Raw genomic sequence first — 144,179 nt, 5'->3', positions numbered from 1 at the left:
TGAGCATGTGGAGAGACGTTCGTTCATCTAGCACAAAGGAACGGTTTGCAGGGTAAACTTTTACACTGGTTTCTCAGTCTGTTTCCTAGTGCCGGTTTGAAGTTCCTGCAATTTTCACTGTAAAACCGATTTGGAGCTAGTAACTCCCCATATATATGTACAGAGTGGAGTTAGCAACTGAAGAGAAACTTTGTGTTCCCAACAAGCTAGGTGAAGGACGGCTTTCACACACACTTATCTCTCAGAACTGAGCATGTGGAGAGACGTTCGTTCATCTAGCACAAAGGGAACGGGTTGCAGGAGAAACTTTTACTCTGTATTCTCGGTCTGTGTCCTAGTGCCGGTTTGAAGTTCCTGCAGTTTTCACTGTAAAACCGAGTTGGAGCTAGTACCTCCCCATATATATGTATGGCGTGGAGTTTGCAACTGAAGGGAAACTTTGTGTTCCCAACAAGCTAGGTGAAGGACGGCTTTCACACACACTTATCTCTCAGAACTGACCATGTGGAGAGACGTTCGTTCATCTAGCACAAAGGGAACGGGTTGTAGGAGAAACTTTTACTCTGGTTTCTCAGTCTGTTTCCTAGTGCCGGGTTGATGTTCCTGCAGTTTCACTGTAAAACAGAGTTGGAGCTAGTACCTCCCCATATATATGTATGCAGTGGAGTTTGCAACTGAGGAGATACTTTGTGTTCCCAACAAGCTAGGTGAAGGACGGCTTTCACACACACTTATCTCTCAGATCTGAGCATGTGGAGAGGCGTTCGTTCATCTAGCACAAAGGGAACGGGTTGCAGGAGAAACTTTTACTCTGGATTCTCGGTCTGTGTCCTAGTGCCGGTTTGTAGTTCCTGCAGTTTTCACTGTAAAACCGAGTTGGAGCTAGTACCTCCCCTTATATATGTATGGAGTTGAGTTTGCAACTGAAGAGAAACTTTGTATTCCCAACAAGCTAGGTGAAGGACGGCTTTCACACACACTTTTCTCTCAGAAATGAGCATGTGGGGAGACGTTCGTTCATCTAGCACAAAGGGAAAGGGTTGCAGGAGAAACTTTTACTCTGGTGTCTCGGTCTGTTTCGTAGTGCCGGTTTGAAGTTCCTGCAGTTTTCACTGCAAAACCGAGTTGGAGCTAGTACCTCCCCATATATATGTACGGAGTGGAGTTTGCAACTTAAGAGAAACTTTGTGTTCCCAACAAGCTAGGTGAAGGACGGCTTTCACACACACTTATCTCTCAGAACTGAGCATGTGGAGAGACGTTCGTTCATCTAGCACAAATGGAACGGGTTGCAGGAGAAACTGTTACTCTGGTTTATAGGTCTGTTTCCCAGTGCCAGTTTGAAGTTCCTGCAGTTTACACTGTAAAACCAAGTTGGAGCTAGTACCTCCCCATATATATGTATGGAGTGTAGTTTGAACTGAAAAGAAACTTTGTGTTCCCAACAAGCTAGTTGAAGGAAGGCTTTCACACACAATTATCTCTCAGAACTGAGCATGTGGAGAGACATTCGTTTATCTAGCACAAAGGGAAAGGGTCGCAGGGGAAACTTTTACTCTGGTTTCTCGGTCTGTTTCCTAGTGCCGGATTGAAGTTCCTGCAGTTTTCACATTAAAACCGAATTGGAGCTTGTACCTCCCCATAAATATTTATGCAGTGGAGTGTGCAACTGAATAGAAACTTTGTGTTCCCAACAAGCTAGGTGAAGGACGGCTTTCACACACACTTATCTCTCAGAACTGAGCATGTGGAGAGACGTTCGTTCATCTAGCACAAAGTGAACGGGTTGCAGGGGAAACTTTTACTCTGGTTTCTCAGTCTGTTTCCTAGTGCCGGTTTGAAGTTCCTGCAGTTTTCACTGTAAAACCGAGTTGGAGCTAGTACCTCCCCATATATATGTACGGAGTGGAGTTTGCAACTTAAGAGAAACTTTGTGTTCCCAACAAGCTAGGTGAAGGACGGCTTTCACACACACTTATCTCTCAGAACTGAGCATGTGGAGAGACGTTCGTTCATCTAGCACAAAGGGAACGGGTTGCTGGAGAAACTTTTACTCTGGTTTCTCGGTCTGTTTCCTAGTGCTGGTTTGAAATTCCTGCAGTTTTCACTGTAAAACCGAGTTGGAGCTTGTACCTCCCCATAAATATGTATGGAGTGGAGTTTGCAACTGAAGAGAAACTTTGTGTTCCCAACAAGCTAGGTGAAAGTCGGCTTTCACACACACTTATCTCTCAGAAATGAGCATGTGGAGAGACGTTCGTTCATCTAGCACAAAGGGAACGGGTTGCAGGAGACACTTTTACTCTGGTGTCTCGGTCTGTTTCCTAGTGTCGGTTTGAAGTTCCTGCAGTTTTCACTGTAAAACCGAGTTGGAGCTAGTACCTCCCCATATGTATATATGGAGTGGAGTCTGAACTGAACAGAAACTTTGTGTTCCCAACAAGCTAGTTTAAGGAAGGCTTTCACACACAATTATCTCTCAGAACTGAGTATGTGGAGAGACGTTCGTTCATCTAGCACAAAGGGGACGGGTTGGAGGAGAAACTTTTACCCTGTTTTCTCGGTCTGTTTCCTAGTGCCGGTTTGAAGTTCCTGCATTTTTCACTGTAAAACCGAGTTGGAGCTAGTACCTCCCCATATATATGTATGGAGTGGAGTTTGCAACTGAAGAGAAACTTTGTGTTCCCAACAAGCTAGGTGAAGGTCGGCTTTCACACACACTTATCTCTCAGAACTGAGCATGTGGAGAGACGTTCGTTCATCTAGCACAAAGGGAACGGGTTGCAGGAGAAACTTTTACTCTGGTTTCTCGGTCTGTTTCCTAGTGCCGGTTTGAAGTTCCTGCAGTTTTCACTGTAAATCCGAGTTGGAGCTAGTACCTCCCCATATATATATATGGAGTGGAGTTTGCAACTGAAGAGAAACTTTTTGTTCCCAACAAGCTAGTTGAAGGACGGCTTTTACACACACTTATCTCTCAGAACTTAGCATGTGGAGAGACGTTCGTTCATCTAGCACAAAGGGAACGGTTTGCAGGGTAAACTTTTACACTGGTTTCTCAGTCTGTTTCCTAGTGCCGGTTTGAAGTTCCTGCAATTTTCACTGTAAAACCGATTTGGAGCTAGTAACTCCCCATATATATGTACAGAGTGGAGTTAGCAACTGAAGAGAAACTTTGTGTTCCCAACAAGCTAGGTGAAGGACGGCTTTCACACACACTTATCTCTCAGAACTGAGCATGTGGAGAGACGTTCGTTCATCTAGCACAAAGGGAACGGGTTGCAGGAGAAACTTTTACTCTGTATTCTCGGTCTGTGTCCTAGTGCCGGTTTGAAGTTCCTGCAGTTTTCACTGTAAAACCGAGTTGGAGCTAGTACCTCCCCATATATATGTATGGCGTGGAGTTTGCAACTGAAGAGAAACTTTGTGTTCCCAACAAGCTAGGTGAAGGACGGCTTTCACACACACTTATCTCTCAGAACTGACAGTGTGGAGAGACGTTCGTTCATCTAGCACAAAGGGAACGGGTTGTAGGAGAAACTTTTACTCTGGTTTCTCAGTCTGTTTCCTAGTGCCGGGTTGATGTTCCTGCAGTTTCACTGTAAAACAGAGTTGGAGCTAGTACCTCCCCATATATATGTATGCAGTGGAGTTTGCAACTGAGGAGATACTTTGTGTTCCCAACAAGCTAGGTGAAGGACGGCTTTCACACACACTTATCTCTCAGATCTGAGCATGTGGAGAGGCGTTCGTTCATCTAGCACAAAGGGAACGGGTTGCAGGAGAAACTTTTACTCTGGATTCTCGGTCTGTGTCCTAGTGCCGGTTTGTAGTTCCTGCAGTTTTCACTGTAAAACCGAGTTGGAGCTAGTACCTCCCCTTATATATGTATGGAGTTGAGTTTGCAACTGAAGAGAAACTTTGTATTCCCAACAAGCTAGGTGAAGGACGGCTTTCACACACACTTTTCTCTCAGAAATGAGCATGTGGGGAGACGTTCGTTCATCTAGCACAAAGGGAAAGGGTTGCAGGGAAACTTTTACTCTGGTGTCTCGGTCTGTTTCCTAGTGCCGGTTTGAAGTTCCTGCAGTTTTCACTGCAAAACCGAGTTGGAGCTAGTACCTCCCCATATATATGTACGGAGTGGAGTTTGCAACTTAAGAGAAACTTTGTGTTCCCAACAAGCTAGGTGAAGGACGGCTTTCACACACACTTATCTCTCAGAACTGAGCATGTGGAGAGACGTTCGTTCATCTAGCACAAATGGAACGGGTTGCAGGAGAAACTGTTACTCTGGTTTATAGGTCTGTTTCCCAGTGCCAGTTTGAAGTTCCTGCAGTTTACACTGTAAAACCAAGTTGGAGCTAGTACCTCCCCATATATATGTATGGAGTGTAGTTTGAACTGAAAAGAAACTTTGTGTTCCCAACAAGCTAGTTGAAGGAAGGCTTTCACACACAATTATCTCTCAGAACTGAGCATGTGGAGAGACATTCGTTTATCTAGCACAAAGGGAAAGGGTCGCAGGGGAAACTTTTACTCTGGTTTCTCGGTCTGTTTCCTAGTGCCGGATTGAAGTTCCTGCAGTTTTCACATTAAAACCGAATTGGAGCTTGTACCTCCCCATAAATATTTATGCAGTGGAGTGTGCAACTGAATAGAAACTTTGTGTTCCCAACAAGCTAGGTGAAGGACGGCTTTCACACACACTTATCTCTCAGAACTGAGCATGTGGAGAGACGTTCGTTCATCTAGCACAAAGTGAACTGGTTGCAGGGGAAACTTTTACTCTGGTTTCTCAGTCTGTTTCCTAGTGCCGGTTTGAAGTTCCTGCAGTTTTCTCTGTAAAACCGAGTTGGAGCTAGTACCTCCCCATATATATGTACGGAGTGGAGTTTGCAACTTAAGAGAAACTTTGTGTTCCCAACAAGCTAGGTGAAGGACGGCTTTCACACACACTTATCTCTCAGAACTGAGCATGTGGAGAGACGTTCGTTCATCTAGCACAAAGGGAACGGGTTGCTGGAGAAACTTTTACTCTGGTTTCTCGGTCTGTTTCCTAGTGCTGGTTTGAAATTCCTGCAGTTTTCACTGTAAAACCGAGTTGGAGCTTGTACCTCCCCATAAATATGTATGGAGTGGAGTTTGCAACTGAAGAGAAACTTTGTGTTCCCAACAAGCTAGGTGAAAGACGGCTTTCACACACACTTATCTCTCAGAAATGAGCATGTGGAGAGACGTTCGTTCATCTAGCACAAAGGGAACGGGTTGCAGGAGACACTTTTACTCTGGTGTCTCGGTCTGTTTCCTAGTGTCGGTTTGAAGTTCCTGCAGTTTTCACTGTAAAACCGAGTTGGAGCTAGTACCTCCCCATATGTATATATGGAGTGGAGTTTGAACTGAACAGAAACTTTGTGTTCCCAACAAGCTAGTTTAAGGAAGGCTTTCACACACAATTATCTCTCAGAACTGAGTATGTGGAGAGACGTTCGTTCATCTAGCACAAAGGGGACGGGTTGGAGGAGAAACTTTTACCCTGTTTTCTCGGTCTGTTTCCTAGTGCCGGTTTGAAGTTCCTGCATTTTTCACTGTAAAACCGAGTTGGAGCTAGTACCTCCCCATATATATGTATGGAGTGGAGTTTGCAACTGAAGAGAAACTTTGTGTTCCCAACAAGCTAGGTGAAGGTCGGCTTTCACACACACTTATCTCTCAGAACTGAGCATGTGGAGAGACGTTCGTTCATCTAGCACAAAGGGAACGGGTTGCAGGAGAAACTTTTACTCTGGTTTCTCGGTCTGTTTCCTAGTGCCGGTTTGAAGTTCCTGCAGTTTTCACTGTAAATCCGAGTTGGAGCTAGTACCTCCCCATATATATATATGGAGTGGAGTTTGCAACTGAAGAGAAACTTTGTGTTCCCAAAAAGCAAGTTTAAGGACGGCTTTCACACACACTTATCTCTCAGAACTGAGCATGTGGAGAGACGTTCGTTCATCTAGCACAAAGAGAACAGGTTGCAGGGAAAATTTACTCTGGTTTCTCGGTCTGTTTCCAAGTGCCGGTTTGAAGTTCCTGAAGTTTTCACTGTAAAACCGAGTTGGAACTAGTACCACACCATATATATGTATGGAATGGAGTTTGCAACTGAAGAGAAACTTTGTGTTCCCAACAAGCTAGGTGAAGGACGGCTTTCACACACACTTTTCTCTCAGAACTGAGAATGTGGAGAGACGTTCGTTCATCTAGCACAAAGGGAACGGGTTGCAGGAGAAATTTTACTCTGGTGTCTCGGTCTGTTTCCTAGTGCCGATTTGAAGTTCCTGCAGTTTTCACTGTAAAACCGAGTTGGAGCTAGTACCTCCCTATATATATGTATGGAGTGGAGTTTGCAACTGAACAGAAACTTTGTGTTCCCAACAAGCTAGGTGAAGGACGGCTTTCACACACACTTATCTCTCAGAACTGAGCATGTGGAGAGACGTTCGTTCATCTAGCAGAAAGGGAACGAGTTGCAGGAGAAACTTTTACTCTGGTTTCTCGTTCTGTTTCCTAGTGCCGGTTTGAAGTTCCTGCAGTTTTCACTGTAAAACCGGGTTGGAGCTAGTACCACCCCATATATATGTATGGAGTGGAATTTGAAGTGAAAAGAAACTTTGTGTTCCCAACAAGCTAGGTGAAGGAAGGCTTTCACACACAATTATCTCTCAGAACTGAGCATGTGGGGAGACATTCGTTCATCTAGCACAAAGGGAACGGGTCGCAGGGGAAACTTTTACTCTGGTTTCTCGGTCTGTTTCCTAGTGCCGGTTTTAAGTTCCTGCAGTTTTCACTGTAAAACCGAGTTGGAGCTGGTAACTCCCCATATATATTTATGGATTGGAGAGTGCACCTAAGAGAAACTTTGTGTTCCCAACAAGCTAGGTGAAGGACGGCTTTCACACACACTTATCTCTCACAACTGAGCATGTGGAGAGACGTTCGTTCATCTAGCACAAAGGGAACGGGTTGCTGGAGAAACTTTTACTCTGGTTTCTCGGTCTGTTTCCAAGTGCTGGTTTGAAATTCCTGCAGTTTTCACTGTAAAACCGAGTTGGAGCTTGTACCTCCCCATAAATATGTATGGAGTGGAGTTTGCAACTGAAGAGAAACTTTGTGTTCCAAACAAGCTAGGTGAAAGACGGCTTTCACACACACTTATCTCTCAGAAATGAGCATGTGGAGAGACGTTCGTTCATCTAGCACAAAGGGAACGGGTTGCAGGAGACACTTTTACTCTGGTGTCTCGGTCTGTTTCCTAGTGTCGGTTTGAAGTTCCTGCAGTTTTCACTGTAAAACCGAGTTGGAGCTAGTACCTCCCCATATGTATATATGGAGTGGAGTTTGAACTGAACAGAAACTTTGTGTTCCCAACAAGCTAGTTTAAGGAAGGCTTTCACACACAATTATCTCTCAGAACTGAGTATGTGGAGAGACGTTCGTTCATCTAGCACAAAGGGGACGGGTTGGAGGAGAAACTTTTACCCTGTTTTCTCGGTCTGTTTCCTAGTGCCGGTTTGAAGTTCCTGCATTTTTCACTGTAAAACCGAGTTGGAGCTAGTACCTCCCCATATATATGTATGGAGTGGAGTTTGCAACTGAAGAGAAACTTTGTGTTCCCAACAAGCTAGGTGAAGGTCGGCTTTCACACACACTTATCTCTCAGAACTGAGCATGTGGAGAGACGTTCGTTCATCTAGCACAAAGGGAACGGGTTGCAGGAGAAACTTTTACTCTGGTTTCTCGGTCTGTTTCCTAGTGCCGGTTTGAAGTTCCTGCAGTTTTCACTGTAAATCCGAGTTGGAGCTAGTACCTCCCCATATATATATATGGAGTGGAGTTTGCAACTGAAGAGAAACTTTGTGTTCCCAACAAGCTAGGTGAAGGACGGCTTTCACACACACTTATCTCTCAGAACTGAGCATGTGGAGAGACGTTCGTTCATCTAGCACAAAGGGAACGGGTTGCTGGAGAAACTTTTACTCTGGTTTCTCGGTCTGTTTCCTAGTGCTGGTTTGAAATTCCTGCAGTTTTCACTGTAAAACCGAGTTGGAGCTTGTACCTCCCCATAAATATGTATGGAGTGGAGTTTGCAACTGAAGAGAAACTTTGTGTTCCCAACAAGCTAGGTGAAAGACGGCTTTCACACACACTTATCTCTCAGAAATGAGCATGTGGAGAGACGTTCGTTCATCTAGCACAAAGGGAACGGGTTGCAGGAGACACTTTTACTCTGGTGTCTCGGTCTGTTTCCTAGTGTCGGTTTGAAGTTCCTGCAGTTTTCACTGTAAAACCGAGTTGGAGCTAGTACCTCCCCATATGTATATATGGAGTGGAGTTTGAACTGAACAGAAACTTTGTGTTCCCAACAAGCTAGTTTAAGGAAGGCTTTCACACACAATTATCTCTCAGAACTGAGTATGTGGAGAGACGTTCGTTCATCTAGCACAAAGGGGACGGGTTGGAGGAGAAACTTTTACCCTGTTTTCTCGGTCTGTTTCCTAGTGCCGGTTTGAAGTTCCTGCATTTTTCACTGTAAAACCGAGTTGGAGCTAGTACCTCCCCATATATATGTATGGAGTGGAGTTTGCAACTGAAGAGAAACTTTGTGTTCCCAACAAGCTAGGTGAAGGTCGGCTTTCACACACACTTATCTCTCAGAACTGAGCATGTGGAGAGACGTTCGTTCATCTAGCACAAAGGGAACGGGTTGCAGGAGAAACTTTTACTCTGGTTTCTCGGTCTGTTTCCTAGTGCCGGTTTGAAGTTCCTGCAGTTTTCACTGTAAATCCGAGTTGGAGCTAGTACCTCCCCATATATATATATGGAGTGGAGTTTGCAACTGAAGAGAAACTTTGTGTTCCCAAAAAGCAAGTTTAAGGACGGCTTTCACACACACTTATCTCTCAGAACTGAGCATGTGGAGAGACGTTCGTTCATCTAGCACAAAGAGAACAGGTTGCAGGGAAAATTTACTCTGGTTTCTCGGTCTGTTTCCAAGTGCCGGTTTGAAGTTCCTGAAGTTTTCACTGTAAAACCGAGTTGGAACTAGTACCACACCATATATATGTATGGAATGGAGTTTGCAACTGAAGAGAAACTTTGTGTTCCCAACAAGCTAGGTGAAGGACGGCTTTCACACACACTTTTCTCTCAGAACTGAGAATGTGGAGAGACGTTCGTTCATCTAGCACAAAGGGAACGGGTTGCAGGAGAAATTTTACTCTGGTGTCTCGGTCTGTTTCCTAGTGCCGATTTGAAGTTCCTGCAGTTTTCACTGTAAAACCGAGTTGGAGCTAGTACCTCCCTATATATATGTATGGAGTGGAGTTTGCAACTGAACAGAAACTTTGTGTTCCCAACAAGCTAGGTGAAGGACGGCTTTCACACACACTTATCTCTCAGAACTGAGCATGTGGAGAGACGTTCGTTCATCTAGCAGAAAGGGAACGAGTTGCAGGAGAAACTTTTACTCTGGTTTCTCGTTCTGTTTCCTAGTGCCGGTTTGAAGTTCCTGCAGTTTTCACTGTAAAACCGGGTTGGAGCTAGTACCACCCCATATATATGTATGGAGTGGAATTTGAAGTGAAAAGAAACTTTGTGTTCCCAACAAGCTAGGTGAAGGAAGGCTTTCACACACAATTATCTCTCAGAACTGAGCATGTGGGGAGACATTCGTTCATCTAGCACAAAGGGAACGGGTCGCAGGGGAAACTTTTACTCTGGTTTCTCGGTCTGTTTCCTAGTGCCGGTTTTAAGTTCCTGCAGTTTTCACTGTAAAACCGAGTTGGAGCTGGTAACTCCCCATATATATTTATGGATTGGAGAGTGCACCTAAGAGAAACTTTGTGTTCCCAACAAGCTAGGTGAAGGACGGCTTTCACACACACTTATCTCTCACAACTGAGCATGTGGAGAGACGTTCGTTCATCTAGCACAAAGGGAACGGGTTGCTGGAGAAACTTTTACTCTGGTTTCTCGGTCTGTTTCCTAGTGCTGGTTTGAAATTCCTGCAGTTTTCACTGTAAAACCGAGTTGGAGCTTGTACCTCCCCATAAATATGTATGGAGTGGAGTTTGCAACTGAAGAGAAACTTTGTGTTCCCAACAAGCTAGGTGAAAGACGGCTTTCACACACACTTATCTCTCAGAAATGAGCATGTGGAGAGACGTTCGTTCATCTAGCACAAAGGGACCGGGTTGCAGGAGACACTTTTACTCTGGTGTCTCGGTCTGTTTCCTAGTGTCGGTTTGAAGTTCCTGCAGTTTTCACTGTAAAACCGAGTTGGAGCTAGTACCTCCCCATATGTATATATGGAGTGGAGTTTGAACTGAACAGAAACTTTGTGTTCCCAACAAGCTAGTTTAAGGAAGGCTTTCACACACAATTATCTCTCAGAACTGAGTATGTGGAGAGACGTTCGTTCATCTAGCACAAAGGGGACGGGTTGGAGGAGAAACTTTTACCCTGTTTTCTCGGTCTGTTTCCTAGTGCCGGTTTGAAGTTCCTGCATTTTTCACTGTAAAACCGAGTTGGAGCTAGTACCTACCCATATATATGTATGGAGTGGAGTTTGCAACTGAAGAGAAACTTTGTGTTCCCAACAAGCTAGGTGAAGGTCGGCTTTCACACACACTTATCTCTCAGAACTGAGCATGTGGAGAGACGTTCGTTCATCTAGCACAAAGGGAACGGGTTGCAGGAGAAACTTTTACTCTGGTTTCTCGGTCTGTTTCCTAGTGCCGGTTTGAAGTTCCTGCAGTTTTCACTGTAAATCCGAGTTGGAGCTAGTACCTCCCCATATATATATATGGAGTGGAGTTTGCAACTGAAGAGAAACTTTGTGTTCCCAAAAAGCAAGTTTAAGGACGGCTTTCACACACACTTATCTCTCAGAACTGAGCATGTGGAGAGACGTTCGTTCATCTAGCACAAAGAGAACAGGTTGCAGGGAAAATTTACTCTGGTTTCTCGGTCTGATTCCAAGTGCCGGTTTGAAGTTCCTGAAGTTTTCACTGTAAAACCGAGTTGGAACTAGTACCACACCATATATATGTATGGAGTGGAGTTTGCAACTGAAGAGAAACTTTGTGTTCCCAACAAGCTAGGTGAAGGACGGCTTTCACACACACTTTTCTCTCAGAACTGAGAATGTGGAGAGACGTTCGTTCATCTAGCACAAAGGGAACGGGTTGCAGGAGAAATTTTACTCTGGTGTCTCGGTCTGTTTCCTAGTGCCGATTTGAAGTTCCTGCAGTTTTCACTGTAAAACCGAGTTGGAGCTAGTACTTCCCTATATATATGTATGGAGTGGAGTTTGCAACTGAACAGAAACTTTGTGTTCCCAACAAGCTAGGTGAAGGACGGCTTTCACACACACTTATCTCTCAGAACTGAGCATGTGGAGAGACGTTCGTTCATCTAGAAGAAAGGGAACGAGTTGCAGGAGAAACTTTTACTCTGGTTTCTCGTTCTGTTTCCTAGTGCCGGTTTGAAGTTCCTGCAGTTTTCACTGTAAAACCGGGTTGGAGCTAGTACCACCCCATATATATGTATGGAGTGGAATTTGAAGTGAAAAGAAACTTTGTGTTCCCAACAAGCTAGGTGAAGGAAGGCTTTCACACACAATTATCTCTCAGAACTGAGCATGTGGGGAGACATTCGTTCATCTAGCACAAAGGGAAAGGGTCGCAGGGGAAACTTTTACTCTGGTTTCTCGGTCTGTTTCCTAGTGCCGGTTTTAAGTTCCTGCAGTTTTCACTGTAAAACCGAGTTGGAGCTGGTAACTCCCCATATATATTTATGGATTGGAGTGTGCACCTAAGAGAAACTTTGTGTTCCCAACAAGCTAGGTGAAGGACGGCTTTCACACACACTTATCTCTCACAACTGAGCATGTGGAGAGACGTTCGTTCATCTAGCACAATGGGAACGGTTTGCAGGAGAAACTTTTACTCTGGTTTCTCTGTCTGTTTCCTAGTGCCGGTTTGAAGTTCCTGCAGTTTTCACTGCAAAACCGAGTTGGAGCTAGTAACCCCCCCTTATATATGTACGGAGTGGAGTTTGCAACTGAAGAGAAACTTTGTGTTCCCAACAAGCTAGGTGAAGGACGGCTTTCACACACACATATCTCTCACAACTGAGCATGTGGAGAGACGATCGTTCTTCTAGCACAAAGGGAACGGTTTGCAGGAGAAACTTTTACCCTGGTTTCTCAGTCTGTTTCCTAGTGCCGGTTTGAAGTTCCTGCAGTTTTCATTGTAAAACCGAGTTGGAGCTAGTACCTTCCCATATATATGTATGGAGTGGAGTTTGCAACCTAAGAGAAACTTTGTGTTCCCAACAAGCTAGCTGAAGGACGGCTTTCACACACAATTATCTCTCAGAACTGAGCATGTGGAGAGACGTTCGTTCATCTAGCACAAAGGGAACGGGTTGCAGGGAAACTGTTACTCTGGTTTCTAGGTCTGTTTCCCAGTGCCGGTTTGAAGTTCCTGCAGTTTACACTGTAAAACCGAGTTGGAGCTAGTACATCCCCATATATATGTATGGAGTGTAGTTTGAACTGAAAAGAAACTTTGTGTTCCCAACAAGCTAGTTGAAGATAGGCTTTCACACACAATTATCTCTCAGAACTGAGCATGTGGAGAGACATTCGTTTATATAGCACAAAGTGAACGGGTCGCAGGGGAAACTTTTACTCTGGTTTCTCGGTCTGTTTCCTAGCGCCGGTTTGAAGTTCCTGCAGTTTACACATTAAAACCGAATTGGAGCTAGTACCTCCCCATAAATAATTATGCAGTGGAGTGTGCAACTGAATAGAAACTTTGTGTTCCCAACAAGCTAGGTGAAGGACGGCTTTCACACACACTTATCTCCCAGAACTAAGCATGTGGAGAGAAGTTCGTTCATCTAGCAAAAAGGGAACGGTTTGCAGGTTAAACTTTTACACTGGATTCTCAGTCTGTTTCCTAGTGCCGGTTTGAAGTTCCTGCAGTTTTCACTGTAAAACCGATTTGGAGCTAGTAACTCCCCATATATATGTACGGAGTGGAGTTAGCAACTGAAGAGAAACTTTGTGTTCCCAACAAGCTACGTGAAGGACGGCTTTCACACACAATTATCTCTCAGAACTGAGCATGTGGAGAGACGTTCGTTCATCTAGCACAAATGGAACGGTTGCAGGAGAAACTTTTACTCTGATTTCTCAGTCTGTTTCCTAGTGCCGGTTTGAAGTTCCTGCAGTTTTCACTGCAAAACCGAGTTGGAGCTAGTACCTCCCCATATATATGTATGGATTGGAGTTTGCAACTTAAGAGGAACTTTGTGTTCCCAACAAGCTAGGTGAAGGACGGCTTTCACACACACTTATCCCTCAGATCTGAGCATGTGGAGAGACGTTCGTTCATCTAGCAAAAAGGGAACGGGTTCCAGGAGAAACTTTTACTCTGGATTCTCGGTCTGTGTCCTAGTGCCGGTTTGAAGTTCCTGCAGTTTTAACTGTAAAACCGAGTTGGAGCTTGTACCTCCCCTTATATATGTATGGAGTGGAGTTTGCAACTGAAGAGAAACTTTGTGTTCCCAACAAGCTAGGTGAAGGACGGCTTTCACACACACTTATCTCTCAGAACTGAGCATGTGGAGAGACGTTCGTTCATCTAGCACAAAGGGAATGGGTAGCAGGAGAAATTTTACTCTGGGTTCTCGGTCTGTTTCCTAGTGCCGGTTTGAAGTTCCTGCAGTTTTCACTGTAAAACCGAGTTGGAGCTAGTACCTCCCCATATATATGTACGGAGTGGAGTTTGCAACTTAAGAGAAACTTTGTGTTCCCAACAAGCTAGGTGAAGGACGGCTTTCACACACACTTATCTCTCAGAACTGAGCATGTGGAGAGACTTTCGTTCATCTAGCACAATGGGAAAGGGTTGCAGGAGAAACTTTTACTCTGGTTTCTCGGTCTGTTTCCTAGTGCCGGATTGAAGTTCCAGCAGTTATCACTGAAAAACCGAGTTGGAGCCAGTACCTCCCCATATATATGTATGGCGTGGAGATTGCAACTGAAGAGAAACTTTGTGTTCCCAACAAGCTAGATGAAGGACGGCTTTCACACACACTTTTCTCTCAGAAATGAGCATGTGGAGAGACGTTCGTTCATCTAGCACAAAGGGAACGGGTTGAAGGAGAAACTTTTACTCTGGTGTCTCGGTCTGTTTCCTAGTGCCGGTTTGAAGTTCCTGCAGTTTTCACTGTAAAACCGAGTTGGAGCTAGTACCTCCCCATATATATGTATGGCGTGGAGTTTGCAACTGAAGAGAAACTTTGTGTTCCCAACAAGCTAGGTGAAGGACGGCTTTCACACACACTTATCTCTCAGAACTGAGCATGTGGAGAGACGTTCGTTCATCTAGCACAAAGGGAACGGGTTGCAGAAGAAACTTTTACTCTTTATTCTCGGTCTGTTTCCTAGTGCCGGATTGAAGTTCCAGCAGTTTTCACTGTAAAACCGAGTTGGAGCTAGTACCTCCCCATATATATGTATGGAGTGGAGTTTGCAACTGAAGAGAAACTTTGTGTTCCCAACAAGCTATGTGAAGGACGGCTTTCACACACACTTATCTCTCAGAACTGAGCATGTGGAGAGACGTTCGTTCATCTAGCACAAAAGGAACGGGTAGCAGGAGAACTTTTACTCTGGTCTCTCGGTCTGTTTCCTAGTGCCGGTTTGAAGTTCCTGCAGTTTTCACTGTAAAACCGAGTTGGAGCTAGTACCTCCCCTTATATATGTATGTAGTGGAGTTTGCAACTGAAGAGAAACTTTGTGTTTCCAACAAGCTAGGTGAAGGACTGCTTTCACACACACTTATCTCTCAGAACTGAGCATGTGGAGAGACGTTCGTTCATCTAGCACAAAGGGAACTTGTTGTAGGAGAAACTTTTACTCTGGTTTCTCAGTCTGTTTCCTAGTGCCTGTTTGAAGTTCCTGCAGTTTTCACTGTAAAACCGAGTTGGAGCTAGTACCTCCCCATATATATGTATGGAGTGGAATTTGCAACTGAAGAGAAATTTTGTGTTCCCAACAAGCTAGGTGAAGGACGGCTTTCACACACACATTTCTCTCAGAAAAGAGCATGTTGAGAGACGTTCGTTCATCTAGCACAAAGGGAAAGGGTTGCAGGAGAAACTATTACTCTGGTGTCTCGGTCTGTTTCCTAGTGCCGGTTTGAAGTTCCTGCAGTTTTCACTGTAAAACCGAGTTGGAGCTAGTACCTCCCCATATATATGTATGGCGTGGAGTTTGCAACTGAAGAGAAACTTTGTGTTCCCAAGAAGATAAGTGAAGGACGGCTTTTACACACACTTATCTCTCAGAACTGAGCATGTGGAGAGACGTTCGTTCATCTAGCACAAAGGGAACGGGTTGCAGAAGAAATTTTTACTCTGGTTTCTCGGTCTGTTTCCTAGTGCCGGTTTGAAGTTCCAGCAATTTTCACTGTAAAACCGAGTTGGAGCTAGTACCTCCCCATATATATGTATGGAGTGGAGTTTGCAACTGAAGAGAAACTTTGTGTTCCCAACAAGCTAGTTGAAGGACGGCTTTCACACACACTTATCTCTCAGAACTGAGCATGTGGAGAGACGTTCGTTCATCTAGCACAAAGGGAACGGGTAGCAGGAGAAATTTTACTCTGTTTTCTCAGTCTGATTCCTAGTGCCGTTCTGAAGTTCCTGCAGCTTTCACTGTAAAACCGAGTTGGAGCTAGTACCTCCCCATATATATGTATGGAGTGGAGTTTGCAACTGAAAAGAAACTTTGTGTTCCCAACAAGCTAGGTGAAGAACGGCTTTCACACACACTTTTCTCTCAGAAATGAGCATGTGGAGAGACGTTCGTTCATCTAGCACATAGGGAAAGGTTTGTAGGAGAAACTTTTACTCTGGTGTCTCGGTCTGTTTCCTAGTGCCAGTTTGAATTTCCTGCAGTTTTCACTGTAAAACCGAGTTGGAGCTAGTACCTCCCCATATATATGTATGGCGTGGAGTTTGCAACTGAAGAGAAACTTTGTGTTCCCAACAAGCTAGGTGAAGGAAGGCTTTCACACACACTTATCTCTCAGAACTGAGCATGTGGAGAGACGTTCGTTCATCTAGCACAAAGGGAACGGTTTGCAGGGGAAACTTTTACTCTGATTTCTCAGTCTGTTTCCTAGTGCCGGTTTGATGTTCCTGCACTTTTCACTGTAAAACCGAGTTGGAGCTAGTACCTCCCCATATATATGTATGCAGTGGAGTTTGCAACTGAAGAGATACTTTGTGTTCCCAAGAAGCTAGGTGAAGGACGGCTTTCACACACACTTATCTCTCAGAACTGAGCATGTGGAGAGACGTTCGTTCATCTAGCACAAAGGGAACGGGTTGCAGAAAAAACTTTTACTCTGGTTTCTCAGTCTGTTTCCTAGTGCCGGATTGAAGTTCCAGCATTTTTCACTGTAAAACCGAGTTGGAGCTTGTACCTCCCCATATATATGTATGGAGTGGAGTTTGCAACTGAAGAGAAACTTTGTGGTCCCAACAAGCTAGGTGAAGGACGGCTTTAACACACAATTATCTCTCAGAACTGAGCATGTGGAGAGACGTTCGTTCAGCTAGCACAAAGGGAACGGGTTGCAGGGGAAACTTTTACTCTGGTTTCTCAGTCTGTTTCCTAGTGCCGGTTTAAAGTTCCTGCAGTTTTCACTGTAAAACCGTGTTGGAGCTAGTACTTCACCATATATATGTATGGAGTGGAGTTTGCAACTGAAGAGAAACTTTGTGTTCCCAACAAGCTAAGTGAAGGACGGCTTTTACACACACTTATCTCTCAGAACTGAGCATGTGGAGAGACGTTCGTTCATCTAGCACAAAGGGAACGGGTTGCAGGAGAAACTTTTACTCTGGTTTCTCAGTCTGTTTCCTAGTGCCGGTTTGATGTTCCTGCAGTTTTCACTGTAAAACCGAGTTGGAGCTAGTACCTCCCCATATATATGTATGCAGTGGAGTTTGCAACTGAAGAGATACTTTGTGTTCCCAACAAGCTAGGTGAAGGACGGCTTTCACACACACTATCTCTCAGAACTGAGCATGTGGAGAGACGTTCGTTCATCTAGCACAAATGGAACGGGTTGCAGAAGAAATTTTTACTCTGGTTTCTCGGTCTGTTTCCTAGTGCCGGTTTGAAGTTCCAGCAATTTTCACTGTAAAACCGAGTTGGAGCTAGTACCTCCCCATATATATGTATGGAATGGAGTTTGCAACTGAAGAGAAACTTTGTGTTCCCAACAAGCTAGTTGAAGGACGGCTTTCACACACACTTATCTCTCAGAACTGAGCATGTGGAGAGACGTTCGTTCATCTAGCACAAAGGGAACGGGTAGCAGGATAAATTTTACTCTGTTTTCTCAGTCTGATTCCTAGTGCCGTTTTGAAGTTCCTGCAGCTTTCACTGTAAAACCGAGTTGGAGCCAATACCTCCCCATATATATGTATGGAGTGGAGTTTGCAACTGAAAAGAAACTTTGTGTTCCCAACAAGCTAGGGGAAGAACGGCTTTCACACACACTTTTCTCTCAGAAATGAGCATGTGGAGAGACGTTCGTTCATCTAGCACATAGGGAAAGGTTTGTAGGAGAAACTTTTACTCTGGTGTCTCGGTCTGTTTCCTAGTGCCAGTTTGAATTTCCTGCAGTTTTCACTGTAAAACCGAGTTGGAGCTAGTACCTCCCCATATATATGTATGGCGTGGAGTTTGCAACTGTAGAGAAACTTTGTGTTCCCAACAAGCTAGGTGAAGGAAGGCTTTCACACACACTTATCTCTCAGAACTGAGCATGTGGAGAGACGTTCGTTCATCTAGCACAAAGGGAACGGGTTGCAGGGGAAACTTTTACTCTGATTTCTCAGTCTGTTTCCTAATGCCGGTTTGATGTTCCTGCACTTTTCACTGTAAAACCGAGTTGGAGCTAGTACCTCCCCATATATATGTATGCAGTGGAGTTTGCAACTGAAGAGATACTTTGTGTTCCCAAGAAGCTAGGTGAAGGACGGCTTTCACACACACTTATCTCTCAGAACTGAGCATGTGGAGAGACGTTCGTTCATCTAGCACAAAGGGAACGGGTTGCAGAAAAAACTTTTACTCTGGTTTCTCAGTCTGTTTCCTAGTGCCGGATTGAAGTTCCAGCATTTTTCACTGTAAAACCGAGTTGGAGCTTGTACCTCCCCATATATATGTATGGAGTGGAGTTTGCAACTGAAGAGAAACTTTGTGGTCCCAACAAGCTAGGTGAAGGACGGCTTTAACACACACTTATCTCTCAGAACTGAGCATGTGGAGAGACGTTCGTTCAGCTAGCACAAAGGGAACGGGTTGCAGGGGAAACTTTTACTCTGGTTTCTCAGTCTGTTTCCTAGTGCCGGTTTAAAGTTCCTGCAGTTTTCACTGTAAAACAGTGTTGGAGCTAGTACTTCCCCATATATATGTATGGAGTGGAGTTTGCAACTGAAGAGAAACTTTGTGTTCCCAACAAGCTAAGTGAAGGACGGCTTTCACACACAATTATCTCTCAGAACTGAGCATGTGGAGAGACGTTCGTTCATCTAGCACAAAGGGAAAGGGTTGCAGGTGAAACTTTTACTCTGGTGTCTCGGTCTGTTTCCTAGTGCCGGTATGAAGTTCCTGCAGTTTTCACTGCAAAACAGCGTTGGAGCTAGTACCTCCCCATATATATGTATGGCGTGGAGTTTGCTACTGAAGAGAAACTTTGTGTTCCCAACAAGCTAGGTGAAGGACGGCTTTTACACACACTTATCTCTCAGAAATGAGCATGTGGAGAGACGTTCGTTCATCTAGCACAAATGGAACGGGTTGCAGGAGAAACTTTTACTCTGGTATCTCAGTCTGTTTCCTAGTGCCGGTTTGAAGTTCCTGCAGTTTTCACTGTAAAACCGAGTTGGAGCTAGTACCTCCCCATATATATGTATGGCGTGGAGTTTGCAACTGAAGAGAAACTTTGTGTTCCCAACAAGCTAGGTGAAGGACGATTTTCACACACACTTATCTCTCAGAACTGAGCATGTTGAGAGACGTTCGTTCATCTAGCACAAAGGGAACGGGTTGCAGAAGAAACTTTTACTCTGTATTCTCGGTCTGTTTCCTAGTGCCGGATTGAAGTTCCAGCAGTTTTCACTGTAAAACCGAGTTGGAGCTAGTACCTCCCCATATATATGTATGGAGTGGAGTTTGCAACTGAAGAGAAACTTTGTGTTCCCAACAAGGTATGTGAAGGACGGCTTTCACACACGCTTATCTCTCAGAACTGAGCATGTGGAGAGACGTTCGTTCATCTAGCACAAAGGGAACGGGAAGCAGGAGAACTTTTACTCTGGTCTCTCGGTCTGTTTCCTAGTGCCGGTTTGAAGTTCCTGCAGTTTTCACTGTAAAACCGAGTTGGAACTAGTACCTCCCCTTATATATGTATGGAGTGGAGTTTGCAACTGAAGAGAAACTTTGTGTTCCCAACAAGCTAGGTGAAGGACGGCTTTCACACACACTTATCTCTCAGAACTGAGCATGTGGAGAGACGTTCGTTCATCTAGCACAAAGGGAACGGGTTGCAGAAAAAACTTTTACTCTGGTTTCTCAGTCTGTTTCCTAGTGCCGGATTGAAGTTCCAGCATTTTTCACTGTAAAACCGAGTTGGAGCTTGTACCTCCCCATATATATGTATGGAGTGGAGTTTGCAACTGAAGAGAAACTTTGTGGTCCCAACAAGCTAGGTGAAGGACGGCTTTAACACACACTTATCTCTCAGAACTGAGCATGTGGAGAGTCGTTCGTTCAGCTAGCACAAAGGGAACGGGTTGCAGGAGAAACTTTTACTCTGGTTTCTCAGTCTGTTTCCTAGTGCCGGTTTAAAGTTCCTGCAGTTTTCACTGTAAAACCGTGTTGGAGCTAGTACTTCCCCATATATATGTATGGAGTGGAGTTTGCAACTGAAGAGAAACTTTGTATTCCCAACAAGCTAAGTGAAGGACGGCTTTCACACACAATTATCTCTCAGAACTGAGCATGTGGAGAGACGTTCGTTCATCTAGCACTAAGGGAAGATTTTGAAGAAGAAACTTTTACTCTGGTTTCTCGTTCTGTTTCCTAGTGACGGATTGAAGTTCCAGCAGTTTTCACTGAAAAACCGAGTTGGAGCTATTATCTCCCCATATATATGTATGGAGTGGAGTTTGCAACTGAAGAGAAACTTTGTGTTCCCAACAAGCTAGGTGAAGGACGGCTTTCACACACACTTTTCTCTCAGAAATTAGCATGTGGAGAGACGTTCGTTCATCTAGCACAAAGGGAAAGGGTTGCAGGAGAAACTTTTACTCTGGTGTCTCGGTCTGTTTCCTAGTGCCGGTATGAAGTTCCTGCAGATTTCACTGCAAAACAGCGTTGGAGCTAGTACCTCCCCATATATATGTATGGCGTGGAGTTTGCTACTGAAGAGAAACTTTGTGTTCCCAACAAGCTAGGTGAAGGACGGCTTTTACACACACTTATCTCTCAGAAATGAGCATGTGGAGAGACGTTCGTTCATCTAGCACAAAGGGAACGGGTTGCAGGAGAAACTTTTACTCTGGTTTATCAGTCTGTTTCCTAGTGCCGGTTTGATGTTCCTGCAGTTTTCACTGTAAAATCGAGTTGGAGCTAGTACCTCCCCATATATATGTATGCAGTGGAGTTTGCAACTGAAGAGATACTTTGTGTTCCCAACAAGCTAGGTGAAGGACGGCTTTCACACACACTTATCTCTCAGAACTGAGCATGTGGAGAGACGTTCGTTCTTCTAGCACAAATGGAACGGGTTGCAGAAGAAATTTTTACTCTGGTTTCTCGGTCTGTTTCCTACTGCCGGATTGAAGTTCCAGCAGTTTTCACAGTAAAACCGAGTTGGAGCTAGTACCTCCCCATATATATGTATGGAGTGGAGTTTGCAACTGAAGAGAAACTTTGTGTTCCCAACAAGCTAGGTGAAGGACGGCTTTCACACACACTTATCTCTCAGAACTGAGCATGTGGAGAGACGTTCGTTCATCTAGCACAAAGGGAACGGGTTGCAGGAGAAATTTTAGTCTGTTTTCTCAGTCTGATTCCTAGTGCCGGTTTGAAGTTCCTGCAGCTTTCACTGTAAAACCGAGTTGGATCTAGTACCTCCCCATATATATGTATGGAGTGGAGTTTGCAACTGAAAAGAAACTTTGTTTTCCCAACAAGCTAGGTGAAGAACGGCTTTCACACACACTTTTCTCTCAGAAATGAGCATGTGGAGAGACGTTCGTTCATCTAGCACAAAGGGAAATGTTTGTAGGAGAAACTTTTACTCTGGTGTCTCGGTCTGTTTCCTAGTGCCGGTTTGAAGTTCCTGCAGTTTTCACTGTAAAACCGAGTTGGAGCTAGTACCTCCCCATATATATGTATGGCGTGGAGTTTGCAACTGAAGAGAAACTTTGTGTTCCCAACAAGCTAGTTGAAGGACGGCTTTCACACACACTTATCTCTCAGAACTGAGCATGTGGAAAGACGTTCGTTCATCTAGCACAAAGGGAACGGGTTGCAGGAGTAAATTTTACTCTGGTTTCTCAGTCTGTTTCCTAGTGCCGGTTTGATGTTCCTGCAGTTTTCACTGTAAAACCGAGTTGGAGCTAGTACCTCCCCATATATATGTATGCAGTGGAGTTTGCAACTGAAGAGATACTTTGTGTTCCCAACAAGCTAGGTGAAGGACGGCTTTCACACACACTTATCTCTCAGAACTGAGCATGTGGAGAGACGTTTGTTCATCTAGCACAAAGGGTACGGGTTGCAGGAGAAACTTTTACTCTGTTTTCTCGGTCTGTTTCCTAGTGCCGGATTGAAGTTCCAGCAGTTTTCACTGTAAAATCGAGTTGGAACTAATACCTCCCCATATATATGTATGGAGTGGAGTTTGCAACTGAAGAGAAACTTTGTGTTCCCAACAAGCTAGGTGAAGGACGGCTTTCACACACACTTATCTCTCAGAACTGAGAATGTGGAGAGACGTTCGTTCATCTAGCACAAAGGGAACGGGTTGCAGGAGAAACTTTTACTCTGGATTCTCAGTCTGTTTCCTAGTCCCGGTTTAAAGTTCCTGCAGTTTTCACTGTAAAACCGAGTTGGAGCTAGTACCTCCCCATATATATGTATGGAGTGGTGTTTGCAACTGAAGAGAAACTTTGTGTTCCCAACAAGCTAGGTGAAGGACGGCTTTCACACACAATTTTCTCTCAGAACTGAGCATGTGGAGAGACGTTCGTTCATCTAGCACAAAGGGAAGATGTTGAAGAAGAAACTTTTAATCTGGTTTCTCGTTCTGTTTCCTAGTGACGGATTGAAGTTCCAGCAGTTTTCACTGTAAAACCGAGTTGGAGCTAGTACCTCCCCATATATATGTATGGAGTGGGGTTTGCAACTTAAGAGAAACTTTGTGTTCCCAACAAGCTAGGCGAAGGACGGCTTACACACACACTTATCTCTCAGAACTGAGCATGTGGAGAGGCGTTCGTTCATCTAGCACAAAGGGAACGGGTAGCAGGAGAATTTTTACTCTGGTTTCTCGGTCTGTTTCCTAGTGCCGGTTTGAAGTTCCTGCAGATTTCACTGTAAAACCGAGTTTTAGCTAGTACCTCCCCATACATATGTATGGAGTGGAGTTTGCAACTGAAGAGAAACTTTGTGTTCCCAACAAGCTAGGTGAAGGACGGCTTTCACACACACTTTTCTCTCAGAAATGAGCATGTGGAGAGACGTTCGTTCATCTAGCTCAAAGGGAAAGGGTTGCAGGAGAAACTTTTACTCGGGTGTCTCGGTCTGTTTCCTAGTGCCGGTTTGAAGTTCCTGCAGTTTTCACTGTAAAACCGATTTGGAGCTAGTACCTCCCCATATATATGTATGGCGTGGAGTTTGCAACTGAAGAGAAACTTTGTGTTCCCAAAAAGCTATGTGAAGGACGGCTTTAACACACACTTATCTCTCAGAACTGAGCATGTGGAGAGACGTTCGTTCATCTAGCACAAAGGGAACGGGTTGCAGGAGAAAATTTTACTCTGGTTTCTCAGTCTGTTTCCTAGTGCCGGTATGATGTTCCTGCAGTTTTCACTGTAAAACCGAGTTGGAGCTAGTACCTCCCCATATATATGTATGCAGTGGAGTTTGCAACTGAGGAGATACTTTGTGTTCCCAACAAGCTAGGTGAAGTACGGCTTTCACACACACTTATCTCTCAGAACTGAGCATGTGGAGAGGCGTTCGTTCATCTAGCAAAAAGGGAACTGGTTGCAGAAAAAATTTTACTCTGGTTTCTCGGTCTGTTTCCTAGTGCCGGATTGAAGTTCCAGCAGTTTTCACTGTAAAACCGAGTTGGAGCTAGCACCTCCCCTTATATATGTATGGAGTGGAGTTTGCAACTGAAGAGAAACTTTGTGTTCCCAACAAGCTAGGTGAAGGACGGCATTCACACACACTTTTCTCTCAGAACTGAGCATGTGGAGAGACGTTCGTTCATCTAGCACAAAGGGAACGGGTTGCAGGAGAAACTTTTCTCTGGTTTCTCGGTGTGTTTCCTAGTGCCGGTTTGAAGTTCCTGCAGTTTTCACTGTAAAACCGAGTTGGAGCTAGTACCTCCCCTTATATATGTATGGAGTGGAGTTTGCAACTGAAGAGAAACTTTGTGTTCCCAACAAGATATGTGAAGGACGGCTTTCACACACATTTATCTCTCAGAACTGAGCATGTGGAGAGACGTTCGTTCATCTAGCACAAAGGGAACGGGTAGCAGGAGAAATTTTACTCTGGTTTCTCGGTCTGTTTCCTAGTGCCGGTTTGAAGTTCCTGCAGTTTTCACTGTTAAACCGAGTTTTAGCTAGTACCTCCCCATATATATGTATGGAGTGGAGTTTGCAACTGAAGAGAAACTTTGTGTTCCCAACAAGCTAGGTGAAGGACGGCTTTCACACACACTTTTCTCTCAGAAATGAGCATGTGGAGAGACGTTCGTTCATCTAGCTCAAAAGGAAAGGGTTGCAGGAGAAACTTTTACTCTGGTGTCTCGGTCTGTTTCCTAGTGCCGGTTTGAAGTTCCTGCAGTTTTCACTGTAAAACCGAGTTGGAGCTAGTACCTCCCCATATATATGTATGCAGTGGAGTTTGCAACTGAGGAGATACTTTGTGTTCCCAACAACCTAGGTGAAGTACGGCTTTCACACACACTTATCTCTCAGAACTGAGCATGTGGAGAGGCGTTCGTTCATCTAGCACAAAGGGAACTGGTTGCAGAAAAAATTTTACTCTGGTTTCTCGGTCTGTTTCCTAGTGCCGGATTGAAGTTCCAGCAGTTTTCACTGTAAAACCGAGTTGGAGCTAGTACCTCCCCTTATATATGTATGGAGTGGAGATTGCAACTGAAGAGAAACTTTGTGTTCCCAACAAGCTAGGTGAAGGACGGCTTTCACACACACTTTTCTCTCAGAACTGAGCATTTGGAGAGACGTTCGTTCATCTAGCACAAAGGGAACGGGTTGCAGGAGAAACTTTTACTCTGGTTTCTCAGTCTGTTTCCTAGTGCCGGTTTGAAGTTCCTGCAGTTTTCACTGTAAAACCGAGTTGGGGCTAGTACCTCCCCTTATATATGTATGGAGTGGAGTTTGCAACTGAAGAGAAACTTTGTGTTCCCAACAAGCTAGGTGAAGGACGGCTTTCACACACACTTATCTCTCAGAACTGAGCATGTGGAGAGACGTTCGTTCATCTAGCACAAAGGGAATGGGTAGCAGGAGAAATTTTACTCTGGTTTCTCGGTCTGTTTCCTAGTGCCGGTTTGAAGTTCCTGCAGTTTTCACTGTAAAACCGAGTTGGAGCTAGTACCTCCCCATATATATGTATGTAGTGGAGTTTGCAACTGAAGAGAAACTTTGTGTTCCCAACAAGCTAGGTGAAGGACGGCTTTCACACACACTTTTCTCTCAGAAATGAGCATGTGGAGAGACGTTCGTTCATCTAGCACAAAGGGAAAGGGTTGCAGGAGAAACTTTTTCTCTGGTGTCTCGGGCTGTTTCCTAGTGCCGGTTAGAAGTTCCTGCAGTTTTCACTGTAAAACCGAGTTGGAACTAGTACCTCCCCATATATATGTATGGCGTGGAGTTTGCAACTGAAGAGAAACTTTGTGTTCCCAACAAGCTAGGTGAAGGACGGCTTTCACACACACTTATCTCTCAGAACTGAGCATGTGGAGAGACGTTCGTTCATCTAGCACTAAGGGAACGGGTTGCAGGAGAAACTTTTACTCTGGTTTCTCAGTCTGTTTCCTAGTGCCGGTTTGATGTTCCTGCAGTTTTCACTGTAAAACCGAGTTGGAGCTAGTACCTCCCCATATATATGTATGCAGTGGAGTTTGCAACTGAAGAGATATTTTGTGTTCCCAACAAGCTAGGTGAAGGACGGATTTCACACACACTTATCTCTCAGAACTGAGCATGTGGAGAGACGTTCGTTCATCTAGCACAAAGGGAACGGGTTGCAGAAGAAACTTTTACTCTGTTTTCTCGGTCTGTTTCCTAGTGCCGGATTGAAGTTCCAGCAGTTTTCACTGTAAAACCGAGTTGGAGCTAGTACCCCCCATATATATATATGGAGTGGAGTTTGCAACTGAAGAGAAACTTTGTGTTCCCAAAAAGCTAGTTGAAGTACGGCTTTAACACACAATTATCTCTCAGAACTGAGCATGTGGAGAGACGTTCGTTCATCTAGCACAAAGGGAACGGGTTGCAGGAGAAACTTTTACTCTGGTTTCTCAGTCTGTTTCCTAGTGCCGGTTTAATGTTCCTGCAGTTTACACTGTAAAACCGAGTTGGAGCTAGTACCTCCCCATATAAATGTATGGAGTGGAGTTTGCAACTGAAGAGAAACTTTGTGTTCCCAACAAGCTAGGTGAAATACGGCTTTCACACACACTTATCTCTCAGAACTGAGCATGTGGAGAGATGTTCGTTCATCTAGCACAAAGGGAACGGGTTGTAATAGAAACTTTTACTCTGGTTTCTCGGTCTGTTTCCTAGTGCCGGTTTGAAGTTCCTGCAGTTTTCACTGTAAAACCGAGTTGGGGCTAGTACCTCCCCTTATATATGTATGGAGTGGAGTTTGCAACTGAAGAGAAACTTTGTGTTCCCAACAAGCTAGGTGAAGGACGGCTTTCACACACAATTATCTCTCAGAACTGAGCATGTGGAGAGACGTTCGTTCATCTAGCACAAAGGGAACGGGTTGCAGGAGAAACTTTTACTCTGGTTTCTCAGTCTGTTTCCTAGTGCCGGTTTGATGTTCCTGCAGTTTTCACTGTAAAACCGAGTTGGAGCTAGTACCTCCCCATATATATGTATGCAGTGAAGTTTGCAACTGAAGAGATATTTTGTGTTCCCAACAAGCTAGGTGAAGGACGGCTTTCACACACACTTATCTCTCAGAACTGAGCATGTGGAGAGACGTTCGTTCATCTAGCACAAAGGGAAAGGGTTGCAGAAGAAACTTTTACTCTGTATTCTCGGTCTGTTTACTAGTGCCGTATTGAAGTTCCAGCAGTTTTCACTGTAAAACCGAGTTGGAGCTAGTACCTCCCCATATATATGTATGGAGTGGAGTTTGCAACTGAAGAGAAACTTTGTGTTCCCAAAAAGCAAGTTTAAGGACGGCTTTCACACACATTTATCTCACAGAACTGAGCATGTGGAGAGACGTTCGTTCATCTAGCACAAAGGAAATAGGTTGAAGGGAAACTTTTACTCTGGTTTCTCGGTCTGTTTCCTAGTGCCGGTTTGAAGTTCCTGCAGTTTTCACTGTAAAACCGAGTTGGAGCTAGTACCACACCATATATATGTAGGGAGTGGAGTTTGCAACTGAAGAGAAACTTTGTGTTCCCAACAAGCTAGGTGAAGGACGGCTTTCACACACACTTTTCTCTCAGAACTGAGAATGTGGAGAGACGTTCGTTCATCTAGCAAAAAGGGAACGGGTTGCAGGAGAAATTTTACTCTGGTTTCTCGGTCTGTTTCCTAGTGACGGTTTGAAGTTCCTGCAGTTTTCACTGTAAAACCGAGTTGGAGCTAGTACCTCCCCATCTATATGTATGGAGTGGAGTTTGCAACTGAAGAGAAACTTTGTGTTCCCAACAAGCTAGGTGAAGGACGGCTTTCACACACACTTATCTCTCAGAACTGAGCATGTGGAGAGACGTTCGTTCATCTAGCAGAAAGGGAACGGGTTGCAGGAGAAACTTTTACTCTGGTTTCTCGGTCTGTTTCCTAGTGCCGGTTTGAAGTTCCTGCAGTTTTCACTGTAAAACCGGGTTGGAGCTAGTACCACCCCATATATATGTATGGAGTGGAATTTGAAGTGAAAAGAAACTTTGTGTTCCCAACAAGCTAAGTGAAGGACGGCTTTCAGACACACTTATCTCTCAGAACTGAGCATGTGGAGAGACGTTCGTTCATCTAGCACAATGGGAACGGTTTGCAGGAGAAACTTTTACTCTGGTTTCTCAGTCTGTTTCCTAGTGCCGGTTTGAAGTTCCTGCAGGTTTCACTGCAAAACCGAGTTGGGGCAAGTAACTCCCCATATATACGTACGGAGTGGAGTTTGCAACTGAAGAGAAACTTTGTGTTCCCAACAAGCTAGGTGAAGGACGGCTTTCACACACACTTATCTCTCAGAACTGAGCATGTGGAGAGACGATCGTTCTTCTAGCACAAAGGGAACGGTTTACAGGAGAAACTATTACTCTGGTTTCTCGGTCTGTTTCCTAGTGCCGGGTTGAAGTTCCTGCAGTTTTCACTGTAAAAACGAGTTGGAGCTAGTACCTCCCCATATATATGTATGGAGTGGAGTTTGAAACTGAAGAGAAACTTTGTGTTCCCAACAAGCAGGGTGAAGGACGGCTTTCACACACAATTATCCCTCAGAACTGAGCATGTGGAGAGACATTCGTTTATCTAGCACAAAGGGAACGGGTCGCAGGAGAAACTGTTACTCTGGTTTCTAGGGCTGTTTCCCAGTGCCGGTTTGATGTTCCTGCAGTTTTCACTGTAAAACCTAGTTGGAGCTGGTACCTCCCCATAAATATTTATGCAGTGGCGTGTGCAACTGAATAGAAACTTTTTGTTCCCAACAAGCTAGTTAAAGGACGGCTTTAACACACACTTATCTCTCAGAACTGAGCATGTGGAGAGACGTTCGTTCATCTAGAACAAAGGGAACGGTTTGCAGGGTAAACTTTTACACTGGTTTCTCAGTCTGTTTCCTAGTGCCGGTTTGAAGTTCCTGCAATTTTCACTGTAAAACCGATTTGGAGCTAGTAACTCCCCATATATATGTACGGAGTGGAGTTAGCAACTGAAGAGAAACTTTGTGTTCCGAACAAGTAAGGTGAAGGACGGCTTTCACACACATTTATCTCTCACAACTGAGCATGTTGAGAGACGTTCGTTCATCTAGCACAAAGGGAAGGGTTGCAGGAGTAACTTTTACTCTGATTTCTCAGTCTGTTTCCTAGTGCCGGTTTGAAGTTCCTGCAGTTTTCACTGCAAAACCGAGTTGGAGCTATTACCTCCCCATATATATGTATGGATTGGAGTTTGCAACTTAAGAGGAACTTTGTGTTCCCAACAAGCTAGGTGAAGGACGGCTTTCACACACACTTATCCCTCAGACCTGAGCATGTGGAGAGACGTTCGTTCATCTAGCACAAAGGGAACGGGTTGCAGGAGAAACTTTTACTCTGTATTCTCGGTCTGTGTCCTAGTGCCGGTTTGAAGTTCCTGCAGTTTTCACTGTAAAACCGAGTTGGAGCTAGTACCTCCCCTTATATATGTATGGAGTGGAGTTTGCAAATGAAGAGAAACTTTGTGTTCCCAACAAGCTAGGTGAAGGACGGCTTTCACACACACTTATCTCTCAGAACTGAGCATGTGGAGAGACGTTCGTTCATCTAGCACAATGGGAATTGGTAGCAGGAGAAATTTAACTCTGGTTTCTCGGTCTGTTTCCTAGTGCCGTTTTGAATTTCCTGCAGTTTTCACTGTAAAACCGAGTTGGAGCTAGTACCTCCCCATATATATGTATGGAGTGGAGTTTGCAACTGAAGAGAAACTTTGTGTTCCCAACAAGCTAGGTGAAGGACGGCTTACACACACACTTATCTCTCAGAACTGAGCATGTGGAGAGACTTTCGTTCATCAAGCACAAAGGGAACGGGTTGCAGGAGAAATTTTTACTCTGGTTTCTCAGTCTGTTTCCTAGTGCATGTTTGAATTTCCTGCACTTTTCACTGTAAAACCGAGTTGTAGCTATTACCTCCCCATATATATGTATGGAGTGGAGTTTGCAACTGAAGAGAAACATAGTGTTTCCGACAAGCTAGGTGAAGGACGGCTTTCACACACACTTATCTCTCAGAACTGACCATGTGGAGAGACGTTCGTTCATCTAGCACAAAGGGAACGGGTTGTAGGAGAAACTTTTACTCTGGTTTCTCATTCTGTTTCCTAGTGCCGTGTTGATGTTCCTGCAGTTTCACTGAAAAACCGAGTTGGAGCTAGTACCTCCCCATATATATGTATGCAGTGGAGTTTGCAACTGAGGAGATACTTTGTGTTCCCAACAAGCTAGGTGAAGGACGGCTTTCACACACACTTATCTCTCAGATCTGAGCATGTGGAGAGGCGTTCGTTCATCTAGCACAAATGGAACGGGTTGCAGGAGAAACTGTTACTCTGGTTTCTAGGTCTGTTTCCCAGTGCCAGTTTGAAGTTCCTGCAGTTTACACTGTAAAACCGTGTTGGAGCTAGTACCTCCCCATATATATGTATGGAGTGTAGTTTGAACTGAAAAGAAACTTTGTGTTCCCAACAAGCTAGTTGAAGGAAGGCTTTCACACACAATTATCTCTCAGAACTGAGCATGTGGAGAGACATTCGTTTATCTAGCACAAAGGGAAAGGGTCGCAGGGGAAACTTTTACTCTGGTTTCTCGGTCTGTTTCCTAGTGCCGGATTGAAGTTCCTGCAGTTTTCACATTAAAACCGAATTGGAGCTTGTACCTCCCCAGAAATATTTATGCAGTGGAGTGTGCAACTTAAGAGAAACTTTGTGTTCCCAACAAGCTAGGTGAAGGACGGCTTTCACACACAATTATCTCTCAGAACTGAGCATGTGGAGAGGCGTTCGTTCATCTAGCACAAAGGGAACGGGTTGCTGGAGAAACTTTTACTCTGGTTTCTCGGTCTGTTTCCTAGTGCTGGTTTGAAATTCCTGCAGTTTTCACTGTAAAACCGAGTTGGAGCTAGTACCTCCCCATATATATGTATGGAGTGGAGTTTGCAATTGAAGAGAAACTTTGTGTTCCCAACAAGCTAGGTGAAAAACGGCTTTCACACACACTTATCTCTCAGAAATGAGCATGTGGAGAGACGTTCGTTCATCTAGCACAAAGGGAACGGGTTGCAGGAGACACTTTTACTCTAGTGTCTCGGTCTGTTTCCTAGTGTCGGTTTGAAGTTCCTGCAGTTTTCACTGTAAAACCGAGTTGGAGCTAGTACCTCCCCATATGTATATATGGAGTGGAGTTTGAACTGAACATAAACTTTGTGTTCCCAACAAGCTAGTTGAAGGAAGGCTTTCACACACAATTATCTCTCGGAACTGAGCATGTGGAGAGACGTTCGTTCATCTAGCACAACGGGGACGGGTTGCAGGAGAATCTTTTACCCTGTTTTCTCGGTCTGTTTCCTAGTGCCGGTTTGAAGTTCCTGCATTTTTCACTGTAAAACCGAGTTGGAGCTAGTACCTCCCCATATATATGTATGGAGTGGAGTTTGCAACTGAAGAGAAACTTTGTGTTCCCAACAAGCTAGTTGAAGGACGGCTTTCACACACACTTATCTCTCAGAACTGAGCATGTGGAGAGACGTTCGTTCATCTAGCACAAAGGGAACGGGTTGCAGGAGAAACTTTTACTCTGGTTTCTCGGTCTGTTTCCTAGTGCCGGTTTGAAGTCCCTGCAGTTTTCACTGTAAATCCGAGTTGGAGCTAGTACCTCCCCATATATATATATGGAGTGGAGTTTGCAACTGAAGAGAAACTTTGTGTTTCCAAAAAGCAAGTTTAAGGACGGCTTTCACACACACTTATCTCTCAGAACTGAGCATGTGGAGAGACGTTCGTTCATCTAGCACAAAGGGAACAGGTTGCAGGGAAAATTTACTCTAGTTTCTCGGTCTGTTTCCAAGTGCCGGTTTGAAATTCCTGCAGTTTTCACTGTAAAACCGAATTGGAGCTAGTACCACACCATATATATGTATGGAGTGGAGTTTGCAACTGAAGAGAAACTTTGTGTTCCCAACAAGCTAGGTGAAGGACGGCTTTCACACACACTATTCTCTCAGAACTGAGAATGTGGAGAGACGTTCGTTCATCTAGCACAAAGGGAACGGGTTGCAGGGGAAATTTTACTCTGGTGTCTCGGTCTGTTTCCTAGTGCCGGTTTGAAGTTCCTGCAGTTTTCACTGTAAAACCGAGTTGGAGCTAGTACCTCCCCATATATATGTATGGAGTGGAGTTTGCAACTGAAGAGAAACTTTGTGTTCCCAACAAGCTTGGTGAAGGACGGCTTTCACACACACTTATCTCTCAGAACTGAGCATCTGGAGAGACGTTCGTTCATCTAGCAGAAAGGGAACGAGTTGCAGGAGAAACTTTTACTCTGGTTTCTTGGTCTGTTTCCTAGTGCCGGTTTGAAGTTCCTGCAGTTTTCACTGTAAAACCGGGTTGGAGCTAGTACCACCCCATATATATGTATGGAGTGGAATTTGAAGTGAAAAGAAACTTTGTGTTCCCAACAAGCTAGGTGAAGGAAGGCTTTCACACACAAATATCTCTCAGAACTGAGCATGTGGAGAGACATTCGTTCATCTAGCACAAAGGGAAAGGGTCGCAGGGGAAACTTTTACTCTGGTTTCTCGGTCTGTTTCCTAGTGCCGGTTTTAAGTTCCTGCAGTTTTCACTGTAAAACCGAGTTGGAGCTAGTACCTCCCCATATATATTTATGGAGTGGAGTGTGCACCTGAAGAGAAACTTTGTGTTCCCAACAAGCTAGGTGAAGGACGGCTTTCACACACACTTATCTCTCAGAACTGAGCATGTGGAGAGACGTTCGTTCATCTAGCACAATGGGAACGGTTTGCAGGAGAAACTTTTTCAATGGTTTCTCTGTCTGTTTCCTAGTGCCTGTTTGAAGTTCCTGCAGTTTTCACTGCAAAACCGAGTTGGAGCTAGTAACTCCCCATATATATGTACGGAGTGGAGTTTGCAACTGAAGAGAAACTTTGTGTTCCCAACAAGCTAGGTGAAGGACGGCTTTCACACACACATATCTCTCACAACTGAGCATGTGGAGAGACGATCGTTCTTCTAGCACAAAGGGAACGGTTTGCAGGAGAAACTTTTACTCTGGTTTCTCGGTCTGTTTCCTAGTGCCGGTTTGAAGTTCCTGCAGTTTTCACTGTAAAACCGAGTTGGAGCTAGTACCTTCCCATATATATGTATGGAGTGGAGTTTGCAACCTAAGAGAAACTTTGTGTTCCCAACAAGCTAGCTGAAGGACGGCTTTCACACACAATTATCTCTCAGAACTGAGCATGTGGAGAGACGTTCGTTCATCTAGCACAAAGGGAACGGGTTGCAGGTGAAACTGTTACTCTGGTTTCTAGGTCTGTTTCCCAGTGCCGGTTTGAAGTTCCTGCAGTTTACACTGTAAAACCGAGTTGGAGCTAGTACCTCCCCATATATATGTATGGAGTGTAGTTTGAACTGAAAAGAAACTTTGTGTTCCCAACAAGCTAGTTGATGGTAGGCTTTCACACACAATTATCTCTCAGAACTGAGCATGTGGAGAGACATTCGTTTATATAGCACAAATTGAACGGGTCGCAGGGGAAACTTTTACTCTGGTTTCTCTGTCTGTTTCCTAGTGCCGGTTTGAAGTTCCTGCAGTTTTCACATTAAAACCGAATTGGAGCTAGTTCCTCCCCATAAATATTTATGCAGTGGAGTGTGCAACTGAATAGAAACTTTGTGTTCCCAACAAGCTAGGTGAAGGACGGCTTTCACACACACTTATCTCTCAGAACTCAGCATGTGGAGAGAAGTTCGTTCATCTAGCACAAAGGGAACGGTTTGCAGGTTAAACTTTTACACTGGTTTCTCAGTCTGTTTCCTAGTGCCGGTTTGAAGTTCCTGCAGTTTTCACTGTAAAACCGATTTGGAGCTAGTAACTCCCCATATATATGTACGGAGTGGAGTTAGCAACTGAAGAGAAACTTTGTGTTCCCAACAAGCTAGGTGAAGGACGGCTTTCACACACAATTATCTCTCAGAACTGAGCATGTGGAGAGACGTTCGTTCATCTAGCACAAGTGGAACGGTTGCAGGAAAAACTTTTACTCTGATTTCTCATTCTGTTTCCTAGTGCCTGTTTGAAGTTCCTGCAGTTTTCACTGCAAAACCGAGTTGGAGCTAGTACCTCCCCATATATATGTATGGATTGGAGTTTGCAACTTAAGAGGAACTTTGTGTTCCCAACAAGCTAGGTGAATGACGGCTTTCACACACACTTATCCCTCAGAACTGAGCATGTGGAGAGACGTTCGTTCATCTAGCACAAAGGGAACGGGTTGCAGGAGAACCTTTTACTCTGGATTCTCGGTCTGTGTCCTAGTGCCGGTTTGAAGTTCCTGCAGTTTTCACTGTAAAACCGAGTTGGAGCTAGTACCTCCCCTTATATATGTATGGAGTGGAGTTTGCAACTGAAGAGAAACTTTGTGTTCCCAACAAGCTAGATGAAGGACGGCTTTCACACACACTTATCTCTCAGAACTGAGCATGTGGAGAGACGTTCGTTCATCTAGCACAAAGGGAATGGGTAGCAGGAGAAATTTTACTCTGGGTTCTCGGTCTGTTTCCTAGTGCCGGTTTGAAGTTCCTGCAGTTTTCACTGTAAAACCGAGTTGGAGCTAGTACCTCCCCATATATATGTATGGAGTGGAGTTTGCAACTGAAGAGAAATTTTGTGTTCCCAACAAGCTAGGTGAAGGACGGCTTTCACACACACTTATCTCTCAGAACTGAGCATGTGGAGAGACTTTCGTTCATCTAGCACAAAGGGAACGGGTTGAAGAAGAAACTTTTACTCTGGTTTCTCGGTCTGTTTCCTAGTGCCGGATTGAAGTTCCAGCAGTTTTCACTGAAAAACCGAGTTGGAGCTAGTACCTCCCCATATATATGTATGGCGTGGAGTTTGCAACTGAAGAGAAACTTTGTGTTCCCAACAAGCTAGATGAAGGACGGCTTTCACACACACTTTTTTCTCAGAAATGAGCATGTGGAGAGACGTTCGTTCATCTAGCACAAAGGGAAAGGTTTGTAAGAGAAACTTTTACTCTGGTGTCTCGGTCTGTTTCCTAGTGCCGGTTTGAAGTTCCTGCAGTTTTCACTGTAAAACCGAGTTTGAGCTAGTACCTCCCCATATATATGTATGGCGTGGAGTTTGCAACTGAAGAGAAACTTTGTGTTCCCAACAAGCTAGGTGAAGGACGGCTTTCACACACACTTATCTCTCAGAACTGAGCATGTGGAGAGACGTTCGTTCATCTAGCACAAATGGAACGGGTAGCAGGAGAAATTTTACTCTGGTTTCTCGGTCTGTTTCCAAGTGCCGGTTTGAAATTCCTGCAGTTTTCACTGTAAAACCGAGTTGGAGCTAGTACCACACCATATATATGTATGGAGTGGAGTTTGCAACTGAAGAGAAACTTTGTGTTCCCAACAAGCTAGGTGAAGGACGGCATTCACACACACTATTCTCTCAGAACTGAGAATGTGGAGAGACGTTCGTTAATCTAGCACAAAAGGAACGGGTTGCAGGAGAAATTTTACTCTGGTATCTCGGTTTGTTTCCTAGTGCCGGTTTGAATTTCCTGCAGTTTTCACTGTAAAACCGAGTTGGAGCTAGTACCTCCCCATATATATGTATGGAGTGGAGTTTGCAACTGAAGAGAAATTTTGTGTTCCCAACAAGCTAGGTGAAGGAAGGCTTTCACACACAAATATCTCTCAGAACTGAGCATGTGGAGAGACATTCGTTCATCTAGCACAAAGGGAACGGGTCGCAGGGGAAACTTTTACTCTGGTTTCTCGGTCTGTTTCCTAGTGCCGGTTTTAAGTTCCTGCAGTTTTCACTGTAAAACCGAGTTGGAGCTTGTACCTCCCCATATATATTTATGGAGTGGAGTGTGCACCTGTAGAGAAACTTTGTGTTCCCAACAAGCTAGGTGAAGGACGGCTTTCACACACACTTATCTCTCAGAACTGAGCATGTGGAGAGACGTTCGTTCATCTAGCACAATGGGAACGGTTTGCAGGAGAAACTTTTACTCTGGTTTCTTTGTCTGTTTCCTAGTGCCTTTTTGAAGTTCCTGCAGTTTTCACTGCAAAACCGAGTTGGAGCTAGTAACTCCCCATATATATGTACGGAGTGGAGTTTGCAACTGAAGAGAAACTTTGTGTTCCCAACAAGCTAGGTGAAGGACGGCTTTCACACACAATTATCTCTCAGAACTGAGCATGTGGAGAGACGTTCGTTCATCTAGCACAAATGGAACGGGTTGCAGGGGAAACTGTTACTCTGGTTTCTAGGTCTGTTTCCCAGTGCCGGTTTGAAGTTCCTGCAGTTTACACTGTAAAACCGAGTTGGAGCTAGTACATCCCCATATATATGTATGGAGTGTAGTTTGAACTGAAAAGAAACTTTGTGTTCCCAACAAGCTAGTTGAAGGTAGGCTTTCACACACAATTATCTCTCAGAACTGAGCATGTGGAGAGACATTCGTTCATCTAGCACAAAGGGAACGGTTTGCAGGTTAAACTTTTACACTGGTTTCTCAGTCTGTTTCCTAGTGCCGGTTTGAAGTTCCTGCAGTTTTCACTGTAAAACCGATTTGGAGCTAGTAACTCCCCATATATATGTACGGAGTGGAGTTAGCTACTGAAGAGAAACTTTGTGTTCCCAACAAGCTAGGTGAAGGACGGCTTTCACACACAATTTTCTCTCAGAACTGAGCATGTGGAGAGACGTTCGTTCATCTAGCCAAATGGAACGGTTGCAGGAGAAACATTTACTCTGATTTCTCAGTCTGTTTCCTAGTGCCGGTTTGAAGTTCCTGCAGTTTTCACTGCAAAACCGAGTTGGAGCTAGTACCTCCCCATATATATGTATGGATTGGAGTTTGCAACTTAAGAGGAACTTTGTGTTCCCAACAAGCTAGGTGAAGGACGGCTTTCACACACACTTATCCCTCAGAACTGAGCATGTGGAGAGACGTTCGTTCATCTAGCACAAAGGGAACGGGTTGCAGGAGAAACTATTACTCTGGATTCTCGGTCTGTGTCCTAGTGCCGGTTTGAAGTTCCTGCAGTTTTCACTGTAAAACCGAGTTGGAGCTAGTACCTCCCCTTATATATGTATGGAGTGGAGTTTGCAACTGAAGAGAAACTTTGTGTTCCCAAGAAGCTAGGTGAAGGACGGCTTTCACACACACTTATCTCTCAGAACTGAGCATGTGGAGAGACGTTCGTTCATCTAGCACAAAGGGAATGGGTAGCAGGAGAAATTTTACTCTGCGTTCTCGGTCTGTTTCCTAGTGCCGGTTTGAAGTTCCTGCAGTTTTCACTGTAAAACCGAGTTGGAGCTAGTACCTCCCCATATATATGTATGGATTGGAGTTGGCAACTGAAGAGAAACTTTGTGTTCCCAACAAGCTAGGTGAAGGACGGCTTTCACACACACTTATCTCTCAGAACTGAGCATGTGGAGAGACTTTCGTTCATCTAGCACAAAGGGAACGTTTTGCAGAAGAAACTTTTACTCTGGTTTATCGGTCTGTTTCCTAGTGCCGGATTGAAGTTCCAGCAGTTTTCACTGAAAAACCGTGTTGGAGCTAGTACCTCCCCATATATATGTATGGCGTGGAGTTTGCAACTGAAGAGAAACTTTGTGTTCCCAACAAGATAGATGAAGGACGGATTTCACACACACTTTTCTCTCAGAAATGAGCATGTGGAGAGACGTTCGTTCATCTAGCACAAAATGAAAGGTTTGTAAGTGAAACTTTTACTCTGGTGTCTCGGTCTGTTTCCTAGTGCCGGTTTGAAGTTCCTGCAGTTTTCACTGTAAAACCGAGTTTGAGCTAGTACCTCCCCATATATATGTATGGCGTGGAGTTTGCAACTGAAGAGAAACTTTGTGTTCCCAACAAGCTAGGTGAAGGACGGCTTTCACACACACTTATCTCTCAGAACTGAGCATGTGGAGAGACATTCGTTCATCTAGCACAAAGGGAACGGGTAGCAGGAGAAATTTTACTCTGTTTTCTCAGTCTGATTCCTAGTGCCGGTTTGAAGTTCCTGCAGCTTTCACTGTAAAACCGAGTTGGAGCTAGTACCTCCCCATATATATGTATGGAGTGGAGTTTGCAACTGAAAAGAAACTTTGTGTTCCCAACAAGCTAGGTGAAGAACGGCTTTCACACACACTTATCTCTCAGAACTGAGCATGTGGAGAGACGTTCGTTCATCTAGCACAAAGGGAACGGGTTGCAGAAAAAACTTTTACTCTGGTTTCTCAGTCTGTTTCCTAGTGCCGGATAGAAGATCCAGCATTTTTCACTGTAAAACCGAGTTGGAGCTTGTACCTCCCCATATATATGTATGGAGTGGAGTTTGCAACTGAAGAGAAACTTTGTGTTCCCAACAAGCTAAGTGAAGGACGGCTTTCACACACAATTATCTCTCAGAACTGAGCATGTGGAGAGACGTTCGTTCATCTAGCACTAAGGGAAGATGTTGAAGAAGAAACTTTTACTCTGGTTTCTCGTTCTGTTTCCTAGTGACGGATTGAAGTTCCAGCAGTTTTCACTGTAAAACCGAGTTGGAGCTTGTACCTACCCATATATATGTATGGAGTGGAGTTTGCAACTGAAGAGAAACTTTGTGTTCCCAACAAGCTAGGTGAAGGACGGCTTTCACACACACTTATCTCTCAGAACTGAGCATGTGGAGAGACGTTCGTTCATCTAGCACAAAGGGAACGGGTAGCAGGAGAAATTTTAGTCTGTTTTCTCAGTCTGATTCCTAGTGCCGGTTTGAAGTTCCTGCAGCTTTCACTGTAAAAGCGAGTTGGAGCTAGTACCTCCCCATATATATGTATGGAGTGGAGTTTGCAACTGAAAAGAAACTTTGTGTTCCCAACAAGCTAGGTGAAGAACGGCTTTCACACACAATTTTCTCTCAGAAATGAGCATGTGGATAGACGTTCGTTCATCTAGCACAAAGGGAAAGGTTTGTAGGAGAAACTTTTACTCTGGTGTCTCGGTCTGTTTCCTAGTGCCGGTTTGAAGTTCCTGCAGTTTTCACTGTAAAACCGAGTTGGAGCTAGTACCTCCCCATATATATGTATGGCGTGGAGTTTGCCACTGAAGAGAAACTTTGTGTTCCCAACAAGCTAGGTGAAGGACGGCTTTCACACACACTTATCTCTCAGAACTGAGCATGTGGAGAGACGTTCGTTCATCTAGCACAAAGGGAACGGGTTGCAGGAGAAACTTTTACTCTGGTTTCTCAGTCTGTTTCCTAGTGCCGGTTTGATGTTCCTGCAGTTTTCACTGTAAAACCGAGTTGGAGCTAGTACCTCCCCATATATATGTATGCAGTGGAGTTTGCAACTGAAGAGATACTTTGTGTTCCCAACAAGCTAGGTGAATGATGGCTTTCACACACACTTATTTCTCAGAACTGAGCATGTGGAGAGACGTTTGTTCATCTAGCACAAAGGGTAAGGGTTGCAGGAGAAACTTTTACTCTGTTTTCTCGGTCTGTTTCCTAGAGCCGGATTGAAGTTCCAGCAGTTTTCACTGTAAAACCGAGTTGGAGCTAATACCTCCCCATATATATGTATGGAGTGGAGTTTGCAACTGAAGAGAAACTTTGTGTTCCCAACAACCTAGGTGAAGGACGGCTTTCACACACACATATCTCTCAGAACTGAGCATGTGGAGAGACGTTCGTTCATCTAGCACAAAGGGAACGGGTTGCAGGAGAAACTTTTACTCTGGATTCTCAGTCTGTTTCCTAGTCCCGGTTTAAAGTTCCTGCAGTTTTCACTGTAAAACCGAGTTGGAGCTAGTACCTCCCCATATATATGTATGGAGTGGTGTTTGCAACTTAAGAGAAACTTTGTGTTCCCAACAAGCTAGGTGAAGGACGGCTTTCACACACAATTTTCTCTCAGAACTGAGCATGCGGAGAGACGTTCGTTCATCTAGCACAAAGGGAAGATGTTGAAGAAGTAACTTTTAATTTGGTTTCTCGTTCTGTTTCCTAGTGACGGATTGAAGTTCCAGCAGTTTTCACTGTAAAACCGAGTTGGAGCTAGTACCTCCCCATATATATGTATGGAGTGGAGTTTGCAACTTAAGAGAAACTTTGTGTTCCCAACAAGCTAGGCGAAGGACGGCTTACACACACACTTATCTCTCAGAACTGAGCATGTGGAGAGACGTTCGTTCATCTAGCACAAAGGGAACGGGTAGCAGGAGAAATTTTACTCTGGTTTCTCGGTCTGTTTCCTAGTGCCGGTTTGAAGTTCCTGCAGTTTTCACTGTAAAACCGAGTTTTAGCTAGTACCTCCCCATATATATATATGGAGTGGAGTTTGCAACTGAAGAGAAACTTTGTGTTCCCAAAAAGCTAGGTGAAGTACGGCTTTGACACAAACTTTTCTCTCAGAAATGAGCATGTGGAGAGACGTTCGTTCATCTAGCTCAAAGGGAAAGGGTTGCAGGAGAAACTTTTACTCTGGTTTCTCAGTCTGTTTCCTAGTGCCGGTTTGAAGTTCCTGCAGTTTTCACTGTAAAACCGAGTTGGAGCTAGTACCTCCCCATATATATGTATGGCGTGGAGTTTGCAACTGAAGAGAAACTTTGTGTTCCCAAAAAGCTAGGTGAAGGACGGCTTTAACACACACTTATCTCTCACAACTGAGCATGTGGAGAGACGTTCGTTCATCTACCACAAAGGGAACGGGTTGCAGGAGTAACTTTTACTCTGGTTTCTCAGTCTGTTTCCTAGTGCCGGTATGATGTTCCTGCAGTTTTCACTGTAAAACCGAGTTGGAGCTAGTACCTCCCCATATATATGTATGCAGTGGAGTTTGCAACTGAGGAGATACTTTGTGTTCCCAACAAGCTAGGTGAAGTACGGCTTTCACACACACTTATCTCTCAGAACTGAGCATGTGGAGAGGCGTTCGTTCATCTAGCACAAAGGGAACTGGTTGCAGAAAAAATTTTACTCTGGTTTCTCGGTCTATTTCCTAGTGCCGGATTGAAGTTCCAGCAGTTTTCACTGTAAAACCGAGTTGGAGCTTGTACCTCCCCTTATATATGTATGCAGTGGAGTTTGCAACTGAAGAGAAACTTTGTGTTCCCAACAAGCTAGGTGAAGGACGGCTTTCACACACACTTATCTCTCAGAACTGAGCATGTGGAGAGACGTTCGTTCATCTAGCACAAAGGAACGGGTTGCAGGAGAAACTTTTACTCTGGTTTCTCGGTGTGTTTCCTAGTGCCGGTTTGAAGTTCCTGCATTTTTCACTGTAAAACCGAGTTGGAGCTAGTACCTCCCCATATATAAGTATGGAGTGGAGTTAGCAACTGAAGAGAAACTTTGTGTTCCCAACAAGCTAGGTGAAGGACGGCTTTCACACACACTTATCTCTCAGAACTGAGCATGTGGAGAGACGTTCGTTCATCTAGCACAAAGGAACGGGTTGCAGGAGAAATTTTACTCTGGTTTCTCGGTCTGTTTCCTAGTGCCGGTTTGAAGTTCCTGCAGTTTTCACAGTAAAACCGAGTTTTAGCTAGTACCTCCCCATATATATGTATGGAGTGGAGTTTGCAACTGAAGAGAAACTTTGTGTTCCCAACAAGCTAGGTGAAGGACGGCTTTCACACACACTTTTCTCTCAGAAATGAGCATGTGGAGAGACGTTCGTTCATCTAGCTCAAAGGGAAAGTGTTGCAGGAGAAACTTTTACTCTGGTGTCTCGGTCTGTTTCCTAGTGCCGGTTTGAAGTTCCTGCAGTTTTCACTGTAAAACCGAGTTGGAGCTAGTACCTCCCCATATATATGTATGGCGTGGAGTTTGCAACTGAAGAGAAACTTTGTGTTCCCAAAAAGCTAGGTGAAGGACGGCTTTAACACACACTTATCTCTCAGAACTGAGCATGAGGAGAGACGTTCGTTCATCTAGCACAAAGGGAACGGGTTGCAGGAGAAATTTTTACTCTGGTTTCTCAGTCTGTTTCCTAGTGCCGGTATGATGTTCCTGCAGTTTTCACTGTAAAACCGAGTTGGAGCTAGTACCTCCCCATATATATGTATGCAGTGGAGTTTGCAACTGAGGAGATACTTTGTGTTCCCACCAAGCTAGGTGAAGGTCGGCTTTCACACACACTTATCTCTCAGAACTGAGAATGTGGAGAGACGTTCGTTCATCTAGCACAAAGGGAACGGGTTGCAGGAGAAATTTTACTCTGGTGTCTCGGTCTGTTTCCTAGTGCCGGTTTGAAGTTCCTGCAGTTTTCACTGTAAAACCGAGTTGGAGCTAGTACCTCCCCATATATATGTATGGAGTGGAGTTTGCAACTGAAGAGAAACTTTGTGTTCCCAACAAGCTTGGTGAAGGACGGCTTTCACACACACTTATCTCTCAGAACTGAGCATCTGGAGAGACGTTCGTTCATCTAGCAGAAATGGAACGAGTTGCAGGAGAAACTTTTACTCTGGTTTCTCGGTCTGTTTCCTAGTGCCGGTTTGAAGTTCCTGCAGTTTTCACTGTAAAACCGGGTTGGAGCTAGTACCACCCCATATATATGTATGGAGTGGAATTTGAAGTGAAAAGAAACTTTGTGTTCCCAACAAGCTAGGTGAAGGAAGGCTTTCACACACAAATATCTCTCAGAACTGAGCATGTGGAGAGACATTCGTTCATCTAGCACAAAGGGAACGGGTCGCAGGGGAAACTTTTACTCTGGTTTCTCGGTCTGTTTCCTAGTGCCGGTTTTAAGTTCCTGCAGTTTTCACTGTAAAACCGAGTTGGAGCTAGTACCTCCCCATATATATTTATGGAGTGGAGTGTGCACCTGAAGAGAAACTTTGTGTTCCCAACAAGCTAGGTGAAGGACGGCTTTCACACACACTTATCTCTCAGAACTGAGCATGTGGAGAGACGTTCGTTCATCTAGCACAATGGGAACGGTTTGCAGGAGAAACTTTTTCTCTGGTTTCTCTGTCTGTTTCCTAGTGCCGGTTTGAAGTTCCTGCAGTTTTCACTGCAAAACCGAGTTGGAGCTAGTAACTCCCCATATATATGTACGGAGTGGAGTTTGCAACTGAAGAGAAACTTTGTGTTCCCAACAAGCTAGGTGAAGGACGGCTTTCACACACACATATCTCTCACAACTGAGCATGTGGAGAGACGATCGTTCTTCTAGCACAAAGGGAACGGTTTGCAGGAGAAACTTTTACTCTGGTTTCTCGGTCTGTTTCCTAGTGCCGGTTTGAATTTCCTGCAGTTTTCACTGTAAAACCGAGTTGGAGCTAGTACCTTCCCATATATATGTATGGAGTGGAGTTTGCAACCTAAGAGAAACTTTGTGTTCCCAACAAGCTAGCTGAAGGACGGCTTTCACACACAATTATCTCTCAGAACTGAGCATGTGGAGAGACGTTCGTTCATCTAGCACAAAGGGAACGGGTTGCAGGTGAAACTGTTACTCTGGTTTCTAGGTCTGTTTCCCAGTGCCGGTTTGAAGTTCCTGCAGTTTACACTGTAAAACCGAGTTGGAGCTAGTACCTCCCCATATATATGTATGGAGTGTAGTTTGAACTGAAAAGAAACTTTGTGTTCCCAACAAGCTAGTTGAAGGTAGGCTTTCACACACAATTATCTCTCAGAACTGAGCATGTGGAGAGACATTCTTTTATATAGCACAAATTGAACGGGTCGCAGGGGAAACTTTTACTCTGGTTTCTCTGTCTGTTTCCTAGTGCCGGTTTGAAGTTCATGCAGTTTTCACATTAAAACCGAATTGGAGCTAGTACCTCCCCATAAATATTTATGCAGTGGAGTGTGCAACTGAATAGAAACTTTGTGTTCCCAACAAGCTAGGTGAAGGACGGCTTTCACACACACTTATCTCTCAGAACTCAGCATGTGGAGAGAAGTTCGTTCATCTAGCAAAAAGGGAACGGTTTGCAGGTTAAACTTTTACACTGGTTTCTCAGTCTGTTTCCTAGTGCCGGTTTGAAGTTCCTGCAGTTTTCACTGTAAAACCGATTTGGAGCTAGTAATTCCCCATATATATGTACGGAGTGGAGTTAGCAACTGAAGAGAAACTTTGTGTTCCCAACAAGCTAGGTGAAGGACGGCTTTCACACACAATTATCTCTCAGAACTGAGCATGTGGAGAGACGTTCGTTCATCTAGCACAAGTGGAACGGTTGCATGAAAAACTTTTACTCTGATTTCTCATTCTGTTTCCTAGTGCCGGTTTGAAGTTCCTGCAGTTTTCACTGCAAAACCGAGTTGGAGCTAGTACCTCCCCATATATATGTATGGATTGGAGTTTGCAACTTAAGAGGAACTTTGTGTTCCCAACAAGCTAGGTGAAGGACGGCTTTCACACACACTTATCCCTCAGAACTGAGCATGTGGAGAGACGTTCGTTCATCTAGCACAAAGGGAACGGGTTGCAGGAGAAACTTTTACTCTGGATTCTCGGTCTGTGTCCTAGTGCCGGTTTGAAGTTCCTGCAGTTTTCACTGTAAAACCGAGTTGGAGCTAGTACCTCCCCTTATATATGTATGGAGTGGAGTTTGCAACTGAAGAGAAACTTTGTGTTCCCAACAAGCTAGGTGAAGGACGGCTTTCACACACACTTATCTCTCAGAACTGAGCATGTGGAGAGACGTTCGTTCATCTAGCACAAAGGGAATGGGTAGCAGGAGAAATTTTACTCTGGGTTCTCGGTCTGTTTCCTAGTGCCGGTTTGAAGTTCCTGCAGTTTTCACTGTAAAACCGAGTTGGAGCTAGTACCTCCCCATATATATGTATGGAGTGGAGTTTGCAACTGAACAGAAATTTTGTGTTCCCAACAAGCTAGGTGAAGGACGGCTTTCACACACACTTATCTCTCAGAACTGAGCATGTGGAGAGACTTTCGTTCATCTAGCACAAAGGGAACGGGTTGCAGAAGAAACTTTTACTCTGGTTTCTCGGTCTGTTTCCTAGTGCCGGATTGAAGTTCCAGCAGTTTTCACTGAAAAACCGAGTTGGAGCTAGTACCACCCCATATATATGTATGGCGTGGAGTTTGCAACTGAAGAGAAACTTTGTGTTCCCAACAAGCTAGATGAAGGACGGCTTTCACACACACTTTTCTCTCAGAAATGAGCATGTGGAGAGACGTTCGTTCATCTAGCACAAAGGGAAAGTTTTGTAAGAGAAACTTTTACTCTGGTGTCTCGGTCTGTTTCCTAGTGCCGGTTTGAAGTTCCTGCAGTTTTCACTGTAAAACCGAGTTGGAGCTAGTACCTCCCCATATATATGTATGGCCTGGAGTTTGCAACTGAAGAGAAACTTTGTGTTCCCAACAAGCTAGGTGAAGGATGGCTTTCACACACACTTATCTCTCAGAACTGAGCATGTGGAGAGACGTTCGTTCATCTAGCACAAAGGGAACGGGTAGCAGGAGAAATTTTACTCTGGTTTCTCGGTCTGTTTCCAAGTGCCGGTTTGAAATTCCTGCAGTTTTCACTGTAAAACCGAGTTGGAGCTAGTACCACACCATATATATGTATGGAGTGGAGTTTGCAACTGAAGAGAAACTTTGTGTTCCCAACAAGCTAGGTGAAGGACGGCATTCACACACACTATTCTCTCAGAACTGAGAATGTGGAGAGACGTTCGTTAATCTAGCACAAAAGGAACGGGTTGCAGGAGAAATTTTACTCTGGTATCTCGGTCTGTTTCCTAGTGCCGGTTTGAATTTCCTGCAGTTTTCACTGTAAAACCGAGTTGGAGCTAGTACCTCCCCATATATATGTATGGAGTGGAGTTTGCAACTGAAGAGAAACTTTGTGTTCCCAACAAGCTAGGTGAAGGAAGGCTTTCACACACAAATATCTCTCAGAACTGAGCATGTGGAGAGACATTCGTTCATCTAGCACAAAGGGAACGGGTCGCAGGGGAAACTTTTACTCTGGTTTCTCGGTCTGTTTCCTAGTGCCGGTTTTAAGTTCCTGCAGTTTTCACTGTAAAACCGAGTTGGAGCTAGTACCTCCCCATATATATTTATGGAGTGGAGTGTGCAACTGTAGAGAAACTTTGTGTTCCCAACAAGCTAGGTGAAGGACGGCTTTCACACACACTTATCTCTCAGAACTGAGCATGTGGAGAGACGTTCGTTCATCTAGCACAATGGGAACGGTTTGCAGGAGAAACTTTTACTCTGGTTTCTTTGTCTGTTTACTAGTGCCTTTTTGAAGTTCCTGCAGTTTTCACTGCAAAACCGAGTTGGAGCTAGTAACTCCCCATATATATGTACGGAGTGGAGTTTGCAACTGAAGAGAAACTTTGTGTTCCCAACAAGCTAGGTGAAGGACGGCTTTCACACACAATTATCTCTCAGAACTGAGCATGTGGAGAGACGTTCGTTCATCTAGCACAAATGGAACGGGTTGCAGGGGAAACTGTTACTCTGGTTTCTAGGTCTGTTTCCCAGTGCCGGTTTGAAGTTCCTGCAGTTTACACTGTAAAACCGAGTTGGAGCTAGTACATCCCCATATATATGTATGGAGTGTAGTTTGAACTGAAAAGAAACTTTGTGTTCCCAACAAGCTAGTTGAAGGTAGGCTTTCACACACAATTATCTCTCAGAACTGAGCATGTGGGGAGACATTCGTTCATCTAGCACAAAGGGAACGGTTTGCAGGTTAAACTTTTACACTGGTTTCTCAGTCTGTTTCCTAGTGCCGGTTTGAAGTTCCTGCAGTTTTCACTGTAAAACCGATTTGGAGCTAGTAACTCCCCATATATATGTACGGAGTGGAGTTAGCTACTGAAGAGAAACTTTGTGTTCCCAACAAGCTAGGTGAAGGACGGCTTTCACACACAATTTTCTCTCAGAACTGAGCATGTGGAGAGACGTTCGTTCATCTAGCACAAATGGAATGGTTGCAGGAGAAACATTTACTCTGATTTCTCAGTCTGTTTCCTAGTGCCGGTTTGAAGTTCCTGCAGTTTTCACTGCAAAACCGAGTTGGAGCTAGTACCTCCCCATATATATGTATGGATTGGAGTTTGCAACTTAAGAGGAACTTTGTGTTCCCAACAAGCTAGGTGAAGGACGGCTTTCACACACACTTATCCCTCAGAACTGAGCATGTGGAGAGACGTTCGTTCATCTAGCACAAAGGGAACGGGTTGCAGGAGAAACTTTTCTCTGGATTCTCGGTCTGTGTCCTAGTGCCGGTTTGAAGTTCCTGCAGTTTTCACTGTAAAACCGAGTTGGAGCTAGTACCTCCCCTTATATATGTATGGAGTGGAGTTTGCAACTGAAGAGAAACTTTGTGTTCCCAAGAAGCTAGGTGAAGGACGGCTTTCACACACACTTATCTCTCAGAACTGAGCATGTGGAGAGACGTTCGTTCATCTAGCACAAAGGGAATGGGTAGCAGGAGAAATTTTACTCTGGGTTCTCGGTCTGTTTCCTAGTGCCGGTTTGAAGTTCCTGCAGTTTTCACTGTAAAACCGAGTTGGAGCTAGTACCTCCCCATATATATGTATGGATTGGAGTTGGCAACTGAAGAGAAACTTTGTGTTCCCAACAAGCTAGGTGAAGGACGGCTTTCACACACACTTATCTCTCAGAACTGAGCATGTGGAGAGACTTTCGTTCATCTAGCACAAAGGGAACGGGTTGCAGAAGAAACTTTTACTCTGGTTTCTCGGTCTGTTTCCTAGTGCCGGATTGAAGTTCCAGCAGTTTTCACTGAAAAACCGTGTTGGAGCTAGTACCTCCCCATATATATGTATGGCGTGGAGTTTGCAACTGAAGAGAAACTTTGTGTTCCCAACAAGAAAGATGAAGGACGGCTTTCACACACACTTTTCTCTCAGAAATGAGCATGTGGAGAGACGTTCGTTCATCTAGCACAAAGGGAAAGGTTTGTAAGTGAAACTTTTACTCTGGTGTCTCGGTCTGTTTCCTAGTGCTGGTTTGAAGTTCCTGCAGTTTTCACTGTAAAACCGAGTTTGAGCTAGTACCTCCCCATATATATGTATGGCGTGGAGTTTGCAACTGAAGAGAAACTTTGTGTTCCCAACAAGCTAGGTGAAGGACGGCTTTCACACACACTTATCTCTCAGAACTGAGCATGTGGAGAGACATTCGTTCATCTAGCACAAAGGGAACGGGTAGCAGGAGAAATTTTACTCTGTTTTCTCAGTCTGATTCCTAGTGCCGGTTAGAAGTTCCTGCAGCTTTCACTGTAAAACCGAGTTGGAGCTAGTACCTCCCCATATATATGTATGGAGTGGAGTTTGCAACTGAAAAGAAACTTTGTGTTCCCAACAAGCTAGTTGAAGAACGGCTTTCACACACACTTTTCTCTCAGAAATGAGCATGTGGAGAGACGTTCGTTCATCTAGCACAAAGGGAAAGGTTTGTAGGAGAAACTTTTACTCTGGTGTCTCGGTCTGTTTCCTAGTGCCAGTTTGAATTTCCTACAGTTTTCACTGTAAAACCGAGTTGGAGCTAGTACCTCCCCATATATATGTAGGCGTGGAGTTTGCAACTGAAGAGAAACTTTGTGTTCCCAACCAGCTAGGTGAAGGAAGGCTTTCACACACAATTTTCTCTCAGAACTGAGCATGTGGAGAGACGTTCGTTCATCTAGCACAAAGGGAACGGGTTGCAGGGGAAACTTTTACTCTGATTTCTCAGTCTGTTTCCTAGTGCCGGTTTGATGTTCCTGCACTTTTCACTGTAAAACCGATTTGGAGCTAGTACCTCCCCATATATATGTATGCAGTGGAGTTTGCAACTGAAGAGATACTTTGTGTTCCCAACAAGCTAGGTGAAGGACGGCTTTCACACACACTTATCTCTCAGAATTGTGCATGTGGAGAGACGTTCGTTCATCTAGCACAAAGGGAACGGGTTGCAGAAAAAACTTTTACTCTGGTTTCTCAGTCTGTTTCCTAGTGCCGGATAGAAGATCCAGCAATTTTCACTGTAAAACCGAGTTGGAGCTTGTACCTCCCCATATATATGTATGGAGTGGAGTTTGCAACTGAAGAGAAACTTTGTGTTCCCAACAATCTAAGTGAAGGACGGCTTTCACACACAATTATCTCTCAGAACTGAGCATGTGGAGAGACGTTCGTTCATCTAGCACTAAGGGAAGATGTTGAAGAAGAAACTTTTACTCTGGTTTCTCGTTCTGTTTCCTAGTGACGGATTGAAGTTCCAGCAGTTTTCACTGTAATACCGAGTTGGAGCTTGTACCTCCCCATATATATGTATGGAGTGGAGTTTGCAACTGAAGAGAAACTTTGTGTTCCCAACAAGCTAGGTGAAGGACGGCTTTCACACACACTTATCTCTCAGAACTGAGCATGTGGAGAGACGTTCGTTCATCTAGCACAAAGGGAACGGGTAGCAGGAGAAATTTTAGTCTGTTTTCTCAGTCTGATTCCTAGTGCCGGTTTGAAGTTCCTGCAGCTTTCACTGTAAAAGCGAGTTGGAGCTAGTACCTCCCCATATATATGTATGGAGTGGAGTTTGCAACTGAAAAGAAACTTTGTGTTCCCAACAAGCTAGGTGAAGAACGGCTTTCACACACACTTTTCTCTCAGAAATGAGCATGTGGATAGACGTTCGTTCATCTAGCACAAAGGGAAAGGTTTGTAGGAGAAACTTTTACTCTGGTTTCTCGGTCTGTTTCCTAGTGCCGGATTGAAGTTCCAGCAGTTTTCACTGAAAAACCGTGTTAGAGCTAGTACCTCCCCATATATATGTATGGCGTGGAGTTTGCAACTGAAGAGAAACTTTGTGTTCCCAACAAGAAAGATGAAGGACGGCTTTCACACACACTTTTCTCTCAGAAATGAGCATGTGGAGAGACGTTCGTTCATCTAGCACAAAGGGAAAGGTTTGTAAGTGAAACTTTTACTCTGGTGTCTCGGTCTGTTTCCTAGTGCCGGTTTGAAGTTCCTGCAGTTTTCACTGTAAAACCGAGTTTGAGCTAGTACCTCCCCATATATATGTATGGCGTGGAGTTTGCAACTGAAGAGAAACTTTGTGTTCCCAACAAGCTAGGTGAAGGACGGCTTTCACACACACTTATCTCTCAGAACTGAGCATGTGGAGAGACATTCGTTCATCTAGCACAAAGGGAACGGGTAGCAGGAGAAATTTTACTCTGTTTTCTCAGTCTGATTCCTAGTGCCGGTTAGAAGTTCCTGCAGCTTTCACTGTAAAACCGAGTTGGAGCTAGTACCTCCCCATATATATGTATGGAGTGGAGTTTGCAACTGAAAAGAAACTTTGTGTTCCCAACAAGCTAGTTGAAGAACGGCTTTCACACACACTTTTCTCTCAGAAATGAGCATGTGGAGAGACGTTCGTTCATCTAGCACAAAGGGAAAGGTTTGTAGGAGAAACTTTTACTCTGGTGTCTCGGTCTGTTTCCTAGTGCCAGTTTGAATTTCCTACAGTTTTCACTGTAAAACCGAGTTGGAGCTAGTACCTCCCCATATATATGTAGGCGTGGAGTTTGCAACTGAAGAGAAACTTTGTGTTCCCAACCAGCTAGGTGAAGGAAGGCTTTCACACACAATTTTCTCTCAGAACTGAGCATGTGGAGAGACGTTCGTTCATCTAGCACAAAGGGAACGGGTTGCAGGGGAAACTTTTACTCTGATTTCTCAGTCTGTTTCCTAGTGCCGGTTTGATGTTCCTGCACTTTTCACTGTAAAACCGATTTGGAGCTAGTACCTCCCCATATATATATATGCAGTGGAGTTTGCAACTGAAGAGATACTTTGTGTTCCCAACAAGCTAGGTGAAGGACGGCTTTCACACACACTTATCTCTCAGAACTGTGCATGTGGAGAGACGTTTGTTCATCTAGCACAAAGGGAACGGGTTGCAGAAAAAACTTTTACTCTGGTTTCTCAGTCTGTTTCCTAGTGCCGGATAGAAGATCCAGCAATTTTCACTGTAAAACCGAGTTGGAGCTTGTACCTCCCCATATATATGTATGGAGTGGAGTTTGCAACTGAAGAGAAACTTTGTGTTCCCAACAATCTAAATGAAGGACGGCTTTCACACACAATTATCTCTCAGAACTGAGCATGTGGAGAGACGTTCGTTCATCTAGCACTAAGGGAAGATGTTGAAGAAGAAACTTTTACTCTGGTTTCTCGTTCTGTTTCCTAGTGACAGATTGAAGTTCCAGCAGTTTTCACTGTAAAACCGAGTTGGAGCTTGTACCTCCCCATATATATGTATGGAGTGGAGTTTGCAACTGAAGAGAAACTTTGTGTTCCCAACAAGCTAGGTGAAGGACGGCTTTCACACACACTTATCTCTCAGAACTGAGCATGTGGAGAGACGTTCGTTCATCTAGCACAAAGGGAACGGGTAGCAGGAGAAATTTTAGTCTGTTTTCTCAGTCTGATTCCTAGTGCCGGTTTGAAGTTCCTGCAGCTTTCACTGTAAAAGCGAGTTGGAGCTAGTACCTCCCCATATATATGTATGGAGTGGAGTTTGCAACTGAAAAGAAACTTTGTGTTCCCAACAAGCTATGTGAAGAACGGCTTTCACACACACTTTTCTCTCAGAAATGAGCATGTGGATAGACGTTCGTTCATCTAGCACAAAGGGAAAGGTTTGTAGGAGAAACTTTTACTCTGGTGTCTCGGTCTGTTTCCTAGTGCCGGTTTGAAGTTCCTGCTGTTTTCACTGTAAAACCGAGTTGGAGCTAGTACCTCCCCATATATATGTATGGCGTGGAGTTTGCAACTGAAGAGAAACTTTGTGTTCCCAACAAGCTAGGTGAAGGACGGCTTTCACACACACTTATCTCTCAGAACTGAGCATGTGGAGAGACGTTCCTTCATCTAGCACAAAGGGAACGGGTTGCAGGAGAAACTTTTACTCTGGTTTCTCAGTCTGTTTCCTAGTGCCGGTTTGATGTTCCTGCAGTTTTCACTGTAAAACCGAGTTGGAGCTAGTACCTCCCCATATATATGTATGCAGTGGAGTTTGCAACTGAAGAGATACTTTGTGTTCCCAACAAGCTAGGTGAATGATGGCTTTCACACACACTTATCTCTCAGAACTGAGCATGTGGAGAGACGTTTGTTCTTCTAGCACAAAGGGTACGGGTTGCAGGAGAAACTTTTACTCTGTTTTCTCGGTCTGTTTCCTAGTGCCGGATTGAAGTTCCAGCAGTTTTCACTGTAAAACCGAGTTGGAGCTAATACCTCCCCATATATATGTATGGAGTGGAGTTTGCAACTGAAGAGAAACTTTGTGTTCCCAACAAGCTAGGTGAAGGACGGCTTTCACACACACTTATCTCTCAGAACTGAGCATGTGGAGAGACGTTCGTTCATCTAGCACAAAGGGAACGGGTTGCAGGAAAAAATTTTACTCTGGATTCTCAGTCTGTTTCCTAGTCCCGGTTTAAAGTTCCTGCAGTTTTCACTGTAAAACCGAGTTGGAGCTAGTACCTCCCCATATATATGTATGGAGTGGTGTTTGCAACTGAAGAGAAACTTTGTGTTCCCAACAAGCTAGGTGAAGGACGGCTTTCACACACAATTTTCTCTCAGAACTGAGCATGCGGAGAGACGTTCGTTCATCTAGCACAAAGGGAAGATGTTGAAGAAGTAACTTTTAATTTGGTTTCTCGTTCTGGTTCCTAGTGACGGATTGAAGTTCCAGCAGTTTTCACTGTAAAACCGAGTTGGAGCTAGTACCTCCCCATATATATGTATGGAGTGGAGTTTGCAACTTAAGAGAAACTTTGTGTTCCCAACAAGCTAGGCTAAGGACGGCTTACACACACACTTATCTCTCAGAACTGAGCATGTGGAGAGACGTTCGTTCATCTAGCACAAAGGGAACGGGTAGCAGGAGAAATTTTACTCTGGTTTCTCGGTCTGTTTCCTAGTGCCGGTTTGAAGTTCCTGCAGTTTTCACAGTAAAACCGAGTTTTAGCTAGTACCTCCCCATATATATGTATGGAGTGGAGTTTGCAACTGAAGAGAAACTTTGTGTTCCCAACAAGCTAGGTGAAGGACGGCTTTCACACACACTTTTCTCTCAGAAATGAGCATGTGGAGAGACGTTCGTTCATCTAGCTCAAAGGGAAAGTGTTGCAGGAGAAACTTTTACTCTGGTGTCTCGGTCTGTTTCCTAGTGCCGGTTTGAAGTTCCTGCAGTTTTCACTGTAAAACCGAGTTGGAGCTAGTACCTCCCCATATATATGTATGGCGTGGAGTTTGCAACTGAAGAGAAAATTTGTGTTCCCAAAAAGCTAGTTGAAGGACGGCTTTTACACACACTTATCTCTCAGAACTGAGCATGAGGAGAGACGTTCGTTCATCTAGCACAAAGGGAACGGGTTGCAGGAGAAACTTTTACTCTGGTTTCTCAGTCTGTTTCCTAGTGCCGGTATGATGTTCCTGCAGTTTTCACTGTAAAACCGAGTTGGAGCTAGTACCTCCCCATATATATGTATGCAGTGGAGTTTGCAACTGAGGAGATACTTTGTGTTCCCAACAAGCTAGGTGAAGGTCGGCTTTCACACACACTTATCTCTCAGAACTGAGCATGTGGAGAGGCGTTCGTTCATCTAGCACAAAGGGAACTGGTTGCAGAAAAAATTTTTCTCTGGTTTCTCGGTCTGTTTCCTAGTGCCGGATTGAATTTCCAGCAGTTTTCACTGTAAAACCGCGTTGGAGCTAGTACCTCCCCTTATATATGTATGGAGTGGAGTTTGCAACTGAAGAGAAACTTTGTGTTCCCAACAAGCTAGGTGAAGGACGGCTTTCACACACACTTTTCTCTCAGAACTGAGCATGTGGAGAGACGTTCGTTCATCTAGCACAAAGGGAACGGGTTGCAGGAGAAACTTTTACTCTGGTTTCTCGGTCTGTTTCCTAGTGCCGGTTTGAAGTTCCTGCAGTTTTCACTGTAAAACCGAGTTGGGGCTAGTACCTCCCCTTATATATGTATGGAGTGGAGTTTGCAACTGAAGAGAAACTTTGTGTTCCCAACAAGCTAGGTGAAGGACGGCTTTCACACACAATTATCTCTCAGAAATGAGCATGTGGAGAGACGTTCGTTCATCTAGCACAAAGGGAATGGGTAGCAGGAGAAATTTTACTCTGGTTTCTCGGTCTGTTTCCTAGTGCCGGTTTGAAGTTCCTGCAGTTTTCACTGTAAAACCGAGTTGGAGCTAGTACCTCCCCATATATATGTATGGAGTGGAGTTTGCAACTGAAGAGAAACTTTGTGTTCCCAACAAGCTAGGTGAAGGACGGCTTTCACACACACTTTTCTCTCAGAAATGAGCATGTGGAGAGACGTTCGTTCATCTAGCACAAAGGGAAAGGGTTGCAGGAGAAATTTTTTCTCTGGTGTCTCGGGCTGTTTCCTAGTGCCGGTTAGCAGTTCCTGCAGTTTTCACTGTAAAACCGAGTTGGAACTAGTACCTCCCCATATATATGTATGGCGTGGAGTTTGCAAATGAAGAGAAACTTTGTGTTCCCAACAAGCTAGGTGAAGGACGGCTTTCACACACACTTATCTCTCAGAACTGAGCATGTGGAGAGACGTTCGTTCATCTAGCACTAAGGGAACGGGTTGCAGGAGAAACTTTTACTCTGGTTTCTCAGTCTGTTTCCTAGTGCCGGTTTGATGTTCCTGCAGTTTTCACTGTAAAACCGAGTTGGAGCTAGTACCTCCCCATATATATGTATGAAGTGGAGTTTGCAACTGAAGAGATATTTTGTGTTCCCAACAAGCTAGGTGAAGGACGGCTTTCACACACACTTATCTCTCAGAACTGAGCATGTGGAGAGACGTTCGTTCATCTAGCACAAAGGGAACGGGTTGCAGAAGAAACTTTTACTCTGTTTTCTCGGTCTGTTTCCTAGTGCCGGATTGAAGTTCCAGCAGTTTTCACTGTAAAACCGAGTTGGAGCTAGTACCCCCCATATATATGTATGGAGTGGAGTTTGCAACTGAAGAGAAACTTTGTGTTCCCAACAAGCTAGTTGAAGGACGGCTTTAACACACAATTATCTCTCAGAATTGAGCATGTGGAGAGACGTTCGTTCATCTAGCCCAAATGGAACGGGTTGCAGGAGAAACTTTTACTCTGGTTTCTCAGTCTGTTTCCGAGTGCCGGTTTAAAGTTCCTGCAGTTTACACTGTAAAACCGAGTTGGAGCTAGTACCTCCCCATATAAATGTATGGAGTGGAGTTTTCAACTGAAGAGAAACTTTGTGTTCCCAACAAGCTAGGTGAAGTACGGCTTTCACACACACTTATCTCTCAGAACTGAGCATGTGGAGAGACGTTCGTTCATCTAGCACAAAGGGAACGGGTTGCAATAGAAACTTTTACTCTGGTTTCTCGGTCTGTTTCCTAGTGCCGGATTGAAGTTCCAGCAATTTTCACTGTAAAACCGAGTTGGAGCTAGTACCTCCCCTTATATATGTATGGAGTGGAGTTTGCAACTGAAGAGAAACTTTGTGTTCCCAACAAGCTAGGTGAAGGACGGCTTTCACACACACTTTTCTCTCAGAACTGAGCATGTGGAGAGACGTTCGTTCATCTAGCACAAAGGGAACGGGTTGCAGGAGAAACTTTTACTCTGGTTTCTCGGTCTGTTTCCTAGTGCCGGTTTGAAGTTCCTGCAGTTTTCAATGTAAAACCGAGTTGGGGCTAGTACCTCCCCTTATATATGTATGGAGTGGAGTTTGCAACTGAAGAGAAACTTTGTGTTCCCAACAAGCTAGGTGAAGGACGGCTTTCACACACACTTATCTCTCAGAAATGAGCATGTGGAGAGACGTTCGTTCATCTAGCACAAAGGGAATGGGTAGCAGGGGAAATTTTACTCTGTTTTCTCGGTCTGTTTCCTAGTGCCGGTTTGAAGTTCCTGCAGTTTTCACTGTAAAACCGAGTTGGAGCTAGTACCTCCCCATATATATGTATGGAGTGGAGTTTGCAACTGAAGAGAAACTTTGTGTTCCCAACAAGCTAGGTGAAGGACGGCTTTCACACACACTTTTCTCTCAGAAATGAGCATGTGGAGAGACGTTCGTTCATCTAGCACAAAGGGAAAGGGTTGCAGGAGAAACTTTTTCTCTGGTGTCTCGGGCTGTTTCCTAGTGCTGGTTAGAAGTTCCTGCAGTTTTCACTGTAAAACCGAGTTGGAACTAGTACCTCCCCATATATATGTATGGCGTGGAGTTTGCAAATGAAGAGAAACTTTGTGTTCCCAACAAGCTAGGTGAAGGACGGCTTTCACACACACTTATCTCTCAGAACTGAGCATGTGGAGAGACGTTCGTTCATCTAGCACAAAGGGAACGGGTTGCAGGAGAAACTTTTACTCTGGTTTCTCAGTCTGTTTCCTAGTGCCGGTTTGATGTTCCTGCAGTTTTCACTGTAAAACCGAGTTGGAGCTAGTACCTCCCCATATATATGTATGCAGTGGAGTTTGCAACTGAAGAGATATTTTGTGTTCCCAACAAGCTAGGTGAAGGACGGCTTTCACACACACTTATCTCTCAGAACTGAGCATGTGGAGAGACGTTCATTCATCTAGCACAAAGGGAACTGGTTGCAGAAGAAACTTTTACTCTGTTTTCTCGGACTGTTTCCTAGTGCCGGATTGAAGTTCCAGCAGTTTTCACTGTAAAACCGAGTTGGAGCTAGTACCCCCCATATATATGTATGGAGTGGAGTTTGCAACTGAAGAGAAACTTTGTGTTCCCAACAAGCTAGTTGAAGGACGGCTTTAACACACAATTATCTCTCAGAACTGAGCATGTGGAGAGACTTTCGTTCATCTAGCACAAAGGGAACGGGTTGCAGGAGAAACTTTTACTCTGGTTTCTCAGTCTGTTTCCTAGTGCCGGTTTAAAGTTCCTGCAGTTTACACTGTAAAACCGAGTTGGAGCTAGTACTTCCCCATATAAATGTATGGAGTGGAGTTTTCAACTGAAGAGAAACTTTGTGTTCCCAACAAGCTAGGTGAAGGACGGCTTTCACACACACTTATCTCTCAGAACTGAGCATGTGGAGAGACGTTCGTTCATCTAGCACAAAGGGAACGGGTTGCAATAGAAACTTTTACTCTGGTTTCTCGGTCTGTTTCCTAGTGCCGGTTTGAAGTTCCTGCAGTTTTCACTGTAAAACCGAGTTGGGGCTAGTACCTCCCCTTATATATGTATGGAGTGGAGATTGCAACTGAAGAGAAACTTTGTGTTCCCAACAAGCTAGGTGAAGGACGGCTTTCACACACAATTATCTCTCAGAACTGAGCATGTGGAGAGACGTTCGTTCATCTAGCACAAAGGGAACGGGTTGCAGGAGAAACTTTTACTCTGGTTTCTCAGTCTGTTTCCTAGTGCCGGTTTGATGTCCCTGCAGTTTTCACTTTAAAACCGAGTTGGAGCTAGTACCTCCCCATATATATGTATGCAGTGAAGTTTGCAACTGAAGAGATATTTTGTGTTCCCAACAAGCTAGGTGAAGGACGGCTTTCACACACACTTATCTCTCAGAACTGAGCATGTGGAGAGACGTTCGTTCATCTAGCACAAAGGGAAAGAGTTGCAGAAGAAACTTTTACTCTGTATTCTCGGTCTGTTTACTAGTGCCGGATTGAAGTTCCAGCAGTTTTCACTGTAAAACCGAGTTGGAGCTAGTACCTCCCCATATATATGTATGCAGAGGAGTTTGCAACTGAAGAGAAACTTTGTGTTCCCAACAAGCTAGTTGAAGGACAGCTTAAACACACAATTATCTCTCAGATCTGAGCATGTGGAGAGACGTTCGTTCATCTAGCACAAAGGGAAATGGTTGCAGGAGAAACTTTTACTCTGGTTTCTCAGTCTGTTTCCTAGTGCCGGTTTAAAGTTCCTGCAGTTTTCACTGTAAAACCGAGTTGGAGCTAGTACCTCCCCATATATATGTATGGAGTGGAGTTTGCAACTGAAGAGAAACTTTGTGTTCTCAACAAGCTAGGTGAAGGACGGCTTTCACACACACTTATCTCTCAGAACTGAGCATGTGGAGAGACGTTCGTTCATCTAGCACAAAGGGAACGGGTTGCAGGAGAAATTTTTACTCTGGTTTCTCGGTCTGTTTCCTAGTGCCGGTTTGAAGTTCCTGCAGTTTTCACTGTAAAACCGAGTTTGGGCTAGTACCTCCCCTTATATATGTATGGAGTGGAGTTTGCAACTGAAGAGAAACTTTGTGTTCCCAACAAGCTAGGTGAAGGACGGCTTTCACACACACTTATCTCTCAGAACTGAGCATGTGGAGAGACGTTCGTTCATCTAGCTCAAAGGGAACGGGTAGCAGGAGAAATTTTACTCTGGTTTCTGGGTCTGTTTCCTAGTGCCGGTTTGAAGTTCCTGCAGTTTTCACTGTAAAACCGAGTTGGAGCTAGTACCTCCCCATATATATGTATGGAGTGGAGTTTGCAACTGAAGAGAAACTTTGTGTTCCCAACAAGCTAGGTGAAGGACGGCTTTCACACACAATTTTCTCTCAGAAATGAGCATGTGGAGAGACGTTCGTTCATCTAGGACAAAGGGAAAGGGTTGCAGGGAAACTTTTACTCTGGTTTCTCGGTCTGTTTCCTAGTGCCGGTTTGAAGTTCCTGCAGTTTTCACTGTAAAACCGAGTTGGAGCTAGTACCTCCCCATATATATGTATGGCGTGGAGTTTGCAACTGAAGAGAAACTTTGTGTTCCCAACAAGCTAGGTGAAGGACGGCTTTCACACACACTTATCTCTCAGAACTGAGCATGTGGAGAGACGTTCGTTCATCTAGCACAAAGGGAACGGGTAGCAGGAGAAATTTTACTCTGGTTTCTCGGTCTGTTTCCTAGTGCCGGTTTGAAGTTCATGCAGTTTTCACTGTAAAACCGAGTTGGAGCTAGTACCTCCCCATATATATGTATGGAGTGGAGTTTGCAACTGAAGAGAAACTTTGTGTTCCCAACAAGCTAGGTGAAGGACGGCTTTCACACACAATTTTCTCTCAGAAATGAGCATGTGGAGAGACGATCGTTCATCTAGCACAAAGGGAAAGGGTTGCAGGAGAAACTTTTACTCTGGTTTCTCGGTCTGTTTCCTAGTGCCGGTTTGAAGTTCCTGCAGTTTTCACTGTAAAACCGAGTTGGAGCTAGTACCTCCCCATATATATGTATGGTGTGGAGTTTGCAACTGAAGAGAAACTTTGTGTTCCCAACAAGCTAGATGAAGGACGGCTTTCACACACACTTATCTCTCAGAACTGAGCATGTGGAGAGACGTTCGTTCATCTAGCACAAAGGGAACGGGTTGCAGGAGAAACTTTTACTCTGGTTTCTCAGTCTGTTTCCTAGTGCCGGTTTGATTTTCCTGCAGTTTTCACTGTAAAACCGAGTTGGAGCTAGTACCTCCCCATATATATGTATGCAGTGGAGTTTGCAACTGAAGAGATATTTTGTGTTCCCAACAAGCTAGGTGAAGGACGGCTTTCACACACACTTTTCTCTCAGAACTGAGCATGTGGAGAGACGTTCGTTCATCTAGCACAAAGGGAACGGGTTGCAGGAGAAACTTTTTCTCTGGTGTCTCGGTCTGTTTCCTAGTGCCTGTTTGAAGTTCCAGCAGTTTTCAGTGTAAAACCGAGTTGGAGCTAGTACCTCCCCATATATATGTATGGAGTGGAATTTGCAAATGAAGAGAAATTTTGTGTTCCCAACAAGCTAGGTGAAGGACGGCTTTCAAACACACTTATCTCTCAGAACTGAGCATGTGGAGAGACGTTCGTTCATCTAGCACAAAGGGAACGGGTTGCAGGAGAAACATTTACTCTGGTTTCTCAGTCTGTTTCCTAGTGCCGGTTTGAAGTTCCTGCAGTTTTCACTGTAAAACCGAGTTGGGGCTAGTACCTCACCTTATATATGTATGGAGTGGAGTTTGCAACTGAAGAGAAACTTTGTGTTCCCAACAAGCTAGGTGAAGGACGGCTTTCACACACACTTATCCCTCAGAACTGAGTATGTGGAGAGACGTTCGTTCATCTAGCACAAAGGGAACGGGTAGCAGTTGAAATTTTACTCTGGTTTCTCGTTCTGTTTCCTAGTGCCGGTTTGAAGTTCCTGCAGTTTTCACTGTAAAACCGAGTTGGAGCTAGTACCTCCCCATATATATGTATGGAGTGGAGTTTGCAACTGAAGAGAAACTTTGTGTTCCCAACAAGCTAGGTGAAGGACGGCTTTCACACACAATTTTATCTCAGAAATGAGCATGTGGAGAGACGTTTTTTCATCTAGCACAAAGGAAAAGGGTTGAAGAAGAAACTTTTACTCTGGTGTTTCGGTCTGTTTCCTAGTGCCGGTTTGAAGTTCCTGCAGTTTTCAATGTAAAACCGAGTTGGAGATAGTACCTCCCCATATATATGTATGGCGTGGAGTTTGCAACTGAAGAGAAACTTTGTGTTCCCAACAAGCTAGGTGAAGGACGGCTTTCACACACACTTATCTCTCAGAATTGAGCATGTGGGGAGACGTTCGTTCATCTAGCACAAAGGGAACGGGTTGCAGGGGAAACTTTTACTCTGGATTCTCAGTATGTTTCCTAGTGCCGGTTTGATGTTCCTGCAGTTTTCACTGTAAAACCGAGTTGGAGCTAGTACCTCCCCATATATATGTATGCAGTGGAGTTTGCAACTGAAGAGATATTTTGTGTTCCCAACAAGCTAGGTGAAGGACGGCTTTCACACACACTTATCTCTCAGAACTGAGCATGTGGAGAGGCTTTCGTTCATCTAGCACAAAGTGAACTGTTTGCAGAAGAAACTTTTACTCTGTTTTCTCGGTCTGTTTCCTAGTGCCGGATTGAAGTTAAAGCAGTTTTCACTGTGAAACAGAGTTGGAGCTAGTACCACCCCATATATATGTATGGAGTGGAGTTTGCAACTGAAGAGAAACTTTGTGTTCCCAACAAGCTAGGTGAAGGACGGCTTTAACACACACTTATCCCTCAGAACTGAGCATGTGGAGAGACGTTCGTTCATCTAGCACAAAGGGAACGGGTTGCAGGAGAAACTTTTACTCTGGTTTCTCAGTCTGTTTCCTAGTGCCGGTTTGAAGTTCCTGTAGTTTTCACTATAAAACCGAGTTGGAGCTAGTACCTACGCATATATAAGTATGGAGTGGAGTTTGCAACTTAAGAGAAACTATGTGTTCCCAACAAGCTAGGCGAAGGACGGCTTTCACACACACTTATCTCTCAGAACTGAGCATGTGGAGAGACGTTCGTTCATCTAGCACAAAGGGAACGGGTTGCAGAAGAAACTTTTACTCTTGTTTCTCGGTCTGTTTCCTAGTGCCGGTTTGAAGTTCCTGCAGTTTTCACTGTAAATCCGAGTTGGAGCTAGTACTTCCCCTTATATATGTATGGAGAGGAGTTTGCAACTGAAGAGAAACTTTGTGTTCCCAAAAAGCTACTTGAAGGACGGCTTTCACACACACTTATCTCTCAGAACTGAGCATGTGGAGAGACGTTCGTTCATCTAGCACAAAGAGAACGGGTAGCAGGGGAAATTTTACTCTGGTTTCTCAGTCTGTTTCCTAGTGCCGGTTAGAAGTTCCTGCAGTTTTCACTGTAAAACCGAGTTGGAGCTAGTACCACCCCATATATATGTATGGAGTGGAGTTTGCAACTGAAGAGAAACTTTGTGTTCCCAACAAGCTAGGTGAAGTACGGCTTTCACACACACTTATCTCTCAGAACTGAGCATGTGGAGAGACGTTCGTTCATCTAGCACAAAGGGAACTTGTTGCAGGAGAAACTTTTACTCTGGATTCTCAGTCTGTTTCCTAGTGCCTGTTTGATGTTCCTGCAGTTTTCACTGTAAAACCGAGTTGGAGCTAGTACCTCCCCATATATATGTATGGAGTGGAATTTGCTACTGAAGAGAAATTTTGTGTTCCCAACAAGCTAGGTGAAGGACGGCTTTCACACACACTTTTCTCTCAGAAATGAGCATGTGGAGAGACGTTCGTTCATCTAGCACAAAGGGAAAGGGTTGCAGGAGAAACATTTACTCTGGTGTCTCGGTCTGTTTCCTAGTGCCGGGTTGAAGTTCCTGCAGTTTTCACTGTAAAACCGAGTTGGAGCTAGTACCTCCCCATACATATGTATGGCGTGGAGTTTGCAACTGAAGAGAAACTTTGTGTTCCCAACAAGCTAGGTGAAGGACGGTTTTAACACACACTTATCTCTCAGAACTGAGCATGTGGAGAGACGTTCGTTCATCTAGCACAACGGGAACGGGTTGCAGGAGAAACTTATACTCTGGTTTCTCAGTCTGTTTCCTAGTGCCGGTTTGATGTTCCTGCAGTTTTCACTGTAAAACCGAGTTGGAGCTAGTACCTCCCCATATATACGTATGGAGTGGAGTTTGCAACTGAAGAGATACTTTGTGTTCCCAACAAGCTAGGTGAAGGACGGCTTTCACACACACTTATCTCTCAGAACTGAGCATGTGGAGAGACGTTCGTTCATATAGCACAAAGGGAACTGGTTGCAGAAGAAACTTTTACTCTGGTTTCTCGGTCTGTTTCCTAGTGCCGGATTGAAGTTCCAGCAGTTTTCACTGTAAAACCGAGTTGGAGCTAGTACCTCCCCATATATATGTATGGAGTGGAGTTTGCTACTGAAGGGAAACTTTGTGTTCCCAACAAGCTAGGTGAAGGACGGCTTTCACACACACTTATCTCTCAGAACTGAGAATGTGGAGAGACGTTCGTTCATCTAGCAGAAAGGGAACGGGTTGCAGGAGAAACTTTTACTCTGGTTTCTCGGTCTGTTTCCTAGTGCCGGTTTGAAGTTCCAGCAGTTTTCACTGTAAAACCGAGTTGGAGCTAGTACCTCCCCTTATATATGTATGGAGTGGAGTTTGCAACTGAAGACAAACTATGTGTTCCCAACAAGCTAGGTGAAGGACGGCTTTCACACACACTTATCTCTCAGAACTGAGCATGTGGAGAAAGGTTCGTTCATCTAGCACAAAGGGAACGGGTAGCAGGAGAAATTTTACTCTGGATTCTCGGTCTGTTTCCTAGTGCCGGTTTGAAGTTCCTGCAGTTTTCACTGTAAAACCGAGTTGGTGATAGTACCTCCCCTTATATATGTATGGAGTGGAGTTTGCAACTGAAGAGAAACTTTGTGTTCCCAAGAAGCTAAGTGAAGGACGGCTTTAACACACACTTATCTCTCAGAACTGAGCATGTGGAGAGACGTTTGTTCATCTAGCACAAAGGGAACGGGTAGCAGTTGAAATTTTACTCTGGTTTCTCGGTCTGTTTCCTAGTGCCGGTTTGAAGTTCTTGCAGTTTTCACTGTAAAACCGAGTTGGAGCTAGTACCTCCCCATATATATGTATGGAGTGGAGTTTGCAACTGAAGAGAAACTTTGTGTTCCCAACAAGCTAGGTGAAGGACGGCTTTCACACACACTTTTCTCTCAGAAATGAGCATGTGGAGAGACGTTTGTTCATCTAGCACAAAGGGAAAGGGTTGAAGAAGAAACTTTTACTGTGGTGTCTCGGTCTGTTTCCTAATGCCGGTTTGAAGTTCCTGCAGTTTTCAATGTAAAACCGAGTTGGAGCTAGTACCTCCCCATATATGTGTATGGCGTGGAGTTTGCAACTGAATAGAAACTTTGTGTTCCCAAAAAGCTAGGTGAAGGACGGCTTTCACACACACTTATCTCTCAGAACTGAGCATGTGGAGAGGCGTTCGTTCATCTAGCACAAAGTGAACTGTTTGCAGAAGAAACTTTTACTCTGTTTTCTCGGTCTGTTTCCTAGTGCCGGTTTGAAGTTCCTGCAGTTTTCACTGTAAATCCGAGTTGGAGCTAGTACTTCCCCTTATATATGTATGGAGAGGAGTTTGCAACTGAAGAGAAACTTTGTGTTCCCAACAAGCTAGTTGAAGGACGGCTTTCACACACACTTATCTCTCAGAACTGAGCATGTGGAGAGACGTTCGTTCATCTAGCACAAAGTGAACGGGTAGCAGGGGAAATTTTACTCTGGTTTCTCAGTCTGTTTCCTAGTGCCGGTTTGAAGTTCCTGCAGTTTTCACTGTAAAACCGAGTTGGAGCTAGTACCTCCCCATATATATGTATGGAGTGGAGTTTGCAACTGAAGAGAAACTTTGTGTTCCCAACAAGCTAGGTGAAGGACGGCTTTCACACACATTTTTCTCTCAGAAATGAGCATGTGGAGAGACGTTCGTTCATCTAGCACAAAGGGAAAGGGTTGCAGGAGAAACATTTACTCTGGTGTCTCGGTCTGTTTCCTAGTGCCGGGTTGAAGTTCCTGCAGTTTTCACTGTAAAACCGAGTTGGAGCTAGTACCTCCCCATATATATGTATGGCGTGGAGTTTGCAACTGAAGAGAAACTTTGTGTTCCCAACAAGCTAGGTGAAGGACGGCTTTAACACACACTTATCTCTCAGAACTGAGCATGTGGAGAGACGTTCGTTCATCTAGCACAAAGGGAACGGGTTGCAGGAGAAACTTATACTCTGGTTTCTCAGTCTGTTTCCTAGTGCCGGTTTGATGTTCCTGCAGTTTTCACTGTAAAACCGAGTTGGAGCTAGTACCTCCCCATATATACGTATGGAGTGGAGTTTGCAACTGAAGAGATACTTTGTGTTCCCAACAAGCTAGGTGAAGGACGGCTTTCACACACACTTATCTCTCAGAACTGAGCATGTGGAGAGACGTTCGTTCATATAGCACAAAGGGAACTGGTTGCAGAAGAAACTTTTACACTGGTTTCTCGGTCTGTTTCCTAGTGCCGGATTGAAGTTCCAGCAATTTTCACTGTAAAACCGAGTTGGAGCTAGTACCTCCCCATATATATGTATGGAGTGGAGTTTGCAATTGAAGAGAAACTTTGTGTTCCCAACAAGCTAGGTGAAGGACGGCTTTCACACACACTTATCTCTCAGAACTGAGCATGTGGAGAGACGTTCGTTCATCTAGCTCAAAGGGAACGGGTTGCAAGAGAAACTTTTACTCTAGTTTCTGAGTCTGTTTCCTAGTGCCAGTTTAAAGTTCCTGCAGTTTTCACTGTAAAACCGAGTTGGAGCTAGTACCTCCCCATATATATGTATGGAGTGGAGTTTGCAACTGAAGAGAAACTTTGTGTTCCCAACAAGCTAGCTGAAGGACGGCTTTCACACACACTTATCTCTCAGAACTTAGCATGTGGGGAGACGTTCGTTCATCTAGCACAAAGGGAAAGGGTTGCAGGAAAAACTTTTACTCTGGTTTCTCGGTCTGTTTCCTAGTGCCGGTTTGAAGTTCCTGCAGTTTTCACTGTAAAACCGAGTTGGAGCTAGTACCTCCCCATATATATGTATGGCGTGGAGTTTGCAACTGAAGAGAAACTTTGTGTTCCCAACAAGCTAGATGAAGGACGGCTTTCACACACACTTATCTCTCAGAACTTAGCATGTGGAGAGACGTTCGTTCATCTAGCACAAAGGGAACGGTTTGCAGGAGAAACTTTTACTCTGGTTTCTCAGTCTGTTTCCTAGTGCCGGTTTGATTTTCCTGCAGTTTTCACTGTAAAACCGATTTGGAGCTAGTACCTCCCCATATATATGTATGCAGTGGAGTTTGCAACTGAAGAGATATTTTGTGTTCCCAACAAGCTAGGTGAAGGACGGCTTTCACACACACTTATCTCTTAGAACTGAGCATGTGGAGAGACGTTCGTTCATCTAGCACAAAGGGAACGGGTTGCAGGAGAAACTTTTTCTCTGGTGTCTCGGTCTGTTTCCTAGTGCCTGTTTGAAGTTCCAGCAGTTTTCACTGTAAAACCGAGTTGGAGCTAGTACCTCCCCATATATATGTATGGAGTGGAATTTGCAAATGAAAAGAAATTTTGTGTTCCCAACAAGCTAGGTGAAGGACGGCTTTCAAACACACTTATCTCTCAGAACTGAGCATGTGGAGAGACGTTCGTTCATCTAGCACAAATGGAACGGGTTGCAGGAGAAACTTTTACTCTGGTTTCTCGGTCTGTTTCCTAGTGCCGGTTTGAAGTTCCTGCAGTTTTCACTGTAAAACCGAGTTGGGGCTAGTACCTCACCTTATATATGTATGGATTGGAGTTTGCAACTGAAGAGAAACTTTGTGTTCCCAACAAGCTAGGTGAAGGACGGCTTTCACACACACTTATCTCTCAGAACTGAGTATGTGGAGAGACGTTCGTTCATCTAGCACAAAGGGAACGGGTAGCAGTTGAAATTTTACTCTGGTTTCTCGGTCTGTTTCCTAGTGCCGGTTTGAAGTTCCTGCAGATTTCACTGTAAAACCGAGTTGGAGCTAGTACCTCCCCATATATATGTATGGAGTGGAGTTTGCATCTGAAGAGAAACTTTGTGTTCCCAACAAGCTAGGTGAAGGACGGCTTTCACACACAATTTTATCTCAGAAATGAGCATGTGGAGAGACGTTTTTTCATCTAGCACAAAGGAAAAGGGTTGAAGAAGAAACTTTTACTCTGGTGTCTCGGTCTGTTTCCTAGTGCCGGTTTGAAGTTCCTGCAGTTTTCAATGTAAAACCGAGTTGGAGATAGTACCTCCCCATACATATGTATGGCGTGGAGTTTGCAACTGAAGAGAAACTTTGTGTTCCCAACAAGCTAGGTGAAGGACGGCTTTCACACACACTTATCTCTCAGAACTGAGCATGTGGGGAGACGTTCGTTCATCTAGCACAAAGGGAACGGTTTGCAGGAGAAACTTTTACTCTGGATTCTCAGTATGTTTCCTAGTGCCGGTTTGATGTTCCTGCAGTTTTCACTGTAAAACCGAGTTGGAGCTAGTACCTCCCCATATATATGTATGCAGTGGAGTTTGCAACTGAAGAGATATTTTGTGTTCCCAACAAGCTTGGTGAAGGACGGCTTTCACACACACTTATCTCTCAGAACTGAGCATGTGGAGAGGCGTTCGTTCATCTAGCACAAAGTGAACTGTTTGCAGAAGAAACTTTTACTCTGTTTTCTCGGTCTGTTTCCTAGTGCCGGATTGAAGTTCCAGCAGTTTTCACTGTGAAACAGAGTTGGAGGTAGTACCACCCCTTATATATGTATGGAGTGGAGTTTGCAACTGAAGAGAAACTTTGTGTTCCCAACAAGCTAGGTGAAGGACGGCTTTAACACACACTTATCCCTCAGAACTGAGCATGTGGAGAGACGTTCGTTCATCTAGCACAAAGGGAACGGGTTGCAGGAGAAACTTTTACTCTGGTTTCTCAGTCTGTTTCCTAGTGCCGGTTTGAAGTTCCTGTAGTTTTCACTATAAAACCGAGTTGGAGCTAGTACCTACGCATATATAAGTATGGAGTGGAGTTTGCAACTTAAGAGAAACTATGTGTTCCCAACAAGCTAGGCGAAGGACGGCTTTCACACACACTTATCTCTCAGAACTGAGCATGTGGAGAGACGTTCGTTCATCTAGCACAAAGGGAACGGGTTGCAGAAGAAACTTTTACTCTGGTTTCTCGGTCTGTTTCCTAGTGCCGGTTTGAAGTTCCTGCAGTTTTCACTGTAAATCCGATTTGGAGCTAGTACTTCCCCTTATAAATGTATGGAGAGGAGTTTGCAACTGAAGAGAAACTTTGTGTTCCCAACAAGCTAGTTGAAGGACGGCTTTCACACACACTTATCTGTCAGAACTGAGCATGTGGAGAGACGTTCGTTCATCTAGCACAAAGAGAACGGGTAGCAGGGGAAATTTTACTCTGGTTTCTCAGTCTGTTTCCTAGTGCCGGTTTGAAGTTCCTGCAGTTTTCACTGTAAAAACGAGTTGGAGCTAGTACCACCCCATATATATGTATGGAGTGGAGTTTGCAACTGAAGAGAAACTTTGTGTTCCCAACAAGCTAGGTGAAGGACGGCTTTCACACACACTTATCTCTCAGAACTGAGCATGTGGAGAGACGTTCGTTCATCTAGCACAAAGGGAACTTGTTGCAGGAGAAACTTTTACTCTGGTTTCTCAGTCTGTTTCCTAGTGCCTGTTTGATGTTCCTGCAGTTTTCACTGTAAAATCGAGTTGGAGCTAGTACCTCCCCATATAAATGTATGGAGTGGAATTTGCAACTGAAGAGAAATTTTGTGTTCCCAACAAGCTAGGTGAAGGACGGCTTTCACACACACTTTTCTCTCAGAAATGAGCATGTGGAGAGACGTTCGTTCATCTAGCACAAAGGGAAAGGGTTGCAGGAGAAACATTTACTCTGGTGTCTCGGTCTGTTTCCTAGTGCCGGGTTGAAGTTCCTGCAGTTTTCACTGTAAAACCGAGTTGGAGCTAGTACCTCCCCATACATATTTATGGCGTGGAGTTCGCAACTGAAGAGAAACTTTGTGTTCCCAACAAGCTAGGTGAAGGACGGTTTTAACACACACTTATCTCTCAGAACTGAGCATGTGGAGAGACGTTCGTTCATCTAGCACAACGGGAACGGGTTGCAGGAGAAACTTATACTCTGGTTTCTCAGTCTGTTTCCTAGTGCCGGTTTGATGTTCCTGCAGTTTTCACTGTAAAACCGAGTTGGAGCTAGTACCTGCCCATATATACGTATGGAGTGGAGTTTGCAACTGAAGAGATACTTTGTGTTCCCAACAAGCTAGGTGAAGGACGGCTTTCACACACACTTATCTCTCAGAACTGAGCATGTGTAGAGACGTTCGTTCATATAGCACAAAGGGAACTGGTTGCAGAAGAAACTTTTACTCTGGTTTCTCGGTCTGTTTCCTAGTGCCGGATTGAAGTTCCAGCAGTTTTCACTGTAAAACCGAGTTGGAGCTAGTACCTCCCCATATATATGTATGGAGTGGAGTTTGCAACTGAAGAGAAACTATGTGTTCCCAACAAGCTAGGTGAAGGACGGCTTTCACACACACTTATCTCTCAGAACTGAGCATGTGGAGAGACGTTCGTTCATCTAGCACAAAGGGAACGGGTTGCAGGAGAAACTTTTACTCTGGTTTCTCGGTCTGTTTCCTAGTGCCGGTTTGAAGTTCCAGCAGTTTTCACTGTAAAAACGAGTTGGAGCTAGTACCTCCCCTTATATATGTATGGAGTGGAGTTTGCAACTGAAGACAAACTATGTGTTCCCAACAAGCTAGGTGAAGGACGGCTTTCACACACACTTATCTCTCAGAACTGAGCATGTGGAGAAAGGTTCGTTCATCTAGCACAAAGGGAACGGGTAGCAGGAGAAATTTTACTCTGGTTTCTCGGTCTGTTTCCTAGTGCCGGTTTGAAGTTCCTGCAGTTTTCACTGTAAAACCGAGTTGGAGCTAGTACCTCCCCTTATATATGTATGCAGTGGAGTTTGCAACTGAAGAGATATTTTGTGTTCCCAACAAGCTAGGTGAAGGACGGCTTTCACACACACTTATCTCTCAGAACTGAGCATGTGGAGAGACGTTCATTCATCTAGCACAAAGGGAACTGGTTGCAGAAGAAACTTTTACTCTGTTTTCTCGGACTGTTTCCTAGTGCCGGATTGAAGTTCCAGCAGTTTTCACTGTAAAACCGAGTTGGAGCTAGTACCCCCCATATATATGTATGGAGTGGAGTTTGCAACTGAAGAGAAACTTTGTGTTCCCAACAAGCTAGTTGAAGGACGGCTTTAACACACAATTATCTCTCAGAACTGAGCATGTGGAGAGACTTTCGTTCATCTAGCACAAAGGGAACGGGTTGCAGGAGAAACTTTTACTCTGGTTTCTCAGTCTGTTTCCTAGTGCCGGTTTAAAGTTCCTGCAGTTTACACTGTAAAACCGAGTTGGAGCTAGTACTTCCCCATATAAATGTATGGAGTGGAGTTTTCAACTGAAGAGAAACTTTGTGTTCCCAACAAGCTAGGTGAAGGACGGCTTTCACACACACTTATCTCTCAGAACTGAGCATGTGGAGAGACGTTCGTTCATCTAGCACAAAGGGAACGGGTTGCAATAGAAACTTTTACTCTGGTTTCTCGGTCTGTTTCCTAGTGCCGGTTTGAAGTTCCTGCAGTTTTCACTGTAAAACCGAGTTGGGGCTAGTACCTCCCCTTATATATGTATGGAGTGGAGATTGCAACTGAAGAGAAACTTTGTGTTCCCAACAAGCTAGGTGAAGGACGGCTTTCACACACAATTATCTCTCAGAACTGAGCATGTGGAGAGACGTTCGTTCATCTAGCACAAAGGGAACGGGTTGCAGGAGAAACTTTTACTCTGGTTTCTCAGTCTGTTTCCTAGTGCCGGTTTGATGTCCCTGCAGTTTTCACTGTAAAACCGAGTTGGAGCTAGTACCTCCCCATATATATGTATGCAGTGAAGTTTGCAACTGAAGAGATATTTTGTGTTCCCAACAAGCTAGGTGAAGGACGGCTTTCACACACACTTATCTCTCAGAACTGAGCATGTGGAGAGACGTTCGTTCATCTAGCACAAAGGGAAAGAGTTGCAGAAGAAACTTTTACTCTGTATTCTCGGTCTGTTTACTAGTGCCGGATTGAAGTTCCAGCAGTTTTCACTGTAAAACCGAGTTGGAGCTAGTACCTCCCCATATATATGTATGCAGAGGAGTTTGCAACTGAAGAGAAACTTTGTGTTCCCAACAAGCTAGTTGAAGGACAGCTTAAACACACAATTATCTCTCAGATCTGAGCATGTGGAGAGACGTTCGTTCATCTAGCACAAAGGGAAATGGTTGCAGGAGAAACTTTTACTCTGGTTTCTCAGTCTGTTTCCTAGTGCCGGTTTAAAGTTCCTGCAGTTTTCACTGTAAAACCGAGTTGGAGCTAGTACCTCCCCATATATATGTATGGAGTGGAGTTTGCAACTGAAGAGAAACTTTGTGTTCTCAACAAGCTAGGTGAAGGACGGCTTTCACACACACTTATCTCTCAGAACTGAGCATGTGGAGAGACGTTCGTTCATCTAGCACAAAGGGAACGGGTTGCAGGAGAAATTTTTACTCTGGTTTCTCGGTCTGTTTCCTAGTGCCGGTTTGAAGTTCCTGCAGTTTTCACTGTAAAACCGAGTTTGGGCTAGTACCTCCCCTTATATATGTATGGAGTGGAGTTTGCAACTGAAGAGAAACTTTGTGTTCCCAACAAGCTAGGTGAAGGACGGCTTTCACACACACTTATCTCTCAGAACTGAGCATGTGGAGAGACGTTCGTTCATCTAGCTCAAAGGGAACGGGTAGCAGGAGAAATTTTACTCTGGTTTCTGGGTCTGTTTCCTAGTGCCGGTTTGAAGTTCCTGCAGTTTTCACTGTAAAACCGAGTTGGAGCTAGTACCTCCCCATATATATGTATGGAGTGGAGTTTGCAACTGAAGAGAAACTTTGTGTTCCCAACAAGCTAGGTGAAGGACGGCTTTCACACAAAATTTTCTCTCAGAAATGAGCATGTGGAGAGACGTTCGTTCATCTAGCACAAAGGGAAAGGGTTGCAGGAGAAACTTTTACTCTGGTTTCTCGGTCTGTTTCCTAGTGCCGGTTTGAAGTTCCTGCAGTTTTCACTGTAAAACCGAGTTGGAGCTAGTACCTCCCCATATATATGTATGGCGTGGAGTTTGCAACTGAAGAGAAACTTTGTGTTCCCAACAAGCTAGGTGAAGGACGGCTTTCACACACACTTATCTCTCAGAACTGAGCATGTGGAGAGACGTTCGTTCATCTAGCACAAAGGGAACGGGTAGCAGGAGAAATTTTACTCTGGTTTCTCGGTCTGTTTCCTAGTGCCGGTTTGAAGTTCATGCAGTTTTCACTGTAAAACCGAGTTGGAGCTAGTACCTCCCCATATATATGTATGGAGTGGAGTTTGCAACTGAAGAGAAACTTTGTGTTCCCAACAAGCTAGGTGAAGGACGGCTTTCACACACAATTTTCTCTCAGAAATGAGCATGTGGAGAGACGATCGTTCATCTAGCACAAAGGGAAAGGGTTGCAGGAGAAACTTTTACTCTGGTTTCTCGGTCTGTTTCCTAGTGCCGGTTTGAAGTTCCTGCAGTTTTCACTGTAAAACCGAGTTGGAGCTAGTACCTCCCCATATATATGTATGGTGTGGAGTTTGCAACTGAAGAGAAACTTTGTGTTCCCAACAAGCTAGATGAAGGACGGCTTTCACACACACTTATCTCTCAGAACTGAGCATGTGGAGAGACGTTCGTTCATCTAGCACAAAGGGAACGGGTTGCAGGAGAAACTTTTACTCTGGTTTCTCAGTCTGTTTCCTAGTGCCGGTTTGATTTTCCTGCAGTTTTCACTGTAAAACCGAGTTGGAGCTAGTACCTCCCCATATATATGTATGCAGTGGAGTTTGCAACTGAAGAGATATTTTGTGTTCCCAACAAGCTAGGTGAAGGACGGCTTTCACACACACTTTTCTCTCAGAACTGAGCATGTGGAGAGACGTTCGTTCATCTAGCACAAAGGGAACGGGTTGCAGGAGAAACTTTTTCTCTGGTGTCTCGGTCTGTTTCCTAGTGCCTGTTTGAAGTTCCAGCAGTTTTCACTGTAAAACCGAGTTGGAGCTAGTACCTCCCCATATATATGTATGGAGTGGAATTTGCAAATGAAGAGAAATTTTGTGTTCCCAACAAGCTAGGTGAAGGACGGCTTTCAAACACACTTATCTCTCAGAACTGAGCATGTGGAGAGACGTTCGTTCATCTAGCACAAAGGGAACGGGTTGCAGGAGAAACATTTACTCTGGTTTCTCAGTCTGTTTCCTAGTGCCGGTTTGAAGTTCCTGCAGTTTTCACTGTAAAACCGAGTTGGGGCTAGTACCTCACCTTATATATGTATGGAGTGGAGTTTGCAACTGAAGAGAAACTTTGTGTTCCCAACAAGCTAGGTGAAGGACGGCTTTCACACACACTTATCCCTCAGAACTGAGTATGTGGAGAGACGTTCGTTCATCTAGCACAAAGGGAACGGGTAGCAGTTGAAATTTTACTCTGGTTTCTCGTTCTGTTTCCTAGTGCCGGTTTGAAGTTCCTGCAGTTTTCACTGTAAAACCGAGTTGGAGCTAGTACCTCCCCATATATATGTATGGAGTGGAGTTTGCAACTGAAGAGAAACTTTGTGTTCCCAACAAGCTAGGTGAAGGACGGCTTTCACACACAATTTTATCTCAGAAATGAGCATGTGGAGAGACGTTTTTTCATCTAGCACAAAGGAAAAGGGTTGAAGAAGAAACTTTTACTCTGGTGTTTCGGTCTGTTTCCTAGTGCCGGTTTGAAGTTCCTGCAGTTTTCAATGTAAAACCGAGTTGGAGATAGTACCTCCCCATATATATGTATGGCGTGGAGTTTGCAACTGAAGAGAAACTTTGTGTTCCCAACAAGCTAGGTGAAGGACGGCTTTCACACACACTTATCTCTCAGAATTGAGCATGTGGGGAGACGTTCGTTCATCTAGCACAAAGGGAACGGGTTGCAGGGGAAACTTTTACTCTGGATTCTCAGTATGTTTCCTAGTGCCGGTTTGATGTTCCTGCAGTTTTCACTGTAAAACCGAGTTGGAGCTAGTACCTCCCCATATATATGTATGCAGTGGAGTTTGCAACTGAAGAGATATTTTGTGTTCCCAACAAGCTAGGTGAAGGACGGCTTTCACACACACTTATCTCTCAGAACTGAGCATGTGGAGAGGCTTTCGTTCATCTAGCACAAAGTGAACTGTTTGCAGAAGAAACTTTTACTCTGTTTTCTCGGTCTGTTTCCTAGTGCCGGATTGAAGTTAAAGCAGTTTTCACTGTGAAACAGAGTTGGAGCTAGTACCACCCCATATATATGTATGGAGTGGAGTTTGCAACTGAAGAGAAACTTTGTGTTCCCAACAAGCTAGGTGAAGGACGGCTTTAACACACACTTATCCCTCAGAACTGAGCATGTGGAGAGACGTTCGTTCATCTAGCACAAAGGGAACGGGTTGCAGGAGAAACTTTTACTCTGGTTTCTCAGTCTGTTTCCTAGTGCCGGTTTGAAGTTCCTGTAGTTTTCACTATAAAACCGAGTTGGAGCTAGTACCTACGCATATATAAGTATGGAGTGGAGTTTGCAACTTAAGAGAAACTATGTGTTCCCAACAAGCTAGGCGAAGGACGGCTTTCACACACACTTATCTCTCAGAACTGAGCATGTGGAGAGACGTTCGTTCATCTAGCACAAAGGGAACGGGTTGCAGAAGAAACTTTTACTCTTGTTTCTCGGTCTGTTTCCTAGTGCCGGTTTGAAGTTCCTGCAGTTTTCACTGTAAATCCGAGTTGGAGCTAGTACTTCCCCTTATATATGTATGGAGAGGAGTTTGCAACTGAAGAGAAACTTTGTGTTCCCAAAAAGCTACTTGAAGGACGGCTTTCACACACACTTATCTCTCAGAACTGAGCATGTGGAGAGACGTTCGTTCATCTAGCACAAAGAGAACGGGTAGCAGGGGAAATTTTACTCTGGTTTCTCAGTCTGTTTCCTAGTGCCGGTTAGAAGTTCCTGCAGTTTTCACTGTAAAACCGAGTTGGAGCTAGTACCACCCCATATATATGTATGGAGTGGAGTTTGCAACTGAAGAGAAACTTTGTGTTCCCAACAAGCTAGGTGAAGTACGGCTTTCACACACACTTATCTCTCAGAACTGAGCATGTGGAGAGACGTTCGTTCATCTAGCACAAAGGGAACTTGTTGCAGGAGAAACTTTTACTCTGGATTCTCAGTCTGTTTCCTAGTGCCTGTTTGATGTTCCTGCAGTTTTCACTGTAAAACCGAGTTGGAGCTAGTACCTCCCCATATATATGTATGGAGTGGAATTTGCTACTGAAGAGAAATTTTGTGTTCCCAACAAGCTAGGTGAAGGACGGCTTTCACACACACTTTTCTCTCAGAAATGAGCATGTGGAGAGACGTTCGTTCATCTAGCACAAAGGGAAAGGGTTGCAGGAGAAACATTTACTCTGGTGTCTCGGTCTGTTTCCTAGTGCCGGGTTGAAGTTCCTGCAGTTTTCACTGTAAAACCGAGTTGGAGCTAGTACCTCCCCATACATATGTATGGCGTGGAGTTTGCAACTGAAGAGAAACTTTGTGTTCCCAACAAGCTAGGTGAAGGACGGTTTTAACACACACTTATCTCTCAGAACTGAGCATGTGGAGAGACGTTCGTTCATCTAGCACAACGGGAACGGGTTGCAGGAGAAACTTATACTCTGGTTTCTCAGTCTGTTTCCTAGTGCCGGTTTGATGTTCCTGCAGTTTTCACTGTAAAACCGAGTTGGAGCTAGTACCTCCCCATATATACGTATGGAGTGGAGTTTGCAACTGAAGAGATACTTTGTGTTCCCAACAAGCTAGGTGAAGGACGGCTTTCACACACACTTATCTCTCAGAACTGAGCATGTGGAGAGACGTTCGTTCATATAGCACAAAGGGAACTGGTTGCAGAAGAAACTTTTTCTCTGGTTTCTCGGTCTGTTTCCTAGTGCCGGATTGAAGTTCCAGCAGTTTTCACTGTAAAACCGAGTTGGAGCTAGTACCTCCCCATATATATGTATGGAGTGGAGTTTGCTACTGAAGGGAAACTTTGTGTTCCCAACAAGCTAGGTGAAGGACGGCTTTCACACACACTTATCTCTCAGAACTGAGAATGTGGAGAGACGTTCGTTCATCTAGCAGAAAGGGAACGGGTTGCAGGAGAAACTTTTACTCTGGTTTCTCGGTCTGTTTCCTAGTGCCGGTTTGAAGTTCCAGCAGTTTTCACTGTAAAACCGAGTTGGAGCTAGTACCTCCCCTTATATATGTATGGAGTGGAGTTTGCAACTGAAGACAAACTATGTGTTCCCAACAAGCTAGGTGAAGGACGGCTTTCACACACACTTATCTCTCAGAACTGAGCATGTGGAGAAAGGTTCGTTCATCTAGCACAAAGGGAACGGGTAGCAGGAGAAATTTTACTCTGGATTCTCGGTCTGTTTCCTAGTGCCGGTTTGAAGTTCCTGCAGTTTTCACTGTAAAACCGAGTTGGTGATAGTACCTCCCCTTATATATGTATGGAGTGGAGTTTGCAACTGAAGAGAAACTTTGTGTTCCCAAGAAGCTAAGTGAAGGACGGCTTTAACACACACTTATCTCTCAGAACTGAGCATGTGGAGAGACGTTTGTTCATCTAGCACAAAGGGAACGGGTAGCAGTTGAAATTTTACTCTGGTTTCTCGGTCTGTTTCCTAGTGCCGGTTTGAAGTTCTTGCAGTTTTCACTGTAAAACCGAGTTGGAGCTAGTACCTCCCCATATATATGTATGGAGTGGAGTTTGCAACTGAAGAGAAACTTTGTGTTCCCAACAAGCTAGGTGAAGGACGGCTTTCACACACACTTTTCTCTCAGAAATGAGCATGTGGAGAGACGTTTGTTCATCTAGCACAAAGGGAAAGGGTTGAAGAAGAAACTTTTACTGTGGTGTCTCGGTCTGTTTCCTAATGCCGGTTTGAAGTTCCTGCAGTTTTCAATGTAAAACCGAGTTGGAGCTAGTACCTCCCCATATATGTGTATGGCGTGGAGTTTGCAACTGAATAGAAACTTTGTGTTCCCAAAAAGCTAGGTGAAGGACGGCTTTCACACACACTTATCTCTCAGAACTGAGCATGTGGAGAGGCGTTCGTTCATCTAGCACAAAGTGAACTGTTTGCAGAAGAAACTTTTACTCTGTTTTCTCGGTCTGTTTCCTAGTGCCGGTTTGAAGTTCCTGCAGTTTTCACTGTAAATCCGAGTTGGAGCTAGTACTTCCCCTTATATATGTATGGAGAGGAGTTTGCAACTGAAGAGAAACTTTGTGTTCCCAACAAGCTAGTTGAAGGACGGCTTTCACACACACTTATCTCTCAGAACTGAGCATGTGGAGAGACGTTCGTTCATCTAGCACAAAGTGAACGGGTAGCAGGGGAAATTTTACTCTGGTTTCTCAGTCTGTTTCCTAGTGCCGGTTTGAAGTTCCTGCAGTTTTCACTGTAAAACCGAGTTGGAGCTAGTACCTCCCCATATATATGTATGGAGTGGAGTTTCAACTGAAGAGAAACTTTGTGTTCCCAACAAGCTAGGTGAAGGACGGCTTTCACACACATTTTTCTCTCAGAAATGAGCATGTGGAGAGACGTTCGTTCATCTAGCACAAAGGGAAAGGGTTGCAGGAGAAACATTTACTCTGGTGTCTCGGTCTGTTTCCTAGTGCCGGGTTGAAGTTCCTGCAGTTTTCACTGTAAAACCGAGTTGGAGCTAGTACCTCCCCATATATATGTATGGCGTGGAGTTTGCAACTGAAGAGAAACTTTGTGTTCCCAACAAGCTAGGTGAAGGACGGCTTTAACACACACTTATCTCTCAGAACTGAGCATGTGGAGAGACGTTCGTTCATCTAGCACAAAGGGAACGGGTTGCAGGAGAAACTTATACTCTGGTTTCTCAGTCTGTTTCCTAGTGCCGGTTTGATGTTCCTGCAGTTTTCACTGTAAAACCGAGTTGGAGCTAGTACCTCCCCATATATACGTATGGAGTGGAGTTTGCAACTGAAGAGATACTTTGTGTTCCCAACAAGCTAGGTGAAGGACGGCTTTCACACACACTTATCTCTCAGAACTGAGCATGTGGAGAGACGTTCGTTCATATAGCACAAAGGGAACTGGTTGCAGAAGAAACTTTTACACTGGTTTCTCGGTCTGTTTCCTAGTGCCGGATTGAAGTTCCAGCAATTTTCACTGTAAAACCGAGTTGGAGCTAGTACCTCCCCATATATATGTATGGAGTGGAGTTTGCAACTGAAGAGAAACTTTGTGTTCCCAACAAGCTAGGTGAAGGACGGCTTTCACACACACTTATCTCTCAGAACTGAGCATGTGGAGAGACGTTCGTTCATCTAGCTCAAAGGGAACGGGTTGCAAGAGAAACTTTTACTCTAGTTTCTGAGTCTGTTTCCTAGTGCCAGTTTAAAGTTCCTGCAGTTTTCACTGTAAAACCGAGTTGGAGCTAGTACCTCCCCATATATATGTATGGAGTGGAGTTTGCAACTGAAGAGAAACTTTGTGTTCCCAACAAGCTAGCTGAAGGACGGCTTTCACACACACTTATCTCTCAGAACTTAGCATGTGGGGAGACGTTCGTTCATCTAGCACAAAGGGAAAGGGTTGCAGGAAAAACTTTTACTCTGGTTTCTCGGTCTGTTTCCTAGTGCCGGTTTGAAGTTCCTGCAGTTTTCACTGTAAAACCGAGTTGGAGCTAGTACCTCCCCATATATATGTATGGCGTGGAGTTTGCAACTGAAGAGAAACTTTGTGTTCCCAACAAGCTAGATGAAGGACGGCTTTCACACACACTTATCTCTCAGAACTTAGCATGTGGAGAGACGTTCGTTCATCTAGCACAAAGGGAAAGGTTTGCAGGAGAAACTTTTACTCTGGTTTCTCAGTCTGTTTCCTAGTGCCGGTTTGATTTTCCTGCAGTTTTCACTGTAAAACCGAGTTGGAGCTAGTACCTCCCCATATATATGTATGCAGTGGAGTTTGCAACTGAAGAGATATTTTGTGTTCCCAACAAGCTAGGTGAAGGACGGCTTTCACACACACTTATCTCTTAGAACTGAGCATGTGGAGAGACGTTCGTTCATCTAGCACAAAGGGAACGGGTTGCAGGAGAAACTTTTTCTCTGGTGTCTCGGTCTGTTTCCTAGTGCCTGTTTGAAGTTCCAGCAGTTTTCACTGTAAAACCGAGTTGGAGCTAGTACCTCCCCATATATATGTATGGAGTGGAATTTGCAAATGAAAAGAAATTTTGTGTTCCCAACAAGCTAGGTGAAAGACGGCTTTCAAACACACTTATCTCTCAGAACTGAGCATGTGGAGAGACGTTCGTTCATCTAGCACAAATGGAACGGGTTGCAGGAGAAACTTTTACTCTGGTTTCTCGGTCTGTTTCCTAGTGCCGGTTTGAAGTTCCTGCAGTTTTCACTGTAAAACCGAGTTGGGGCTAGTACCTCACCTTATATATGTATGGATTGGAGTTTGCAACTGAAGAGAAACTTTGTGTTCCCAACAAGCTAGGTGAAGGACGGCTTTCACACACACTTATCTCTCAGAACTGAGTATGTGGAGAGACGTTCGTTCATCTAGCACAAAGGGAACGGGTAGCAGTTGAAATTTTACTCTGGTTTCTCGGTCTGTTTCCTAGTGCCGGTTTGAAGTTCCTGCAGATTTCACTGTAAAACCGAGTTGGAGCTAGTACCTCCCCATATATATGTATGGAGTGGAGTTTGCATCTGAAGAGAAACTTTGTGTTCCCAACAAGCTAGGTGAAGGACGGCTTTCACACACAATTTTATCTCAGAAATGAGCATGTGGAGAGACGTTTTTTCATCTAGCACAAAGGAAAAGGGTTGAAGAAGAAACTTTTACTCTGGTGTCTCGGTCTGTTTCCTAGTGCCGGTTTGAAGTTCCTGCAGTTTTCAATGTAAAACCGAGTTGGAGATAGTACCTCCCCATACATATGTATGGCGTGGAGTTTGCAACTGAAGAGAAACTTTGTGTTCCCAACAAGCTAGGTGAAGGACGGCTTTCACACACACTTATCTCTCAGAACTGAGCATGTGGGGAGACGTTCGTTCATCTAGCACAAAGGGAACGGTTTGCAGGAGAAACTTTTACTCTGGATTCTCAGTATGTTTCCTAGTGCCGGTTTGATGTTCCTGCAGTTTTCACTGTAAAACCGAGTTGGAGCTAGTACCTCCCCATATATATGTATGCAGTGGAGTTTGCAACTGAAGAGATATTTTGTGTTCCCAACAAGCTAGGTGAAGGACGGCTTTCACACACACTTATCTCTCAGAACTGAGCATGTGGAGAGGCGTTCGTTCATCTAGCACAAAGTGAACTGTTTGCAGAAGAAACTTTTACTCTGTTTTCTCGGTCTGTTTCCTAGTGCCGGATTGAAGTTCCAGCAGTTTTCACTGTGAAACAGAGTTGGAGGTAGTACCACCCCTTATATATGTATGGAGTGGAGTTTGCAACTGAAGAGAAACTTTGTGTTCCCAACAAGCTAGGTGAAGGACGGCTTTAACACACACTTATCCCTCAGAACTGAGCATGTGGAGAGACGTTCGTTCATCTAGCACAAAGGGAACGGGTTGCAGGAGAAACTTTTACTCTGGTTTCTCAGTCTGTTTCCTAGTGCCGGTTTGAAGTTCCTGTAGTTTTCACTATAAAACCGAGTTGGAGCTAGTACCTACGCATATATAAGTATGGAGTGGAGTTTGCAACTTAAGAGAAACTATGTGTTCCCAACAAGCTAGGCGAAGGACGGCTTTCACACACACTTATCTCTCAGAACTGAGCATGTGGAGAGACGTTCGTTCATCTAGCACAAAGGGAACGGGTTGCAGAAGAAACTTTTACTCTGGTTTCTCGGTCTGTTTCCTAGTGCCGGTTTGAAGTTCCTGCAGTTTTCACTGTAAATCCGATTTGGAGCTAGTACTTCCCCTTATAAATGTATGGAGAGGAGTTTGCAACTGAAGAGAAACTTTGTGTTCCCAACAAGCTAGTTGAAGGACGGCTTTCACACACACTTATCTGTCAGAACTGAGCATGTGGAGAGACGTTCGTTCATCTAGCACAAAGAGAACGGGTAGCAGGGGAAATTTTACTCTGGTTTCTCAGTCTGTTTCCTAGTGCCGGTTTGAAGTTCCTGCAGTTTTCACTGTAAAAACGAGTTGGAGCTAGTACCACCCCATATATATGTATGGAGTGGAGTTTGCAACTGAAGAGAAACTTTGTGTTCCCAACAAGCTAGGTGAAGGACGGCTTTCACACACACTTATCTCTCAGAACTGAGCATGTGGAGAGACGTTCGTTCATCTAGCACAAAGGGAACTTGTTGCAGGAGAAACTTTTACTCTGGTTTCTCAGTCTGTTTCCTAGTGCCTGTTTGATGTTCCTGCAGTTTTCACTGTAAAATCGAGTTGGAGCTAGTACCTCCCCATATAAATGTATGGAGTGGAATTTGCAACTGAAGAGAAATTTTGTGTTCCCAACAAGCTAGGTGAAGGACGGCTTTCACACACACTTTTCTCTCAGAAATGAGCATGTGGAGAGACGTTCGTTCATCTAGCACAAAGGGAAAGGGTTGCAGGAGAAACATTTACTCTGGTGTCTCGGTCTGTTTCCTAGTGCCGGGTTGAAGTTCCTGCAGTTTTCACTGTAAAACCGAGTTGGAGCTAGTACCTCCCCATACATATTTATGGCGTGGAGTTCGCAACTGAAGAGAAACTTTGTGTTCCCAACAAGCTAGGTGAAGGACGGTTTTAACACACACTTATCTCTCAGAACTGAGCATGTGGAGAGACGTTCGTTCATCTAGCACAACGGGAACGGGTTGCAGGAGAAACTTATACTCTGGTTTCTCAGTCTGTTTCCTAGTGCCGGTTTGATGTTCCTGCAGTTTTCACTGTAAAACCGAGTTGGAGCTAGTACCTGCCCATATATACGTATGGAGTGGAGTTTGCAACTGAAGAGATACTTTGTGTTCCCAACAAGCTAGGTGAAGGACGGCTTTCACACACACTTATCTCTCAGAACTGAGCATGTGTAGAGACGTTCGTTCATATAGCACAAAGGGAACTGGTTGCAGAAGAAACTTTTACTCTGGTTTCTCGGTCTGTTTCCTAGTGCCGGATTGAAGTTCCAGCAGTTTTCACTGTAAAACCGAGTTGGAGCTAGTACCTCCCCATATATATGTATGGAGTGGAGTTTGCAACTGAAGAGAAACTATGTGTTCCCAACAAGCTAGGTGAAGGACGGCTTTCACACACACTTATCTCTCAGAACTGAGCATGTGGAGAGACGTTCGTTCATCTAGCACAAAGGGAACGGGTTGCAGGAGAAACTTTTACTCTGGTTTCTCGGTCTGTTTCCTAGTGCCGGTTTGAAGTTCCAGCAGTTTTCACTGTAAAAACGAGTTGGAGCTAGTACCTCCCCTTATATATGTATGGAGTGGAGTTTGCAACTGAAGACAAACTATGTGTTCCCAACAAGCTAGGTGAAGGACGGCTTTCACACACACTTATCTCTCAGAACTGAGCATGTGGAGAAAGGTTCGTTCATCTAGCACAAAGGGAACGGGTAGCAGGAGAAATTTTACTCTGGTTTCTCGGTCTGTTTCCTAGTGCCGGTTTGAAGTTCCTGCAGTTTTCACTGTAAAACCGAGTTGGAGATAGTACCTCCCCTTATATATGTATGGAGTGGAGTTTGCAACTGAAGAGAAACTTTGTGTTCCCAAGAAGCTAAGTGAAGGACGGCTTTAACACACACTTATCTCTCAGAACTGAGCATGTGGAGAGACGTTCGTTCATCTAGCACAAAGGGAACGGGTAGCAGTTGAAATTTTACTCTGGTTTCTCGGTCTGTTTCCTAGTGCCGGTTTGAAGTTCTTGCAGTTTTCACTGTAAAACCGAGTTGGAGCTAGTACCTCCCCATATATATGTATGGAGTGGAGTTTGCAACGGAAGAGAAACTTTGTGTTCCCAACAAGCTAGGTGAAGGACGGCTTTCACACACACTTTTCTCTCAGAAATGAGCATGTGGAGAGACGTTTGTTCATCTAGCACAAAGGGAAAGGGTTGAAGAAGAAACTTTTACTGTGGTGTATCGTTCTGTTTCCTAGTGCCGGTTTGAAGTTCCTGCAGTTTTCAATGTAAAACCGAGTTGGAGATAGTACCTCCCCATATATATGTATGGCGTGGAGTTTGCAACTGAATAGAAACTTTGTGTTCCCAACAAGCTAGGTGAAGGTCGGCTTTCACACACACTTATCTCTCAGAACTGAGCATGTGGAGAGACGTTCGTTCATCTAGCACAAAGGGAACGGGTTGCAGGAGAAACTTTTACTCTGGTTTCTCAGTATGTTTCCTAGTGCCGGTTTGATGTTCCTGCAGTTTTCACTGTAAAACCGAGTTGGAGCTAGTACCTCCCCATATATATGTATGCAGTGGAGTTTGCAACTGAAGAGATATTTTGTGTTCCCAAAAAGGTAGGTGAAGGACGGCATTCACACACACTTATCTCTCAGAACTGAGCATGTGGAGAGGCGTTCGTTCATCTAGCACAAAGTGAACTGTTTGCAGAAGAAACTTTTACTCTGTTTTCTCGGTCTGTTTCCTAGTGCCGGTTTGAAGTTCCTGCAGTTTTCACTGTAAATCCGAGTTGGAGCTAGTACCACCCCATATATATGTATGGCGTGGAGTTCGCAACTGAAGAGAAACTTTGTGTTCCCAACAAGCTAGGTGAAGGACGGTGTTAACACACACTTATCTCTCAGAACTGAGCATGTGGAGAGACGTTCGTTCATCTAGCACAACGGGAACGGGTTGCAGGAGAAACTTATACTCTGGTTTCTCAGTCTGTTTCCTAGTGCCGGTTTGATGTTCCTGCAGTTTTCACTGTAAAACCGAGTTGGAGCTAGTACCTCCCCATATATACGTATGGAGTGGAGTTTGCAACTGAAGAGATACTTTGTGTTCCCAACAAGCTAGGTGAAGGACGGCTTTCACACACACTTATCTCTCAGAACTGAGCATGTGTAGAGACGTTCGTTCATATAGCACAAAGGGATCTGGTTGCAGAAGAAACTATTACTCTGGTTTCTCGGTCTGTTTCCTAGTGCCGGATTGAAGTTCCAGCAGTTTTCACTGTAAAACCGAGTTGGAGCTAGTACCTCCCCATATATATGTATGGAGTGGAGTTTGCAACTGAAGAGAAAATTTGTGTTCTCAACAAGCTAGGTGAAGGACGGCTTTCGCACACACTTATCTCTCAGAACTGAGCATGTGGAGAGACGTTCGTTCATCTAGCACAAAGGGAACGGGTTGCAGGAGAAACTTTTACTCTGGTTTCTCGGTCTGTTTCCTAGTGCCGGTTTGAAGTTCCAGCAGTTTTCACTGTAAAACCGAGTTGGAGCTAGCACCTCCCGTTATATATGTATGGAGTGGAGTTTGCAACTGAAGACAAACTATGTGTTCCCAACAAGCTAGGTGAAGGACGGCTTTCACACACACTTATCTCTCAGAACTGAGCATGTGGAGAAAGGTTCGTTCATCTAGCACAAAGGGAACGTGTAGCAGGAGAAATTTTACTCTGGTTTCTCGGTCTGTTTCCTAGTGCCGGTTTGAAGTTCCTGCAGTTTTCACTGTAAAACCGAGTTGAAGATAGTACCTCCCCTTATATATGTATGGAGTGGAGTTTGCAACTGAAGAGAAACTTTGTGTTCCCAAGAAGCTAAGTGAAGGACGGCTTTAACACACACTTATCTCTCAGAACTGAGCATGTGGAGAGACGTTCGTTCATCTAGCACAAAGGGAACGGGTAGCAGTTGAAATTTTACTCTGGTTTCTCGGTCTGTTTCCTAGTGCCGGTTTGAAGTTCTTGCAGTTTTCACTGTAAAACCGAGTTGGAGCTAGTACCTCCCCATATATATGTATGGATTGGAGTTTGCAACTGAAGAGAAACTTTGTGTTCCCAACAAGCTAGGTGAAGGACGGCTTTCACACACACTTATCTCTCAGAACTGAGCATGTGGAGAAAGGTTCGTTCATCTAGCACAAAGGGAACGGGTAGCAGGAGAAATTTTACTCTGGTTTCTCGGTCTGTTTCCTAGTGCCGGTTTGAAGTTCCTGCAGTTTTCACTGTAAAACCGAGTTGGAGATAGTACCTCCCCTTATATATGTATGGAGTGGAGTTTGCAACTGAAGAGAAACTTTGTGTTCCCAAGAAGCTAAGTGAAGGACGGCTTTAACACACATTTATCTCTCAGAACTGAGCATGTGGAGAGACGTTCGTTCATCTAGCACAAAGGGAACGTGTTGCAGGAGAAACTTTTACTCTAGTTTCTGAGTCTGTTTCCTAGTGCCAGTTTAAAGTTCCTGCAGTTTTCACTGTAAAACCGAGTTGGAGCTAGTACCTCCCCATATATATATATGGAGTGGAGTTTGCAACTGAAGAGAAACTTTGTGTTCCCAACAAGCTAGCTGAAGGACGGCTTTCACACACACTTATCTCTCAGAACTTAGCATGTGGAGAGACGTTCGTTCATCTAGCACAAAGGGAAGATGTTGAAGAAGAAACTTTTACTCTGGTTTCTCGTTCTGTTTCCTAATGACGGATTGAAGTTCCAGCAGTTTTCACTGTAAAACCGAGTTGGAGCTAGTACCTCCCCATATATATGTATGGAGTGGAGTTTGCAACTTAAGAGAAACTTTGTGTTCCCAACAAGCTAGGCGAAGAACGGCTTTCACACTCACTTATCTCTCAGAACTGAGCATGTGGAGAGACGTTCGTTCATCTAGCACAAAGGGAACGGGTTGCAGTAGAAACTTTTACTCTGGTTTCTCGGTCTTTTTCCTAGTACCGGTTTGAAGTTCCTGCAGTTTTCACTGTAAAACCGAGTTGGAGCTAGTACCTCCCCTTATATATGTATGGAGTGGAGTTTGCAACTGAAGAGAAACTTTGTGTTCCCAACAAGCTAGGTGAAGGACGGCTTTCACACACACTTATCTCTCAGAACTGAGCATGTGGAGAGACGTTCGTTCATCTAGCACAAAGGGAACGGGTAGCAGGAGAAATTTTACTCTGGTTTCTCGGTTTGTTTCCTAGTGCCGGTTTGAAGTTCCTGCATTTTTCACTGTAAAACCGAGTTGGAGCTATTACCTCCCCATATATATGTATGGAGTGGAGTTTGCAACTGAAGAGAAACTTTGTGTTCCCAACAAACTAGGCGAAGGACGGCATTCACACACACTTATCTCTCAGAACTGAGCATGTGGAGAGACATTCGTTCATCTAGCACAAAGGGAACGGGTTGCAGGGTAAATTTTACTCTGGTTTCTCGGGCTGTTTCCTAGTGCCGGTTTGAAGTTCCTGCAGTTTTCACTGTAAAACCGAGTTGGAGCTAGTACCTCCCCATATATATGTATGGAGTGGAGTTTGCAACTGAAGAGAAACTTTGTGTTCCCAACAAGCTAGGTGAAGGACGGCTTTCACACACAATTTTCTCTCAGAAATGAGCATGTGGAGAGACGTTCGTTCATCTAGCACAAAGGGAACGGGTTGCAGGAGAAACTTTTACTCTGGTTTCTCAGTCTGTTTCCTAGTGCCGGTTTGATTTTCCTGCAGTTTTCACTGTAAAACCGAGTTGGAGCTAGTACCTCCCCATATATATATATGCAGTGGAGTTTGCAACTGAAGAGATATTTTGTGTTCCCAACAAGCTAGGTGAAGGACGGTTTTCACACACACTTATCTCTCAGAACTGAGCATGTGGAGAGACGTTCGTTCATCTAACACAAAGGGAACGGGTTGCAGAAGAAACTTTTACTCTGTTTTCTCGGTCTGTTTCCTAGTGCCTGTTTGAAGTTCCTGCAGTTTTCACTGTAAAACCGAATTGGAGCTAGTACCTCCCCATATATATGTATGGAGTGGAATTTGCAACTGAAGAGAAACTTTGTGTTCCCAACAAGCTAGGTGAAGGACGGCTTTCACACTCACTTATCTCTCAGAACTGAGCATGTGGAGAGACGTTCGTTCATCTAGCACAAAGGGAACGGGTTGCAGGAGAAACTTTTACTCTGGTATCTCGGTCTGTTTACTAGTGCCGGTTTGAAGTTCCTGCAGTTTTCACTGTAAAACCGAGTTGGGGCTAGTACCTCCCCTTATATATGTATGGAGTGGAGTTTGCAACTGAAGAGAAACTTTGTGTTCCCAACAAGCTAGGTGAAGGACGGCTTTCACACACACTTATCTCTCAGAACTGAGTATGTGGAGAGACGTTCGTTCATCTAGCACAAACGGAACGGGTAGCAGGTGAAATTTTACTCTGGTTTCTCGGTCTGTTTCCTAGTGCCGGTTTGAAGTTCCTGCAGTTTTCACTGTAAAACCGAGTTGGAGCTAGTACCTCCCCATATATATGTATGGATTGGAGTTTGCAACTGAAGAGAAACTTTGTGTTCCCAACAAGCTAGGTGAAGGACGGCTTCCACACACACATTTCTCTCAGAAATGAGCATGTGGAGAGACGTTTGTTCATCTAGCACAAAGGGAAAGGGTTGAAGGGGAAACTTTTACTCTGGTGTCTCGGTCTGTTTCCTAGTGCCGGTTTGAAGTTCCTGCAGTTTTCACTGTAAAACCGAGTTGGAGCTAGTACCTCCCCATATATATGTATGGCGTGGAGTTTGCAACTGAAGAGAAACTTTGTGTTCCCAACAAGCTAGGTGAAGGACGGCTTTCACACACACTTATCTCTCAGAACTGAGCATGTGGAGAGACGTTCGTTCATCTAGCACAAAGGGAACGGGTTGCAGGAGAAACTTTTACTCTGGTTTCTCAGTATGTTTCCTAGTGCCGTTTTGATGTCCCTGCAGTTTTCACTGTAAAACCGAGTTGGAGCTAGTACCTCCCCTTATATATGTATGCAGTGGAGTTTGCAACTGAAGAGATATTTTGTGTTCCCAAAAAGCTAGGTGAAGGACGGCTTTCACACACACTTAACTCTCAGAACTGAGCATGTGGAGAGACGTTCGTTCATCTAGCACAAAGTGAACGGTTTGCAGCAGAAACTTTTACTCTGTTTTCTCGGTCTGTTTCCTAGTGCCGGATTGAAGTTCCAGCAGTTTTCACTGTGAAACCGAGTTGGAGCTAGTACCACCCCATATATATGTATGGAGTGGTGTTTGCAACTGAAGAGAAACTTTGTGTTCCCAACAAGCTAGGTGAATGACGGCTTTAACACACACTTATCCCTCAGAACTGAGCATGTGGAGAGACGTTCGTTCATCTAGCACAAAGGGAACGGGTTGCAGGTGAAACTTTTACTCTGGTTTCTCAGTCTGTTTCCTAGTGCCGGTTTAAAGTTCCTGCAGTTTTCACTGTAAAAACGAGTTGGAGCTAGTACCTCCCCATATATATGTATGGAGTGGAGTTTGCAACTTAAGAGAAACTTTGTGTTCCCAACAAGCTAGGCGAAGGACGGCTTTCACACACACTTATCTCTCAGAACTGAGCATGTGGAGAGACGTTCGTTCATCTAGCACAAAGGGAACGGGTTTCAGAAGAAACTTTTACTCTGGTTTCTCGGTCTGTTTCCTAGTGACGGTTTGAAGTTCCTGCAGTTTTCACTGTAAAACCGAGTTGGAGCTAGTACTTCCCCTTATATATGTATGGAGTGGAGTTTGCAACTGAAGAGTAACTATGTGTTCCCAACAAGCTAGTTGAAGGACGGCTTTCACACACACTTATCTGTCAGAACTGAGCATGTGGAGAGACGTTCGTTCATCTAGCACAAAGGGAACGGGTAGCAGGAGAAATTTTACTCTGGTTTCTCGGTCTGTTTCCTGGTGCCGGTTTGAATTTCCTGCAGTTTTCACTGTAAAATCTAGTTGGAGCTAGTACCTCCCCATATATATGTATGGAGTGGAGTTTGCAACTGAAGAGAAACTTTGTGTTCCCAACAAGCTAGGTGAAGGACGGCTTTCACACACACTTATCTCTCAGAACTGAGCATGTGGAGAGACGTTCGTTCATCTAGCACAAAGGGAACGGGTTGCAGGAGAAATTTTACTCTGGTTTCTCGGGCTGTTTACTAGTGCCGGTTTGAAGTTCCTGCAGTTTTCACTGTAAAACCGAGTTGGAGCTAGTACCTCCCCATATATATGTATGGAGTGGAGTTTGCAACTGAAGAGAAACTTTGTGTTCCCAACAAGCTAGGTGAAGGACGGCTTTCACACACACTTTTCTCTCAGAAATGAGCATGTGGAGAGACGTTCGTTCATCTAGCACAATGGGAAAGCGTTGCAGGAGAAACTTTTACTCTGGTTTCTCGGTCTGTTTCCTAGTGCCGGTTTGAAGTTCCTGCAGTTTTCACTGTAAAACCGAGTTGGAGCTAGTACCTTCCCATATATATGTATGGCGTGGAGTTTGCAACTGAAGAGAAACTTTGTGTTCCCAACAAGCTAGGTGAAGGACGGCTTTCACACACACTTATCTCTCAGAACTGAGCATGTGGAGAGACGTTCGTTCATCTAGCACAAAGGGAACGGGTTGCAGGAGAAACTTTTACTCTGGTTTCTCAGTCTGTTTCCTAGTGCCGGTTTGATTTTCCTGCAGTTTTCACTGTAAAACCGAGTTGGAGCTAGTACCTCCAAATATATATATATGCAGTGGAGTTTGCAACTGAAGAGATATTTTGTGTTCCCAACAAGCTAGGTGAAGGACGGTTTTCACACACACTTATCTCTCAGAACTGAGCATGTGGAGAGACGTTCGTTCATCTAACACAAAGGGAACGGGTTGCAGAAGAAACTTTTACTCTGTTTTCTCAGTCTGTTTCCTAGTGCCTGTTTGAAGTTCCTGCAGTTTTCACTGTAAAACCGATTTGGAGCTAGTACCTCCCCATATATATGTATGGAGTGGAATTTGCAACTGAAGAGAAACTTTGTGTTCCCAACAAGCTAGGGGAAGGACGGCTTTCACACACACTTATCTCTCAGAACTGAGCATGTGGAGAGACGTTCGTTCATCTAGCACAAAGGGAACGGGTAGCAGGTGAAATTTTACTCTGGTTTCTCGGTCTGTTTCCTAGTGCCGGTTTGAAGTTCCTGCAGTTTTCACTGTAAAACCGAGTTGGAGCTAGTACCTCCCCATATATATGTATGGATTGGAGTTTGAAACTGAAGAGAAACTTTGTGTTCCCAACAAGCTAGGTGAAGGACGGCTTTCACACACACATTTCTCTCAGAAATGAGCATGTGGAGAGACGTTTGTTCATCTAGCACAAAGGGAAAGGGTTGAAGGGGAAACTTTTACTCTGGTGTCTCGGTCTGTTTCCTAGTGCCGGTTTGAAGTTCCTGCAGTTTTCACTGTAAAACCGAGTTGGAGCTAGTACCTCCCCATATATATGTATGGCGTGGAGTTTGCAACTGAAGAGATACTTTGTGTTCCCAACAAGCTAGGTGAAGGACGGCTTTCACACACACTTATCTCTCAGAACTGAGCATGTGGAGAGACTTTCGTTCATCTAGCACAAAGGGAACGGGTTGCAGGAGAAACTTTTACTCTGGTTTCTCAGTATGTTTCCTAGTGCCGGTTTGATGTTCCTGCAGTTTTCACTGTAAAACCGAGTTGGAGCTAGTACCTCCCCTTATATATGTATGCAGTGGAGTTTGCAACTGAAGAGATATTTTGTGTTCCCAAAAAGCTAGGTGAAGGACGGCTTTCACACACACTTATCTCTCAGAACTGAGCATGTGGAGAGACGTTCGTTCATCTAGCACAAAGTGAACGGTTTGCAGCAGAAACTTTTACTCTGTTTTCTCGGTCTGTTTCCTAGTGCCGGATTGAAGTTCCAGCAGTTTTCACTGTGAAACCGAGTTGGAGCTAGTACCACCCCATATATATGTATGGAGTGGTGTTTGCAACTGAAGAGAAACTTTGTGTTCCCAACAAGCTAGGTGAATGACGGCTTTCACACACACTTATCTCTCAGAACTGAGCATGTGGAGAGACGTTCGTTCATCTAGCACAAAGGGAACGGGTTGCAGGTGAAACTTTTACTCTGGTTTCTCAGTCTGTTTCCTAGTGCCGGTTTAAAGTTCCTGCAGTTTTCACTGTAAAAACGAGTTGGAGCTAGTACCTCCCCATATATATTTATGGAGTGGAGTTTGCAACTTAAGAGAAACTTTGTGTTCCCAACAAGCTAGGCGAAGGACGGCTTTCACACACACTTATCTCTCAGAACTGAGCATGTGGAGAGACGTTCGTTCATCTAGCACAAAGGGAACGGGTTTCAGAAGAAACTTTTACTCTGGTTTCTCGGTCTGTTTCCTAGTGCCGGTTTGAAGTTCCTGCAGTTTTCACTGTAAAACCGAGTTGGAGCTAGTACTTCCCCTTATATATGTATGGAGTGGAGTTTGCAACTGAAGAGTAACTATGTGTTCCCAACAAGCTAGTTGAAGGACGGCTTTCACACACACTTATCTGTCAGAACTGAGCATGTGGAGAGACGTTCGTTCATCTAGCACAAAGGGAACGGGTAGCAGGAGAAATTTTACTCTGGTTTCTCGGTCTGTTTCCTAGTGCCGGTTTGAATTTCCTGCAGTTTTCACTGTAAAATCGAGTTGGAGCTAGTACCTCCCCATATATATGTATGGAGTGGAGTTTGCAACTGAAGAGAAACTTTGTGTTCCCAACAAGCTAGGTGAAGGACGGCTTTCACACACACTTATCTCTCAGAACTGAGCATGTGGAGAGACGTTCGTTCATCTAGCAAAAAGGGAACGGGTTGCAGGAGAAATTTTACTCTGGTATCTCGGGCTGTTTCCTAGTGCCGGTTTGAAGTTCCTGCAGTTTTCACTGTAAAACCGAGTTGGAGCTAGTACCTCCCCATATATATGTATGGAGTGGAGTTTGCAACTGAAGAGAAACTTTGTGTTCCCAACAAGCTAGGTGAAGGACGGCTTTCACACACACTTTTCTCTCAGAAATGAGCATGTGGAGAGACGTTCGTTCATCTAGCACAATGGGAAAGGGTTGCAGGAGAAACTTTTACTCTGGTTTCTCGGTCTTTTTCCTAGTGCCGGTTTGAAGTTCCTGCAGTTTTCACTGTAAAACCGAGTTGGAGCTAGTACCTTCCCATATATATGTATGGCGTGGAGTTTGCAACTGAAGAGAAACTTTGTGTTCCCAACAAGCTAGGTGAAGGACGGCTTTCACACACACTTATCTCTCAGAACTGAGCATGTGGAGAGACGTTCGTTCATCTAGCACAAAGGGAACGGGTTGCAGGAGAAACTTTTACTCTGGTTTCTCAGTCTGTTTCCTAGTGCCGGTTTGATTTTCCTGCAGTTTTCACTGTAAAACCGAGTTGGAGCTAGTACCTCCCCATATATATATATGCAGTGGAGTTTGCAACTGAAGAGATATTTTGTGTTCCCAACAAGCTAGGTGAAGGACGGTTTTCACACACACTTATCTCTCAGAACTGAGCATGTGGAGAGACGTTCGTTCATCTAACACAAAGGGAACGGGTTGCAGAAGAAACTTTTACTCTGTTTTCTCAGTCTGTTTCCTAGTGCCTGTTTGAAGTTCCTGCAGTTTTCACTGTAAAACCGATTTGGAGCTAGTACCTCCCCATATATATGTATGGAGTGGAATTTGCAACTGAAGAGAAACTTTGTGTTCCCAACAAGCTAGGTGAAGGACGGCTTTCACACACACTTATCTCTCAGAACTGAGCATGTGGAGAGACGTTCGTTCATCTAGCACAAAGGGAACGGGTTGCAGGAGAAACTTTTACTCTGGTATCTCGGTCTGTTTACTAGTGCCGGTTTGAAGTTCCTGCAGTTTTCACTGTAAAACTGAGTTAGGGCTTGTACCTCCCCTTATATATGTATGGAGTGGAGTTTGCAACTGAAGAGAAACTTTGTGTTCCCAACAAGCTAGGTGAAGGACGGCTTTCACACACACTTATCTCTCAGAACTGAGTATGTGGAGAGACGTTCGTTCATCTAGCACAAAGGGAACGGGTAGCAGATGAAATTTTACTCTGGTTTCTCGGTCTGTTTCCTAGTGCCGGTTTGAAGTTCCTGCAGTTTTCACTGTAAAACCGAGTTGGAGCTAGTACCTCCCCATATATATGTATGGATTGGAGTTTGCAACTGAAGAGAAACTTTGTGTTCCCAACAAGCTAGGTGAAGGACGGCTTTCACACACACATTTCTCTCAGAAATGAGCATGTGGAGAGACGTTTGTTCATCTAGCACAAAGGGAAAGGGTTGAAGGGGAAACTTTTACTCTGGTGTCTCGGTCTGTTTCCTAGTGCCGGTTTGAAGTTCCTGCAGTTTTCACTGTAAAACCGAGTTGGAGCTAGTACCTCCCCATATATATGTATGGCGTGGAGTTTGCAACTGAAGAGATACTTTGTGTTCCCAACAAGCTAGGTGAAGGACGGCTTTCACACACACTTATCTCTCAGAACTGAGCATGTGGAGAGACGTTCGTTCATCTAGCACAAAGGGAACGGGTTGCAGGAGAAACTTTTACTCTGGTTTCTCAGTATGTTTCCTAGTGCCGGTTTGATGTTCCTGCAGTTTTCACTGTAAAACCGAGTTGGAGCTAGTACCTCCCCTTATATATGTATGCAGTGGAGTTTGCAACTGAAGAGATATTTTGTGTTCCCAAAAAGCTAGGTGAAGGACGGCTTTCACACACACTTATCTCTCAGAACTGAGCATGTGGAGAGACGTTCGTTCATGTAGCACAAAGTGAACGGTTTGCAGCAGAAACTTTTACTCTGTTTTCTCGGTCTGTTTCCTAGTGCCGGTTTGAAGTTCCAGCAGTTTTCACTGTGAAACCGAGTTGGAGCTAGTACCACCCCATATATATGTATGGAGTGGTGTTTGCAACTGAAGAGAAACTTTGTGTTCCCAACAAGCTAGGTGAATGACGGCTTTAACACACACTTATCTCTCAGAACTGAGCATGTGGAGAGACGTTCGTTCATCTAGCACAAAGGGAACGGGTTGCAGGTGAAACTTTTACTCTGGTTTCTCAGTCTGTTTCCTAGTGCCGGTTTAAAGTTCCTGCAGTTTTCACTGTAAAAACGAGTTGGAGCTAGTACCTCCCCATATATATGTATGGAGTGGAGTTTGCAACTTAAGAGAAACTTTGAGTTCCCAACAAGCTAGGCGAAGGACGGCTTTCACACACACTTATCTCTCAGAACTGAGCATGTGGAGAGACGTTCGTTCATCTAGCACAAAGGGAACGCGTTTCAGAAGAAACTTTTACTCTGGTTTCTCGGTCTGTTTCCTAGTGCCGGTTTGAAGTTCCTGCAGTTTTCACTGTAAAACCGAGTTGGAGCTAGTACTTCCCCTTATATATGTATGGAGTGGAGTTTGCAACTGAAGAGTAACTATGTGTTCCCAACAAGCTAGTTGAAGGACGGCTTTCACACACACTTATCTGTCAGAACTGAGCATGTGGAGAGACGTTCGTTCATCTAGCACAAAGGGAACGGGTAGCAGGAGAAATTTTACTCTGGTTTCTCGGACAGTTTCCTAGTGCCGGTTTGAAGTTCCTGCAGTTTTCACTGTAAAACAGAGTTGGAGCTAGTAACTCCCCATATATATGTATGGCGTGGAGTTTGCAACTGAAGAGAAACTTTGTGTTCCCAACAAGCTAGGTGAAGTACGGCTTTAACACACACTATCTCTCAGAACTGAGCATGTGGTGAGACGTTCGTTCATCTAGCACAACGGGAACGGGTTGCAGGGGAAACTTTTACTCTGGTGTCTCGGTCTGTTTCCTAGTGCCGGTTTGATGTTCCTGCAGTTTTCACTGTAAAACCGAGTTGGAGCTAGTACCTCCCCATATATACGTATGGAGTGGAGTTTGCAACTGAAGAGAAACTTTGTGTTCCCAACAAGCTAGGTGAAGGACGGCTTTCACACACACTTATCTCTCAGAACTGAGCATGTGGAGAGGCGTTCGTTCATATAGCACAAAGGGAACGGGTTGCAGAAGAAACTTTTACTCTGGTTTCTCGGTCTGTTTCCTAGTGCCGGATTGAAGTTCCAGCAGTTTTCACTGTAAAACCGAGTTGGAGCTAGTACCTCCCCATATATATGTATGGAGTGGAGTTTGCAACTGAAGAGAAACTTTGTGTTCCCAACAAGCTAGTTGAAGGACGGCTTTCACACACACTTTTCTCTCAGAAATGAGCATGTGGAGAGACGTTCGTTCATCTAGCACAAAGGGAAATGGTTGCAGGAGAAACTTTTACTCTGGTTTCTCGGTCTGTTTCCTAGTGCCGGTTTGAAGTTCCTGCAGTTTTCACTGTAAAACCGAGTTGGAGCTAGTACCTCCCCATATATATGTATGGCGTGGAGTTTGCAACTGAAGAGAAACTTTGTGTTCCCAACAAGCTAGGTGAAGGACGGCTTTCACACACACTTATCTCTCAGAACTGAGCATGTGGAGAGACGTTCGTTCATCTAGCACAAATGGAACGGGTTGCAGGAGAAACTTTTACTCTGGTATCTCGGTCTGTTTCCTAGTGCCGGTTTGATATTCCTGCAGTTTTCACTGTAAAACCGAGTTGGAGCTAGTACCTCCCCATATATATATATGCAGTGGAGTTTGCAACTGAAGAGATATTTTGTGTTCCCTACAAGCTAGGTGAAGGATGGCTTTCACACACACTTATCTCTCAGAACTGAGCATGTGGAGAGACGTTCGTTCATCTAGCACAAAGGGAACTTGTTGCAGGAGAAACTTTTACTCTGGCTTCTCAGTCTGTTTCCTAGTGCCTGTTTGAAGTTCCTGCAGTTTTCACTGTAAAACCTAGTTGGAGCTAGTACCTCCCCATATATATGTATGGAGTGGAATTTGCAACTGAAGAGAAATTTTGTGTTCCCAACAAGCTAGGTGAAGGACGGCTTTCACACACACTTTACTCTCAGAAATGAGCAAGTGGAGGGACGTTCGTTCATCTAGCACAAAGGGAAAATGTTGCAGGAGAAACATTTACTCTGGTGTCTCGGTCTGTTTCCTAGTGCCGGTTTGAAGTTCCTGCAGTTTTCACTGTAAAACAGAGTTGGAGCTAGTACCTCCCCATATATATGTATGGCGTGGAGTTTGCAACTGAAGAGAAACTTTGTGTTCCCAACAAGCTAGGTGAAGTACGGCTTTAACACACACTTATCTCTCAGAACTGAGCATGTGGAGAGACGTTCGTTCATCTAGCACAACGGGAACGGGTTGCAGGAGAAACTTTTACTCCAGTGTCTCGGTCTGTTTCTTAGTGCCGGTTTGATGTTCCTGCAGTTTTCACTGTAAAACCGAGTTGGAGCTAGTACCTCCCCATATATACGTATGGAGTGGAGTTTGCAACTGAAGAGATACTTTGTGTTCCCAACAAGCTAGGTGAAGGACGGCTTTCACACACACTTATCTCTCAGAACTGAGCATGTGGAGAGGCGTTCGTTCATATAGCACAAAGGGAACGGGTTGCAGAAGAAACTTTTACTCTGGTTTCTCGGTCTGTTTCCTAGTGCCGGATTGAAGTTCCAGCAGTTTTCACTGTAAAACCGAGTTGGAGCTAGTACCTCCCCGTATATATGTATGGAGTGGAGTTTGCAACTGAAGAGAAACTTTGTGTTCCCAACAAGCTAGGTGAAGGACGGCTTTCACACACACTTTTCTCTCAGAAATGAGCATGTGGAGAGACGTTCGTTCATCTAGCACAAAGGGAAAGGGTTGCAGGAGAAACTTTTACTCTGGTTTCTCGGTCTGTTTCCTAGTGCCAGTTTGAAGTTCCTGCAGTTTTCACTGTAAAACCGAGTTGGAGCTAGTACCTCCCCATATATATGTATGGCGTGGAGTTTGCAACTGAAGAGAAACTTTGTGTTCCCAACAAGCTAGGTGAAGGACGGCTTTCACACACACTTATCTCTCAGATCTGAGCATGTGGAGAGACGTTCGTTCATCTAGCACAAAGGGAACGGGTTGCAGGAGAAACTTTTACTCTGGTTTCTCAGTCTGTTTCCTAGTGCCGGTTTGATTTTCCTGCAGTTTTCACTGTAAAACCGAGTTGGAGCTAGTACCTCCCCATATATATATATGCAGTGGAGTTTGCAACTGAAGAGATATTTTGTGTTCCCAACAAGCTATGTGAAGGACGGCTTTCACACACACTTATCTCTCAGAACTGAGCATGTGGAGAGACGTTCGTTCATCTAGCACAAAGGGAACGGGTTGCAGAAGAAACTTTTACTCTGTTTCCTCGGTCTGTTTCCTAGTGCCTGTTTGAAGTTCCTGCAGTTTTCACTGTAAAACCGATTTGGAGCTAGTACCTCCCCATATATATGTATGGAGTGGAATTAGCAACTGAAGAGAAATTTTGTGTTCCCAACAAGCTAGTTGAAGGACGGCTTTCACACACACTTATCTCTCAGAACTGAGCATGTGGAGAGACGTTCGTTCATCTAGCACAAAGGGAACGCGTTTCAGAAGGAAATTTTACTCTGGTTTCTCGGTCTGTTTCCTAGTGCCGGTTTGAAGTTCCTGCAGTTTTCACTGTAAAACCGAGTTGGAGCTAGTACTTCCCCTTATATATGTATGGAGTGGAGTTTGCAACTGAAGAGTAACTATGTGTTCCCAACAAGCTAGTTGAAGGACGGCTTTCACACACACTTATCTGTCAGAACTGAGCATGTGGAGAGACGTTCGTTCATCTAGCACAAAGGGAACGGGTAGCAGGAGAAATTTTACTCTGGTTTCTCGGTCTGTTTCCTAGTGCCGGTTTGAAGTTCCTGCAGTTTTCACTGTAAAACAGAGTTGGAGCTAGTAACTCCCCATATATATGTATGGCGTGGAGTTTGCAACTGAAGAGAAACTTTGTGTTCCCAACAAGCTAGGTGAAGTACGGCTTTAACACACACTATCTCTCAGAACTGAGCATGTGGTGAGACGTTCGTTCATCTAGCACAACGGGAACGGGTTGCAGGGGAAACTTTTACTCTGGTGTCTCGGTCTGTTTCCTAGTGCCGGTTTGATGTTCCTGCAGTTTTCACTGTAAAACCGAGTTGGAGCTAGTACCTCCCCATATATACGTATGGAGTGGAGTTTGCAACTGAAGAGAAACTTTGTGTTCCCAACAAGCTAGGTGAAGGACGGCTTTCACACACACTTATCTCTCAGAACTGAGCATGTGGAGAGGCGTTCGTTCATATAGCACAAAGGGAACGGGTTGCAGAAGAAACTTTTACTCTGGTTTCTCGGTCTGTTTCCTAGTGCCGGATTGAAGTTCCAGCAGTTTTCACTGTAAAACCGAGTTGGAGCTAGTACCTCCCCATATATATGTATGGAGTGGAGTTTGCAACTGAAGAGAAACTTTGTGTTCCCAACAAGCTAGGTGAAGGACGGCTTTCACACACACTTTTCTCTCAGAAATGAGCATGTGGAGAGACGTTCGTTCATCTAGCACAAAGGGAAATGGTTGCAGGAGAAACTTTTACTCTGGTTTCTCGGTCTGTTTCCTAGTGCCGGTTTGAAGTTCCTGCAGTTTTCACTGTAAAACCGAGTTGGAGCTAGTACCTCCCCATATATATGTATGGCGTGGAGTTTGCAACTGAAGAGAAACTTTGTGTTCCCAACAAGCTAGGTGAAGGACGGCTTTCACACACAATTATCTCTCAGAACTGAGCATGTGGAGAGACGTTCGTTCATCTAGCACAAATGGAACGGGTTGCAGGAGAAACTTTTACTCTGGTTTCTCAGTCTGTTTCCTAGTGCCGGTTTGATATTCCTGCAGTTTTCACTGTAAAACCGAGTTGGAGCTAGTACCTCCCCATATATATATATGCAGTGGAGTTTGCAACTGAAGAGATATTTTGTGTTCCCTACAAGCTAGGTGAAGGACGGCTTTCACACACACTTATCTCTCAGAACTGAGCATGTGGAGAGACGTTCGTTCATCTAGCACAAAGGGAACTTGTTGCAGGAGAAACTTTTACTCTGGTTTCTCAGTCTGTTTCCTAGTGCCTGTTTGAAGTTCCTGCAGTTTTCACTGTAAAACCTAGTTGGAGCTAGTACCTCCCCATATATATGTATGGAGTGGAATTTGCAACTGAAGAGAAATTTTGTGTTCCCAACAAGCTAGGTGAAGGACGGCTTTCACACACACTTTACTCTCAGAAATGAGCAAGTGGAGAGACGTTCGTTCATCTAGCACAAAGGGAAAATGTTGCAGGAGAAACATTTACTCTGGTGTCTCGGTCTGTTTCCTAGTGCCGGTTTGAAGTTCCTGCAGTTTTCACTGTAAAACCGAGTTGGAGCTAGTACCTCCCCATATATATGTATGGCGTGGAGTTTGCAACTGAAGAGAAACTTTGTGTTCCCAACAAGCTAGGTGAAGGACGGCTTTCACACACACTTATCTCTCAGAACTGAGCATGTGGAGAGACGTTCGTTCATCTAGCACAAAGGGAACGGGTTGCAGGAGAAACTTTTACTCTGGTTTCTCAGTCTGTTTCCTAGTGCCGGTTTGATTTTCCTGCAGTTTTCACTGTAAAACCGAGTTGGAGCTAGTACCTCCCCATATATATATATGCAGTGGAGTTTGCAACTGAAGAGATATTTTGTGTTCCCAACAAGCTATGTGAAGGACGGCTTTCACACACACTTATCTCTCAGAACTGAGCATGTGGAGAGACGTTCGTTCATCTAGCACAAAGGGAACGGGTTGCAGAAGAAACTTTTACTCTGTTTCCTCGGTCTGTTTCCTAGTGCCTGTTTGAAGTTCCTGCAGTTTTCACTGTAAAACCGATTTGGAGCTAGTACCCCCCCATATATATGTATGGAGTGGAATTAGCAACTGAAGAGAAATTTTGTGTTCCCAACAAGCTAGTTGAAGGACGGCTTTCACACACACTTATCTCTCAGAACTGAGCATGTGGAGAGACGTTCGTTCATCTAGCACAAAGGGAACGGGTTGCAGGAGAAACTTTTACTCTGGTTTCTCGGTCTGTTTCCTAGTGCCGGTTTGAAGTTCCTGCAGTTTTCACTGTAAAACCGAGTTGGGGCTATTACCTCCCCTTATATATGTATGGAGTGGAGTTTGCAACTGAAGAGAAACTTTGTGTTCCCAACAAGCTAGGTGAAGGACGGCTTTCACACACACTTATCTCTCAGAACTGAGCATGTGGAGAGACGTTCGTTCATCTAGCACAAAGGGAACGGGTTGCAGGAGAAACTTTTACTCTGGTTTCTCGGTCTGTTTCCTAGTGCCGGTTTGAAGTTCCTGCAGTTTTCACTGTAAAACCGAGTTGGAGCTAGTACTTCCCCTTATATATGTATGGAGTGGATTTGCAACTGAAGAGTAACTATGTGTTCCCAACAAGCTAGTTGAAGGACGGCTTTCACACACGCTTATCTGTCAGAACTGAGCATGTGGAGAGACGTTCGTTCATCTAGCACAAAGGGAACTGGTTGCAGGAGAAACTTTTACTCTGGTTTCTCAGTCTGTTTCCTAGTGCCGGTTTGATTTTCCTGCAGTTTTCACTGTAAAACCGAGTTGGAGCTAGTACCTCCCCATATATATGTATGGAGTGGAATTTGCAACTGAAGAGAAATTTTGTGTTCCCAAAAAGCTAGGTGAAGGACGGCTTTCACACACACTTATCTCTCAGAACTTAGCATGTGGAGAGACGTTCGTTCATCTAGCACAAAGGGAAGATGTTGAAGAAGAAACTTTTACTCTGGTTTCTCGTTCTGTTTCCTAGTGACGGATTGAAGTTCCAGCATTTTTCACTGTAAAACCGAGTTGGAGCTAGTACCTCCCCATATATATGTATGGAGTGGAGTTTGCAACTTAAGAGAAACTTTGTGTTCCCAACAAGCTAGGCGAAGAACGGCTTTCACACTCACTTATCTCTCAGAACTGAGCATGTGGAGAGACGTTCGTTCATCTAGCACAAAGGGAACGGGTTGCAGTAGAAACTTTTACTCTGGTTTCTCGGTCTGTTTCCTAGTACCGGTTTGAAGTTCCTGCAGTTTTCACTGTAAAACCGAGTTGGAGCTAGTACCTCCCCTTATATATGTATGGAGTGGAGTTTGCAACTGAAGAGAAACTTTGTGTTCCCAACAAGCTAGGTGAAGGACGGCTTTCACACACACTTATCTCTCAGAATTGAGCATGTGGAGAGACGTTCGTTCATCTAGCACAAAGGGAACGGGTAGCAGGAGAAATTTTACTCTGGTTTCTCGGTCTGTTTCCTAGTGCCGGTTTGAAGTTCCTGCAGTTTTCACTGTAAAACCGAGTTGGAGCTAGTACCTCCCCATATATATGTATGGAGTGGAGTTTGCAACTGAAGAGAAACTTTGTGTTCCCAACAAACTAGGCGAAGGACGGCATTCACACACACTTATCTCTCAGAACTGAGCATGTGGAGAGACGTTCGTTCATCTAGCACAAAAGGAACGGGTTGCAGGAGAAACTTTTACTCTGGTTTCTCGGTCTGTTTCCTAGTGCCGGTTTGAAGTTCCTGCAGTTTTCACTGTAAAAACGAGTTGGGGCTAGTACCTCCCCTTATATATGTATCGAGTGGAGTTTGCAACTGAAGAGAAATTTTGTGTTCCCAACAAGCTAGGTGAAGGACGGCTTTCACACACACTTATCTCTCAGAACTGAGCATGTGGAGAGACGTTCGTTCATCTAGCACAAAGGGAACTGGTTGCAGGAGAAACTTTTACTCTGGTTTCTCAGTCTGTTTCCTAGTGCCGGTTTGATTTTCCTGCAGTTTTCACTGTAAAACCGAGTTGGAGCTAGTACCTCCCCATATATATGTATGGAGTGGAATTTGCAACTGAAGAGAAATTTTGTGTTCCCAAAAAGCTAGGTGAAGGACGGCTTTCACACACACTTATCTCTCAGAACTTAGCATGTGGAGAGACGTTCGTTCATCTAGCACAAAGGGAAGATGTTGAAGAAGAAACTTTTACTCTGGTTTCTCGTTCTGTTTCCTAGTGACGGATTGAAGTTCCAGCAGTTTTCACTGTAAAACCGAGTTGGAGCTAGTACCTCCCCATATATATGTATGGAGTGGAGTTTGCAACTTAAGAGAAACTTTGTGTTCCCAACAAGCTAGGCGAAGAACGGCTTTCACACTCACTTATCTCTCAGAACTGAGCATGTGGAGAGACGTTCGTTCATCTAGCACAAAGGGAACGGGTTGCAGTAGAAACTTTTACTCTGGTTTCTCGGTCTGTTTCCTAGTACCGGTTTGAAGTTCCTGCAGTTTTCACTATAAAACCGAGTTGGAGCTAGTACCTCCCCTTATATATGTATGGAGTGGAGTTTGCAACTGAAGAGAAACTTTGTGTTCCCAACAAGCTAGGTGAAGGACGGCTTTCACACACACTTATCTCTCAGAATTGAGCATGTGGAGAGACGTTCGTTCATCTAGCACAAAGGGAACGGGTAGCAGGAGAAATTTTACTCTGGTTTCTCGGCCTGTTTCCTAGTGCCGGTTTGAAGTTCCTGCAGTTTTCACTGTAAAACCGAGTTGGAGCTAGTACCTCCCCATATATATGTATGGAGTGGAGTTTGCAACTGAAGAGAAACTTTGTGTTCCCAACAAACTAGGCGAAGGACGGCATTCACACACACTTATCTCTCAGAACTGAGCATGTGGAGAGACGTTCGTTCATCTAGCACAAAAGGAACGGGTTGCAGGAGAAACTTTTACTCTGGTTTCTCGGTCTGTTTCCTAGTGCCGGTTTGAAGTTCCTGCAGTTTTCACTGTAAAAACGAGTTGGGGCTAGTACCTCCCCTTATATATGTATCGAGTGGAGTTTGCAACTGAAGAGAAACTTTGTGTTCCCAACAAGCTAGGTGAAGGACGGCTTTCACACACACTTATCTCTCAGAACTGAGCATGTGGAGAGACGTTCGTTCATCTAGCACAAAGGGAACGGGTAGCAGGAGAAATTTTACTCTGGTTTCTCGGTCTGTTTCCTAGTGCCGGTTTGAAGTTCCTGCAGTTTTCACTGTAAAACCGAGTTGGAGCTAGTACCTCCCCTTATATATGTATGGAGTGGAGTTTGCAACTGAAGAGAAACTTTGTGTTCCCAACAAGCTTGGCGAAGGACGGCTTTCACACACACATATCTCTCAGAACTGAGCATGTGGAGAGACGTTCGTTCATCTAGCACAAAGGGAACTGGTTGCAGGAGAAACTTTTACTCTGTTTTCATAGTCTGTTTCCTAGTGCCTGTTTGAAGTTCCTGCATTTTTCACTGTAAAACCGAGTTGGAGCTAGTACCTCCCCATATATATGTATGGAGTGGAATTTGCAACTGAAGAGAAACTTTGTGTTCCCAACAAGCTAGGTGAAGGACGGATTTCACACACACTTTTCTCTCAGAAATGAGCATGTGGAGAGACGTTCGTTCATCTAGCACAAAGGGAAAGGTTTGCAGGAGAAACTTTTACTCTGGTGTCTCGGTCTGTTTCCTAGTGCCGGTTTGAAGTTCCAGCAGTTTTCTCTGAAAAACCGAGTTGGAGCTAGTACCTCCCCATATATATGTATGGAGTGGAATTTGCAACTGAAGAGAAACTTTGTGTTCCCAACAAGCTAGGTGAAGGACGGCTTTCACACACACTTATCTCTCAGAACTGAGCATGTGGAGAGACGTTCGTTCATCTAGCACAAAGGGAACGGGTTGCAGGAGAAATTTTACTCTGGTTTCTCGGTCTGTTTCCTAGTGCCGGTTTGAATTTCCTGCAGTTTTCACTGTAAAACCGAGTTGGAGCTAGTACCTCCCCATATATATGTATGGAGTGGAGTTTGCAACTGAAGAGAAACTTTGTGTTCCCAACAAGCTAGGTGAAGGACGGCTTTCACACACACTTTTCTCTCAGAAATGAGCATGTGGAGAGACGTTCGTTCATCTAGCACAAAGGGAAAGGGTTGCAGGAGAAACTTTTACTCTGGTTTCTCGGTCTGTTTCCTAGTGCCGGTTTGAAGTTCCTGCAGTTTTCACTGTAAAACCGAGTTGGAGCTAGTACCTTCCCATATATATGTATGGCGTGGAGTTTGCAACTGAAGAGAAACTTTGTGTTCCCAACAAGCTAGGTGAAGGACGGCTTTCACACACACTTATCTCTCAGAACTGAGCATGTGGAGAGACGTTCGTTCATCTAGCACAAAGGGATCGGGTTGCAGGAGAAACTTTTACTCTGGTTTCTCAGTCTGTTTCCTAGTGCCGGTTTGATGTTCCTGCAGTTTTCACTGTAAAACAGAGTTGGAGCTAGTACCTCCCCTTATATATGTATGCAGTGGAGTTTGCAACTGAAGAGATATTTTGTGTTCCCAAAAAGCTAGGTGAAGGACGGCTTTCACACACACTTATCTCTCAGAACTGAGCATGTGGAGAGACGTTCGTTCATCTAGCACAAAGTGAACGGTTGGCAGAAGAAACTTTTACTCTGTTTTCTCGGTCTGTTTCCTAGTGTCGGTTTGAAGTTCCTGCAGTTTTCACTGTGAAACCGAGTTGGAGCTAGTACCACCCCATATATATGTATGGAGTGGTGTTTGCAACTGAAGAGAAACTTTGTGTTCCCAACAAGCTAGGTGAAGGACGGCTTTCACACACACTTATCTCTCAGAACTGAGCATGTGGAGAGACGTTCGTTCATCTAGCACAAAGGGAACGGGTTGCAGGAGAAACTTTTACTCTGGTTTCTCAGTCTGTTTCCTAGTGCCGGTTTAACGTTCCTGCAGTTTTCACTGTAAAAAAGAGTTGGAGCTAGTACCTCCCCATATATATGTATGGAGTGGAGTTTGCAACTGAAGAGAAACTTTGTGTTCCCAACAAGCTAGGCGAAGGACGGCTTTCACACACACTTATCTCTCAGAACTGAGCATGTGGAGAGACGTTCGTTCATCTAGCACAAAGTGAACGGGTTGCAGAAGAAACTTTTACTCTGGTTTCTCGGTCTGTTTCCTAGTGCCGGTTTGAAGTTCCTGCAGTTTTCACTGTAAAACCGAGTTGGAGCTAGTATTTCCCCTTATATATGTATGGAGTGGAGTTTGCAACTGAAGAGTAACTATGTGTTCCCAACAAGCTAGTTGAAGGACGGCTTTCACACACACTTATCTGTCAGAACTAAGCATGTGGAGAGACGTTCGTTCATCTAGCACAAAGGGAACGGGTAGCAGGAGAAATTTTACTCTGGTTTCTCGGTCTGTTTCCTAGTGCCGGTTTGAAGTTCCTGCAGTTTTCACTGTAAAACCGAGTTGGAGCTAGTACCTCCCCATATATATGTATGGAGTGGAGTTTGCAACTGAAGAGAAACTTTGTGTTCCCAACAAGCTAGGTGAAGGACGGCTTTCACACACACTTATCTCTCAGAACTGAGCATGTGGAGAGACGTTCGTTCATCTTGCACAAAGGGAACTTGTTGCAGGAGAAACTTTTACTCTGGTTTCTCAGTCTGTTTCCTAGTGCCTGTTTGAAGTTCCTGCAGTTTTCACTGTAAAACCGAGTTGGAGCTAGTACCTCCCCATATATATGTATGGAGTGGAATTTGCAACTGAAGAGAAATTTTGTGTTCCCAACAAGCTAGGTGAAGGACGGCTTTCACACACACTTTTCTCTCAGAAATGAGCAAGTGGAGAGACGTTCGTTCATCTAGCACAAAGAGAAAATGTTGCAGGAGAAACATTTACTCTGGTGTCTCGGTCTGTTTCCTAGTGCCGGGTTGAAGTTCCTGCAGTTTTCACTGTAAAACAGAGTTGGAGCTAGTACCTCCCCATATATATGTATGGCGTGGAGTTTGTAACTGAAGAGAAACTTTGTGTTCCCAACAAGCTAGGTGAAGTACGGCTTTAACACACACTTATCTCTCAGAACTGAGCATGTGGAGAGACGTTCGTTCATCTAGCACAACGGGAACGGGTTGCAGGAGAAACTTTTACTCTGGTGTCTCGGTCTGTTTCCTAGTGCCGGTTTGATTTTCCTGCAGTTTTCACTGTAAAACCGAGTTGGAGCTAGTACCTCCCCATATATACGTATGGAGTGGAGTTTGCAACTGAAGAGATACTTTGTGTTCCCAACAAGCTAGGTGAAGGACGGCTTTCACACACACTTATCTCTCAGAACTGAGCATGTGGAGAGGCGTTCGTTCATATAGCACAAAGGGAACGGGTTGCAGAAGAAACTTTTACTCTGGTTTCTCTGTCTGTTTCCTAGTGCCGGATTGAAGTTCCAGCAGTTTTCACTGTAAAACCGAGTTGGAGCTAGTACCTACCCATATATATGTATGGAGTGGAGTTTGCAACTGAAGAGAAACTTTGTGTTCCCAACAAGCTAGGTGAAGGACGGCTTTCACACACACTTTTCTCTCAGAAATGAGCATGTGGAGAGACGTTCGTTCATCTAGCACAAAGGGAAAAGGTTGCAGGAGAAACTTTTACTCTGGTTTCTCGGTCTGTTTCCTAGTGCCGGTTTGAAGTTCCTGCAGTTTTCACTGTAAAACCGAGTTGGAGCTAGTACCTCCCCATATATATGTATGGCGTGGAGTTTGCAACTGAAGAGAAACTTTGTGTTCCCAACAAGCTAGTTGAAGGACGGCTTTCACACACACTTATCTCTCAGAACTGAGCATGTGGAGAGACGTTCGTTCATCTAGCACAAAGGGAACGGGTTGCAGGAGAAACTTTTACTCTGGTTTCTTAGTCTGTTTCCTAGTGCCGGTTTGATTTTCCTGCAGTTTTCACTGTAAAAACGAGTTGGAGCTAGTACCTCCCCATATATATATATGCAGTGGAGTTTGCAACTGAAGAGATATTTTGTGTTCCCAACAAGCTAGGTGAAGGATGGCTTTCACACACACTTATCTCTCAGAACTGAGCATGTGGAGAGACGTTCGTTCATCTAGCACAAAGGGAACTTGTTGCAGGAGAAACTTTTACTCTGGTTTCTCAGTCTGTTTCCTAGTGCCTGTTTGAAGTTCCTGCAGTTTTCACTGTAAAACCGAGTTGGAGCTAGTACCTCCCCATATATATGTATGGAGTGGAATTTGCAACTGAAGAGAAATTTTGTGTTCCCAACAAGCTAGGTGAAGGACGGCTTTCACACACACTTATCTCTCAGAACTGAGCATGTGGAGAGACGTTCGTTTATCTAGCACAAAGGGAACGGGTTGCAGGAGAAACTTTTACTCTGGTTTCTCAGTCTGTTTCCTAGTGCCGGTTTAAAGTTACTGCAGTTTTCACTGTAAAAACGAGTTGGAGCTAGTACCTCCCCATATATATGTATGGAGTGGAGTTTGCAACTTAAGAGAAACTTTGTGTTCCCAACAAGCTAGGCGAAGGACGGCTTTCACACACACTTATCTCTCAGAACTGAGCATGTGGAGAGACGTTCGTTCATCTAGCACAAAGGGAATGGGTTGCAGAAGAAACTTTTACTCTGGTTTCTCGGTCTGTTTCCTAGTGCCGGTTTGAAGTTCCTGCAGTTTTCACTGTAAAACCGAGTTGGAGCTAGTACTTCCCCTTATATATGTATGGAGTGGAGTTTGCAACTGAAGAGTAACTATGTGTTCCCAACAAACTAGTTGAAGGACGGCTTTCACACACACATATCTGTCAGAACTGAGCATGTGGAGAGACGTTCGTTCATCTAGCACAAAGGGAACGGGTAGCAGGAGAAATTTTACTCTGGTTTCTCGGTCTGTTTCCTAGTGCCGTTTTGAAGTTCCTGCAGTTTTCACTGTAAAACCGAGTTGGAGCTAGTACCTCCCCATATATATGTATGGAGTGGAGTTTGCAACTGAAGAGAAACTTTGTGTTCCCAACAAGCTAGGTGAAGGACGGCTTTCACACACACTTATCTCTCAGAACTGAGCATGTGGAGAGACGTTCGTTCATCTAGCACAAAGGGAACTTGTTGCAGGAGAAACTTTTACTCTGGTTTCTCAGTCTGTTTCCTAGTGCCTGTTTGAAGTTCCTGCAGTTTTCACTGTAAAACCTAGTTGGAGCTAGTACCTCCCCATATATATGTATGGAGTGGAATTTGCAACTGAAGAGAAATTTTGTGTTCCCAACAAGCTTGGTGAAGGACGGCTTTCACACACACTTTTCTCTCAGAAATGAGCAAGTGGAGAGACGTTCGTTCATCTAGCACAAAGGGAAAATGTTGCAGGAGAAACATTTACTCTGGTGTCTCGGTCTGTTTCCTAGTGCCGGGTTTAAGTTCCTGCATTTTTCACTGTAAAACAGAGTTGGAGCTAGTACCTCCCCATATATATGTATGGCGTTGGGTTTGCAACTGAAGAGAAACTTTGTGTTCCCAACAAGCTAGGTGAAGTACGGCTTTAACACACACTTATCTCTCAGAACTGAGCATGTGGAGAGACGTTCGTTCATCTAGCACAACGGGAACGGGTTGCAGGAGAAACTTTTACTCTGGTGTCTCGGTCTGTTTCCTAGTGCCGGTTTGATGTTCCTGCAGTTTTCACTGTAAAACCGAGTTGGAGCTAGTACCTCCCCATATATACGTATGGAGTGGAGTTTGCAACTGAAGAGATACTTTGTGTTCCCAACAAGCTAGGTGAAGGACGGCTTTCACACACACTTATCTCTCAGAACTGAGCATGTGGAGAGGCGTTCGTTCATATAGCACAAAGGGAACGGGTTGCAGAAGAAACTTTTACTCTTGTTTCTCGGTCTGTTTCCTAGTGCCGGATTGAAGTTCCAGCAGTTTTCACTGTAAAACCGAGTTGGAGCTAGTACCTCCCCATATATATGTATGGAGTGGAGTTTTCAACTGAAGAGAAACTTTGTGTTCCCAACAAGCTAGGTGAAGGACGGCTTTCACACACACTTTTCTCTCAGAAATGAGCATGTGGAGAGACGTTCGTTCATCTAGCACAAAGGGAAAGGGTTGCAGGAGAAACTTTTACTCTGGTTTCTCGGTCTGTTTCCTAGTGCCGGTTTGAAGTTCCTGCAGTTTTCACTGTAAAACCGAGTTGGAGCTAGTACCTCCCCATATATATGTATGGCGTGGAGTTTGCAACTGAAGAGAAACTTTGTGTTCCCAACAAGCTAGGTGAAGGACGGCTTTCACACACACTTATCTCTCAGAACTGAGCATGTGGAGAGACGTTCGTTCATCTAGCACAAAGGGAACGGGTTGCAGGAGAAACTTTTACTATGGTTTCTCAGTCTGTTTCCTAGTGCCGGTTTGATTTTCCTGCAGTTTTCACTGTAAAACCGAGTTGGAGCTAGTACCTCCCCATATATATATATGCAGTGGAGTTTGCAACTGAAGAGATATTTTGTGTTCCCAACAAGCTAGGTGAAGGATGGCTTTCACACACACTTATCTCTCAGAACTGAGCATGTGGAGAGACGTTCGTTCATCTAGCACAAAGGGAAAATGTTGCAGGAGAAACATTTACTCTGGTGTCTCGGTCTGTTTCCTAGTGCCGGGTTGAAGTTCCTGCAGTTTTCACTGTAAAACAGAGTTGGAGCTAGTACCTCCCCATATATATGTATGGCGTGGAGTTTGCAACTGAAGAGAAACTTTGTGTTCCCAACAAGCTAGGTGAAGTACGGCTTTAACACACACTTATCTCTCAGAACTGAGCATGTGGAGAGACGTTCGTTCATCTAGCACAACGGGAACGGGTTGCAGGAGAAACTTTTACTCTGGTGTCTCGGTCGGTTTCCTAGTGCCGGTTTGATGTTCCTGCAGTTTTCACTGTAAAACCGAGTTGGAGCTAGTACCTCCCCATATATACGTATGGAGTGGAGTTTGCAACTGAAGAGATACTTTGTGTTCCCAACAAGCTAGGTGAAGGACGGCTTTCACACAAACTTATCTCTCAGAACTGAGCATGTGGAGAGGCGTTCGTTCATATAGCACAAATGGAACGGGTTGCAGAAGAAACTTTTACTCTTGTTTCTCGGTCTGTTTCCTAGTGCCGGATTGAATTTCCAGCAGTTTTCACTGTAAAACCGAGTTGGAGCTAGTACCTCCCCATATATATGTATGGAGTGGAGTTTGCAACTGAAGAGAAACTTTGTGTTCCCAACATGCTAGGTGAAGGACGGCTTTCACACACACTTTTCTCTCAGAAATGAGCATGTGGAGAGACGTTCGTTCATCTAGCACAAAGGGAAAGGGTTGCAGGAGAAACTTTTACTCTGGTTTCTCGGTCTGTTTCCTAGTGCCGGTTTGAAGTTCCTGCAGTTTTCACTGTAAAACCGAGTTGGAGCTAGTACCTCCCCATATATATGTATGGCGTGGAGTTTGCAACTGAAGAGAAACATTGTGTTCCCAACAAGCTAGGTGAAGGACGACTTTCACACACACTTATCTCTCAGAACTGAGCATGTGGAGAGACGTTCGTTCATCTAGCACAAAGGGAACGGGTTGCAGGAGAAACTTTTACTCTGGTTTCTCAGTCTGTTTCCTAGTGCCGGTTTGATTTTCCTGCAGTTTTCACTGTAAAACCGAGTTGGAGCTAGTACCTCCCCATATATATATATGCAGTGGAGTTTGCAACTGAAGAGATATTTTGTGTTCCCAACAAGCTAGGTGAAGGACGGCTTTCACACACACTTATCTCTCAGAACTGAGCATGTGGAGAGACGTTCGTTCATCTAGCACAAAGGGAACGGGTTGCAGAAGAAACTTTTACTCTGTTTTCTCGGTCTGTTTCCTAGTGCCTGTTTGAATTCCTGCAGTTTTCACTGTAAAACCGATTTGGAGCTAGTACCTACCCATATATATGTATGGAGTGGAATTTGCAACTGAAGAGAAATTTTGTGTTCCCAACAAGTTAGTTGAAGGACGGCTTTCACACACACTTATCTCTCAGAACTGAGCATGTGGAGAGACATTCGTTCATCTAGCACAAAGGGAACGGGTTGCAGGAGAAACTTTTACTCTGGTTTCTCAGTCTGTTTCCCAGTGCCGGTTTGAATATTCTGCAGTTTTCACTGTAAAACCGAGTTGGAGCTAGTACCTCCCCATATATATGTATGGAGTGGAGTTTGCAACTGAAGAGAAACTTTGTGTTCCCAACAAGCTAGGTGAAGGACGGCTTTCACACACACTTTTCTCTCAGAACTGAGCATGTGGAGAGACGTTCGTTCATCTAGCACAAAGGGAACGGGTAGCAGGAGAAATTTTACTCTGGTTTCTCCGTCTGTTTCCTAGTGCCGTTTTGAAGTTCTTGCAGTTTTCAATGTAAAATCGAGTTGGAGCTTGTACCTCCCCGTATATATGTATGGAATGGAGTTTGCAACTGAAGAGAAACTTTGTGTTCCCAACAAGCTAGGTGAAGGACGGCTTTCACACACACTTATCTCTCAGAACTGAGCATGTGGAGAGACGTTCGTTCATCTAGCACAAAGGGAACGGGTTGCAGGAGAAAATTTTACTCTGGTTTCTCAGTCTGTTTCCTAGAGCCCGTTTGAATTTCCTGCACTTTTCACTGTAAAACCGAGTTGGAGCTAGTACCTCACCTTATATATTTATGGAGTGGAGTTTGCAACTGAAGAGAAACTTTGTGTTCCCAAGAAGCTAGGTGAAGGACGGCTTTCACACACACTTTTCCCTCAGAAATGAGCATGTGGAGAGACGTTCGTTCATCTAGCACAAAGGGAAAGGGTTGCAGGAGAAACTTTTACTCTGTTGTCTCGGTATGTTTCCTAGTGCCGGTTTGAAGTTCCTACAGTTTTCACTGTAAAACCGAGTTGGAGCTAGTACCTCCCCATATATATGTATGGCGTGGAGTTTGCAACTGAAGAGAAACTTTGTGTTCCCAACAAGCTAGGTGAAGGACGGCTTTAACACACACTTATCTCTCAGAACTGAGCATGTGGAGAGACGTTCGTTCATCTAGCACAAAGGGAACGTGTTGCAGGAGAAACTTTTACTCTGGTTTCTCAGTCTGTTTCCTAGTGCCGGTTTGATGTTCCTGCAGTTTTCTCTGTAAAACCGAGTTGTAGCTAGTACCTCCCCATATATATGTATGCAGTGGAGTTTGCAACTGAGGAGATACTTTGTGTTCCCAACAAGCTAGGTGAAGGACGGCTTTCACACACACTTATCTCTCAGATCTGAGCATGTGGGGAGACGTTCGTTCATCTAGCACAAAGGGAAAGGGTTGCAGGAGAAACTTTTACTCTGGTGTCTCGGTCTGTTTCCTAGTGCCGGTTTGAAGTTCCTGCAGTTTTTACTGTAAAACCGAGTTGGAGCTAGTACCTCCCCATATATATGTATGGAGTGGAGTTTGCAACTGAAGAGAAACTTTGTGTTCTCAACAAGCTACGTGAAGGACGGCTTTCACACACACTTATCTCTCAGAACTGAGCATGTGGAGAGACGTTCGTTCATCTAGCACAAAGGGAATGGGTTGCAGGAGAAACTTTTACTCTGGTTTCTCAGTCTGTTTCCTAGTGCCGGTTTGAAATTCCTGCAGTTTTCACTGTAAAACCGAGTTGGAGCTACTACCTCCCCATATATATGTATGGAGTGGAATTTGCAACTGAAGAGAAACTTTGTGTTCCCAACAAGCTAGGTGAAGGACGGCTTTCACACTCACTTATCTCTCAGAACTGAGCATGTGAAGAGACGTTCGTTCATCTAGCACAAAGGGAACGCGTTGCAGTAGAAACTTTTACTCTGGTTTCTCGGTCTGTTTCCTAGTACCGGTTTGAAGTTCCTGCAATTTTCACTGTAAAACCGAGTTGGAGCTAGTACCTCCCCTTATATATGTATGGATTGGAGTTTGCAACTGAAGAGAAACTTTGAGTTCCCAACAAGCTAGGTGAAGGACGGCTTTCACACACAATTATCTCTCAGAACTGAGCATGTGGAGAGACGTTCGTTCATCTAGCACAAAGGGAACGGGTTGCAGGAGAAATTTTACTCTGGTTTCTCGGTCTTTTTCCTAGTGCCGGTTTGAACTTCCTGCAGTTTTCACTGTAAAAACGAGTTGGAGCTAGTACCTCCCCATATATATGTATGGAGTGGAGTTTGCAACTGAAGAGAAACTTTGTGTTCCCAACAAGCTAGGCGAAGGACGGCATTCACACACACTTATCTCTCAGACCTGGGCATGTGGAGAGACGTTCGTTCATCTAGCACAAAAGGAACGGGTTGCAGGAGAAACTTTTACTCTGGTTTCTCGGTCTGTTTCCTAGTGCCGGTTTGAAGTTCCTGCAGTTTTCACTGTAAAACCGATTTGGAGCTAGTACCTCCCCTTATATATGTATGGAGTGGAGTTTGCAACTGAAGAGAAACTTTGTGTTCCCAACAAGCTAGGTGAAGGACGGCTTTCACACACACTTATCTCTCAGAACTGAGCATGTGGAGAGACGTTCGTTCATCTAGCACAAAGGGAACGGGTTGCAGGAGAAACTTTTACTCTGGTTTCTCAGTCTGTTTCCTAGTGCCGGTTTGAAATTCCTGAACTTTTCACTGTAAAACCGAGTTGGAGCTAGTACCTCCCCATATATATGTATGAGTGGAATTTGCAACTGAAGAGAAAATTTGTGTTCCCAACAAGCTAGGTGAAGGACGGCTTTCACACACACTTTTCTCTCAGAAATGAGCATGTGGAGAGACTTTCGTTCATCTAGCACAAATGGAAAGGTTTGCAGGAGAAACTTTTACTCTGGAGTCTCGGTCTGTTTCCTAGTGCCGCTTTAAAGTTCCTGCAGTTTTCACTGTAAAACCGAGTTGGAGCTAGTACCTCCCCATATATATGTATGGAGTGGAGTTGGCAACTGAAGAGAAACTTTGTGTTCCCAACAAGCTAGGTGAAGGACGGCTTTCACACACACTTATCTCTCAGAACTGAGCATGTGGAGAGACGTTCGTTCATCTAGCACAAAGGGAACGTGTTGCAGGAGAAACTTTTACTCTGGTTTCTAAGTCTGTTTCCTAGTGCCGGTTTAAAGTTCCTGCAATTTTCACTGTAAAACCGAGTTGTAGCTAGTACCTCCCCATATATATGTATGCAGTGGAGTTTGCAACTGAGGAGATACTTTGTGTTCCCAACAAGCTAGGTGAAGGACGGCTTTCTAACAAACTTCTCTCTCAGAACTGAGCATGTGGGGAGACGTTCGTTCATCTAGCACAAAGGGAACTGGTTGCAGGAGAAACTTTTACTCTGTTTTCATAGTCTGTTTCCTAGTGCCTGTTTGAAGTTCCTGCAGTTTTCACAGTAAAACCGAGTTGGAGCTAGTACCTCCCCATATATATGTATGGACTGGAATTTGCAACTGAAGAGAAACTTTGTGTTCCCAACAAGCTAGGTGAAGTACGGCTTTCACACACACTTTTCTCTCAGAAATGAGCATGTGGAGAGACGTTCGTTCATCTAGCTCAAAGGGAAAGGGTTGCAGGAGAAACTTTTACTCTGGTGTCTCGGTCTGTTTCCTAGTGCCGGTTTGAAGTTCCAGCAGTTTTCACTGTAAAACCGAGTTGGAGCTAGCACCTCCCCATATATATGTATGGAGTGGAGTTTGCAACTGAAGAGAAACTTTGTGTTCCCAACAAGCTAGGTGAAGGACGGCTTTCACACACACTTTTCTCTCAGAACTGAGCATGTGGAGAGACGTTCGTTCATCTAGCACAAAGGGAACGGGTAGCAGGAGAAATTTTACTCTGGTTTTTCCGTCTGTTTCCTAGTGCCGTTTTGAAGTTCCTACAGTTTTCAATGTAAAACCGAGTTGGAGCTTTTACCTCCCCGTATATATGTATGGAGTGGAGTTTGCAACTGAAGAGAAACTTTGTGTTCCCAACAAGCTAGGTGAAGGACGGCATTCACACACACTTATCTCTCAGAACTGAGCATGTGGAGAGACGTTCGTTCATCTAGCACAAAGGGAACGTGTTGCAGGAGAAACTTTTACTCTGGTTTCTCAGTCTGTTTCCTAGTGCCGGTTTGAATTTCCTGCACTTTTCACTGTAAAACCGAGTTCGAGCTAGTATCTCCCCATATATATATATGGAGTGGAGTTTGCAACTGAAGAGAAACTTTGTGTTCCCAACAAGCTAGGTGAAGGACGGCTTTCACACACACTTTTCTCTCAGAAATGAACACGTGGAGAGACGTTCGTTCATCTAGCACAAAGGGAAAGTGTTGCAGGAGGAACTTTTACTCTGGTGTCTCGGTCTGTTTCCTAGTGCCGGTTTGAAGTTCCTGCAGTTTTCACTGTAAAACCGAGTTGGAGCTAGTACCTCCCCATGTATATGTATGGCGTGGAGTTTGCAACTGAAGAGAAACTTTGTGTTCCCAACAAGCTAGGTGAAGGACGGCATTCACACACACTTATCTCTCAGAAATGAGCATGTGGAGAGACGTTCGTTCATCTAGCACAAAGGGAACGTGTTGCAGGAGAAACTTTTACTCTGGTTTCTCAGTCTGTTTCCTAGTGCCGGTTTGATGTTCCTGCAGTTTTCTCTGTAAAACCGAGTTGTAGCTAGTACCTCCCCATATATATGTATGCAGTGGAGTTTGCAACTGAGGAGATACTTTGTGTTCCCAACAAGCTAGTTGAAGGACGGCTTTCACACACACTTATCTCTCAGAACTGAGCATGTGGAGAGACGTTCGTTCATCTAGCACAAAGGGAACGGTTTGCAGGAGAAAATTTTACTCTGGTTTCTCAGTCTGTTTCCTAGTGCCTGTTTAAAGTTCCTGCAGTTTTCACTGTAAAACCGAGTTGGAGCTAGTACCTCCCCATATATATGTATGGAGTGGAGTTTGCAACTGAAGAGAAACTTTGTGTTCCCAACAAGGTAGGTGAAGGACGGCTTTCACACACACTTATCTCTCAGAACTGAGCATGTGGAGAGACATTCGTTAATCTAGCACAAAGGGAACATGTTGAAGAAGAAACTTTTACTCTGGTTTCCCGTTCTGTTTCCTAGTGCCGGATTGAAGTTCCAGCAGTTTTCACTGTAAAACCGAGTTGGAGCTAGTACCTCCCCATATATATGTATGGAGTGGAGTTTACAACTTAAGAGGAACTTTGTGTTCCCAACAAGCTAGGTGAAGGACGGCATTCACACACACTTATCTCTCAGAACTGAGCATGTGGAGAGACGTTCGTTCATCTAGCAAAAAGGGAACGGTTTGCAGGAGAAAGTTTTACTCTGGTTTATCGGTCTGTTTCCTAGTGCCGGTTTGAAGTTCCTGCAGTTTTCACTGTAAACCCGAGTTGGAGCTACTACCCCTCCTTATATATATATGGAGTGGAGTTTGCAACTGAAGAAAAACTTTGTGTTCCCAACAAGGTAGGTGAAGGACGGCTTTCACATACACTTATCTCTCAGAACTGATTATGTGGAGAGACGTTCGTTCATCTAGCACAACGGGAACGGTTAGCAGGAGAAATTTTACTCTGGTTTCTCGGTCTGTTTACTAGTGCCGTTTTGAAGTTCCTGCAGTTTTCACTGTAAAAACGAGTTGGAGCTAGTACCTCCCCGTATATATGTATGGAGTGGAGTTTACAACTGAAGAGAAACTTTGTGTTCCCAACAAGCTAGGTGAAGGACGGCTTTCACACACACATATCTCTCAGAACTGAGCATGTGGAGAGACGTTCGTTCATCTAGCACAAAGGGAACGGGTTGCAGGAGAAACTTTTACTCTGGTTTCTCAGTCTGTTTCCTAGTGCTGGTTTGAATTTCCTGCACTTTTCACTGTAAAACCGAGTTGGAGCTAGTACCTCCCCTTATATATTTATGGAGTGGAGTTTGCAACTGAAGAGAAAATTTGTGTTCCCAACAAGCTAGGTGAAGGACGGCTTTCACATACCCTTTTCTCTCAGAAATGAGCATGTGGAGAGACGTTCGTTCATCTAGCACAATCGGAAAGGGTTGCAGGAGAAACTTTTACTCTGGTGTCTCAGTCTGTTTCCTAGTGCCGGTTTGAAGTTCCTGCAGTTTTCACTGTAAAACCGAGTTGGAGCTAGTACCTCCACATATATATGTATGGCGTGGAGTTTGCAACTGAAGAGAAACTTTGTGCTCCCAACAAGCTAGGTGAAGGACGGCTTTCACACACACTTATCTCTCAGAACTGAGCATGTGGAGAGACGTTCGTTCATCTAGCACAAAAGGAACGTGTTGCAGGAGAAACTTTTACTCTGGTTTCTCAGTCTGTTTCTTAGTGCCGGTTTGATGTTCCTGCAGTTTTCTCTGTAAAACCGAGTTGTAGCTAGTACCTCCCCATATATATGTATGCAGTGGAGTTTGCAACTGAGGAGATACTTTGTGTTCCCAACAAGCTAGGTTAAGTACGGCTTTCACACACACTTATCTCTCAGAACTGAGCATGTGGGGAGACGTTCGTTCATCTAGGACAAAGGGAAAGTGTTGCAGGAGAAACTTTTACTCTGGTGTCTCGGTCTGTTACCTAGTGCCGGTTTGAAGTTCCTGAAGTTTTTACTGTAAAACAGAGTTGGAGCTAGTACCTCCCCATATATATGTATGGAGTGGAGTTTGCAACTGAAGAGAAACTTTGTGTTCTCAACAAGCTAGGTGAAGGACGGCTTTCACACACACTTATCTCTCAGAACTGAGCATGTGGAGAGAAGTTCGTTCATCTAGCACAAAGGGAACGGGTTGCAGGAGAAACTTTTACTCTGGTTTCTCAGTCTGTTTCCTAGTGCCGGTTTGAAATTTCTGCACTTTTCACTGTAAAACCGAGTTGGAGCTAGTACCTCCCCATATATATGTATGAGTGGAATTTGCAACTGAAGAGAAACTTTGTGTTCCCAACAAGGTAGGTGAAGGACGGCTTTCACACACACTTATCTCTCAGAACTGAGCATGTGGAGAGACATTCGTTAATCTAGCACAAAGGGAAGATTTTGAAGAAGAAACTTTTACTCTGGTTTCCCGTTCTGTTTCCTAGTGCCGGATTGATGTTCCAGCAGTTTTCACTGTAAAACCGAGTTGGAGCTAGTACCTCCCCATATATATGTATGGAGTGGAGTTTGCAACTGAAGAGAAACTTTGTGTTCCCAACAAGCTAGGTGAAGGATGGCTTTCACACACACTTATCTCTCAGAACTGAGCATGTGGAGAGACGTTCGTTCATCTAGCACAAATGGAACGGGTTGCAGGAGAAACTTTTTCTCTGGTTTCTCGGTCTGTTTCCTAGTGCCGGTTTGAAGTTCCTGCAGTTTTCACTGTAAAACCGAGTTGGAGCTTGTACCTCCCCATATATATGTATGGAGTGGAGTTTGCAACTTAAGAGGAACTTTGTGTTCCCAACAAGCTAGGTGAAGGACGGCTTTCACACACACTTATCTCTCAGAACTGAGCATGTGGAGAGACGTTCGTTCATCTAGCAAAAAGGGAACGGGTTGCAGGAGAAACTTTTACTCTGGTTTCTCGGTTTGTTTCCTAGTGCCGGTTTGAAGTTCCTGCAGTTTTCACTGTAAATCCGTGTTGGAGCTAGTACATTCCCTTATATATGTATGGAGTGGAGTTTGCAACTGAAGAGAAACTTTGTGTTCCCAACAAGCTAGGTGAAGGACGGTTTCACACACACTTATCTCTCAGAACTGAGCATGTGGAGAGACGTCCGTTCATCTAGCACAAAGGGAATGGGTAGCAGGAGAAATTTTACTCTGGTTTCTCGGTCTGTTTCCTAGTGTCGGTTTGAAGTTCCTGCAGTTTTCACTGTAAAACCGTGTTGGAGCTAGTACCTCCCCGTATATATGTATGGATTGGAGTTTGCAACTGAAGAGAAAGTTTGTGTTCCCAACAAGCTAGGTGAAGGACGGCTTTCACACACACTTATCTCTCAGAACTGAGCATGTGGAGAGACGTTCGTTCATCTAGCACAAAGGGAACGGGTTGCAGGAGAAACTTACTCTGGTTTCTCAGTCTGTTTCCTTGTGCTGGTTTGATGTTCCTGCAGTTTTCACTGTAAAACCGAGTTGGAGCTAGTACCTCCCCATATATATGTATGCAGTGGAGTTTGCAACTGAAGAGAAACTTTGTGTTCCCAACAAGCTAGGTGAAGGACGGCTTTCACACACACTTATCTCTCAGAACTGAGCATGTGGAGAGACGTTCGTTCATCTAGCACAAAGGGAACGGGTAGCAGGAAAATTTTACTCTGGTTTCTCGGTCTGTTTCCTAGTGCCGTTTTGAAGTTCCTTCAGTTTTCACTGTAAAACCGAGTTGGAGCTAGTACCACCCCATATATATGTATGGAGTGGAATTTGCAATTGAAGAGAAATTTTGTGTTCCCAACAAGCTAGGTGAAGGACGGCTTTCACACAAACTTTTCTCTCAGAACTGAGCATGTGGGAGACGTTCGTTCATCTAGCACAAAGGGAACGTGTTGCAGGAGAAACTTTTACTCTGGTTTCTCAGTCTGTTTCCTAGTGCCTGTTTGAAGTTCCTGCAGTTTTCACTGTAAAACCGAGTTGGAGCTAGTACTTCCCCATATATATGTATGGAGTGTAATTTGCAACTGAAGAGAATATTTGTGTTCCCAACAAGCTAGGTGAAGGACGGCTTTCACACACACTTTTCTCTCAGAAATGAGCATGTGGAGAGACGTTCGTTCATCTAGCACAAAGGGAACGGGTTTCAGAAGAAACTTTTACTCTGGTTTCTCGGTCTGTTTCCTAGTGCCGGATTGAAGTTCCAGCAGTTTTCACTGTAAAACCGAGTTGGAGCTAGTACCTCCCCATATATATGTATGGAGTGGAGTTTGCAACTGAAGAGAAACTTTGTGTCCCCAACAAGCTAGGTGAAGGACGGCTTTCACACACACTTATCTCTCAGAACTGAGCATGTGGAGGGACGTTCGTTCATCTAGCACAAAGGGAACGGGTTGCAGGAGAAACTTTTACTCTGGTTTCTCGGTCTGTTTCCTAGTGCCTGTTTGAAGTTCCTGCAGTTTTCACTGTAAAACCGAGTTGGAGCTAGTACCTCCCCATATATATGTATGGAGCGGGGTTTGCAACTTAAGAGGAACTTTGTGTTCCCAACAAGCTAGGTGAAAGACGGCTTTCACACACAATTATCTCTCAGAACTGAGCATGTGGAGAGACGTTCGTTCATCTAGCAAAAAGGGAACGGGTTGCAGGAGAAACTTTTACTCTGTTTTCTCAGTCTGTTTCCTAGTGCCGGTTTGATGTTCCTGCACTTTTCACTGTAAAACCGAGTTGGAGCTAGTACCTCCCCATATTTATGTATGGAGTGGAGTTTGCAACTGAAGAGAAACTTTGTGTTCCCAACAAGCTAGGTGAAGGACGGCTTTCACACACACTTTTCTCTCAGAAATGAGCATGTGGAGAGACGTTCGTTCATATAGCACAAAGGGAAAGGGTTGCAGGAGAAACTTTTACTCTGGTGTCTCGGTCTGTTTCCTAGTGCCGGTTTGAAGTTCCTGCAGTTTTCACTGTAAAACCGAGTTGGAGCTTGTACCTCCCCATATATATGTATGGCGAGGAGTTTTCAACTGAAGAGAAACTTTGTGTTCCCAACAAGCTAGGTGAAGGACGGCTTTCACACACACTTATCTCTCAGAACTGAGCATGTGGGAGACGTTCATTCATCTAGCACAAAGGGAACGGGTTTCAGGAGAAACTTTTACTCTGGTTTCTCAGTCTGTTTCCTAGTGCCGGTTTTATGTTCCTGCAGTTTTCACTGTAAAATCGAGTTGGAGCTAGTACCTCCCCATATATATGTATGCAGTGGAGTTTGCAACTGAAGAGATATTTTGTGTTCCCAACAAGCTAGGTGAAGGACGGCTTTCACACACACTTATCTCTCAGAACTGAGCATGTGGAGAGACGTTCGTTCATCTAGCACAATGGGAACGGGTTGCAGAAGAAACTTTTACTCTGTTTTCTCGGTCTGTTTCCTAGTGCCGGATTGAATTTCCAGCAGTTTTCACTGTAAAACCGAGTTGGAGCTAGTACCTCCCCATATATATATATGGAGTGGAATTTGCAACTGAAAAGAAACTTTGTGTTCCCAACAAGCTAGGTGAAGGACGGCTTTCACACACAATTATCTCTCAGAACTGAGCATGTGGAGAGACGTTCGTTCATCTAGCACAAAGGGAACGGGTTGCAGGAGAAACTTTTACTCTGGTTTCTCGGTCTGATTCTTAGTGCCGGTTTAAAGTTCCTGCAGTTTTCACTGTAAAAACGAGTTGGAGCTAGTACCTCCCCATATATATGTATGGAGTGGTGTTTGCAACTGAAGAGAATCTTTGTGTTCCCAACAAGCTAGGTGAAGGCGGCTTTCACACACACTTATCTCTCAGAACTGAACATGTGGAGAGACGTTCGTTCATCTAGCACAAAGGGAACGGTTAGCAGGAGAAATTATACTCTGGTTTCTCGGTCTGTTTCCTAGTGCCGGTTTGAAGTTCCTGCAGATTTCACTGTAAAACCGAGTTGGAGCTAGTACCTCCCCATATATATGTATGGAGTGGAGTTTGCAACTGAAGAGAAACTTTGTGTTCCCAACAAGCTAGGTGAAATACGGCTTTCACACACACTTATCTCTCAGAAATGAGCATGTGGAGAGACGTTCGTTCATCTAGCAAAAAGGGAACGGGTTGCAGGAGAAACTTTTACTCTGGTTTCTCAGTCTGTTTCCTAGTGCCGGTTTGAAGTTCCTGCACTTTTCACTGTAAAACCGAGTTGGAGCTATTACCTCCCCATATATATGTATGGAGTGGTTTTTGAAACTGAAGAGAAACTTTGTGTTCCCAACAAGCTAGGTGAAGGTCGGCTTTCACACACACTTTTCTCTCAGAAAAGAGCATGTGGAGAGACGTTCGTTCATCTAGCACAAAGGGAACGAGTTGCAGGAGAAACTTTTACTCTGGTTTCTCAGTCTGTTTCCTAGTGCCGGTTTGATGTTCCTGCAGTTTTCACTGTAAAACCGAGTTGGAGCTAGTACCTCCCCATATATATGTATGCAGTGGAGTTTGCAACTGAAGAGATATTTTGTGTTCCCAACAAGCTAGGTGAAGGACGGCTTTCACACACACTTATCTCTCAGAACTGAGCATGTGGAGAGACGTTCGTTCATCTAGCACAAATGGAACGGGTTGCAGAAGAAACTTTTACTCTGTTTTCTCGGTCTGTTTCCTAGTGCCGGATTGAAGTTCCAGCAGTTTTCACTGTAAAATCGATTTGGAGCTAGTACCTCCCCATATATATGTACGGAGTGGAATTTGCAACTGAAGAGAAACTTTGTGTTCCCAACAAGCTAGGTGAAGGACGGCTTCCACACACACTTTTCTCTCAGAAATGAGCATGTGGAGAGACGTTCGTTCATCTAGCACAAAGGGAACGGGTTGCAGAAGAAACTTTTACTCTGGTTTCTCGGTCTGTTTCCTAGTGCCTGATTGAAGTTCCAGCAGTTTTCACTGTAAAACCGAGTTGGAGCTAGTACCTCCCCATATATATGTATGGAGTGGAGTTTGCAACTGAAGAGAAACTTTGTGTTCCCAACAAGCTAGGTGAAGGACGGCTTTCACACACACTTATCTCTCAGAAATGAGCATGTGGAGAGACGTTCGTTCATCTAGCACAAAGGGAACTGGTTGCAGAAGAAACTTTAACTCTGGTTTCTCGGTCTGTTTCCTAGTGTCGGTTTGAAGTTCCTGCAGTTTTCACTGTAAAACCGAGTTGGAGCTAGTACCTCCCCATATATATGTATGGAGTGGAGTTTGCAACTTAAGAGGAACTTTGTGTTCCCAACAAGCTAGGTGAAAGACGGCTTTCACACACACTTATCTCTCAGAACTGAGCATGTGCAGAGACGTTCGTTCATCTAGCACAAAGGGAACGGGTTGGAGGAGAAACTTTTACTCTGGTTTCTCTGTCTGTTTCCTAGTGCCGGTTTGAAGTTCCTGCAGTTTTCACTGTAAACCGAGTTGGAGCTAGAACCTCCCATTATATATGTATGGATTGGAGTTTGCAACTGAAGAGAAACTTTGTGTTCCCAACAAACTAGCTGAAGGACGGCTTTCACACACACTTATCTCTCAGAACTGAGCATGTGGAGAGACGTTCGTTCATCAAGCACAAAGGGAACGGTTAGCAGGAGAAATTTTACTCTGGTTTCTCGGCCTGTTTCCTAGTGCCGGTTTGAAGTTCCTGCAGATTTCACTGTAAAACCGAGTTGGAGCTAGTACCTCCCCATATATATGTATGGAGTGGCGTTTGCAACTGAAGAGAAACTTTGTGTTCCCAACAAGCTAGGTGAAAGACGGCTTTCACACACACTTATCTCTCAGAACTGAGCATGTGGAGAGACGTTCGTTCATCTAGCAAAAAGGGAATGGGTTGCATGAGAAACTTTTACTCTGGTTTCTCAGTCTGTTTCCTAGTGCCGGTTTGAAGTTCCTGCACTTTTCACTGTAAAACCGAGTTGGAGCTAGTATCTCCCCATATATATGTATGGAGTGGAGTTTGAAACTGAAGAGAAACTTTGTGTTCCCAACAAGCTAGGTTAAGGACGGCTTTCACACACACTTTTCTCTCAGAAATGAGCATGTGGAGAGACGTTCGTTCATCTAGCACAAAGGGAACGTGTTGCAGGAGAAACTTTTACTCTGGTTTCTCAGTCTGTTTCCTAGTGCCGGTTTGATGTTCCTGCAGTTTTCACTGTAAAACCGAGTTGGAGCTAGTACCTCCCCATATATATGTATGCACTGGAGTTTGCAACTGAAGAGGTATTTTGTGTTCCCAACAAGCTAGTTGAAGGACGGCTTTCACACACAATTATCTCTCAGAACTGAGCATGTGGAGAGACGTTCGTTCATCTAGCACAAAGGGAACGGGTTGCAGAAGAAACTTTTACTCTGTTTTCTCGGTCTGTTTCCTAGTGCCGGATTGAAGTTCCAGCAGTTTTCACTGTAAAACCGATTTTGAGCTAGTACCTCCCCATATATATGTACGGAGTGGAATTTGCAACTGAAGAGAAACTTTGTGTTCCCAACAAGCTAGGTGAAGGACGGCTTTAACACACAATTATCTCTCAGAACTGAGCATGTGGAGAGACGTTCGTTCATCTAGCACAAAGGGAACGGGTTGCAGGAGGAACTTTTACTCTGGTTTCTCGGTCTGTTTCCTAGTGCCGGTTTGAAGTTCCTGCAGTTTTCACTGTAAAACCGAGTTGGAGCTACTACCTCCCCTTATATATGTATGGAGTGGAGTTTGCAACTGAAGAGAAACTTTGTGTTTCCAACATGCTAGGTGAAGGACGGCTTTCACACACACTTATCTCTCAGAACTGAGCATGTGGAGAGACGTTCGTTCATCTAGCACAAAGGGAAAGGGTATCAGGGGAAATTTTACTCTGGTTTCTCGGTCTGTTTCCTATTGCCTGTTTGAAGTTCCTGCAGTTTTCACTGTAAAACCGAGTTGGAGCTAGTACCTCCCCATATATATGTATGGAGTGGAATTTGCAACTGTAGAGAAATTTTGTGTTCCCAACAAGCTAGGTGAAGAACGGCTTACACACACACTTTTCTCTCAGAAATGAGCATGTGGAGAGACGTTCGTTCATCTAGCACAAAGGGAACTGGTTGCAGAAGAAACTTTTACTCTGGTTTCTCGGTCTGTTTCCTACTGCCGGATTGAAGTTCCAGCAGTTTTCACTGTAAAACCGAGTTGGAGCTAGTACCTCCCCATATATATGTATGGAGTGGAATTTGCAACTGAAGAGAAATTTTGTGTTCCCAACAAGCTAGGTGAAGGACGGCTTACACACACACTTTTCTCTCAGAAATGAGCATGTGGAGAGACGTTCTTTCATCTATCACAAAAAGAAAGGGTTGCAGGAAAAACTTTTACTCTGGTGTCTCGGTCTGTTTCCTAGTGCCGGTTTGAAGTTCCTGCAGTTTTCACTGTAAAACCGAGTTGGAGCTAGTACCTCCCCATATATATGTATGCAGTGGAGTTTGCAACTGAAGAGATACTTTGTGTTCCCAACAAGCTAGGTGAATGACGGCTTTCACACACACTTATCTCTCAGAACTGAGCATGTGGAGAGACGTTCGTTCATCAAGCACAAAGGGAACGGTTAGCAGGAGAAATTTTACTCTGGTTTCTCGGCCTGTTTATTAGTGCCGGTTTGAAGTTCCTGCAGATTTCACTGTAAAACCGATTTGGAGCTAGTACCTCCCCATATATATGTATGGAGTGGAGTTTGCAACTGAAGAGAAACTTTGTGTTCCCAACAAGCTAGGTGAAAGACGGCTTTCACACACACTTATCTCTCAGAACTGAGCATGTGGAGAGACGTTCGTTCATCTAGCAAAAAGGGAATGGGTTGCATGAGAAACTTTTACTCTGGTTTCTCAGTCTGTTTCCTAGTGCCGGTTTGAAGTTCCTGCACTTTTCACTGTAAAACCGAGTTGGAGCTAGTATCTCCCCATATATATGTATGGAGTGGAGTTTGAAACTGAAGAGAAACTTTGTGTTTCCAACATGCTAGGTGAAGGACGGCTTTCACACACACTTTTCTCTCAGAAATGAGCATGTGGAGAGACGTTCGTTCATCTAGCACAAAGGGAACGGGTTGCAGGAGAAACTTTTACTCTGGTTTCTCAGTCTGTTTCCTAGTGCCGGTTTGATGTTCCTGCAGTTTTCACTGTAAAACCGAGTTGGAGCTAGTACCTCCCCATATATATGTATGCAGTGGAATTTGCAACTGAAGAGGTATTTTGTGTTCCCAACAAGCTAGTTGAAGGACGGCTTTCACACACAATTATCTCTCAGAACTGAGCATGTGGAGAGACGTTCGTTCATCTAGCACAAAGGGAACGGGTTGCAGAAGAAACTTTTACTCTGTTTCCTCGGTCTGTTTCCTAGTGCCGGATTGAAGTTCCAGCAGTTTTCACTGTAAAACCGATTTGGAGCTAGTACCTCCCCATATATATGTACGGAGTGGAATTTGCAACTGAAGAGAAACTTTGTGTTCCCAACAAGCTAGGTGAAGGACGGCTTTAACACACACTTATCTCTCAGAACTGAGCATGTGGAGAGACGTTCGTTCATCTAGCACAAATGGAACGGGTTGCAGGTGAAATTTTTACTCTGGTTTCTCAGTCTGTTTCCTAGTGCCGGTTTAAAGTTCCTGCAGTTTTCACTGTAAAAACGAGTTGGAGCTAGTACCTCCCCATATATATGTATGGAGTGGAGTTTGCAACTTAAGAGAAACTTTGTGTTCCCAACAAGCTAGGCGAAGGACGGCTTTCACACACACTTATCTCTCAGAACTGAGCATGTGGAGAGACGTTCGTTCATCTAGCACAAAGGGAACGGGTTTCAGAAGAAACTTTTACTCTGGTTTCTCGGTCTGTTTCCTAGTGCCGGATTGAAGTTCCTGCAGTTTTCACTGTAAAACCGAGTTGGAGCTAGTACTTCCCCTTATATATGTATGGAGTGGAGTTTGCAACTGAAGAGTAACTATGTGTTCCCAACAAGCTAGTTGAAGGACGGCTTTCACACACACTTATCTGTCAGAACTGAGCATGTGGAGAGACGTTCGTTCATCTAGCACAAAGGGAACGGGTAGCAGGAGAAATTTTACTCTGCTTTCTCGGTCTGTTTCCTAGTGCCGGTTTGAAGTTCCTGCAGTTTTCACTGTAAAACAGAGTTGGAGCTAGTAACTCCCCATATATATGTATGGCGTGGAGTTTGCAACTGAAGAGAAACTTTGTGTTCCCAACAAGCTAGGTGAAGTACGGCTTTAACACACACTATCTCTCAGAACTGAGCATGTGGAGAGACGTTCGTTCATCTAGCACAACGGGAACGGGTTGCAGGGGAAACTTTTACTCTGGTGTCTCGGTCTGTTTCCTAGTGCCGGTTTGATGTTCCTGCAGTTTTCACTGTAAAACCGAGTTGGAGCTAGTACTTCCCCATATATACGTATGGAGTGGAGTTTGCAACTGAAGAGAAACTTTGTGTTCCCAACAAGCTAGGTGAAGGACGGCTTTCACACACACTTATCTCTCAGAACTGAGCATGTGGAGAGGCGTTCGTTCATATAGCACAAAGGGAACGGGTTGCAGAAGAAACTTTTACTCTGGTTTCTCGGTCTGTTTCCTAGTGCCGGATTGAAGTTCCAGCAGTTTTCACTGTAAAACCGAGTTGGAGCTAGTACCTCCCCATATATATGTATGGAGTGGAGTTTGCAACTGAAGAGAAACTTTGTGTTCCCAACAAGCTAGGTGAAGGACGGCTTTCACACACATTTTTCTCTCAGAAATGAGCATGTGGAGAGACGTTCGTTCATCTAGCACAAAGGGAAATGGTTGCAGGAGAAACTTTTACTCTGGTTTCTCGGTCTGTTTCCTAGTGCCGGTTTGAAGTTCCTGCAGTTTTCACTGTAAAACCGAGTTGGAGCTAGTACCTCCCCATATATATGTATGGCGTGGAGTTTGCAACTTAAGAGAAACTTTGTGTTCCCAACAAGCTAGGTGAAGGACGGCTTTCACACACACTTATCTCTCAGAACTGAGCATGTGGAGAGACGTTCGTTCATCTAGCACAAATGGAACGGGTTGCAGGAGAAACTTTTACTCTGGTTTCTCAGTCTGTTTCCTAGTGCCGGTTTGATATTCCTGCAGTTTTCACTGTAAAACCGAGTTGGAGCTAGTACCTCCCCATAAATATATATGCAGTGGAGTTTGCAACTGAAGAGATATTTTGTGTTCCCTACAAGCTAGGTGAAGGACGGCTTTCACACACACTTATCTCTCAGAACTGAGCATGTGGAGAGACGTTCGTTCATCTAGCACAAAGGGAACTTGTTGCAGGAGAAACTTTTACTCTGGTTTCATAGTCTGTTTCCTAGTGCCTGTTTGAAGTTCCTGCAGTTTTCACTGTAAAACCTAGTTGGAGCTAGTACCTCCCCATATATATGTATGGAGTGGAATTTGCAACTGAAGAGAAATTTTGTGTTCCCAACAAGCTAGGTGAAGGACGGCTTTCACACACACTTTACTCTCAGAAATGAGCAAGTGGAGAGACGTTCGTTCTTCTAGCACAAAGGGAAAATGTTGCAGGAGAAACATTTACTCTGGTGTCTCGGTCTGTTTCCTAGTGCCGGTTTGAAGTTCCTGCAGTTTTCACTGTAAAACAGAGTTGGAGCTAGTACCTCCCCTTATATATGTATGGCGTGGAGTTTGCAACTGAAGAGAAACTTTGTGTTCCCAACAAGCTAGGTGAAGTACGGCTTTAACACACACTTATCTCTCAGAACTGAGCATGTGGAGAGACGTTCGTTCATCTAGCACAACGGGAACGGGTTGCAGGAGAAACTTTTACTCTGGTGTCTCGGTCTGTTTCCTAGTGCCGGTTTGATGTTCCTGCAGTTTTCACTGTAAAACCGAGTTGGAGCTAGTACCTCCCCATATATACGTATGGAGTGGAGTTTGCAACTGAAGAGATACTTTGTGTTCCCAACAAGCTAGGTGAAGGACGGCTTTCACACACACTTATCTCTCAGAACTGAGCATGTGGAGAGGCGTTCGTTCATATAGCACAAAGGGAACGGGTTGCAGAAAAAACTTTTACTCTGGTTTCTCGGTCTGCTTCCTAGTGCCGGATTGAAGTTCCAGCAGTTTTCACTGTAAAACCGAGTTGGAGCTAGTACCTCCCCATATATATGTATGGAGTGGAGTTTGCAACTGAAGAGAAACTTTGTGTTCCCAACAGGCTAGGTGAAGGACGGCTTTCACACACAATTTTCTCTCAGAAATGAGCATGTGGAGAGACGTTCGTTCATCTAGCACAAAGGGAAAGGGTTGCAGGAGAAACTTTTACTCTGGTTTCTCGGTCTGTTTCCTAGTGCCGGTTTGAAGTTCCTGCAGTTTTCACTGTAAAACCGAGTTGGAGCTAGTACCTCCCCATATATATGTATGGCGTGGAGTTTGCAACTGAAGAGAAACTTTGTGTTCCCAACAAGCTAGGTGAAGGACGGCTTTCACACACACTTATCTCTCAGAACTGAGCATGTGGAGAGACGTTCGTTCATCTAGCACAAAGGGAACGGGTTGCAGGAGAAACTTTTACTCTGGTTTCTCAGTCTGTTTCCTAGTGCCGGTTTGATTTTCCTGCAGTTTTCACTGTAAAACCGAGTTGGAGCTAGTACCTCCCCATATATATATATGCAGTGGAGTTTGCAACTGAAGAGATATTTTGTGTTCCCAACAAGCTAGGTGAAGGACGGCTTTCACACACACTTATCTCTCAGAACTGAGCATGTGGAGAGACGTTCGTTCATCTAGCACAAAGGGAACGGGTTGCAGAAGAAACTTTTACTCTGTTTCCTCGGTCTGTTTCCTAGTGCCTGTTCGAAGTTCCTGCAGTTTTCACTGTAAAACCGATTTGGAGCTAGTACCTCCCCATATATATGTATGGAGTGGAATTAGCAACTGAAGAGAAATTTTGTGTTCCCAACAAGCTGGTTGAAGGACGGCTTTCACACACACTTATCTCTCAGAACTGAGCATGTGGAGAGACGTTCGTTCATCTAGCACAAAGGGAACGGGTTGCAGGAGAAACTTTTACTCTGGTTTCTCGGTCTGTTTCCTAGTGCCGGTTTGAAGTTCCTGCAGTTTTCACTGTAAAACCGTGTTGGGGCTAGTACCTCCCCTTATATATGTATGGAGTGGAGTTTGCAACTGAAGAGAAACTTTGTGTTCCCAACAAGCTAGGTGAAGGACGGCTTTCACACACACTTATCTCTCAGAACTGAGCATGTGGAGAGACGTTCGTTCATCTAGCACAAAGGGAACGGGTTGCAGGAGAAACTTTTACTCTGGTTTCTCGGTCTGTTTCCTAGTGCCGGTTTGAAGTTCCTGCAGTTTTCACTGTAAAACCGAGTTGGAGCTAGTACTTCCCCTTATATATGTATGGAGTGGAGTTTGCAACTGAAGAGTAACTATGTGTTCCCAACAAGCTAGTTGAAGGACGGCTTTCACACACGCTTATCTGTCAGAACTGAGCATGTGGAGAGACTTTCGTTCATCTAGCACAAAGGGAACGGGTAGCAGGAGAAATTTTACTCTGGTTTCTCGGTCTGTTTCCTAGTGCCGGTTTGAAGTTCCTGCAGTTTTCACTGTAAAACCGAGTTGTAGCTAGTACCTCCCCATATATATGTAAGGAGTGGAGTTTGCAACTGAAGAGAAACTTTGTGTTCCCAACAAGCTAGGTGAAGGACGGCTTTCACACACAATTATCTCTCAGAACTGAGCATGTGGAGAGACGTTCGTTCATCTAGCACAAAGGGAACTGGTTGCAGGAGAAACTTTTACTCTGGTTTCTCAGTCTGTTTCCTAGTGCCGGTTTGATTTTCCTGCAGTTTTCACTGTAAAACCGAGTTGGAGCTAGTACCTCCCCATATATATGTATGGAGTGGAATTTGCAACTGAAGAGAAATTTTGTGTTCCCAACAAGCTAGGTGAAGGACGGCTTTCACACACACTTATCTCTCAGAACTTAGCATGTGGAGAGACGTTCGTTCATCTAGCACAAAGGGAAGATTTTGAAGAAGAAACTTTTACTCTGGTTTCTCGTTCTGTTTCCTAGTGACGGATTGAAGTTCCAGCAGTTTTCACTGTAAAACCGAGTTGGAGCTAGTACCTCCCCATATATATGTATGGAGTGGAGTTTGCAACTTAAGAGAAACTTTGTGTTCCCAACAAGCTAGGCGAAGAACGGCTTTCACACTCACTTATCTCTCAGAACTGAGCATGTGGAGAGACGTTCGTTCATCTAGCACAAAGGGAACGGGTTGCAGTAGAAACTTTTACTCTGGTTTCTCGGTCTGTTTCCTAGTACCGGTTTGAAGTTCCTGCAGTTTTCACTGTAAAACCGAGTTGGAGCTAGTACCTCCCCTTATATATGTATGGAGTGGAGTTTGCAACTGAAGAGAAACTTTGTGTTCCCAACAAGCTAGGTGAAGGACGGCTTTCACACACACTTATCTCTCAGAATTGAGCATGTGGAGAGACGTTCGTTCATCTAGCACAAAGGGAACGTGTAGCAGGGGAAATTTTACTCTGGTTTCTCGGTCTGTTTCCTAGTGCCGGTTTGAAGTTCCTGCAGTTTTCACTGTAAAACCGAGTTGGAGCTAGTACCTCCCCATATATATGTATGGAGTGGAGTTTGCAACTGAAGTGAAACTTTGTGTTCCCAACAAACTAGGCGAAGGACGGCATTCACACACACTTATCTCTCAGAACTGAGCATGTGGAGAGACGTTCGTTCATCTAGCACAAAAGGAACGGGTTGCAGGAGAAACTTTTACTCTGGTTTCTCGGTCTGTTTCCTAGTGCCGGTTTGAAGTTCCTGCAGTTTTCACTGTAAAAACGAGTTGGGGCTAGTACCTCCCCTTATATATGTATCGAGTGGAGTTTGCAACTGAAGAGAAACTTTGTGTTCCCAACAAGCTAGGTGAAGGACGGCTTTCACACACACTTATCTCTCAGAACTGAGCATGTGGAGAGACGTTCGTTCATCTAGCACAAAGGGAACTGGTTGCAGGAGAAACTTTTACTCTGGTTTCTCAGTCTGTTTCCTAGTGCCGGTTTGATTTTCCTGCAGTTTTCACTGTAAAACCGAGTTGGAGCTAGTACCTCCCCATATATATGTATGGAGTGGAATTTGCAACTGAAGAGAAATTTTGTGTTCCCAACAAGCTAGGTGAAGGACGGCTTTCACACACACTTATCTCTCAGAACTTAGCATGTGGAGAGACGTTCGTTCATCTAGCACAAAGGGAAGATGTTGAAGAAGAAACTTTTACTCTGGTTTCTCGTTCTGTTTCCTAGTGACGGATTGAATTTCCAGCAGTTTTCACTGTAAAACCGAGTTGGGGCTAGTACCTCCCCATATATATGTATGGAGTGGAGTTTGCAACTTAAGAGAAATTTTGTGTTCCCAACAAGCTAGGTGAAGGACGGCTTTCAAACACACTTATCTCTCAGAACTGAGCATGTGGAGAGACGTTCGTTCATCTAGCACAAAAGGACGGGTTGCAGGAGAAACTTTTACTCTGGTTTCTCGGTCTGTTTCCTAGTGCCGGTTTGAAGTTCCTGCAGTTTTCACTGTAAAAACGAGTTGGGGCTAGTACCTCCCCTTATATATGTATCGAGTGGAGTTTGCAACTGAAGAGAAACTTTGTGTTCCCAACAAGCTAGGTGAAGGACGGCTTTCACACACACTTATCTCTCAGAACTGAGCATGTGGAGAGACGTTCGTTCATCTAGCACAAAGGGAACGGGTAGCAGGAGAAATTTTACTCTGGTTTCTCGGTCTGTTTCCTAGTGCCGGTTTGAAGTTCCTGCAGTTTTCACTGTAAAACCGAGTTGGAGCTAGTACCTCCCCTTATATATGTATGGAGTGGAGTTTGCAACTGAAGAGAAACTTTGTGTTCCCAACAAGCTTGGCGAAGGACGGCTTTCACACACACATATCTCTCAGAACTGAGCATGTGGAGAGACGTTCGTTCATCTAGCACAAAGGGAACGGGTTGCAGGAGAAACTTTTACTCTGTTTTCATAGTCTGTTTCCTAGTGCCTGTTTGAAGTTCCTGCATTTTTCACTGTAAAACCGAGTTGGAGCTAGTACCTCCCCATATATATGTATGGAGTGGAATTTGCAACTGAAGAGAAACTTTGTGTTCCCAACAAGCTAGGTGAAGGACGGCTTTCACACACACTTATCTCTCAGAACTGAGCATGTGGAGAGACGTTCGTTCATCTAGCACAAAGGGAACGGGTTGCAGGAGAAATTTTACTCTGGTTTCTCGGTCTGTTTCCTAGTGCCGGTTTGAATTTCCTGCAGTTTTCACTGTAAAACCGAGTTGGAGCTAGTACCTCCCCATATATATGTATGGAGTAGAGTTTGCAACTGAAGAGAAACTTTGTGTTCCCAACAAGCTAGGTGAAGGACGGCTTTCACACACACTTTTCTCTCAGAAATGAGCATGTGGAGAGACGTTCGTTCATCTAGCACAAAGGGAAAGGGTTGCAGGAGAAACTTTTACTCTGGTTTCTCGGTCTGTTTCCTAGTGCCGGTTTGAAGTTCCTGCAGTTTTCACTGTAAAACCGAGTTGGAGCTAGTACCTCCCCATATATATGTATGGCGTGGAGTTTGCAACTGAAGAGAAACTTTGTGTTCCCAACAAGCTAGGTGAAGGACGGCTTTCACACACACTTATCTCTCAGAACTGAGCATGTGGAGAGACGTTCGTTCATCTAGCACAAAGGGAACGGGTTGCAGGAGAAACTTTTACTCTGGTTTCTCAGTCTGTTTCCTAGTGCCGGTTTGATTTTCCTGCAGTTTTCACTGTAAAACCGAGTTGGAGCTAGTACCTCCCCATATATATATGTGCAGTGGAGTTTGCAACTGAAGAGATATTTTGTGTTCCCAACAAGCTAGGTGAAGGACGGCTTTCACACACACTTATCTCTCAGAACTGAGCATGTGGAGAGACGTTCGTTCATCTAGCACAAAGGGAACGGGTTGCAGGAGAAACTTTTCTCTGGTTTCTCATTCTGTTTCCTAGTGCCGGTTTGAAGTTCCTGCAGTTTTCACTGTAAAACCGAGTTGGAGCTAGTACCTCCCCATATATATGTATGGATTGGAGTTTGCAACTGAAGAAAAACTTTGTGTTCCCAACAAGCTAGGTGAAGGACGGCTTTCACACACACATTTCTCTCAGAAATGAGCATGTGGAGAGACGTTTGTTCATCTAGCACAAAGGGAAAGGGTTGAAGGGGAAACTTTTACTCTGGTGTCTCGGTCTGTTTCCTAGTGCCGGTTTGAAGTTCCTGCAGTTTTCACTGTAAAACCGAGTTGGAGCTAGTACCTCCCCATATATATGTATGGCGTGGAGTTTGCAACTGAAGAGATACTTTGTGTTCCCAACAAGCTAGGTGAAGGACGGCTTTCACACACACTTATCTCTCAGAACTGAGCATGTGGAGAGACGTTCGTTCATCCAGCACAAAGGGAACGGGTTGCAGGAGAAACTTTTACTCTGGTTTCTCAGTATGTTTCCTAGTGCCGGTTTGATGTTCCTGCAGTTTTCACTGTAAAACAGAGTTGGAGCTAGTACCTCCCCTTATACATGTATGCAGTGGAGTTTGCAACTGAAGAGATATTTTGTGTTCCCAAAAAGCTAGGTGAAGGACGGCTTTCACACACACTTATCTCTCAGAACTGAGCATGTGGAGAGACGTTCGTTCATCTAGCACAAAGTGAACGGTTGGCAGAAGAAACTTTTACTCTGTTTTCTCGGTCTGTTTCCTAGTGCCGGATTGAAGTTCCAGCAGTTTTCACTGTGAAACCGAGTTGGAGCTAGTACCACCCCATATATATGTATGGAGTGGTGTTTGCAACTGAAGAGAAACTTTGTGTTCCCAACAAGCTAGGTGAAGGACGGCTTTAACACACACTTATCTCTCAGAACTGAGCATGTGGAGAGACGTTCGTTCATCTAGCACAAATGGAACGGGTTGCAGGAGAAACTTTTACTCTGGTTTCTCAGTCTGTTTCCTAGTGCCGGTTTAAAGTTCCTGCAGTTTTCACTGTAAAAAAGAGTTGGAGCTAGTACCTCCCCATATATATGTATGGAGTGGAGTTTGCAACTTAAGAGAATCTTTGTGTTCCCAACAAGCTAGGCGAAGGAAGGCTTTCACACACACTTATCTCTCAGAACTGAGCATGTGGAGAGACGTTCGTTCATCTAGCACAAAGTGAACGGGTTGCAGAAGAAACTTTTACTCTGGTTTCTCGGTCTGTTTCCTAGTGCCGGTTTGAAGTTCCTGCAGTTTTCACTGTAAAACCGAGTTGGAGCTAGTATTTCCCCTTATATATGTATGGAGTGGAGTTTGCAACTGAAGAGTAACTATGTGTTCCCAACAAGCTAGTTGAAGGACGGCTTTCACACACACTTATCTGTCAGAACTAAGCATGTGGAGAGACGTTCGTTCATCTAGCACAAAGGGAACGGGTAGCAGGAGAAATTTTACTCTGGTTTCTCGGTCTGTTTCCTAGTGCCGGTTTGAAGTTCCTGCAGTTTTCACTGTAAAACCGAGTTGGAGCTAGTACCTCCCCATATATATGTATGGAGTGGAGTTTGCAACTGAAGAGAAACTTTGTGTTCCCAACAAGCTAGGTGAAGGACGGCTTTCACACACACTTATCTCTCAGAACTGAGCATGTGGAGAGACGTTCGTTCATCTTGCACAAAGGGAACTTGTTGCAGGAGAAACTTTTACTCTGGTTTCTCAGTCTGTTTCCTAGTGCCTGTTTGAAGTTCCTGCAGTTTTCACTGTAAATCCGAGTTGGAGCTAGTACCTCCCCATATATATGTATGGAGTGGAATTTGCAACTGAAGAGAAATTTTGTGTTCCCAACAAGCTAGGTGAAGGACGGCTTTCACACACACTTTTCTCTCAGAAATGAGCAAGTGGAGAGACGTTCGTTCATCTAGCACAAAGGGAAAATGTTGCAGGAGAAACATTTACTCTGGTGTCTCGGTCTGTTTCCTAGTGCCGGGTTGAAGTTCCTGCAGTTTTCACTGTAAAACAGAGTTGGAGCTAGTACCTCCCCATATATATGTATGGCGTGGAGTTTGTAACTAAAGAGAAACTTTGTGTTCCCAACAAGCTAGGTGAAGTACGGCTTTAACACACACTTATCTCTCAGAACTGAGCATGTGGAGAGACGTTCGTTCATCTAGCACAACGGGAACGTGTTGCAGGAGAAACTTTTACTCTGGTGTCTCGGTCTGTTTCCTAGTGCCGGTTTGATTTTCCTGCAGTTTTCACTGTAAAACCGAGTTGGAGCTAGTACCTCCCCATATATACGTATGGAGTGGAGTTTGCAACTGAAGAGATACTTTGTGTTCCCAACAAGCTAGGTGAAGGACGGCTTTCACACACACTTATCTCTCAGAACTGAGCATGTGGAGAGGCGTTCGTTCATATAGCACAAAGAGAACGGGTTGCAGAAGAAACTTTTACTCTGGTTTCTCTGTCTGTTTCCTAGTGCCGGATTGAAGTTCCAGCAGTTTTCACTGTAAAACCGAGTTGGAGCTAGTACCTACCCATATATATGTATGGAGTGGAGTTTGCAACTGAAGAGAAACTTTGTGTTCCCAACAAGCTAGGTGAAGGACGGCTTTCACACACACTTTTCTCTCAGAAATGAGCATGTGGAGAGACGTTCGTTCATCTAGCACAAAGGGAAAGGGTTGCAGGAGAAACTTTTACTCTGGTTTCTCGGTCTGTTTCCTAGTGCCGGTATGAAGTTCCTGCAGTTTTCACTGTAAAACCGAGTTGGAGCTAGTACCTCCCCATATATATGTATGGCGTGGAGTTTGCAACTGAAGAGAAACTTTGTGTTCCCAACAAGCTAGGTGAAGGACGGCTTTCAAACACACATTTCTCTAAGAAATGAGCATGTGGAGAGACGTTTGTTCATCTAGCACAAAGGGAAAGGGTTGAAGAGGAAACTTTTACTCTGGTGTCTCGGTCTGATTCCTAGTGCCGGTTTGAAGTTCCTGCAGTTTTCACTGTAAAACCGAGTTGGAGCTAGTACCTCCCCATATATATGTATGGCGTGGAGTTTGCAACTGAAGAGAAACTTTGTGTTCCCAACAAGCAAGGTGAAGGACGGCTTTCACACACACTTATCTCTCAGAACTGAGCATGTGGAGAGACGTTCGTTCATCTTGCACAAATGGAACGGGTTGCAGGAGAAACTTTTACTCTGGTATCTCAGTCTGTTTCCTAGTGCCGGTTTGAAGTTCCTGCAGTTTTCACTGTAAAACCGAGTTGGAGCTAGTACCTCCCCTTATATATGTATGCAGTGGAGTTTGCAACTGAAGAGATATTTTGTGTTCCCAAAAAGCTAGGTGAAGGACGGCTTCCACACACTCTTATCTCTCAGAACAGAGCATGTGGAGAGACGTTCGTTCATCTAGCACAAAGTGAACGGTTGGCAGAAGAAACTTTTACTCTGTTTTCTCGGTCTGTTTCCTAGTGCCGGATTGAAGTTCCAGCAGTTTTCACTGTGAAACCGAGTTGGAGCTAGTACCACCCCATATATATGTATGGAGTGGTGTTTGCAACTGAAGAGAAACTTTGTGTTCCCAACAAGCTAGGTGAAGGACGGCTTTAACACACACTTATCTCTCAGAACTGAGCATGTGGAGAGACGTTCGTTCATCTAGCACAAATGGAACGGGTTGCAGGAGAAACTTTTACTCTGGTTTCTCAGTCTGTTTCCTAGTGCCGGTTTAAAGTTCCTGCAGTTTTCACTGTAAAAAAGAGTTGGAGCTAGTACCTCCCCATATATATGTATGGAGTGGAGTTTGCAACTTAAGAGAATCTTTGTGTTCCCAACAAGCTAGGCGAAGGACGGCTTTCACACACACTTATCTCTCAGAACTGAGCATGTGGAGAGACGTTCGTTCATCTAGCACAAAGTGAACGGGTTGCAGAAGAAACTTTTACTCTGGTTTCTCGGTCTGTTTCCTAGTGCCGGTTTGAAGTTCCTGCAGTTTTCACTGTAAAACCGAGTTGGAGCTAGTATTTCCCCTTATATATGTATGGAGTGGAGTTTGCAACTGAAGAGTAACTATGTGTTCCCAACAAGCTAGTTGAAGGACGGCTTTCACACACACTTATCTGTCAGAACTAAGCATGTGGAGAGACGTTCGTTCATCTAGCACAAAGGGAACGGGTAGCAGGAGAAATTTTACTCTGGTTTCTCGGTCTGTTTCCTAGTGCCGGTTTGAAGTTCCTGCAGTTTTCACTGTAAAACCGAGTTGGAGCTAGTACCTCCCCATATATATGTATGGAGTGGAGTTTGCAACTGAAGAGAAACTTTGTGTTCCCAACAAGCTAGGTGAAGGACGGCTTTCACACACACTTATCTCTCAGAACTGAGCATGTGGAGAGACGTTCGTTCATCTTGCACAAAGGGAACTTGTTGCAGGAGAAACTTTTACTCTGGTTTCTCAGTCTGTTTCCTAGTGCCTGTTTGAAGTTCCTGCAGTTTTCACTGTAAATCCGAGTTGGAGCTAGTACCTCCCCATATATATGTATGGAGTGGAATTTGCAACTGAAGAGAAATTTTGTGTTCCCAACAAGCTAGGTGAAGGACGGCTTTCACACACACTTTTCTCTCAGAAATGAGCAAGTGGAGAGACGTTCGTTCATCTAGCACAAAGGGAAAATGTTGCAGGAGAAACATTTACTCTGGTGTCTCGGTCTGTTTCCTAGTGCCGGGTAGAAGTTCCTGCAGTTTTCACTGTAAAACAGAGTTGGAGCTAGTACCTCCCCATATATACGTATGGAGTGGAGTTTGCAACTGAAGAGATACTTTGTGTTCCCAACAAGCTAGGTGAAGGACGGCTTTCACACACACTTATCTCTCAGAACTGAGCATGTGGAGAGGCGTTCGTTCATATAGCACAAAGAGAACGGGTTGCAGAAGAAACTTTTACTCTGGTTTCTCTGTCTGTTTCCTAGTGCCGGATTGAAGTTCCAGCAGTTTTCACTGTAAAACCGAGTTGGAGCTAGTACCTACCCATATATATGTATGGAGTGGAGTTTGCAACTGAAGAGAAACTTTGTGTTCCCAACAAGCTAGGTGAAGGACGGCTTTCACACACACTTTTCTCTCAGAAATGAGCATGTGGAGAGACGTTCGTTCATCTAGCACAAAGGGAAAGGGTTGCAGGAGAAACTTTTACTCTGGTTTCTCGGTCTGTTTCCTAGTGCCGGTATGAAGTTCCTGCAGTTTTCACTGTAAAACCGAGTTGGAGCTAGTACCTCCCCATATATATGTATGGCGTGGAGTTTGCAACTGAAGAGAAACTTTGTGTTCCCAACAAGCTAGTTGAAGGACGGCTTTCACACACACTTATCTCTCAGAACTGAGCATGTGGAGAGACGTTCGTTCATCTAGCACAAAGGGAACGGGTTGCAGGAGAAACTTTTACTCTGGTTTCTTAGTCTGTTTCCTAGTGCCGGTTTGATTTTCCCGCAGTTTTCACTGTAAAAACGAGTTGGAGCTAGTACCTCCCCATATATATATATGCAGTGGAGTTTGCAACTGAAGAGATATTTTGTGTTCCCAACAAGCTAGGTGAAGGATGGCTTTCACACACACTTATCTCTCAGAACTGAGCATGTGGAGAGACGTTCGTTCATCTAGCACAAAGGGAACTTGTTGCAGGGGAAACTTTTACTCTGGTTTCTCAGTCTGTTTCCTAGTGCCTGTTTGAAGTTCCTGCAGTTTTCACTGTAAAACCGAGTTGGAGCTAGTACCTCCCCATATATATGTATGGAGTGGAATTTGCAACTGAAGAGAAATTTTGTGTTCCCAACAAGCTAGGTGAAGGACGGCTTTCACACACACTTTTCTCTCAGAAATGAGCAAGTGGAGAGACGTTCGTTCATCTAGCACAAAGGGAAAATATTGCAGGAGAAACATTTACTCTGGTGTCTCGGTCTGTTTCCTAGTGCCGGTTTGATGTTCCTGCAGTTTTCACTGTAAAACCGAGTTGGAGCTAGTACCTCCCCATATATACGTATGGAGTGGAGTTTGCAACTGAAGAGATACTTTGTGTTCCCAACAAGCTAGGTGAAGGACGGCTTTCACACACACTTATCTCTCAGAACTGAGCATGTGGAGAGGCGTTCGTTCATATAGCACAAAGGGAACGGGTTGCAGAAGAAACTTTTACTCTGGTTTCTCGGTCTGTTTCCTAGTGCCGGATTGAAGTTCCAGCAGTTTTCACTGTAAAACCGAGTTGGAGCTAGTACCTCCCCATATATATGTATGGAGTGGAGTTTGCAACTGAAGAGAAACTTTGTGTTCCCAACAAGCTAGGTGAAGGATGGCTTTCACACACACTTTTCTCTCAGAAATGAGCATGTGGAGAGACGTTCGTTCATCTAGCACAAAGGGAAAGGGTTGCAGGAGAAACTTTTACTCTGGTTTCTCGGTCTGTTTCCTAGTGCCGGTTTGAAGTTCCTGCAGTTTTCACTGTAAAACCGAGTTGGAGCTAGTACCTCCCCATATATATGTATGGCGTGGAGTTTGCAACTGAAGAGAAACTTTGTGTTCCCAACAAGCTAGGTGAAGGACGGCTTTCAAACACACATTTCTCTAAGAAATGAGCATGTGGAGAGACGTTTGTTCATCTAGCACAAAGGGAAAGGGTTGAAGAGGAAACTTTTACTCTGGTGTCTCGGTCTGATTCCTAGTGCCGGTTTGAAGTTCCTGCAGTTTTCACTGTAAAACCGAGTTGGAGCTAGTACCTCCCCATATATATGTATGGCGTGGAGTTTGCAACTGAAGAGAAACTTTGTGTTCCCAACAAGCAAGGTGAAGGACGGCTTTCACACACACTTATCTCTCAGAACTGAGCATGTGGAGAGACGTTCGTTCATCTAGCACAAAGGGAACGGGTTGCAGGAGAAACTTTTACTCTGGTTTCTCAGTATGTTTCCTAGTGCCGGTTTGATGTTCCTGCAGTTTTCACTGTAAAACCGAGTTGGAGCTAGTACCTCCCCTTATATATGTATGCAGTGGAGTTTGCAACTGAAGAGATATTTTGTGTTCCCAAAAAGCTAGGTGAAGGACGGCTTCCACACACTCTTATCTCTCAGAACTGAGCATGTGGAGAGACGTTCGTTCATCTAGCACAAAGTGAACGGTTGGCAGAAGAAACTTTTACTCTGTTTTCTCGGTCTGTTTCCTAGTGCCGGATTGAAGTTCCAGCAGTTTTCACTGTGAAACCGAGTTGGAGCTAGTACCACCCCATATATATGTATGGAGTGGTGTTTGCAACTGAAGAGAAACTTTGTGTTCCCAACAAGCTAGGTGAAGGACGGCTTTAACACACACTTATCTCTCAGAACTGAGCATGTGGAGAGACGTTCGTTTATCTAGCACAAAGGGAACGGGTTGCAGGAGAAACTTTTACTCTGGTTTCTCAGTCTGTTTCCTAGTGCCGGTTTAAAGTTACTGCAGTTTTCACTGTAAAAACGAGTTGGAGCTAGTACCTCCCCATATATATGTATGGAGTGGAATTTGCAACTGAAGAGATATTTTGTGTTCCCAACAAGCTTGGTGAAGGACGGCTTTCACACACAATTTTCTCTCAGAAATGAGCAAGTGGAGAGACGTTCGTTCATCTAGCACAAAGGGAAACTGTTGCAGGAGAAACATTTACTCTGGTGTCTCGGTCTGTTTCCTAGTGCCGGGTTGAAGTTCCTGCAGTTTTCACTGTAAAACAGAGTTGGAGCTAGTACCTCCCCATATATATGTATGGCGTGGAGTTTGCAACTGAAGAGAAACTTTGTGTTCCCAACAAGCTAGGTGAAGTACGGCTTTAACACACACTTATCTCTCAGAACTGAGCATGTGGAGAGACGTTCGTTCATCTAGCACAACGGGAACGGGTTGCAGGAGAAACTTTTACTCTGGTGTCTCGGTCGGTTTCCTAGTGCCGGATTGATGTTCCTGCAGTTTTCACTGTAAATCCGAGTTGGAGCTAGTACCTCCCCATATATACGTATGGAGTGGAGTTTGCAACTGAAGAGATACTTTGTGTTCCCAACAAGCTAGGTGAAGGACGGCTTTCACACAAACTTATCTCTCAGAACTGAGCATGTGGAGAGGCGTTCGTTCATATAGCACAAAGGGAACGGGTTGCAGAAGAAACTTTTACTCTTGTTTCTCGGTCTGTTTCCTAGTGCCGGATTGAAGTTCCAGCAGTTTTCACTGTAAAACCGAGTTGGAGCTAGTACCTCCCCATATATATGTATGGAGTGGAGTTTGCAACTGAAGAGAAACTTTGTGTTCCCAACAAGCTAGGTGAAGGACGGCTTTCACACACACTTTTCTCTCAGAAATGAGCATGTGGAGAGACGTTCGTTCATCTAGCACAAAGGGAAAGGGTTGCAGGAGAAACTTTTACTCTGGTTTCTCGGTCTGTTTCCTAGTGCCGGTTTGAAGTTCCTGCAGTTTTCACTGTAAAACCGAGTTGGAGCTAGTACCTCCCCATATATATGTATGGCGTGGAGTTTGCAACTGAAGAGAAACATTGTGTTCCCAACAAGCTAGGTGAAGGACGACTTTCACACACACTTATCTCTCAGAACTGAGCATGTGGAGAGACGTTCGTTCATCTAGCACAAAGGGAACGGGTTGCAGGAGAAACTTTTACTCTGGTTTCTCAGTCTGTTTCCTAGTGCCGGTTTGATTTTCCTGCAGTTTTCACTGTAAAACCGAGTTGGAGCTAGTACCTCCCCATATATATATATGCAGTGGAGTTTGCAACTGAAGAGATATTTTGTGTTCCCAACAAGCGAGGTGAAGGACGGCTTTCACACACACTTATCTCTCAGAACTGAGCATGTGGAGAGACGTTCGTTCATCTAGCACAAAGGGAACGGGTTGCAGAAGAAACTTTTACTCTGTTTTCTCGGTCTGTTTCCTAGTGCCTGTTTGAAGTTCCTGCAGTTTTCACTGTAAAACCGATTTGGAGCTAGTACCTACCCATATATATGTATGGAGTGGAATTTGCAACTGAAGAGAAATTTTGTGTTCCCAACAAGTTAGTTGAAGGACGGCTTTCACACACACTTATCTCTCAGAACTGAGCATGTGGAGAGACATTCGTTCATCTAGCACAAAGGGAACGGGTTGCAGGAGAAACTTTTACTCTGGTTTCTCAGTCTGTTTCCCAGTGCCGGTTTGAATATTCTGCAGTTTTCACTGTAAAACCGAGTTGGAGCTAGTACCTCCCCATATATATGTATGGAGTGGAGTTTGCAACTGAAGAGAAACTTTGTGTTCCCAACAAGCTAGGTGAAGGACGGCTTTCACACACACTTATCTCTCAGAACTGAGCATGTGGAGAGACGTTCGTTCATCTAGCACAAAGGGAACGGGTAGCAGGAGAAATTTTACTCTGGTTTCTCCGTCTGTTTCCTAGTGCCGTTTTGAAGTTCTTGCAGTTTTCAATGTAAAATCGAGTTGGAGCTTGTACCTCCCCGTATATATGTATGGAATGGAGTTTGCAACTGAAGAGAAACTTTGTGTTCCCAACAAGCTAGGTGAAGGACGGCTTTCACACACACTTATCTCTCAGAACTGAGCATGTGGAGAGACGTTCGTTCATCTAGCACAAAGGGAACGGGTTGCAGGAGAAACTTTTCTCTGGTTTCTCAGTCTGTTTCCTAGTGCCCGTTTGAATTTCCTGCACTTTTCACTGTAAAACCGAGTTGGAGCTAGTACCTCACCTTATATATTTATGGAGTGGAGTTTGCAACTGAAGAGAAACTTTGTGTTCCCAACAAGCTAGGTGAAGGACGGCTTTCACACACACTTTTCCCTCAGAAATGAGCATGTGGAGAGACGTTCGTTCATCTAGCACAAAGGGAAAGGGTTGCAGGAGAAACTTTTACTCTGTTGTCTCGGTATGTTTCCTAGTGCCGGTTTGAAGTTCCTACAGTTTTCACTGTAAAACCGAGTTGGAGCTAGTACCTCCCCATATATATGTATGGCGTGGAGTTTGCAACTGAAGAGAAATTTTGTGTTCCCAACAAGCTAGGTGAAGGACGGCTTTAACACACACTTATCTCTCAGAACTGAGCATGTGGAGAGACGTTCGTTCATCTAGCACAAAGGGAACGTGTTGCAGGAGAAACTTTTACTCTGGTTTCTCAGTCTGTTTCCTAGTGCCGGTTTGATGTTCCTGCAGTTTTCTCTGTAAAACCGAGTTGTAGCTAGTACCTCCCCATATATATGTATGCAGTGGAGTTTGCAACTGAGGAGATACTTTGTGTTCCCAACAAGCTAGGTGAAGGACGGCTTTCACACACACTTATCTCTCAGATCTGAGCATGTGGGGAGACGTTCGTTCATCTAGCACAAAGGGAAAGGTTTGCAGGAGAAACTTTTACTCTGGTGTCTCGGTCTGTTTCCTAGTGCCGGTTTGAAGTTCCTGCAGTTTTTACTGTAAAACCGAGTTGGAGCTAGTACCTCCCCATATATATGTATGGAGTGGAGTTTGCAACTGAAGAGAAACTTTGTGTTCTCAACAAGCTAGGTGAAGGACGGCTTTCACACACACTTATCTCTCAGAACTGAGCATGTGGAGAGACGTTCGTTCATCTAGCACAAAGGGAATGGGTTGCAGGAGAAACTTTTACTCTGGTTTCTCAGTCTGTTTCCTAGTGCCGGTTTGAAATTCCTGCACTTTTCACTGTAAAACCGAGTTGGAGCTACTACCTCCCCATATATATGTATGGAGTGGAATTTGCAACTGAAGAGAAACTTTGTGTTCCCAACAAGCTAGGTGAAGGACGGCTTTCACACTCACTTATCTCTCAGAACTGAGCATGTGAAGAGACGTTCGTTCATCTAGCACAAAGGGAACGCGTTGCAGTAGAAACTTTTACTCTGGTTTCTCGGTCTGTTTCCTAGTACCGGTTTGAAGTTCCTGCAGTTTTCACTGTAAAACCGAGTTGGAGCTAGTACCTCCCCTTATATATGTATGGATTGGAGTTTGCAACTGAAGAGAAACTTTGAGTTCCCAACAAGCTAGGTGAAGGACGGCTTTCACACACAATTATCTCTCAGAACTGAGCATGTGGAGAGACGTTCGTTCATCTAGCACAAAGGGAACGGGTAGCAGGAGAAATTTTACTCTGGTTTCTCGGTCTGTTTCCTAGTGCCGGTTTGAATTTCCTGCAGTTTTCACTGTAAAACCGAGTTGAAGATAGTACCTCCCCATATATATGTATGGAGTGGAGTTTGCAACTGA

This window comes from Camelus bactrianus, chromosome 31 (assembly GCF_048773025.1).
Source record: "Camelus bactrianus isolate YW-2024 breed Bactrian camel chromosome 31, ASM4877302v1, whole genome shotgun sequence".
Lineage (NCBI taxonomy): Eukaryota > Metazoa > Chordata > Mammalia > Artiodactyla > Camelidae > Camelus > Camelus bactrianus.
The sequence above is the reverse complement of the archived record's forward strand: the minus strand, read 5'-3'. Positions refer to the sequence as shown.